The sequence below is a fragment of the Diplotaxodon limnothrissa genome, linkage group LG5 (genome assembly GCF_057381915.1).
Source record: "Diplotaxodon limnothrissa isolate DT_005_m linkage group LG5, D_limnothrissa_male_GT1.1, whole genome shotgun sequence".
NCBI classification, from domain to species: Eukaryota; Metazoa; Chordata; class Actinopteri; order Cichliformes; family Cichlidae; genus Diplotaxodon; species Diplotaxodon limnothrissa.
This window is the reverse complement of record NC_140600.1, coordinates 34,008,350-34,150,662: the sequence shown is the minus strand read 5'-3', so window position 1 is coordinate 34,150,662 and position 142,313 is coordinate 34,008,350. Positions and strand designations below refer to the sequence as shown.

Here is a 142,313-nt window from a genome sequence, read left to right as displayed (position 1 = left end):
TGGCACTCATGGGCTTAAAGTGGCTGGGAGGAAAGAAAAATGGGTGACAGTGCCAAAAAGACAAAGACATCATTCCAGCGACCCCTCCCTTCACTTGGCCCCTTCACTTGAGAATGTGGATGGCAAAGAAATTGATACGTTCTCTCCGGTCGAACATGTACCAAACCAAACCGAGAAATGTCCCGAAGAACCAGAGAAACCGACAAAAAAATCAAAGAAGATCAAGAAAACCTCATTTTGGAAAAATATAATTGGCTTTTTCACCCGGAAGGACAATGAGGATAAAGACGATGAGCAGGACAGTCCACCAGACAAGTCCAAGTCCTCTGAGACAGTAACTAACTGCTTGCCCATTACACCAGTCACTTTACCAAAGAAGTCAACAAGAAAAAAGTCCCTAAGAAGAAGATTCTCAAAAAGGCAGCCATCTCTGACAAAACCAAACAAACCTGCTGACATCACTGGAGTTGAAGGTATGTCTGTGGGAGAACTGACCTTAGTTAATAATCAAGGTTATTTTTTACATTTTTATAGTAAGCCAAATCACTGGAATACAAAAAAATACACATTTAAAAATAACCAAATCTTCATTTTGCAGCTGTTGTCAGTGTAACACCAACATACTCTTATTATGAGAAGGTGTCAGAGGAACTGGAAAAAATTGTCCATGAGGTCAAAGAAAAAGAAGAGGTTGCACCACTTTCAGATGGTAAGAAACTGTTTAGTTCTCTAAATTTAAGTCATGTACATGTCAGTCTGAAAATACTTCAGTATTGGCAACAAATTTGATGAAAGAAAAGTAAAACAACTCCTAAACCAAAATGGAAGGTTTGTGCTAAAAATGTAACTATACCATACACTTAAACCCACATTGTTACATGTAGCAGACTGTGGTGTGAACAATGTTGTGAACTGCTCAGAGCATTAATTACACTTCATCTTTCTGTTTGGTCTCAGAGGAAGTAATTAACAGGATCATTGCTCTGATGAAGGAACAGGGTGATGCCATAGATGTCAAGGTTGGTATTAACTGTCAGTCTTGGAAAATTACAAATATTGAAATACTTTATGTGAAATAGTCGGCCTGTATATAATGCCTTGAATTTAAATTGTTTTTAATTACACAGATAAAATGTGTTTTAACAGAAAACAAAAGCTAACTAATAAATCTCAAATTATTATAAAGATAACCATTACCAACTCCAGTGAAAAAGTACAAACTCCTTCACAAATTCATGTTCAAGTTCCTGTGTTTGTCTGCAATACTTAATGGGTTTTTGTGAATTTGTCATGGGCATTTACTCCTGCATGTTTTCTGTTTTTACAATAAGAATAGTAGTAAACGAGGCCTACATGAGAACAGGAAGAGGTGTAAAGTTAAATATGCAAAGTTCTACTTAGCAGCATGTCAGCGTGTTTTGAAACTACAGTTAGTTTTTTGTTTTTTCATACAACAGGTTCACACATTAAATAAGTATGGCTGCATTTGGCAATACAAACTATTTAGAAATGTGATCAGGCATAAATACTAAAGATTTCATGACGACAGCTTCATAAGTCTGAGGATTTGCTGCTTTTCTTTGTATTATTGGATCATAAATTGTTTTTGGTATATTTCAAAAACATTTGCACATGTAAATATGGCCTTTAGAGATATTATCCACATTTGAGCTATGAGCATTTTTAATTTTCTGACATTTTATAGACCAAACAATCAGTACAAAGAGAAAATAAATGGGTTGCTAATCAATAATGTAAATGATCATTAGTTGGACCCATCATGAATCAGACTAAAAGCTTTCTGTTCTCTCAGCTACAGCTAATGATTATTTAGGCTTCCTGATAAGATAGCCTTGCACTCTATTAAATTGTAATTAGCTTTTTATCCCATTTTGTATAACTGTTCAGTAGCTGTTGACTTCACGTTTATTTTAGTAAATCAAAAGCAGATTGTATTAACAGACCTCCTCTTCTCCTTATGTCTTACAGATGAAAGATAACCCCACCCTGAGCTACTTCTTTCAGCAGATGACATACTCTTCCTTCCAAAAGCTTGCTGATGCATATGTTGAGAAAGAAGGTTCATCGACCCAAAAACCTCCAACTGTCTTACCAACAGCACCTGAGCTGGTCAAACTGGCTTTCACACTCGACTTCACGGCCAGGATAGCCGGACTCTCCAAACAGAATGTAGGCCACATTACTGGTCTGGGAAACCGTTATCTACAGGACCGATTTGAATACAGACAGGTAAGGATCAGATGAAATGGAGAGGGATAAAGCAAAGAGAGTAAACATTAGAAAGAAACAGCTTTCATGTGTTGTTCTCATAATAATGAAACGATGTTATCAGTTAATTATTGATTAAAATGGGAATGCAAATGTTCCCTTGCTTCAATATTTGAATGTATATCCCTAAAAAAGATGCTAAATATAGCGTACGATATTGTTTATTTTTAAAAATGACATTGAAAAAGTTTGTTTTATTTAAACTCTTATGTTCTCTTACAGGCATGCACAGATCATCCATGGTCTGACAGTGATGACTGAGAAGCAGCCAAGCAGAAACATAGCTGCACATTAAATTTTGACAACCCCTCTTAGCACTGTAGATGTGGTTAAGGATGCATTGCACACCTGAGTTCCTTTTTACAAAGGGGCTAGCTAAGAAATGCTTTAAGCCTGCAAAGAGACACATGCTGTAATCTATGTTATGTTTTCTTAATATTGTTTTTGAGTGCGTGTTAAACTATAAATTCGCAACAGAACGACTGCTGAGAAAACTGTTTGGATGTTGTTTGAGTGCATGAGTGTTGTCTTTCACATTAAGGTTCAACTGAGATATAAGTAAACTACTAACAAACACAGCTGGTTTCACAAAACTAAAAAACTGTGACACTTTGCTAGGTTGAGTTGTGTATATGAATTTGTAAAAATGTGAAAGATCAGTGCAATTTTTTATGTATAAGCTAAACAACTTGGTGCAAGGTTCTTGAATATTTTGGTATTCTAAAATGTGACTGATGTTTGTTTTTCATGAATGCTGGCATTCATATTAAATACTAAAAAGATGTTTATATTTTTTTCCATTGAGAATTGATGTATATCTAAAGGCTGGCTTAATTTAAGATCAACTTGACAATAAAAACAGCAAAAATTAAGACTTGCATCTCCCTTAATTTGTTGGAAAAATAATTATTGTGAAGAGTATTAAAAAAAATTCATTATCCTTCCACCACCTGAGAAACAGAAAAATGAAGCTAATAGAACAAATCAAACATCAGCCTTAGGCTATTACATACCTGCTCAAACCTGTTTAGGAGAGGCTAGAGATCTCTGTTTATACCTGTTAGGAAGCAGGCTTCAAGAAATAAAGCCATCAGCTTCTGACATACATGGGCCACACCTCTTAACCTTTGAATTCAGGTGTTTTCAATCCCATTGCCACGGCTATATAAAATCAGGCTCCTAGCCATGTGGTAGACCTTTCCAAACTTCTGTGGAAATAAGAGCTCACCGAATTCCAGCATAGTACTGTAACGGGAGTTGCTCGTGTAGGTATAATGTGCAAGTGGCTCGCTACTTTTGTCCATACAATGTATGCAGCTGCAGGTTGACAAAAACTTAGAAACTCTGTTCTAACAGATGAATGCAAGCTGAAGCAATAAAAAGACCTTGGGTCAGCCACACCTTTGTGTTTTACAACTAACATATAACAACATATTTTAAAAGCTGTACAACCCTGACAATAAAACAGACTTGTTAAAACTACTGCAATTATAAATAAAGTATGTTTTCATCAGCTTTGCAATAAATAAAAAAAGCTTTACATTGACAATTCAAAGTGTATAAAGAATCTGTATACATTTGATAGACTTTAATATATTTGGAATAAGCAAATATTAAATGGAAATCAACAGTCAATATAATTATTATGAAGTACTATGACTGCCTCAGTATCCTACTAAAAATAATGAACACGTGTGATTTTGTGCTGTGCTCTACAAAAAAAACGAGAAAAAGACAAATGGAACTGCATGATGAACACAACACAGTTATGAGTGTTGTGTATGACATGAACCACTGAGATCTGATTTAGTGAAACTTGAAGCAAAGTAAGCCCACACATCAGCGTTAATTCTTTGAGTACCGTAGTTAGTCATTTCAAAGGCAGCATTAAGAGATTAAGTTGCTTACTTCGTTGACCTTAATTCGGGTATCTTATGTAAGGCAAAAGCAGTTTGTGGAAGATGGCAGGTAGTGGAAAAATCCAGGTCACAGCTGAGTGACTATTTATGCTGTCATGCAATTTAAAAAAATCAATTGCAAAAGATATATTGTGATGTGACTAATGACTCACTTCTAATTTATGCCCTTGCAGGGTTTTGGCTTGTGACAGGGAAACCACACAGGTAATCAATGACAGGTCACTAAGGTGTCCATCCATGCCAGCTGCATTACTATTCAACTTGTTGGGCAATCAAACGTCTTTACCATGAGAAATAACTATTGAGAGCACTGAACATTATGCTAGCTGTTGTTTGAAGCACATTACCAATCTACTGATTGACTTCTTCCCCCCTTCCCATTGATCCTGTTCTCATGAGTCTTGCAGTAATTTTAAAAATTAAGAATCATTGTGTCTGTATGGCTGCATTGATAATTATACAATTTATACTATCAACACTTTATTGGTATTTTTTTCCATGTTCCAAAAGACCCGTTTTACAAATTTCTATACTGTTTTTTTTTTTTCTCCTTGTGACTGAATTGTTGTTACAGGTCATTTATGTGTTTCCTAAACCTTAAACACACCAGTTTCAATCTTGTTTTTTTATTATTTTGGTCTGGTCTGGTTCATGGACTGTCCCTCACTGCTCATACCATTATGTGGTTTCAATTATCTTACCAACAATACGACAGACAGACCACACGGAAGGTCTGGTTTGCCTAATGATGACTGGTTTCCTAGTCTTGTCTATTTTTAACATGAGACAAAAGCTTTAGCGTCAAGCCCCAGACACTTAAACTGTAATATCTTTGTGAATGATTACTTTTGCCCAGTCACAATTAGGTAAGGGTTATTTAAAATAAATATCAATTAAAGGACAGTAAGAAAAGGTGATTTTGTGTAAACCTTTTACATTTTTATTGCTTTTTAAACACAGAGAAGGCAGATTAATCAAAGAGACCAAAACCCATATCTTCGTCGGACTCTTCCGATTCTTCTTTCTTCTCTTCCTTTTTCTCTTCCACTGCAAACAACAAGATGTTGTTTAATGAAAAGATAAGTACAGAGAGTAGTTACCAGCGCTGAGATCCCACACAGCTAAACTTTTACAGCGTTAGTACAAATTTATCATCCAAACTTGCAGAAGCTTTAATTTTCTTCTTTAATGACAGATATATAAATATATACGTACCAGCAGCAGGCGCAGCCCCAGCACCTCCACCAGCGGCAGCTGCAGCAGGTGCCGCCACGGCACCGCCTGCTGGTACGGAGGCTAACTTAGAGAGGCCTGTGGAAGAAAAAAGTGATACACAACTGTTAGCCAGCTCCAGTGTATATCATCTTGACCTCTGCAGTTATTTTCAAAGAAGGGCCTTTACCTGAGTTCACAACTTCATTGATGTCTTTACCATTGAGCTCACTAATGACCTGCAGAGAAGAGACAACTCAGCCACGGCACATTTTCAGAGGAAAAGGCTCAATGTTTTAGCAACAAACCTTATTTAAGCGTTCATCATCGGCCTCAATTCCCACGCTGTCCAAGATGGACTTGATGTCCTTGGCAGAAGGATTGGCGTTTCCACCGAGAACAGCCAGGAGGTAAGCGGCCACGTAACGCATTCTGTAGTGATAACGAAACAGAAGTGAAGAATCTGTGTGCCAAGTTACGAATGTAAATTGGAAAATTTCATTTTGAAAAGCATCTCAATATTCCGGTTTGTGTTACAGTTAATCTTGATGGCCTGATGATTTTTTACATTAAGTAATTAAAAGGGGGAAATCATGAGATTAGAGAACTTGAGTATAATGAGCATTGATGCTGCTAATTATATTACTAGAAGATAAACAGGTAACAATTTCAGAAAGTGTAAGTTTAGCTGTATTTCTTTTCTCTCAAAATAGGCCTGTAGTGGGTGACCACGCATGCAAACATGAATAGTCCATATATAGTTAAAGCAAGTCTTTTCTACATGTCTCAACAGAAATGTCGTTTTTTTGCTGCCCGTATGATGGCAAACGTGTATTTTGTGCAGTACTAGCTGGTTAAAAATATGATAAATCATAGTCTTGGCAATATTCCTTTGAGTGGAAGGCCAAAATACGTTAGATTAGCACCTTTCTTTTTTAAAGCAGGAAAAGGTGATTTCTAAATTGTATTTTTATCGAGTAGTCTGACACTCAGAAATACTCCAGGTTTGCCACTAGGGGGCCTGCACGCACCCTCGGTGAATTTATTTAAGGACAACGATGAGTACTTTCATAAAGCAAAAAACTGAAGTGTATAACTACTAGTAGTTCTATAAGAATATTTTGATTCTTTAGTGTTTTTAAGATTATACTTTGAGTCTTTAAATATGTTCGGAGAACCCAGGTTTAGCAGTTCAGCTGTAGTGTAGCTGATGTTTTACAAATAAAAATACTAAACATTACACACGGACAAAAATCACCATACTAAATATGCAGGTCGCTGTTCGACTTTGTATTCAGTGCCAAGAACACATGGTGTAACAGCCTCTATGCTGGTGTGAACCATGTAAGCTGGATACATCAGTTGGGACCGACAGAGGCAGCATGGCGCCCAGTGTTTGTCTGTAGCAGTCCTCCATTATTGACAGTAATTTAGGCAACAACGACACATTTGTAGCCGAATAAAATCAACCATCAAACACGGGTCACCTTAAAAAATCATAAGGAGATACAAACTAACATCTATAATGTGACGGATAGTTGGACTTACTTTTAAGTCTAAATAGACACGAAACGTCGGTCACGCTAGAAAATCCGGAAGAGGAAGAGAGGCGGTACCGGAGGTTGTATGAGATAGAGTGCGTCGATTTCATTGGTCTGCTTGATGACAGATGTATACGTCAGAATCATTGTTGGACTTGGATTGTGGGTAATGTGGTACAGAATGAAGTCGAGCGTCTCACTGACCAAATAAATCGGTAACAATTATTATAATTTCAATATTAAATACACGCTGGTCTAAACTGCAGTTTCGGATCTAAAGACCACTGTACATTTATTCTGGAAGTGCCCAACTGAGAATAATTTCTTTTTATTGTTGAAAATATTGGTGAAATTATTTTCCATTGTGCAAACAACTTAGGTGGCTTATCTCCAGGAAAACAGCACACAGAAAATCGTTTTTGTGCACTGGGTCGTTGCTATTATAACTTTACTCTTATAATTTGCCAAATTTTACACCTATAAATGTAACTTTACAAGTAAGAAACCATGTTATTATTGATTTTTGGTGAAGAAGTCGAACAATTAAGTTACATTTGTATTCGCTCCATTATAAGTTTTTATATATATATATATATATATATATATATATATATATATATATATATATATATATATATATATATATATATATATATAACATGATTTAGTGGAAAATTTTTGTAGCAGAATGACACCTTTCATAAAAATACACTAAAAACATTCTATTGTTGTTATTATTATTCACTTTCCATGTACAGATTGGATAGTAAATTAACTGGCTTGTAACAATTAAGTCATATATCTACATTTAATATTTATAAGTAAATATAAATCAATTCTAAATATATATAAATAAAAATGTAACATGATATCTAATAAAATGCATCTAAATGTTAAGGAGTAAAGGAAATTGAGAATTAAACAGGAATTGGCACTTAAAAAATTAGTCCTTTAAATCAGCTTTACAGCACTCTTCAAAGCATTTGCACTGCATGTTTCAATGTTCCAACTTTAAAATATATTAACATATTAATTAGCCTGTAACAGAAACTAACATAGTTATAGCAGTTGTCATTCATAAATCATAGCTGAAATTAATAATTTTTTTAATTACATAGTTGGTTTGGGGGAAAAACCACATGGTACAAATCATTGAAGTGCATGACAGTGAGACAGCTCATTCAATATGTTTACTTCCATCAAAAATGATCAGAAATAGTGCTCAGGTACTGGTAATATTACAAAAATTCCTTACTAAGATGCAGACAAATTCTCTAGTGATCTTTTGTGTTTTAAACATTGCAGAAAATACACACAAAAAAAGACAAAATCAAGTAATCCTTTCATTGCAGCCTATAGTTCAGCCACCTGCTCCTGTCTGTCCTGCGTGAAGAGCCAATCGAACAAAAAGACCACCAAATCTGAAACAAACTCCACAATCGCATTCACGTTTGTCAAGTACCAGATTTTATAGCCACATTCTCCAATAAAAATGACCAAAAAAGTGACCAAAAGCCCAAGGAAGATGCGGTCCATGTAATAGTTTGCTTTATCTCTGAAGGTCCACTGCTCCCACGGTTTTGCAAACTGAGCTTCACGGTATTTGCTTAAGTGTAGCAAGGCATTATGTTCGTCATCCATCTCTTCTTCTGGAGCCTCTAGATCTTGTTCTTCCCCTTGTTCCTCTCCTTCTCTATGAGTGTCAGCCATCTTATAGTTGGTTGGGCATGCAAAATTCTGTTGCTGCTTGAAAATGTTAAAAAAGCAAACGTAAGAAATGATTTTGCAAACTGATGTAGTGATAGTGTTTTGTAGAAGCCTTAAATGTTTCTCCAAATATACATATAAATAGTCTTACCTTGCGAAGATTTCAGTTTCTGTGTGATGAAGTCACGATAGACACTTCCTACTTACACCATGCTTTTACCTCTCTACTGTAGATATTGTTAGGCCAGTGCTCACAGGGCTGTGTGGTGCAAAGGCAGTAAATGCCAGGTTGGTTATGCGGCACCTGCTTCTCTAAGATGAGTGCTGGGGATTAGACCACACTCAGCAGTTTCAAATCCCTCAGCGAGGATGAAGGTTAGAGATGGTAATATATAGTACATATTGACATGTTGAGCGATAATTAAATACCTTTTTGAACCCCATTGTTTTAACACAAAGCCTGGTGTTCTGAGCATATCAAATGGAAAATCATTTAATATTCTAAAAGGATTATACCGCTTTTATGTATTAAGTACTGAGTGGATGTAGTCCTGAGGTCAAACTGATGACGATGCAGAACCGATGCGGCTTTAGCAGAAGCTTTAGCCTTGGAGTTGGAATAAATCACTTGAGCATAATGCTCTGTTGTTAATTTCTTTAAATGCGCCAGAGCCTTTTCACCATTCTGCCACAGCTTGTGAAATATGGCCTCAACTATGTGAATTCGCTGAGGAAGTCCCTGCATCCTATGATAAAGACTTATGGCTGAAAGGCTTTGATATTGGCAGAGTTTTTGTCTCATTTGGTGTAGTGCCTGAATTGATTAATTTGCATTCAAGGCAGAGCCTTTTCATCTCAGCATATATTGAACTGTTTATGTGAAACCCAGAGAACAAACTGCACTCTGTATTGATATTATGCCAGTAAATCTCTTCACTCTTCTGACTGTGTTCATGTGACTCATCAAGCATCTAGTACGTGGTTTTCCAAATTCAATCTTTGCAATGAATCTAATCTCATTTATAAGTCAGTCGACCACTTTGGCACATATTGCAATATTTCGCCCACTATGGAATGCCACTGGCTTTCACACAAACATGGATAATGTCCTTGAAATATAATAACTTTGGCGATGTCTAAGACATACCTGCAACATCTCACTGAGTAGAATGTATTTTGTTAAAATGGGAAATACATCTCTTGTTTCCACTTTGAAGCATTCTGAGCATGAAATATTGAATGCATCATTTATGATGTTTATCTACAGCACATTACAATGATTAAAAAATTCAATATGAATCAGTAAGGAAAGAACTTAATAACAAAAACAAAACAAATCAAATGCCAGACTGATGAAGATATAATTTTCTTTCAGTTTTTCTCACTGCAACCTTGGTTTATTCTAATGAAACTCACAGAAATGTAAATGGTTAAGATATGGGTGTTTCCCAAGACTCAGTGAAGTGCTGTGTTATTCCAGCTAATGGGTTTATTTTCCTTATCAGTTCCATATATCATGTAATCCCATTAGTATTGTTGATACACCATCACTGGAAACCAAGAACACAAATATCGCAGTCCTTTTTTTACACTTAAATTCACTCTCTAATTTAGGACTACTGTGCTTGTAGGGTATGCGGTCGCTTCTAAGGGTTTACATAACATGCAGCGGCGAATGATTTGGATGAGTGTGGCACGGAAATGCTTCATCTTGAATGCATAAACCAGCGGGTTAAGAGCCGAGTTTACATGGGACATGAAAATCCCTACCTTTGAGGCTATCGGATTGATACAATTTGGGCAAAATAAAGTCACGCAGTTCATGATATGTATTGGGAGCCAGCACAAAGCAAACAGAAACACCACCAAGGCCAACGATTTGGCTAGTTTCAGCTCCTTCCGGAAGTACTTGTCTCCATCACAGGTGGCCTCAGCACGGCGGTTAAGTTGCTTCCGTATGACCCTAAAGATCTCCACATACAGAGTGATCATTATCAGCAGTGGTGGTGCCACACAGACAAAGAAATTAAAGTACACCATATAGTCCATCCTTATAACAGCGGTGAACTGGCAGCATATTTCACTGGCGTTGCTGCGGTTTGCGGTATCCCGGTTATTCCAGCCAATCATCGGAACCAATCCAGTGAGGAAGGAAAGAATCCAACAGAGACAAATTGCCACGAACGCTCGCCCATTAGTCACTATGATGCTGTACCTGCGCAGTATGATGAAAAAGAAAAGACAGGTTTCCGATTCACCTAAATGCGCATATGAGTACTATAGTTATAGTGTTTCATTGGTCCAATGTCAGCCTTTGAGATTTTTCAAAGTTTTCACAACTGACACTTGACATCAGGATCCAACTGATATATAAAAATGTTGTGTGGTAGACCGCCAGCTTTCATAAAAATGCTACCTCTGTCAGTTGTTTACATAGACAGGAACATTTTAATTTGCTTAAAAGGTTTTTATTTGCATTAAACCTTGCAAAGATATATGGTGCTGTATATCAGTCATGAAGATGGAGAACCTAATTCACTCGATTGAGCACATATTAGGCTCTCTGACTCTAAAGACAATTAAAAAGAGATTAACACCATATGTTCTGCTAGTTCAAGTTCAAAAGACACATGCTATATAATGTGATATCAATTAAAATGTTTGTGAAATAAATTTATGCTTATAAGTAGGATGAATATTGTACAGAACCTAGATCAGTGGATGACTAATTTGCATGATTAATTTTGGACAGGAAAGCTGCAATGGACTGGATCAGGCAGTCTTTATCGGTCAAGGAGGATGCTGACATCAGTTTCCTATGGTGTTCTGCTATGAATATTGAGTTCTTCTTAATGTAAACAGATCATGATTTACTACATTGATACTGTAATTCTCAACTTTCACTACTTTATTCCAATTAATTTATTTTTACCTTTTCAGATAAAACAAATAACAATAAAAAAACAAACACACAAACAACTGCTTTTAAATCAGTTCCTCACCTGGTAGGAATTTTGACTCGCAGATATCTGTCGATGGCTATTGCCAGTAGGGAAAAGATGGAGCTCTGGGTGATCATCAGAATCAGGCAAGACAGGAAGAGGCATGTGTAGAACTGAGTGTAATATCCCACACTGATAACGATAGCTAGAGGGATGACCAAAAGTCCCACAGCGATGTCAGCCATGGCCAGAGACACAATGAAGCAGAAGGTTGCGTTGCGGAGAGCCCGGTTTTCATACACCACCAGCACCACCAGTACATTCCCCACCACAGAGGCCAGAGCAATAGTGGTCTCAATGGAGATGTACACCATATCCATGTGCTCGTGAGGTTGGACAGGACAGGAAGTCATTATTACACTTCACAGATCCCACTTATCTTAAAGAAATACATTTAGTTCAGACTTTCCATTTATCATTATTTATGTTCCTTACCTGACTGGAGGAATTTCCTATTTGTGCCATTTTCACAGTGAGTGGAGCTTATGTTCATGGTGGCATGGTGAAGAACTGAACCTCAGAATGTCATTCAAGCTCTGGACAGGACTGGATACCCTGCATCACCACTCTTCTACGTCCTCTACTCTCTCGCTCTCACCAACTCACTCTCTCACAAGTCATAAAATCAAGGGGAGGGACTTTGATTCCTGCAGCATCCTGCAGCAAGAGTTTCACTTGCATTAAGTGTGTATCTGTGTGACTGTGTGTGTGTGTGTGTGTGTGTGTGTGTGTTTGCGGTTTTTGAGAGGAACTGCGGTCTGTAATAACTGGCAGGAAATGCTGTCAAAAGGGCTTAATAATAGCGAGCTTTAACCTCAAGATGGCTCTGCATTAGAACTCATTTTATCTTACCTTGTATGGTGCTAATATCCTGCTTTTTCCAGTTGAGGCTCCTGTCAAAAATTAAGGGTCTTATGTCGAAACTCACCTTGAAACATTAAGGCATGCTTTCAAAATGTCTAATCTCTATTACTGCAGTGCAATTTTTATCTGAATTAGCCAGCCTTGTATTGCTCTCCTAGAGCTCGTGCAAAAAAAAACTGCCACTCAAAGTATTGGTGCAAGCGAGAGCACATCACTCCAATTTTAGCTTTCCTTCACTGGCATCCGGTTTGTTTACAAATCCATTTTAAAATCCATTTAGTTGTTTAAAGTCTCTTAACAGTTGTGCTCCATTTTATCTGTCTGAACTGCTGTACCCATATATCACTCTCACTCTGTCACTCTCTTTTTGGGTTTTTTTTTTGTTTAAAAAAAACTGTTTTACTCCCTGACCTTTGACCCAGTGAGAGATATTAACAGTTATTCTGAGATACTTTTTATGTACTATTTTATTGTTTAACTTCTACAGCTCTTTTGTTTTTCTGCATCTCTTACCCTTTCTGCTTTTTGGTCAGCCCTCTTGTTGTTTTCTAAAAGTGCTTTATAAATGAAGTGGTACAATATGGTATTATAAAATGATTTACATATATCAGCCTACAACCAAAGTTGAAGTGCTTTCTAGAATGTAATAAAAATCCTCTAAGAAAATACTACTGCAGCAATGCCTGAAATGTCTTGCCTGTAGTTCTGGCTTTTCATGTGTTGGCACACTGGCATAAAGCCTACCTGGCATGCCTTTGACCCACTTTGGATCAGGGTGTGGAGTGCTACATTACCAGCTTATTTTAGCCAGCTTAGCAAATGGCATTCATAGACTGTATAGGTGGAAATTATTGCTAGCATACAAATACATACGAATGATCTGATATCCCTGTGTTTGTATTGTTCCTACATCATCATTGGTCCAGGATCAACATTGCAACTGACCAATGGCATGGTCTGAGCATTCAGTTAGCATTAGTCACAATGTTTGCTAATGCAGAAATTATTACTAGCCAACATTAGTAACCAAAATTTGGCTAACAGGAAAACTAAGTTAATAGTATATTTATTATACTGCATAAATTAATAAAGAAAACACCTGAAATGCTTATCATTTGTTTCCAAAGAGAGATTTATATAAACAAAGACAATTTGACAGGTCAAGTTCTCTTGTATTGCTCGTTTCACTTACAGATATAATTCCAATCAGTCACTGCAAATACCTCTTAAGTTTAGAGCAGCTTAAATGTAAGAATGCACATTTATGTGGAAATAAACTAATAAACATTTGACTGTTTGAAGTTTAAAACACAAACTGTTTCCCAGGTCTTTCTTTTGAACTGCTTTTCTATAACATGAATTACCCACAGGTAGTAGAAAAAACTTCATTTACTTATAAAGCTTAATTTAATTGTCCATCCAAGGATGCAAAGACTTTGGCAGCATTACTGAGCGAGCAATCACTGAGATGGTCTTTAGTTGCTTAAGCAAGCAGATTGAATGTCTGCCCATAAGTATATTCAGTAAGATCACTTCACTTTAAAGAAAGCGATGACTCTGGATGTTGCTTTGGCCAGTTGCCTAAGATCTCAGGCCTGAGTGTATGCATTAGGACATTTGTGAGAAAACACTGAATCAGACTTACAGGCCTCTGTCACTCCATAATCAATCTATACACATTATCAGTACTGAGGAAATAACCGTGAATACAGAGTACTGTAACATAGAACCCTGTTGTTGTTTATCCATATCCTTATGACAGTTTCCTTGTTCCCTCTTTTTCTCGTGAAACAGTCCAGTAAAGTTAAAATATTCCTTAGTGGCAATGTGGTTATTAAAAGCTAATGTAACATGCCTAAGAAACATGTATTTGGTTCCATTATTTATTTATTCAAAGTCATGGTTATCTATCCCCATCAAGTTGTCACGCATTGGTTTTACAGGCTTCTTTCTTCGCCTCACACTAGAGTTGGATGTCTCGAGACCGGTCTTGTAAAGTCACGTAAAAGTGGTCTCGAGATCGGTCTCAAGGCCACTTTTATGTGGTCTTGGTCTTGTGTTGGTCTTGACGGACTTCGGTCTTGTCTTGGTCTCGCTGTCTCGGTCTTGATGTCTCAGATCGATATAGTGGTCGGGAGATTTGGAGTCAACAGTATCCATGACACACAACGTAATGTTCGATAATGTGTCATACGCAAAAGCCCCACTCAATTTCCTTTTGCTGCTCAGCTCTCACACAGTGGCTCAGCTATACTTCAATCCCTCCATATTGTGGCCAATCACATGTGAGGATATGGGATATTATCATTATGTGAAAAACAGAGAGGGTGAGAGATGCGACACTCAAGTGGAGAGTCCGTCTGTCCTCTCAGTAAGTGAGTGAGACAGTAGACAGCGGTGAGCAGGGCTGTGCGAGTGCATCGCAAAAACACATAAATATGCCTGACACCCGTAAACGAAGCAGCATCTGGCTGCAGTTTAAAGACTTTTTTGTCTCGGTCTCTGTCTTGGTCTCGTCTCGACTTTGTCTTAGTCTTGACTCGGTCTGTCTTGGTCTTGGTTTAGGCGGTCTTGAAGTGTACCTCACACCAAAAGATTGATTAGTATGTTGCCCTATTATTTATGCTGTCTCACATGAGGTACTATGAAAATAAAAAAGAGCCCCTTTAATCTGTGAATTGCACCACAGTAAGTAAGGCAGTTATTCTGTCACACACATAACAGTGCACAGCCCATATTGAACATACTACAAATTCCTCTGTAGTGGCGATACATTTATCAAACATAGTGAAGACTTGTTAAATTTCTTTACACAAAATATTTTTGTCCCAATCTGTCACAGGCTGTACAATGAAATCAGCCACCTGATTGCTCCACAACCTGCATTATGCACAAACCATCATTACCTATAAACAGAAAAAATAAATTTGATTATGGCCTTGCAGGGATCCGCTTCCACATGTGCCACAGGGATTACATGACAGTAACACTTCTATTACCGGTATCAATCAACAAAATTATTCTCAACATCCTCATCAAGCATCCCGGTGCAATGTAGAATTTATTTCACTCTGGCATAATCATTTAGCTGAGTTTTCAGGTGAAACACGCACCACTAAGTCGGATTATGCTGTAGATGGGGGGGGGATAAAAGGGAAACAAAATAAACAGGTGGAAGTAGCAAATCATTTTACTTGTATCCTTGAATCTCTCCCTTCCTAATTATGTTCTTCCATTTATTTTCTTACAACCTTTCTCCATCTCTTCACTCTGTTGTTAGAACTGCTGTCCCTCCTCCTACACTGCTCCAAAGCAAGTGCCAGCAACAGCAGCCTCTTGTGACTGCAAGCGCTCATTACCAGTTGTGGCTAATAGTACTGTTGACAGCAGGCCTGATAACTATTGTTACTAATTTGATACAGTTTGCTGCATAATTTGATACAGTTTGCTGCATCTGTTTTGTTTGTTTTTTTTGTTGTTGTTTTTAGTTTTTTTAGCTTTTTAGCGCCACTTTTTAAAAATTTTGTTTGCCCATCTTTCCCAACCACTTGTTCCACACTAAACTCTGTTCTACAGGGTGCGTGAATGCACAGGCAAGGTACGTCAACGGTCGGTTGGCTTAAAAGATTTGATTGTGCAATCCAGTGTCAGTAATGAAAATAGACAACATATGCCAGATTACCAGTCCAGCCTTTTTTGTGCTGAGTAGTGATTGGAATTCTGGCTCTTTTTAGAGAACCAGCTCTTCTGGCTTGACTCACTAAAAAGAGCCGGCTCTTTCAACTCCCAACCGGCTCTTCGGGTTGTTTTGTTGCTTTAATTAATTTATTATCAACAATAATATAAAATTATGCACAAAATAAATTACTAATGTAAAACGATATGTTTTTTATTTACATACATTTATTATATAAATAAATTTATTTATTCACTCCACATAAAATGTAAAAAAAAAAATTATAAAATACAAAAACCAACTATTTACAATTCAACTTTTAACTATTTAAATTTTCATCTTTTTCCTTTTAAACAAATTTAAAGTGAAACCACACAAAACACTGCAAACCACAACACAATGAATTTCAAATATGCAAAACAAAAAGAAGATGCCCGTTCTCTCTCATATAGGCCTGGGATGGGATGGGATTTTTTTGGGAGAGTGTTTTCCTGCTTGGAATTACATACATAGGATTCAGTGCATGAATAAACTTTCCAAATCCTTTATCATTCACAACTGAAAATAGTTGGAAATCAAGTGCGATCACTTTTGGCTGGTCCTTATCAATTGAGTTCTGTCTTGCTGGGGTCACAGACTTCTGCAAAAACTGTGTAATAGAGCTCTGGGTTGATTTAAGTGGTTGTGGTGGAATACGCTGTAGATGCAGCAGCAGCAGCATCAACAGTTGCAGTAGATACACTGGCACCTTCATTAATATCACACTCAACAGACTCTGTTTCATCTTCTCATTGCACTGATGGGTGGACAGTTTTCAGGTGCCAGTGCAGGTTATTTGTGGAGCCGGCTCTATCTGATATCCTTTTCTTGCAGACTCTACACTCTGCCTTTGTATTGTCAATAAAATTTAAATGGTTCCAGATTTTGCTTCTTTTCTTAGTGTCACCCATTTTCTTTACTATACCTTTCTAATGTGACAATGTTATCTCTTGTTGTTGCGCCTGGCTCTCTTTCTCTTAACTCCCGCTCTGTTCCTGTGCTACCCTGAGTGTAACTACCACCCCACCCCCCCTCTGCTCAGCAAACACAAGGTTCGTGTAGCAAAAAAAAAGTGAGAGGGTGAGAGAAAGAAAGAAAAACACTCCCCTCCTTCCCTCAAAGAGCCGGCCTCTAAGAGCCGTTTCGTTCGCGACCATCACAACACTAGTACAGAGATTATGCGTTTGCAACCAGTGTTGGGAAGGTTACTTTTCAAATAAAACAGGTCCGCAGCTCCGAAACATATAAAGGGACCTCTGGCTAATATGTCAGGTTCTGTGTTGGGCTTGCAGCCGAAAACTAGACAGAGAGAGGCGTTGAAAGGCTGCTCCAACGGAACTTATTGTTTCAGAGAAAAACACAAACACAATATACAGTCGAGTCTGAATAGCTTACTTACAACTGGACTACACTGCCCATGAGGCTACATTCTTTGGGGATATGCCTGTAACACTCTGCCTATTGTCTTCATATTAAATAATTTTTTGAACAATAACAATAATTAAAAAAAATATTCCTCACGTCATTATGCGGGCCGCAAGTAGAGGTGACATGGGCTGCGAGATTAAGACCCAGGCATTAGAGCCTCTTAATGCGTGTTTTGTTTGGGTTTCCACCAGCGTGGAATTACCAGAAATAGAGAGGGCATAGCCTAACATATGAAACAGGAAAAGACTGCTGTGTAATCCTTTTATTTCAGCAAAGTAACTGTATTCTGAATACCACCTTTTTAAACGGTAACTGTAACGGAATAGAGTTACTCATATTTTGTATTTTAAATACGTAGCTCCAGTACGTGTCTTCTGTTACTCCCTAACACTGTTTGCAACTCATAGTCTGTGTTCCCATTTAGCCCTTTGACAGACTGGTGACCTGCCCAGGATGTACCCTGCCTTATAGCTGGGGTAGACTTCAATCCCCCATGACCCTGAACTAGAAAAATGGCCACAAAAATGAACAGATGTTCCAAATAATTGGTCAGAGGTTAAAAGTCCTGTAGTTACCACTTATGTTACCAGTTATCACTGTGGCCACTGTTGTTTCAAAGGGAGGAACAATAATTTATTCACCTCTTAGTTTGATTGTACACCTTAGGCTCTATGTAAAGGCTGCCAAAAAAAAAAACATAAGTCCCCATAGGTCGCTTCTGTTTCTCACTCTTCAGAGCACTGTTCATCCTCTTTGTGCTCACGCAAAGATACACATCTGCACCTGAGTGAAACCTGTAAAGGGTAAATACACTGCAGAACCTGTTTATACACTCACTATTTTTTCTTTGTGGGGGGGGGGGTTGATTGGGAGACTTGAAGGAATGGTACAGACCAATGACAATAGTATTAATGGAGGATTAATCTGGTTACTGATTTCAAGAAAATTTCATTTTGCTTTCTGGATTGTTGTTCCACGCTAACACAAACTGGTAAGTTAGTTTTTATTTATGAAAGACTCCTAAATCTTTCATGCAACTATTAGCAATATCGTTTGTTTAATCCGTCTCCTAGGGTTGCCAACCGTCCCTTAAAATACGGAATCGTCCCGTATTTCGAAACAAAAGTACACGTCCCGTATTGAGCTAATAAGGGACGCACTTTGTCCCGTAATACAGTGAGAATCAAAAGTAGTCTATAACTTTTAATGGAATTAACGCTTTGTTTGAAAACATAATTCCCAGCCCCTCTCCTGCTTTGTGACCAATGAGCTGACAGCACACTTATGACAATTCGAGTATGACAATTCAGATTACCGCTCATCTCATTGGTCGAGGAAAGGTCGCTTACGGAGAAAATACCGGAAGACAACAGATGACCACAACAAGAAGCATGGCCAACAGGGAAACAAACGCCGACACGGCGGTGCAAGTCTCGGACGACAGTACACCTAAAGCTGGGCAGACACTGTGCGATTTTTTCAGTCACGTTATTCAGCTCCTGCTCAAACTGCACGATTGACTCGCAGGGGTTAGAAGTTGGTAGGTCACGATGCAGGTCTCACACTATACCGCCCGATGCTCTGATGCGACCTGAGTGCTCACACTGTGCCTCCATAACACGAAGGTTATAACAGAAAATCTGTCGCGCTCTCTCTCTCCGTCTTACACTCACACAGACACACACACCACCACCATCAACTTTGCTAAATTGCTAATGAAAAACATGATCAGGCAGCTGTGATTGAGCAGCAGTGTAAATCCAACTGTTTTCACGGTTGTTGTGGTCGTGATAATTTTGTGATGCCACATCGAAAAGGCTCGGATGAGCTTTCCAAAGTTCTACAAGTTGTGCCTCCATCGCTTGTGTCCAGATCACACGCTGCACAGCCGTGCTGCTCCGTCTTTTACACCAACGTTTACGTGTTTGCGCGCGAGCAGTGTGAGCGGCTGTGATGAGACCCTCACGAGCGATTGATGATCGGGAGCTGGTCGTGAGGTGTTAATCACTTCTCGTTACCCCACGTATACTACACGATGCACGATGAAGGCCAAAATCGGTCAAAAATCGGCTCAAAATGGGCCTAAAACCGCACAGTGTGAGCCCAGCATTAGAGCAGCAATGTTTGTTCCCCTCAGAGAAAGGGAAGAATGGGAAAAGGAAAACACCTGGCTGGAAAAAGTTAATATGGGCATGTGCAATGAATATCAGCGCTATGTGGCCAGAAGTGTGATAATATAATTTATTTTGTGTAATAAACAACTGCAAGGATAGATGATTACAACAAATAGATGACTACTACATAAAAGTAATACATAGATGAATAATGATGATGAGTTAAGATGCGTAATCATGGGAACAAGCGGGTTTACAAACAGGAGCAGCTGATTAGCATTAGAAAAGCTGAAATAATATTTCAACTGAAGCCGATTGTACTAAATGCACTAAATGTGCACTGTTACAAGAATGTTTTTCTTTCTATTGTTTTCTATTATTTTAAGTTAAGCAGGACAGAGTTCTTTTAAAGAAAGATTTACTTATATTCTCAAAAGTTAAGCATGACAGGCTTCTGTTTAAGAAAGAGACCTGTTTTACTGTGTTAATGTTGTCATTTTGAGCTAAAAATAAATGGCTAAATGATCATTTGTTTCACATGTGTTCATATCACAAAGAATACACATCTACTTAAATCAAATTCAAGTCAAAGGGTTAAAAAAATAATTTCACACACAAAAAAAGAGCTAGAAAATTCACCACACTGGGAAGGGTGAAGACAACTGGGTCGCCCGGCCCTGGCCACGAGGTGTCCCTTATTTATTTTTCAGGGAGTTGGCAACCCTACCGTCTCCTGACGTTTCGATGTGACACTACTTAACTGTTCGCAAATATTGTCGCATTTTATGTATTTATATGTAGACCAGAATGCCAATTTAAATTTTATGTATTTTGGATATTTGGAAAAAGTCTGATTTTGAAAATAAGATAGCTAATGTTATGCTAATAGCATTAGCAAGATGCTAGTTGTACTTATTTCCTACTCTGAAAAATACTAATTAATGCAGAACACAAGAGACAGCCTATGGGTCTAGAATCTGCTTTATACCCTACCTTGAATGTACAATATTGTTTTCTTGGAGCGGGCTTTGTTTTTATATTTTTAAAGTTGAGGTATAGTTTAACCCAGATCAACTGATCACTCAGGGTTGATATGCTGGTTCTTCATTGCATTACAAACAATGTTATTGACAGTCAAGCAGTATTTTAGCTTCTAAGAAAAGGCAAACTGTAATATTAAATATTAAACTTGGATCTAAATATTTTAATAAATTAAGAAGAGTAGTATTTTGAAGTGTCTGCGTGTGTTCCTATTCATTGTTGCATTGATTTTTCACACCCTCAGTCTGGCTTGTGTGCTCTGTTTCTAACTCAATTTCTAGCTGCCCCAGTTCAGGTTTTGTTTTGACCTATGCCAAAAATAAAGCTGTGGGTTTTTAGCTTAAGTTTCACTTTCACGAGTCTGCATTTGGGGCCTACTTTCCTGCTTGCTGCACACAGATCCTGACAGTTTTGTGCTCAGCCATTAAATACTTGCATTATTATTTATGTTAAATGAACAATAATGGAAATGTGTTCAGAACTGTTGTTTATTGAAACAATGTGCAAGCAGCAGCATTATAGTGCAACAGTAGAGACACACGGTATGAGTCAAAGGTAGCCTAGGTCTAGTGCTTTCCCTGGACATTTTAAATAGAAGTATAACATAATGCTTAATGCTTTAGTTTTGCAAATAGATTCAACTGGTCACTTGTCAGGAGGTGCATGATAACGTCACATAATAAAACTGAGGGTTGTTGAAGTAGCTCACTTTTTATCATTATTGGAGACTCCCTTGTGGCTGTTACTTTCAGACAAGCCCTGACGACTAGGCTTGTCTCGTCGTGCACACTTACTAGGGAGCACAAAGGCATGGTGTTGTTATAGCAACATGGCACTTGCATGTTACATAACATTTATATTGGTATTTTCATGGACAGTATGATATTGCATGACCCTAATAACTGGTGCAATGAACATGGTACATTTAGATGACTGGTACACTGGTTATGGCGGTTTAGGGTAAATTAAAGAACCCCTCCTGCACTTTACAGTGCTCTGGCTTTATGTGTTATATTATAACCACATACTTGCAGCAGAGAGAGAATCACTCACTTCCCAAAACATGTTTTTTTTGTTTTTTTTTAACTGTCACCATGCATGCTCACAGTATACATAGTTTCTTATACTGCATTTTTGTAATTTAAATAAATTGTTTTTAGTACAGATCTGTTTCACTGTTAAAAATTTGTACTGATACTTCACATTATGACATTTTTAAGCATATTGGCCAATACCAGTCAGCAACTCTCCTGTCAGCTTAGGGGAGAGTTGTTGTAAAATCACATATTTGTCTAACCTTATTTATGGTCTGTTTAAGGGTTGGTCACCTTACCCATTCAGGCTCTAGAATGATATTTTCAAAACAAGGACTCCCTAACAGAGTGACAAAATATTTATGTTGCTATATTTTGCTAAACCTGTAATTTATCTAATATAACATAAAGCTGCTTCTGTAAACTTATAATAATTATTAGCAGATGTTTTTAGTATAATGTGGCCAAGTTGTTATCAGCATATATCTCATTTCCTCTCAGCAGAAAGACTATGAGGGTTCTTTTTTTAAACTGTTTTTCTAAACCACATAATGCAACATGCCTACAGTTTGGTTTCTTTTTCTTTTTTGTTAGGCCAGAAAAATATTAAAGTGCAACCAGACATTCGTTAAAACATGCATATTGAAAACCATGCAAAACCTTAGTGTGTGGTCAAACATCAAGAAAAAAACAAGCCTCATTGAAAGTTAAGAAAAAAAACTTCCTCAAATGTTTCACCGGAAGGAGATGTGGTGATAATAGTCTTTTTGCACATAATGCAGCTGCACCATTAACCTGCACACACCAACCAGACTGGACGCACAATGAAGGAGGAAGACACTATTTATACCGTGGTGGAAGTGCTCATTGCTGTTATTTGCTGTCTGGGTAACATGCTGGTAATTTTGGCCCTTTGGATCAGTAGAAACATTCAGCAGACAACCTTCTGCCTTATTGTCTCGCTGGCTGTGGCTGATTTTCTAGTAGGTTGTGTGGCAATACCATTGGCTGTAGTGGTGGATGAACGAGTGAAGACTTCATTCAAGACCTGTCTCTTCATCAGCTGTGTGGTCATCCTGCTGACTTTTGTTTCAGTTCTGTGCCTTGCAGCTATTGCTGTAGACCGTTTCCTTCGGGTGTGTATCCCTATCAGGTAGGATGGCCTGCATAACCAGATCTTTAATTTATAAGCATTCACCATACTAATAACTTTATGAAAACTTTATGTAATTAAAAATAACTACAATTAGTTTGAAACTAATAGGAATTTTTTTTACTTATAGGTACAAAAGGACTGTAACACACAGACTCTCTTGTTGTGTGGTAGCAGCATGTTGGCTTGCTGCAATTCCTCTCAGCTTTACTCCTATGTTTGGATGGCACGAGAATGAAACTTTAAATTATACAACTTGCAAGTTTACAGATGTCATCCCAATGTCATACCTGGTTTATTTCAACTTTTTTCTCTGCACATTGACGCCTCTGTTGGTAATGACTGCTTTATACATCTATGTGTTTTGCACAATCAGAAGAAGCCTTCGAGACAAACCAGGGAGCCATGCCCGAAATTCTTACAATTACTTAAGGAAAGAGAAACAGCTGGCGGGATCTCTGTTTCTGGTACTGGCCTTGTTTGCCCTGTGCTGGCTCCCTCTCCACATAATGAACTGTATTCAGCACTTTGGAAATAGTGAGGTACCAAAACAAGCTTTTAATGTTGGGATTGTGCTCTCTCATGCTAACTCAGCTGTCAACCCAGTTGTCTATGCATTCAAAATACAAAAAATCAAAAGAGCATATCTAAAGATCTGGAAAGAGTGCATTTCATGTGGAACAGAAAAGCAGGAATCACAGATAAGCCAGACAACAGACAAGTCCAGCAGTAACAATGATAGTCTGGCCCAAAATGAATGAAGGCTGACGTCCTTGTTTGATTCTATTTTATTAGGGATCAAATTTGATTGGCTTTTGAAATGTATGTATTAAAACCAGTGAGTTGATGATTACCTTGGTGTGTGTCAGGCCTAGAACCAAATATTATATTATTTAGATACTCATATGTTTGCTAGGTATTCAGTTTTAAATTTTCATCCATCCATCTATTCTCTTATCCAATTCAGGGTCACAAGATCCCAGCTGTTATAGGGAAAGGGGTGGCAGTACCCCCTGGACAGGTTGCCAGTCTGTCACTGGGCACACTAAATATTAGTTTCTTTTAAATGTGGAAATTTAATCCATCTCAGCTTACATCCTTGGAGTCCATGTCATTTAAACTAGTAATGATGCCGCTTTAGTTCACTTCATTAAGGCCAACTAGGGGACTAAACATTTTTTTTTAATATAGCAGTTTCACTATCTAGCCAAAGCTTTAAATATTTGCTGTAGCTTACTGCTGAGTTGTTTTAGAGATAGCCCTAGTGTGTACAGATGTAAAGCACATGTTTCTGTCTATATTGTGTAAACTGGTGCAGAAAAAAAGACCAACTTCCTCTTGTTTTTAAAGTTAAGTTTTTAGATAAAGTTTCATATCACTCTTTCTCTGTTTCTGTTCAAGTTCTAGTTCGTCATATGTTGATATGAAGACTCTCCATTAATATCAACAGACAGTGTATTCTGTTCGAAAATTATATTCACTGTTCTTTGAAGTGGTAGTTAAAGTAAAATAAAATGGAATTGTGTAGGGGTAACTGATGCCTGAGTTCTGACTTTTATTAAACTAAAAAATCATTGACTTCAGAATTGAAGAATGACATTTCTTTGCCTTCAGAAACTCCTGGGTTGCGTTTGCAGTATGCAGCAGCGCTGTCCAATCAGTTTTGCAGCAATTTGCTGTGCAGAGTATAGCTTTTTTAGAGTGTGCAATTCATCATGTTATGTCTGTCAGCACTCACATCTTCAGTACCTTCAGTACCCACATCTCCAGACCTTGATAATGACACTGCTTGGCAGTAAAATATTCAATTCATTAAAATGAAATGAAAATGGAGGAACATTTATAAAATTCTTAAGCCACTGATGCGTCATTTTATATATATATATATATATATATATATATATATATATATATATATATATATATATATATATATAGATAGATATATAGATATATATATATATATATATAGTTCAACCATCAGGACTTAATAAAGAAATGATTATGCTAGGTTTAAGGAAAAAATTCAATGTACAACCTTTTAATTTTATTATAAATTTTATTATAGTAACTGATTTTGGATAATGTTTTCAGATATGTTTATTTAGAAATGTTTCCTTTAGGCGGGCATTTACATTGACATCTACATGTTTCTATAAAAAATGCAAGCCAGTAAAGACAGGGATTAAAAAAAAGAGGGGTATATACATACATAACTCAGACTACTTTCCCCTTAGCCCTCAGATGCAGACCCCGGATACTGATTTTGGATAATAAATGTAATGAAAACAACTTCAGACAATCAGTACGATTATTTTATATGTATCACTGTGTAAATTACTGTACATTAAAACTCATCAGACTCAACTGGCAGTATCAATATTCTTGGCAGTATTCTTCTCTTTGAGTCTATAGTACAGATCTATTCTATACAAACTTTCCTTATATCTTTGCAAACATATTTTAAAGAACCTGAAAAAAATTATAGCTTAGAAGGCAAACATGGGAAACAGAGCTTCGAGTTCTTCTTTTTTATGTATAGGTCTTGTATCTTTTGTTACTTTGTGGTTAGTTGCGATATTATCAAGAATTGCTTTTTCAGTTTACCCGTCTGCTAACCTAATGTTGCATAGTTCTTCCACTAAGTTGCAAAATGCAAAATTTTGTTCATGTAAAACTTTTACTGTGATCTTTCTGACAGTATTAATATCAACGTAATACAAATTCCCTAATGTGACACTGGATATTAAATACTTGTGGATTTACATATTCTGTCAAAGAAATTGTTTTACAAATCTGAAGTCATACTGGAAATTAGATGGCTAACATTTGCTCATTGAAATGCGTTCTTTAAGCTATACATTTTGTCATTGAATTATATTGCAGCTCATTTAAAATCAACTTGTCAAGTGAAAATATGCCTGTTTTTTATTCTGTAAATCTGTTATTACTATATCAGATATATACAATGCAGGTTAAAATACAATACAGGTCCCAAAGTTAAGATCATTTGTGGAGCTATAATAGTCTTTTTGCCACAAGATGGCATCAGAGTGGCTCCTTCAAGCACTTATTGTACCTCTCAAGGAAGGTAATAGGCTGTATAGTTATCACCTGAATAGGATTGAGTCCATCCCACAAACTATACAACCTACTACCTCACCTTGCTAGGCTCAACTTCAAACCCAAATGAAAAGCCTTAATAACAAGGCTTTGGTCAGTATACACCAATTAGAAAGGGTAGACAGGTTCTACTGTTCGATTACATAATTAAATGACAGTCTTTCTTTGGACTGCAGTTGTCTTTAAACAGGTGTGGGTAGATTATTTGTATTTTCATAAGTGATGCGTTCCTTTATCCAGGGAGCTTCTCGTGCACATAGGATTTGGCATCTCCGCAGATTAACCTGTTTCCTTAGGAAAGACAGTAGATTGTATAGTTATCTCAAAAGGAGGATGTAAACCCCACAACTATTCAATCTACTACCTCAACCTTAAGGACAGATAGTTTTTCACGTAGCAGTAGAAAATGTGACAGTCAAACTGTGAGACAAAGAGAAAAAACACACGTTTTTAGATGTCAGTATTCACCTCGGAAAAACAGTTGCTGAAATATTTTAGTGTCGTTTCTTCATTTTTCGACTGACTACATCGATTAAATACACTGATACCACAGAATGATGTAGTATGGTAGCAGATTTACCAAGAATTACTTTCTAGCTTCATTTCCACATTCCACTGTAACCTAAGCTCTAAAATCAAGGCCTAGTTCATTATAGAGCTGCTGTGTTTGCGTAACTGATATCCTGTATCTGACTACTGGCTCTTGACATATGAAATATATTTGACAAGTGTTAAAGACTGAAATGTGACAGACATGTTACCCTGTGTAATTAAAGTTAATAAAAAAAAAATAGCACATAAAGTAAGACAAAAGTTTATAATAATTTGTCCATAATTCAAGACAACTAGAAAAACCAAGTTCTTTATAATCATGTCTTTTTTTTATAGTTTGCTTCCCTCCATCTCTACAACCAGAAAGTAATGCATAACGAAGGAAGAAAAATGGCTGTACCTCAGCCATTTTAGGGAGCTGTTTGGCAATTCTTGAAAATATAGACCTCTCCAAACAATGTTGGGGAATGTACAAAGAGCAATGTAAATTGGTTGTTCTTGGGTGTTTTTGGTGGTGGTTGTTGTGTGTGTGTGTGGGGGGGGGGTCTTTAGTAGAGAAACGGAAGGTTTGACTTCTCAAAATTGCCCTTTTTGCTCAGTCAGCCAATTTAAAGCCACTGAGAAAGAAGTTTCTTTACTGTGCCAGCTGGAGTCTGGGGCACAAGCTGGGTGGAGCTGTCCAAGTCCAGACAGAACCATGCTTTGGTCGAAACAGCTCAGCCCAGGCAGTGTTGTGGTAGATGACCAGACCGTGCAAAGGCTGGAACATTTTGCATAAATTTGCATGTGAACGGTGGTCACTGAAAAGCTGCTTGGCTGCTCATTAACATTCTGAATTCCTCTTTGGCCCAATTAATGTCAACAGTGATTGAAATGTTTTGGCAGTCTGTGTGGCTGTGGTGACAGGGCATGCTCACTGGGGCTTGAGGGAGTGAGTGGCATTAACTGAGATGATGAATTAATCAGATGCTTAATGGTACCAGATTCTTCTAACTGGCTGGCCAATGCAGAGGGGATGGAGAGAAAGCAAGAACAAATTTGTCAAATTTGTGTTGTGACCAACTATCACTATACGATTCACTAATAATTTATAGCTAGGTTTAACATCTGTTTACAGTAATAATATAACTTGCACCATTTCTTCCATTCAGTCAGCATGATAAACTAGCACCCCACCTGCATAATGTAACATGATATGTGACCGTTTAGACTCATATGTTTCTTAGAAGAATTTCGCTTTTTACAACCGGAAGTGACACTTTAAAATAGTCTTATTCACAAGCTGCAGATCAAGGGGAAATGGCTGCTCTGTTGTTCATCCATAACTTTTATCTGATACTCAGAACAATTAGCATTCCAATCAGTATATCACTGACACAGTTATTCTCTTTTGCCTCGGGTATGTATATATGCCCAGAGAAGCTCATTTCACAGCAGCAAACTTACGACTTCTTAACGAAATCTGTGTTGTCAAATGCTCAGATAGCAAACAACTGAGTATTTAGGCAATAATAATGCATAAAAAATACCCATTTCAAACTGGCGCTGGTCCGTGATGATTTGCGGAATACAGGGCATGAGTGTCGGGGACTGATCTGGGTTCTCCTATGCTGCTCCTTCCAATGTTTTGTGCCAAGAAATGGGCATTGTCTGCCCTCCAAGCTGAATCTCAGTGAGACAAAAGTGGGTGATGTCGTGGATGCAGCATGGCAGAGCCCATAACTGAGGGGGGAGGAGAGTGTTGGCAGCCAAGCAATCAGAGAATGCCATGTCAGACAAGGGTTGTGATGCCACACAGTAAGGTATGGTGGTGTAGCCTGCTGCCAGATGCTCAGTGCATTGCCGGCTATGTGAGCTAGGTGTATACTACTAAAGAAAGGTCCATTGTTCCATAAGCATGCTTCGTCCATATGTTGAACAGGTATTTATTTTTTGTGTGAGTCCATCCTGATCCTGTTTAAACTAAAGTAAAAAGAGTGAATATACATCTTGTGGGCAGTATGTCTTTATATTAAAACATATTTCATGTCAACTGAAAATCAAATAGCTGACTTTTTTCAATTTCTTACAAGAAGTACTTGCTAAAAGGATTGAGCAATTCTTTTAGAAAGAGGATTCAGTGTTATTTACTCGCATTCTGTTAATTTTTAGTAATAGCATTTCATGGCACAGCCAAGAGGTGGAGGGTGTTAGGTTTGGTGGGGTCAGGATCCCATCTCTACATTTTGCAGATCATGTGGGTTTTTTAGGCTTCTGCTTACACTGCCTTGGGATGAGAAATTAGCATGTCCAAGTTTGAAACCATGGTTCTCAGCCAGAAAAGGGCACTATGCATGAGTGGGAATGAGTTTCTTCTCCAGGTGGAGATGTTCAAGTGTCTCTGGGTCTAATCCCACACGCTGGTGTTCATTCTTGTGGCGACAAGGTAGACCCACTGGACCACCATTAAATATCTGCTTCTGATTCGAACAGGGCTAACTCCCAACAGCATGCTAGAATACCCTTAGACTGGTTTTAGTTTTTGAATCTCTGACCCTATAACAAATTAAATGTGCCCAGATCTGAAGGACATTTGGTGTGGACTTCAGTTGGTCTATAGTTCAGAGTTGCTGTGCTGATTTGCAGTTAATGCAGTAAATTCTGTGTTTAAAATTATTTAACATACGAGCTGTTGCTGTTTGTTATCAGTGGTTACATATCGGCTTCCTCTTTAATACATTCAGCTCAATGGTATCTGAATTGCTGCAGTTTTTTCTTTTTTTTTTGTTTTCCAATGAAAGTGCAGTGTAAAGATATTTTAAGATACTACTGAAAACTTACTATAATTTTATTTTTGTAATTCTAAACACTTCCACTGAGGAAAATTGTGCATTAACCATGGACTAAACTAAAATAACATTTTACATCACTGCTAAAAGGCTAATGCTGACAACTTGCACTTTTAAAATATTTTCATCTAATGTGAAGTAAAGTGCAAGAGTGGGTTTGTTTATTTTGTGGTATTTTACTACTGCGATGAGGCTCGAAGGCTTCTGTCTGTGGTTCATATTTTGTTACAGGCTGGGAAGTTTTCCTCGGTCTATAACTGCAGGCCATGTTCCTGTCATGCTATACGTACTTCTGAGTTAAGAACAGCTTCACATATGAATCTTTATATACACATACAGTGACATTCTCATGAGACCTGGGTTAAAAAGAAATCTTAGCAAATACTCTTTAATGTCATATTTTTGTCAACATTGGCTCCTTAGTATCAGTACAGTGAGTGTTTGCAAGTGTAAATGATCACATGGCTGTGTTTTTAAAGTAGAGTTTTTACTAGCAATAGTAGGAAACTACTGTTATATGATCTGTCCTCTTTCTGACTTAATATTCAACAGATATTAACAAAATTGCTAATATAGTGGTGAACCATCTCTCATGGCTTTTGCTCGTAACTTTGTTGATTTCAAGACTGTGTAAAACGGCTGATGTCTAAAGAGTGAGACGTGGTGTTTATAGCCCAAAATTATTTTTTTCTTTAACAGGAAGAGCTGAAGTGTGTATGTGGCACGACTTGATAAAAAAGCAACACCAAAAGAGAGACTTTGATCCTGGTAACTACAAAGTAACTCCAATTACGGGGAGGAGAGAAGCACAAATAGCAGAGGATATGGCTTTCCAAACAACATGTCATCAAGCAGCAAAGCAAGTTCATTTGAGGAGAACTTGGGGGGAGGAGGGAATAAGTTCATTTTCTTTCTCGTTCTCTCTCTCTCCCTTTCTGCCCATCCTCCCTGCGTTCCTCCCACTCCTTTTTTTCTTCATTCAGCCTTTCTGTACAGTATGCAATAATAGTGTTGCACACACTCAACACAAACTTAAGAGCTGACTCGACTGTATGCAAACAAAGCAGCACATGCCAAAATGTTTACAAAGTCAATTCGCATAAGTCTAATTCATGCAAGAGTGTAATTTGTCTAAAAAATGAATTTTCCTGTAGATTTACTAACTTAAACTATTAACGCTGCTTTCAATAGCTTTTAAGATTGAAAACAAACACTAATAAACCAGAGAGGCTTGATGTGAAACATAGTGCTGTAATCCTTAATACAAGCCCCTTCATGTATTGTACAGTGCTTGCAACAGATGGATCTGGTTCATACTGGTTTTCAAACAGGCCTGTCAAACAGCAGTATTCAAGAAAACTACATTAATAATCTAGTTTCACTGTATGATTGAAACCACAGGATGCTTTTTCATTTTCGCAGTAATAGATGTTTAACAGCAGATACAGTGCAGCGGGGGGATTTTTTGATGTTGCAGAATTCGTGCATCTATGCAGCAGTCCTGCAACACAAACACCAAAGTTCTTAGAAAAAAGCACCAACTGCCTTTTTATTACAGAGAATTTCCTGTTTGAAACGTGGGGCTAATAATCACTTTTTTTTTTCCAAGGGCAAAGTTTGTTCAAACTACTGCAGTTACAATGTCTTTAGGCTACGACTTGCTGTAAAATATGCCAGAATTTTTATTTCTGCTGCAGGTTTGTGCTTTAAGAGGCAGTAATGTCAGTATTAAAATTTCTTTTTACTTGGTGGCATGTGTTTTTATCAAATAGTGCTACGTAAACAGACTTCTCACATCAGTAAGTTTATACAAAAGCTTTGCTTGCAATGCATTTAGCAGAACAAATAGTATGTGGAACAAAATCCCTTCTCAGTAGCGGTTAAGATTTAGGCTTTGTGTTCGGTGCAAGCGAATTAGACACGTGTACAGTGTGGAAGGTGACAGTAAAGGGAGTGTAAAAGTGCAGACATGAATAAAGGGAGGCTTGAATACAAAGAGGAACATCAAGGCCTAAACAGAAAGATAATCAAAAATGAGAAATACCTGAGGGTTTGTTTTTGTTTTTTTGTCAAGATCAGGATAGCGTTCACCAACAAACAATAAGGCGGTGGTGCAGACGAAAAATAAAGGCGGCTTAGAAAAGAGTCAAGAATACATTTCCACATCCCTCTCTTTTGCTTGCAAGACTAGGGAAAGGCTGAGTAGTGTACCAGCAAGCAACCCCACTCGAACAGGGGCTGGGGCTTGAGAGCAGTTTTTGGGCCATGCCCTCCTCTCTCCCTGCCCACTTTTGCCTTACTGCCAAGAGAGAGAGACAGTAGGAGAAAGGGAGCTCGGCAAACAAATCACATAGTCACTAAATTTTACTTACATGGTTCCACAATATATACAAACTTCATGTGGCTTAGAATTGAAGTTCCCCACACTAAATGGGAAAAGCCATATGAAGCAAAGATTATGTGTCATCAAATAGACATCTCACTTTACTGTAGGATTTGCAGCTGGGAGGGGATAAGAAATGCAGAGAAAAAGACAGAGATGTAAGCTTGGGCAAAGAAATCAGAAGTGAGTACTTACATGCTGTGTTGTAACAAAGCCAAAAGGTTTGACAGATTTATCTACAGTTGGGAAAGACTTCAGTATTCCTGTAGCATTTCAGAGCAAATGAGTTAAAGGCTTCTCTTGGAGCTGAGCATTAAAGGCTTTTGTCAGCAGTTGGCATCATTCCCAGGTAGTACATGCCTCCCATTTTCATCGTCGCTCAGGACGTCTTTAGTTGTTCTGCACCTGCCTGTGTCTTTAGTCAGATTTTGAGCAAAGCAGCAAAGGCAGAGTTCGCCTTTCAGACTTTGGTGTAGTTTTGTTGTAGCTGAGAGTGGAAGGCCCTGTTTACTGTCAACATAGCGAAATAAATGAGTGGCCTCGGGTGTTTACCACAATACAACCTGAAGTAACAAACTGTGTCATCGAGCTATGAAGCAAAAACAAAGGCAACAGTGCAGCCAATCTGTGAAAATAAACAGATTCAAAATAATGTTGCACACGGAGCTTCACCGAGAAATGAAAATCACTTTGATAATCCCATATTCCAGTCTTGAATAGAGCGTACAGGTTTAATGTTCGAGGGTGTCCCTGCCAAGAATGCCACAGACAATGCATCTTTCCTCAGGCAACATCCAAGACAGCTTCCTGAGTGACGTCACTGAGTCTTCATTTTTCTTTTATTCATTTCTTACACATACTTTGAAGCCTTTCTCTTCCAATGCAGTCTTCGATCCAGAACATTTCTGTTGATAATCTTGAAGACTATATACATTGTCAAAGAAAGAAAGCGTGGCTCTTTGCTTTTTTTATATCTCGACAGGCTGAGGAAGACGTAGGAGCTGCAAACTCCTTGCACAGATCTTACTCTGTGTCTTTCCCGTTCTGCTCACGAGCTTGTAAAAGTTTCAGCTGCAAAGATTTGGGCCAGCCTCCGCTGGCACCATTTCAAAAGAGCACTGCCTGTTTCAGAAGAACAGCGAGGACAAATCTGTGAGGAGAGCGCTGTCTTTTTGCACTCTCTCCCACCACCCACACTCTCTTGGGGGCTCAGGGCAGTGACCGCTCTCAGGACTTTTACTCTGCTCTCAGGGTAATGTCAGCTCATGCCAGCTCAATCCTTAAGGCAGCAGTACATCTGTTAGAGATCCACGGTGGTTTGAATCGCTCAAGCAAGCCTGGTCTCTATCACAGACACCCAGAGAATAGGAAATGCAAGCTACAGCACTCTTTCCTGGATACTTTGTCCTACTTTTCAGATGTGTGTCAAGCTCTCACGAGGCTCAGCACTCCTTGTGTTACAGTTCGCACAAGATCCTGGCTGCTCTGCCTTTTTCTTTTTTTCTTTTCTGCTCCAAGTGGCCCCGGGATTCTCGTCTGACCCTCCACGTTGCTGCCTTCTTAAGAATTTATAGCACTCCAACTGTGCTTTTTATGCAACTTTTACACAGATTGGCATTAAAGAATAATGAACTCAGTGACAGGAAGTGCAAAAAAAATTAGGTTTATGTTTTTACTGATGCAGTAATTTAGCCTGAGTAGTGATTTTCTTATAGTCTAAGAGTAAGCTCTGGGTCTCAAGGGGTTTTAGTTGTTATTCTAATACTTTTTTGAGTAGTGGGCAGTACTGTGCTATAAAATCTAAATAAAGAATAAACTGTTTTTTTGCTTTTTGACCACACCTCGAGTTTGTGTCAAATTTCTAGATTCTGAATTCTTCCCTGCTATATTGCAACATTGTATTACTTTTGCTATCTATACTCAAGAAACACTATGACCCTTCACGCAGCTATTTACAAGTATCACATATGAGAAGCACACTCACCTATGCATATATGTGTATCTTTGTGTTTATTGTATATTTTTACAGGTTTAGTTGGTGCCAATGTGTAAGGACTCTCTTCACTGGGACTCTACCCTTGTTTACATTTGTCATCACCTAGTCACCTACAATCTAAGTCAACCTTTAACCTTTTTCAAGAGTGTTATGGCTAGGTAGTTTCAGTTAATACACTCAATGCTATACAGCCTTTAGTTGACCTGCTATTATCCAGCTTGGAGGATTTTATAAACAAGAATGAGCTACTAGCGAGGCTTCTGAGAGAGCCAGTGTTTCTAATTTGTTCCTTCATTGATTTGGCAATTTTTTATGTTTGTGCCTTAGCAAACTTTGGTTTTCAGCATGTTTTTTAATCTTCCCATCAATTTAATCCTTGGAAAAGCTCAATTATGAAAATAGAAAGATATTTTATTGTTTCACCCTTTACTAAAATCAATATATCAGTGGCATAAATGAAGAGGTTTGTTCATTTAGGTGTGTCTGTTTGTCCATGTTGGACTCAAGTGGCCTGTATTATAGCTGAACACAGTATGGTATCCATGGATTTGTACCCAGCCATCTCTACACTCACTACAAATCCTAAAAGAGGTTTGGGATTGTTTAGCTTTTTCTCTTGCATTAGCAATATGTCAAGATTTCCACTAACAACTCTGTTTACAGGGTTTTTTCCTGGCATCAAATGGGCCTTCAGTGGGGTGATCATGGTGTACAGCTAAAACAATGAGTCTGTCTCATTATTTGTCCGGAATCCATGCATTTTAAAAAATTATTTCTGAACATTATAAATAAAAATCTAAACAGAAAAGCAACATTTTAAAATGATTTAACTTTTCAGCCTCAGTTCTTAAAATTAGTGCTTAGATGGGGTACTATTGTAACAGTCAATGTCAGCAAGTATACATTCACTGAAGCAGTTTAAATGTTTCGTTGAGATTTTCCTTGACTTTTAGGTGACGAAATGATGAGGACTTTCCCACACGCGAGGAGTAGAAGAAGAACTAAGCAAGAAGAGCTCGGTAAATCAGAATATAAATATGATACCATAAAGACCTTAAAATGAATGCAGTTATTGTGTTATGTCTGTACGTGAATTGTGCTTGTATGCTTGAGAGGTTTGATCTTTGTACAATCCAAGCTGCTATTTTTGTTCCTGAATAACATATTTCCATTTATAATGAATGGAAAAGACCTCCTGCCATTGTCTTCTTTGCTATCCTTCCACCTTCCTCAGACAGTCTTCCCTTTGAGGATATACTCATGTAAACCAGATTTCCCCGTTTCGTCTTCATTGTTTGTGCTTCCTGCAATATGGGCCTTCTCTGAGTTGATTCACTCGGTTTTAGAGTGCCACCGGGTTCACGTCCTTACCAGCATGCTGTTTCAGCACTAAACCCATGGGTGAACTAAAATACCATGATCATGCCCCCTCCTCAGGTCCAAGGTCAAGCTATATGTATTTCAACATATATCTTCTTTGCTTAGTGTTTGCACAACTGCTTTGAATGGCCTCCATTTCACCATAACAAAGATTAATGTGTTTTCATTTCATTCAGGCTTGTTGTTACAGTTGTTGGCATAGTAAGAGCTGCTTTTACAGCCGCTCTGGTGTAGTCTGTGACACTGCTTCTCATTGCTTTGACGATGTTTACTATCTTCCTCGTGGTGATAAAAATAAAAATAAAATGGGCTGGAGACACACTGTATGGTGAGAGACACACTGTATGGTGAGAAACACGCCGTGGTTTCTGTCTCTTTAAGATCGTGATGGCTTCTCTGCTGCTCCCTTAAGGTCACTCGCCCTCCTTAGGCCGCCTGCCAGCTGCCATGTTACTGTCAAGCATTTGCAGAAATGCCAGCAAGGCCATTAGTCCAGAGCGTTTTCAGCAGTCAGCAGTCTGGACAGTGTGAGCTGCACAGTGATGCAGAAAAACAAAGAGTCTGGCCCATATAAAACTACAAAACACAGTGCTTTCCCGTCTTTGTTTCCTATTACTTGTTATTGTTCACTTCTGCTTTGATTTATTTCCTCCCATTCCCTCTGTGAGCACTCAGGCTACAGCCGCATGGGACACGATGATGAAGAAAACCTCCTTTTTAACTGTGAATGTGACAGCTTGTGATTCAAGCCGTCATTTTTAAAATATGTCGAGATGAATCAAATTACAGTTTCTCCATGTTCCCTCTGGTGTCTCCCAGCTGCTTCATGCATTGTTTTCTGTCTCTTGGGGTACAGCAGCATCTGGTGGTCAGCTGAGGAAATGACACTTTGTTTTTGATAGTGACACTAATTTTTAATCTCTATTTTTAAATGAAAGCAGGAAGGAAATCGCAGGGCTTGTGGTTATAACCAGATCTCTAGATTCAGTAGTCTTTTTGTAATGCAGTGTGACTGTGCGGCTACACCTACCTGAATTAAGACTGCACATTTTTGTTTGTTCTGAATCTCTTTAAATTTCCATCTTCCATGTTTCTCCACAGAGTTGATGCTAAAAATCAAAACAAAATGTGCACAGATGGTGAATAGCTGATTATAGTAATCCCAGTTGAACAGTCATGGCATCATGTTTGTCTGCAAGTTCATGGGGGGACCTGTTGCTTGATGAAAATCCTCTTACAACTTGTATCACATGACTACTTTGTGGGCTTCACTGTTTATATGGAGGCTTGTGAGTAGATGAGACACCCTTGCCTAAGAACCACACACCTACTAAAGAATTGTATGTCTATAAATGAGTACATTTTGGTTGTAATACATATAAATATGTACAAGTAGGTTTAAAATCACACGATTTTTGCTGGATGTCTTACAATTCATGCCACAAACACATCATGAAAGAGGCCTGGACGAATGGCAAGTACAGTATGTAAACATTCCATGCAGCACTTTAGAGCTTTTGATAGTCCTTACCATGCAAGCATTTTTCATCTTTTTTTTCCTTTTCTCCTCATGCCATCAGGTTTATGGATGAAGAATGGTTATTACTGCGCTACCACACTCAGTTTCCAATGATACAGGCCAAGTAGCGCTAAACCAATAAGAAGGGAAAGCTTTATGTGCTGCTATCGGGTGGACCTACTTAGGCCCAGTGACCTGTTAATCTAATATATCCACCATTGCATTTGCAGGCTATAGCAAGAGTAAGAGTTTGACTGCTTTATAAATTGTTTCTTTACTACTTTATTAATTGTTTTTGTAAAACTGTCATGGACTGAATGATTCTTCTTAATGCTTCTCAAGCTTCTTCCTTGAAATGAAACAAAATGTCTTTGGGTCTTGGACTTTTGGATTTTTATTGGGATTAACAATTAACTCATCAAAAAAATAAATAAATAAAAACATCACTAATTGTCAGCTTTGTTGACATTTCACATATTTAGAAGTAATTGGTTCCGAAATCCAAATCAGAGAAACTTTATTAATCCCAGAGGGTAATTGAGTTGTCATAGCAGCAAATATACAACAAACAGTAGAAACCGAGTTATGACAGATAAATATTAAGATAGATAGATAAATATAGAGATATAGGCATAAATATGAATATACATATAAATATAAAATGTAGTGGTGTACAAAAGTGACAGAGTGCATTGATGTGTGATTAATTGTGTTCCACATGTGTGGATCTGACCCAAGTGGATGAATTAAAGAGTCTGATAGCAACGGGAAGGAACGACCTACTGTAATGTTCCCTCAGATAGCGAGATTGAAGAAGCCTGTTGCTGAAACTGCTCTTCAGATTGTCCAGTGTGTTATGGAGGGGGTGGGATTCATTGTCCGTGATTGCCAACAGTCTTGCCAGCATACTGTCACTAATCATCTCCTCCAGGGTGACGAGCTTTATGCCAACAACAGACTCGGCCTTCCTGATGCGTTTGTTTAGTCTGTTTGCTTTGATGCCTGCACCCCAGCACGCCACAGCAAAGAAGGTGGTGCTCGCAACAACAGACTGATAAAACATATAGAGCAGCCACTGGCATGAAAACCTTGAAAAGAACATTTTCATGTAGTTTTCTGAATGGTTGAAACGCGTGACAAACAACTCTTCTCCCTCCTCCCGAGCCTTTCTTGGTTTCTCCCGTTGACGTGTTCCTGCAGAGCAGATGGCTTTACACATAAATCCTATTAACAACTTTCTGCTGATGGAGATGCAGTGAGCACAGGGTTTTCTCTCTCTGTCATCATCTCCCCTGAGAGGTCTGCTTTTTTATTTTCTAAGCCATAAAAAGAAGCGGTGGGAGAGCTGAATTTGGAGGCCACGTCATGTCTGCAGAGAAGGTAAAAGGTTGAACTTAGGTTTTTGTAGATTTTCTTTAAAAAAATATTTTAAATAAGATTACTTTTCTCTGGACTTTAAGCTTCTCAGGGATGAAATGTGCCAATATTTGGGAAGTGGACCACACAAGTTACTTTTATAAGAGTAACTTAACACTTCACATGACGTTATTTATCGATATACTGCAAAGTTTAAAGTTGTACAGGTGAATTTCTCATATTTCTGTTTGTTGTGGAGAGGACACATATTCGGAAGCATGCTTCAGGGATTGAAATCAGTCAGTAATCCAGACGTTCAAGCAAACTGGAATGCTGCTATGGTGGATGTCTGAACCAAATGCAACTGCAAAAGCATTGTCTTAATTCTTACTTTACTTTTATTTCTATATTCATTTATTTATGTATTGTCCTGGATTTTTTGGCAAATCTTGCACCATCAGTAAAATTTGTTAATTTGACTCAGTAACATTATATTTGAGAACAATACAGTTGCATATTGTGTAGTTGTACAACTGACCAAAATTAACTACACTTGTGACTGTTGTTGGTGAAGTCTAAACTTACAAAATGAGCATCAATAATCATAAGTGCTATACCAATAGACATATATAATAAACAAATGTGGTAATGTGGCTAAAGTGTCCAGTGACATTTGATAACTTTAATGCAACAATTCATCACAATACAGCAAATGTCAAATCTGCTGCCATAACGCTGAGATGCGGATTTCCTGTGGACGCAAATAGGCCTGCATTTAATAGGATTACTTTTCCCGTCTCCGGTAGTAGCGATCACACTGACCTCGTTGTCTGTGACTTTAGATGGTGACATATTGTTCCTGTCACTTAGCACAAAAGTTTAGTCCTGAGACTCAAAATATGTATGAGATGTTTGGTAAAATAAAACACTTTTAATTTAATATCACTGATGTAGGCTGTGTGTATTTTACTGAAAAAATATCAAAGCTAATCTCATTGCTTAGATGATTTTTTTTTTTTTTTAATAAATAGATATTTCAGAAATGACTATTTATGGCATTGGACATATCTTCAGTTGAATGGGATTCATTTTTTCAAAATGTTAATACTATGTATAAAGAAACAGGCAGTAGATTTATTCAACTTAAGATAATCCATAGGTGGTATCGAACACCGCAACAATTGTATAAATGGAACCTGGCCTCTACGGACGAATGTTGGAGATGTGATGGTCAAAATGCTTCGATTTTACATATCTTATGGAGCTGTTCGGCACTTCGGGATTGGTGGGGAAATATAATGGAGGTCATTTTCAGTGTTTTAAAAAGGAGATTTGGTATCTCACCAAAACTGTCCATACTTGGTATAACCACAGATTTTTCTGATGGAGATTTTTCCAGTTATACAAAAAGATGGATTCTTTTGGCTCTTACTACGGCCAAACAGGTCCTGCTAAGACATTGGCGGAAAAAGAACCCCCCTCCATATGAAGAGTGGCTAAAGACAATGGCTAAGTTGGCGTCTTACGAAAAAGTGACTTATGGTTTATTAGACAAATTGCATCAATATGATTGTATTTGGTCCCCCTTTACAAGCTGGCTTTCTGTAACTTGAAGAACAGAGGAGTAATGACAGAGTGGTGGTGTGGGGATTGGTGTGCGAAGAAAGAATAGGATAACTTCCCTTTGTTTTGTTTTTTGTTTTGTTTTGTTTTTTGTTGTTTTGTTTTGTTTGTTTGCTTTTTAAACTATTTATTTATGTAGTTTATGTAGAGCCCCCTTGGCTTAAACTTGTATACACTTTAGGAAGAGGTTTGTGTTATAGATGATAAAGAAGGAAAAGCCAAAGAAGAAGAGTTATAAATAACTGCATTTAAGATGCACAAAACAAATGTACTTTATATTTCAGAATCAGAATTGAGTATAAAATACTTTCTCGTAATTTACGATCCCATTTTAGCTCTCACGTTTTCATCAGGGAATCGCAGCAGGCATGACTTCATCACAAAGCAGTGCAGTGGGTGTTTTCTCCAGGGCTTGAAGGCCTTGGCAGGTTTCATAAAACTGTTGCAAAACCTGTTTCTCCTTTTCTTGTGTTTCTTATGAAACGGTCTCATCAAGAATAGAAACAGATTGTTCAGTTCTAGACGAGACAGCCTTACATGCATCACATCATTATTACCTCATGCCCTGTTTCTCCATTAACTTCCTTTAAACAGTCTTTATGCTGATTTACAAATCAAAAGCTAAACTTATCAGGCAGATTTGACAGGAGCTACCAGTGCAAAATAAACAACTTTCATTTCATTTGAATCATTTAGAATAGAAAAAATAATGATACCACTTCTGTTCATCTTTTTATTGTCTTTCTTCCCACTGCTTTCCTCACATCTGAATTTGTGATGGTGAGTTGGTACTTATAACAGTCTTGCTAGTTTGACTAAATCTTTCACTGCATTTTATGTCTTACCATTTTAATTTAGCTCAGTTGTAGTAAGGGCTCTATGAGTATTACCAATAATCTTTTTTGTGTGCTTAAAGCAAATCTATAGAAACCAAAAAAGAAGAAAGAAGAGGCCAATGGTACAACAGAAGCCAAGCTGAATGGAATTGAGACCAAGCCCAAAAAAGATAAGACAAAGAAGCATGAAGATGTAGCCAAAGAGGACAGTTCTGCCATTCAGAGTGAGGAGATAAAAACAACTTTTACTCTCTCATTTTTCTCTTTACATCTCCATTGTAGTCTAACGAAAGCAGTTACATATCTTTTTCCTTATCAACATTATAGATGGGAAGAAAGTGAAGAAAAAGAAGCTAGAAAAAGACAAAGAGGAACCAGAAAAGGAAAGACAGACTAAAAAGAAAGCAAAAAGTGCTCCAAAAAAGAAAAAAGGTAAGTCAGCAATGACTGTAATATTGAGTTTTCACTGGGATGTGTTAAAGCTGGGGTGTGTTTCCTATACAATGACACTTTAAGTAACTCCCACAAAAATACGCCATGAGTGCACTGATTTCCATTACTATAGATTCAGACTCAGATGATGACGATGAAGAGGACGGTGAAGATACTCCGAAAAAGAAAACTAAGAAAAAAACAACCAAGGATAGTTCTCCACCTGCAAGTTCCACCCGAGAGAAGAAAACTAAAACTAAAGGTATGACGATGAGGAGAAGAAAGCTGTTGTCTAAAGGGCGTTAATGGTGTGCTCTAAACAGAAGTTATATGACCAGATTGTAATTAAGAGGATTAGATGATGTTATTGTGTAATGGCGTGTGAGCCATTTAGTGGAAACACTTCCTTACTTGGCTGTGTTGTCACATAATAATGAAGTAAGTGGTTTTCCTCTAAGTAATTAACTGTGGAAAATGTAATTAATTATTGCAGCATGATGTTACACACCAGCATGTTTTTGAAGTAAGTGAATAAAACATTCTGAATAAATAAACAGAATAATTAATCGGAAAACTGAATCAGTGAAATAATCCAAACAGAACTGAATTTTTGATGTGAAGCCATGTTTTCTAAGAGATATTTTCTTTATTCCATCCCATCCTCACTTTCAGGTGTTGCTAGAATGTGGATATTTTTAGTCCTGCTAACAGCATGGCTTTAGCAGTGTGAGTCATTCAGTAGGTCTGTCCACAACTTTTATCCAGATTGAACAAACTACTTAATCTACTGTGGATTCCCAGATAATGTGTCCAAGTGAACCTTAAGTTTGACATTCTTGTGGTTTTATGTTGTGGCATCACCATATAAAATTGCACTTGTTGCAATAGTATTGAGTGCTTGAACAGAAGGCAGCTTGACATCTTTTCAGTTCATTGCGATGTTTTAGCTCTTCAAGACGCTTCAGTTCTCAAAAAACTCCCAGGTATTTAACCCCCAGTGATGGCCTCTTGGAGGTGATCCTAATGGTGACTGACCCACTGTTAATCATGTGAGTCATCATGATGTGAGCCAAGATGTGAAAAAAGGCGTGGGTCATTGCCATCATCGGGGTCAAGGTGTGAAACCTTGCACCACATTGTCTCACCCCATCATCATGAGAGCTTTTGTGGTTTCTTGAGGCAAGGTGTAAGTGGGGCTTGAAACATCTGGGAAGGGATCACAAGATTACGTTGGAGCTGATAGTTGGTGTTGTATGGTAGAATGTGAGGTTTTTGTTCTTGTAGGCTTCCTCAGTTATTTTAGAACTGACACTGCAGGCTGACACTGTGAACATGTTAAGGTGTAAACATGAATACTTTACTCAGGGCGCTTATAACCTTCTCCCACCAGTCTTTGCTTCTGTTCCCTTCATTTATTTGCTCAGTGAATCTGAGCATAAGATATTTGGAAATGATGTTGCTATAATTATTCCCAAAGCGCTCTAACTCACCTGTTTGTCAAGAATTTTGCAGTGAGCTGGTTTTAGCAGGACTCATTCTTTGATTGCAGAAATGAACTATTGGCTCAAATCTCTGCATGAGATACAGTATTTATAATAGAAGATTGGCCACACAATTACTTATGTGATCAATCTCAAAATGCTCTCCAAAGCATTTTGTCACCTTTCACCTACCTCATTTAGTTTTTTCTGCTTGCAGCTTTAATAGTTTTGTTCTGGTTGTCCTGTTGTCAGCTTTCCTTGACAGCTCTAAAACTCACTGTGCACTCTTGCTCAGTCACAAACAACAGGAACAGTGAAAATAGTGGAGATTTAAAAAGAAAAAAAAAACAGCCAGATATTATCCTCAAGATACAGTAGACCGTTAAAAGAGAGTAAATATTAGGTAACTGTAAACTTAACTCTTAAGTGAATGCTAATGTTACTCTGTAATTTACTTGGCAGGGAGTTAGAAAGGTTTTTACCAGTGTAGCAGTGCATACCACGGATGTTTAACTATGTTTTTTTAATCCCCAAAGTTCAACACTGCCAAAAACATTCAGGGAGGACTAACAACTTTTAGCAGTCTAAACGGGAGTAAGTCTAAACGGGAGGGCATGTTGGGACAAATTCGTCATTGTGGAAAACGTTTTAAGAGGAAGCACTGAGAGTGTTACAAGTGTAATCGAGGTTCTGAGAATTTGCTCCACAGATTTGAGCAAGGAATTTGTTCAGATCCTTCACTTCACTTTGATGTCCTCCCAGTTATACACTCCTTGTTTTAGCAGCTTGAATCCTAAAAAGGTAAACAAACTGAGGGCTAAAATATGTCGTCTGCGTCCCAGTTTGCTTCATCAGCTTTTCCTTAACTCTGAAAATTAATAAAAGGTACTACTATAATGGAAACTTAACATCTAAATTCGGGTGGATCCAAGCTGAGCCCTAGTCACTCTCACATTCGCATGCTGTCCGAATCTGGGTCAAGATGGCATGCTCCAAGTTAGTTCTGTTGCTACACATCTGTTTCACACATAAATCTTTGTTGACTTAACTGATAACAGTTTGCATTTTTTGGAACTCACACCATAGTGTTCACTAAGATTACTCTCTATACTCTACAAGTGAATTTACATTTTGTTACATTTCTCAGTGTGTGCTTCCAATTCTTCAGGCTATCACATTTAAGAATAGACAACATTTCTATTAAACTATATACTTTTTTTCCTTAGATGACAAAGATTCTGATGGAAAAGAAAAAAAATCCAAGTCAAAGGAAAAAGACAAGAAGAAGGAACCAGCTTCAATGTTCCAGATAAATGAAGACAAAAACTCAAAAAGCAAAAAGAAAGGTGATTGCATTTTTTAAACTGACGAACTGTAAAATTCTGTCTTTGTTTACTTTACCAAATGCTTTGCCGCATAGCATCCATCTTGATGCTTGATGTTAAAATGACAAAAATTGAGACACTTTACACTTGTTTACTGAACAGCGGCCAAATCGGAAAGTGATGACAGTGAAGAAGAAACAAAGTCAACCAGATCAAAGAAAAAATCCAACTCCGGCTCTGCATCGATGTTTCAAACATCAGCAGATAAGGACAAAGACAAGAAGACAAAGAAAAAAGGCAAGTTTATTACTAAAGCTTTCCTCTGTTGTATTCACAGACAAGCGTATAACATCTCTGTTGTTTTTTTCAGCAAAGGCAGACGAAAGCAATGATTCTGAATCAGAAAAAGAAGAAAAAACAAAGAAGAAGAAGGGCAAAGGGAAGAAGAAAAAAGTATCTGACTTCAAACAAATCAACCACAACATTTTAGTCACTTAATGTCATATTACACTTTAACTTTCACTCAGAGTGGACCATGTTTTAAAATGTTCTTATCTATTCTTCTTTATCAGGAGCGCTCTCCCTCACCTGAAATTGAATTTGACAACTTGGAGAAGTTTGTAATGGAGCCAGCTCCGCAGGGTGTGACTGTGAAATGCAGAGTGACTCGGGATCAGAGAGGGATGGATAAGAGCCTCTACCCTTTGTATTACCTTCATCTAGACAATGAAAAAAAGGTCAGTATCATGTTTTAAAAAGTTGCAAAATGCAGACCAAAATTGTAAACACAGTACAACAGCACGTTCAGTAGTTCTCCTTTCATTTATTAATTTTAATTACTGTTATCATGGACAGTTGTCATTTGTCGGTGTCTTGTCCCGTCCCCCCCCCCCCCCCCTTTTTTTTTCTTTCTTTCTTTGTAGACGTTTCTACTGGCTGGACGGAAGAGAAAGAAAAGTACAACTTCAAATTACCTCATCTCCATCGATGCCACAGATTTATCAAGAGGAGGCGAGAATTTTGTGGGAAAGCTGAGGTAAAAGGATTTTTGTTTAAATTGCAAAGCAGGTAAACAAACTGTCACGTATAAAGTATTAATTAGGTGCATTTTAACTGAATGTGTTTTATACATTGCCCAGGTCAAATTTAATGGGGACTAAGTTCACTGTGTTTGACAACGCTGTGAATCCTGAAAAAGCTCTTCCAGACATGTCTAATGCTCGGCAAGAGTTAGCAGGCATCATCTATGTAAGTCATTTTACTGCAGAACGTTTAACTACAGTACATTGTATGAATAATAAGAACTGTATTTGATTTTGTTTTGGTTATTTCTGACAACAGGAAACCAATGTCTTGGGAATGAAAGGACCCAGAAGGATGACTGTCATCATTCCAGGAATGAGCAAAGACAACGAGCGAGTACCCCTCCGACCAAGAAATGTAAATTCATTGTAAATGCAATCATATAAAACACCAGTTCAATGAGGGCAAAAGATAAAGGCCTATATGAAAATTCAATATGAATTGACTAGTCATAGTTTTTGTTTTGTTTTTGAAATGAAAAGTAAATTCACTCCTTGCTTAAATCTGATATTATAGTCACACAATCTTAAGTCACACAATCCTGGAGAGTAAGTGGAGGCCTGAGGAATGGAAAAGTGTACTGGTACTGATTTTTAAGAGTTATGGTGATGTGCAAAGCTGCAGTATGTACAGAAGGAATAAAGCTGATTAACCATACCACGAGGATATGGGAAAGAGTTGTTCAAGCTAGATTAAGTAGGGAGTTGATAATAACTGAGCAGCAAATATGGTTTTATATTATGAAAGAGCACAACAGATGCAATATTTGCTTTGAGAGTGTTGATCGTGAAGTGAAGTCCAGGAGTTTTACTGTGTTTTTGTTGATCTAGATATGATAAGTTGCCAAGAGAATAGTGGTGCAACGGATCACGGTTGATCCGTAATCCGAACCGATCGCACTCCACGGTTCGGGACGCACGTGATCCGAAGATTCAAAAAAGAAGGAAAAAAGTATGTGTATGGTGCGCGTAGTCAGTCTGTCAAGTGATAGTTATGGCCAGCGCTGGTGGTCCAAGTGGAGGAGTAGAGGAGTTTGCTGCATTTAAGCAGCCATTTGCTCCCCAATCCGACCGGGCTAAAGCTATTACAAAAGCTACTGGGGTGTTTAGCTGCAGACGGGAGGTCGTATTCCCTTGTGCAAAACAAGGGGTTTAAACTATGATGAACGTGCTTGAGCCACGCTATGATATCTCGTTGCGTGTCCACTTCAGTGACAAGATTGTACCAAGGCATGTATGAGCAGGAAAAGTTTAAAGTTATGGCTGAACTGTCCAAGGCATCTTCTGTTGCCCAACTACAAATGGGTGGACCTCCAGGTCAACGGAAAGCCCTGTACTGCCCTATACTGCACCTTAATTTGTTTTTATATAATTTCGTGGAATGAGTCTTGAGCTGAATGTTTTTAATAGGCAAACAATTTTGTCTTTTTTTCTTTTTTTGCTGATCCAAAAATTGATCCGATCTGTGACTTAAAACCGTGATCCGAGCCGAACCGTGAGATTTTGGATCCATTGCACCACTACAAGAGAAGAACTGTGACATTGCATGAGGAAGGCAGAAGTGGTAGAGAATTATGTGAGGGTAGTGCAGATGGATTCAAGGTGTCTGTGGACTATGATATTTACAGAGGCCATTGTGATTTGTAGTGAGGGAGCAGATAGAAGAGAGTTTGGAGAGGTGGAGGTGTGCTGCGGAGAGAAGAGGAATGAGACAGAGAGAGCTTACTACGTGTTCTAACTCTGCACTCTTGTGCAGTCAAGCGTAACACCCAACAACTAAGATTAGTTTTGTTTCTAAAGAATGCAGATAAATAACTGTAATTTGTCATCTTAATCATTAGAATAATAATGTGCTTTACTATTTTTCTGCTTTCAAGCAAAAACAATAAATTTGAATATTCACAAATGACTTGTTAAGCCTTGTCTATAGCATTAAGAGCAACACAAGGCCAGTGGGAATGAACTATTTGATGTTGACGTTTACCACTTATGTTTTGTTAATTCTTTGCAGGAATGCGATGGCTTGCTGATAAGATTCCAAAACAGAAGGATGGAAAATCTGATCGAGCTTCACAACAAGACGCCTGTGTGGAACGAAGAGACGGCATCTCATGTGCTAAACTTCAATGGCAGGGTCACCCAAGCCTCCATCAAGAACTTCCAGATCGTCCACAACAAAGATCGTGAGTGGCTTTTGCTTGTCCACAACTACTATATGTTAAATAGTTGGGCAAAGAAATGAAAAGCAGTTTACTGGCAATGCATAAAACAACAGAAAGATCTACACAACCTAAATGAGTATCTAGGTATTACTGCTGACAATGTCCATCTCCCAATAACCACAGTATATCCTGCAACCAGCAGAATAATGTGCCATGCCACAAAATTCAAATCATCTGAGAAATTATCCCCTGAAGAATACAGTGAGTTCAGTGTACTGAAATTGCCTGCACAGTCCCCAGATCTCAATCCACCAGAGCACCTTCGGGATGTGGTGGAACATGAGATTTGCATCATGGATGTGCAGCCGGCTGCATTATGTTATGTCAATATGAAATAAAATCTCTCAAATAAAATCGTAGTTAACCTAACCCCATGCATGTGTTTGGACTGTGGGAAGGTGCTGGAGGAACTGGATTGAACCCATGCACGCACGGCGAGAACATGTTAAGGTGTGCACTGGGGGCAATATTGTTAACCACTGCATTGCTGTGCTGCCCCACAAGGAATTAGGCAGTTTTTAAGCCAACAGCAGGCCTAACCTGGTACTAGCAAACTGTACCTAATAAAGTGGCCAGTTAAATTATGTCTCATAAGACAGACATTGGTCAGTGATTATTTTATTTCTGCCTGTACAACCCTTAGATACAATTTTAAAAAATGATTTCTTCTGAAATTTAGAACTGCAGTTTTTCATATTTGAAATTTCTTATTTATGCCAAATGTTTTGTTTGTTTGTTTGTTTGTTTGTTTGTTTGTTTGTTTGTTTGTTTGTTTGTTTGTTTTAAAATCCCAAGTCAATTATGAAGTTTATATGCTGAACTTGCTTCACAGTCTTTAGACTGACCAAGCAGTTTATGCAGAATAAACGAATATGGGGATTCAGCTTGAATATTTTATTACTTCTAAGTATGTACATTGCCATGATCCATCTTATTAACTCCCTGCCTGCCTACTTACGTACCTACCTACCGAAACACTACCTATTTATTTATTAAGATAATTGCTCCATTAATGAATTCTTTTTCTTTTTCCAGTGGACTACATTGTGATGCAATTTGGACGAATAGCTGATGACATTTTCACACTGGATTACAACTACCCGCTGTGCGCTGTGCAGGCCTTTGCCATCGCACTTTCCAGCTTTGATGGCAAAATCGCTTGTGAATAACACACAAGTCTTCAGTTGTGGACTCACACTTAAACCAGCATGCAACAAACCCACATTCACATCAGATCAACCCAGCGTCTTTGGACTCGCCTACACTTCCTGTGATAGGTGTCGATAACAGCAATGGTTCCTCAAATGTGACAATACCTGCTGTTGTGCTGCTGTTATCCGTGTGAGTGCCCCCAGGTGTAAGACACAAAATTGTTGTCATGTTATCGTCTGATCTTGCATGACATGGTGCAGAAGAATCCTCTGTTTTTGATTCTCAGTATTTCACTGCAATCATCTGAACTTCTGGGAACTACAGAAAGACACACCATTGGGAGTCCAGTGACTGGAGAGTTATGTTTCAGGGAGATAATTGTACACCTCATTTATGAAGGTGTTTGAAGACTACTAACATCATTAAAGGATGTTAAACCGTGAATTACGGTAATTTTTTTGCTTTGTTGTGCTTTGAAGTATTGTGTTGCTGTATAGCGCCAATTTTTTGTGTCAAATGTGACCGCAGAAACACCAAATTACAATAAAAATGTTTCTCTTTAGGGCAAAATGAAAATTATACTTTGTGACAGTAATCATCTGCACAAAAGACACACTTTTATTTTAAGTTTATTCAATTTTATTTAGTGACTGTGAAACCATTTTGTGTATCTGTATACATTAATATACACATAGGTGTGAAAATCTTTTTTCTAGGCATGTACGTTACGTTTCTCCAAATATATATGTTTCTAGATAACTGGCTCTAATGTGAACTCCTGTAGGTTTTTGTATGTTGTCTTTTTTAATTTCTTTATATTCATAAACATTGCCTTCGCTGCAGGCTTATGGGAATAATTCAAATGAATTAAATTTCCTTGTTAACTAAATCGCTTTGAAGTCAGCTTGTATAAATGTATGTTTTTGTCATGTTTTTGTTGTTGTCATTTTTTATCTTTTCTTGTCGCCCTGATTCACAGTAATATAGTAAATTTAGAGTGCTACTGACTGTTTGCAGATGGTCAGTACCACTCAGTACCACCACAGAATTACAAGACTTGCAGGTTACCCCAATCCTTCTTCCAACCCTACAAATGGTGTTTTAATGGGTGTTTTTAAAATAAAAAAAATCTGTTAGAACAGATATTTATAAAATATGTTTTATAGTTCTATCTTCTCATGCGAGAGAGCGCTTGGCAGATAAGATAAGATAAGATAAGATAAGATAAGATAGAACTTTATTAATCCCTCGGGTGGGTTCCTCTGGGAAATTCGACTTCCAAAAAAAGCACAGCAACGACCGAAGTTACAGTTACAGAACTGTTATATATATATATATATATATATATATATACACACACACACACACACACACACACACACACACACACACACACACACACACACACACACACACACACACACATATATAAATACAGAGACAAATATAAATAAAATATACAAAGGGGATAAATAGAATAAATAGGAATAAAAAATAAAAATACAAGTGAATTGCACATTTCAAGTATTGAGTCTATTGCACTGTTGACTATTTACAAAAAGTATTGCACAAGGTATTGTACAGTGAGGTGCAGAGGCACTACAGCTTAGTTGTTCCCCCCTCCTTTGTCCTCCTGTTTCCCCTCCCTCTCCCCTCCAGAGAGGAGTTAAACAGTCTGATGGCGTGTGGGACAAAGGAGTTTTTAAGTCTGTTAGTTCTTGTCTTGGGGAGAAGCAACCTGTCACTGAACAGACTCTTCTGATTGTTTATGGCCGTGTGCAGAGGATGCCCAGCATTGTCCATAATGTCCATCAGTTTCTTTAATGTCCTTTTCTCTGCCACTGTCACCAGAGTGTCCAGCTTCATGCCGACCACAGAGCTAGCCCTCCTGATCAGTTTCTCCAGCCTGGATGAGTCCCTCTTTGCTGTGCTGCTCCCCCAGCACACCACAGCATAGAAAAGTACTCCAGCAACCACTGACTGGTAAAACATCCTCAGGAGCTTCCTGCAGATGTTAAAAGATCTCAGCCTCCTGAGGAAGTACAGTCGGCTTTGGGCTTTTTTATACAGGTGCTCTGTGTTGCATGACCAGTCCAGTTTATTGTCCACCCACAGCCCGAGGTACTTGTACTTGTTGACCACCTCCACCCCCTCTATCTGAACTGGCAGTGGACCTTCTCTGGACCTCCCGAAGTCCACAACCAGTTCCTTAGATATTTAGTCACATTCCAGTTTCCAGTTTTACAAACACCCACGATTTTCTTCAGTTGCCTGTATGTTGAGAGGAGCTTCACTCAGCATGGAAAAACCTGTTTGAACCGAGGGCCTCCAGAGTAAGTGAGAGGTGTGTATTCTGCCTGAACCTGCTCAGGCAGTTGTCCAGACTCGCAAATTAAATGAAGCCTAAAACTAGCAGCTCCTCTGGAGAGATGCTGTAAGGTGAGTTCTTCCTACCCCATTGTTTTTTTCTGTAATGTGAGCAATAGTTAAACAACTGCCAACATTATTGTAGTCATGCTGATACATTTGTACTCTTAGACACAATGTGTGAAAATGACTGTACACTACTGTCTTATATGTGTGTGGTGTATAAACGTTCATAATCTAAAAATGTTGCAACCATGTTATTGACCAACAGAAGGAGCTGTTGCTGGATGGAAAGGTGTGAGTGTAAGCTTATAAGATTTACAGTGATACACACATGGTTACTAGTTAAACCCTCTTTCCAGTAAATAAGCGATAATATGAGGGAGAGCAATATTCATAGTTTCTATGGGAATTTAGTGTAATATGAGCATTTACAGCGTATATTTGTATAATTGCATGACAAATGTATTATTATTTGTATAGATAGACTAAAATGTGAAAGTAAAACTACAACAAAGACTGTTACAGATTACACTCACTAATTGGCTATATACTTGAGGTAATTATACAATAAATGCCAAGAAAATACTATATAATATAATATTAATATAATATAAAATATTCCATTACTAGTAAAGGTCCAGCTTTCATTTTTGTGTCTCTCTGTCAATAACATTTAAGCAGTAGTAATGCTCCTTCTGATTCTCATTCTCATTTATGGGAGCTTTAAATTACTCTCTGTGAGTTATGCAGGTTTGGCTGCATTAATGTTAACATCTGTTAGGGGAAATTAAAGTAACAAAATTCTAGGGGGGAAAAGAAAACTGTTTTCCTCACATGAAAGTTGTCTAAGAGAAGGATTTGCATTTAAACTGTTGAGAATAATCAAAACCTTAGACTGGATGACATATTCTAAATAATATTAGACAATATTTTAGTACTTTTTTTAATATAGTAGGTTTTTTTTTTTGCATATACTAAAATCTAAGAAAATTATAAGAAGAAAGAGGAAGATGTCAAATGGTTGAATGACAATAAAGCTGAGTCTGTTATCTATTTCTAACTAAAGCTTTTCATAATACATCATTTGTATATTTGTAGTATTTCTCCATTATTAAGTACCAAACATCAAGCTGAGGTTTCTGTTCTTTAGATTTGAAGAAAATTAAATATCAACATAACCAGACGCACAGAGTAAACCATTGAATGTGTGCTGTTTGTTCTGTGTGACATTGAGATGGCATCATTTTTCTATTGAGTGTGTAGGGGACCTTAACATTTTCTTTTTCTCTGTCTTACTGTAAAATTAAGACTAAAATTAAGTTCCGAGGCAACATGAAGGTGACTCCATCATTTAGTAGTGAACATATTCGCCTTACATGCAAAAGATTCCTGCTTTTAGAATGAGAGAAGACATAAACCCAGCCTTAGGGGGTCACGAGCCCAGGTAATCATTTATGTGCCAGAAGGGGCATCCAATGTGAAATCTGTGCCAAATCAGATATGCATATCCATCGCTTGTGGTCGCCTCTTGGGGATGAGCCAGCAGGTGAAAATACCTCCAACATATAAATCCAATTTATTCAGTAGTGATTAGTAGTGATGTAATTTGTTGTGATCTTCTCTGTTCTGTTTATATTTATATACTATACCATATTATCTCATCTTTTTATCACTAATATTTTGGATAGGATAATATTGCCACATGTAACTAACTGCACAATTTTCCATTTTAAACCCTATATATTATTATTTAGAAAATTTTAAAAATTGCATTAAGGTTTTGAAACATTAAATATTCCATGTTTCTTTAAAGTTATCTACAGTAATAAAACATAATAATAATAATGTTTTAGAAAGATTCATTTAAAGACTGTTCCAGTGTTTTTATATAAAGCCACGGAGTCTTTTATGTAAATGCCCTTTATATATTTCCTACCTTTGACATATTTCTGCGAGTGTATGTACTGCCAGACTGGTTTTTCGGACAAGAGTTTCCAATCAGCGTTCAGGGATTTTGTGGGCGGGGCCTGCGGTGAAGTCACTACCCCCCCCCCCCCCCTCCAAAACCTTGTTGATTGACGCGCACCAATGGCTCCTCCTTGAAAGTCTTTTTTTCCCTCCCCCTTCGTTTTCCAGTGTAGTGCGTTGATTTCATACCAAAGTCATACTTAACATTCCACTTATACTGTCAAACCTCTGAGAAATATTAAGGAAAACAACAGCGCGCCAAAATATAACAAAGTTACTGAATTGATCAGTTTCCCCCACTGAGGAGAATAAGCTGACTGCAAGAATAAAAAGGTAAGTCTTCCACAAATGTTCCCTCTTTCTGTCCACAGCCTTTTTTCTGGGGAGTTTTTTCATGCCGCTTGTCTCGGTGAAGTTTTCAGATCATTGTCATTTTTTACATTTTTCCGCGGAGCTCCCTGCGTTGGGAGGGAAGAAAACATTTGCAGTTTGATACTCTATTGTGTTTGACTTTCCCAGTGTGCATGGATATCTTTGACAGCCTATGTGCAATCATATTTCCACCGGTAGCCCGCTCATTGGCACATACTTTTACCTAAAAGAAAAAAAAAGAAAAGAAAAAGGTTTTCTCGTTTGACAGAAGGAAATGGGAAAAACATGTTTGTTTTCTGTCCCGGACAGTTCATACCTGGATCCAACTCTTCCAGCCTTGCTCCTCAAGAAGAATCCAACAGTTTTACAGACAAGCACGGAGAGAGACGATTTGGACGAAAACGTTTTAGAGGAATACACAACATCAGCGTGATTTGGACCTCTGCATCACTAAGGTAAGACAGCTTCTTGATTAGGAAGCGAGGTTAAATAAATTCTGGAGGTCTTGTTGATGCTTCCTACATGGAATTACAAATACAGAGTAGTTTTCTTGATAACGCCTAAACAAACCAAGATTATCTCATATAAAAGTGTGTGTGTGTCAGCTCAGCTACGTCTGCTTTCGCTTTAGCTCTTGCCGGGCAGACTGTGAACAACATTGCAGTATGTTAATACATTTTTAAGACTAAATTTAAATCAAGCATTTTTTTTCATCAAAACACTCACAAATTAATATGAATGATTTTTAAATGGTTTGCAATGAATCAAAGTTTTAGATTAGAAAACCAAAGCTTTTTTTTTCACTCACATCTGGAATTACACCTTAAATCTAAATTTATTTATGTACATGCATATTGAGGTGTACAAGACTATGCAGTGTAAACCACAGAATAAAAGTTGTTATAGAAAGTAACTATCTGTCTAATTATGTAGTTCTTTGTTCTTGACTTTTTCAAACGTGGCATGTGATGATACACTGCAAAGTCCTTCTAAGTACATAATTCATAGGTGAAGATTTGAGATGCATGGATACGTAGCGAGCTAATTGTATAATTATATGAGTGCCACCTCAGGCTACACCTGCTATACAACTGTGTGTGGTTAGTAGAGACCTAGGCGAAAATAATATGTGTCCGTTTTGACAGAGCCAAACGTTGGCACCTCCTTTATCCTAAGTTTGCGCGGTCATATGAACTGCACAGTTAAATCACTGACAGTCAACACGTTTGACTCAACGGCAGAATGCGGTCTGTCAGGTTGGTCGCTGTTAGCAGAATAACCTGTTAACGTCTGTTACTGTTTCCTCTCCAACATTTCCTAAAATTCAAGGCAGAAGGAAAGCCTTTCTCTTTTTTTTTTCTTTCACATCATTGTCTTTCATAAACACAGTTGTAAATTAAAGTATGACATTGATTTGGTGTAGCCCTTTAAGCCCGCTCTAAAGCCTTTTAAAGCAGAAGGATAATCGGCTATCAAATAGGGTGTCTCTTTTCTTGCTGTCACGTTAGGTCATGGTTGAGAAGCCAGATCTCCAGTTTGGGGCCTGCTTAAGACCTACATGTGGAAATGTTCTGAAATGAAACACCAACATGAACAACCAAACAATGTGCCCTTGGTAAATGAGACACGCCAAGATGCCTAATAATAGATTTTGATGCTGATGGGTAAATCTGGAGAGGATTAAGCATTCTGCTGTTCCGTCAGATTCTCTTTCATTGTTTTCATGCAGCCTGAATACATCAGGCCTCCCACTGTACAATGTGGTCTTTTTTTTTCCTTGAACATACTTTATATTTCTTAGCAATTGCGGATTCAGCATTTACACTTTGTACTTGTGTAGGAGTTAAATTAAGGGAAAGTTTTATAGCTTTACCATGTCACGGAGGTCAATTAGATTACTTGTGGTAGTATCCCCTAAAAGTGGCTGTTTTCTCTCCTTTTTTCATCCCCAGCTGTGTTCCTTCGGGCTGTTTATTAGAGGGAAGAGTTAATGAGCATGTGTTCTCTTCATTAGGGTAACAAATCAATCCCCTTATGTTTTTGATTTTTCTTTTTAAATATGCTTAATCAGAAACTGTAGCTACTATAGGTATTTCAAATTATTTGTGGTGTAGGGCTAATTCCAGTGGTGAAGTGCATCCTGTGTTTGCGCTGCAGAGAGTTTACTTTGGATGCAGGTCTGTTGACCGTTTGTCAGTAGCAGCTTCACCCGTTTGTGTCAAACCCACAGAAGACCAGCTAATGAGCTTTTGCCCATTTGTGCAGACATTGGTCGCTTTTTAGCACCAGTTTCAGAAGTTCTCGTCCAAATGGTGGACACTTTTGCCTCTGTCAACCCAGACCTGAACAAATACCACTTATGTCTGTGCGGTGAGGACGCAAAGAGAAAAGCCTGCAGCTCTCAGCAGAAAGGCATTAATGATGATCTGGATTACAATATGCAGTTTGACACTGTCAGCTAGTAACGGCTGGACTGAGCTACTTGTTGGAGTCATAGAGCCAAAAAAGAAAGTGTCAAAATAGAATTCACTTTGAAAGTCCTCAGTAATGCAATTTATCAACATTTTATTCACATTAATTCACTGCACATGTTTACATATCCTCCAAACCATGAGGTTTGAACAGATAAGCTTTCTGGCCTCCTCTTCAGACCACTGAGGGGAGGAGCTGGGGAGTGGCTGAGAACAGAATACTCTTTGTGTCAGATGTCCCCAAGTTGCTAAAGGTTTTAGTTGTTCTTCCTCTGGCAACCAAGAGTTAGCAATGTTCCACATTTCTTTACTCGAAAGAAGAAGTACTCAGAAAGAAATGTTATTTGTGACAATGTCTGTCTCCTCTCCAGCCTCCATTATAAATAACAGGAGGCTTACTCCTGCACTGCTTCATAAAGTGTGTGTGTGTGTGTGTGTGTGTGTGTGTGTGTGTGTGTGTGTGTGTGTGTGTGTGTGTGTGTGTGTGTGTGTGTGTGTGTGTGTGTGTGTGTGTGTGTGTGTGTGTGTGTGTGTGGCCTGTGTCGCACTGGAGCTCCAGTGACCCAAGGGCACTCATGTGAAACTCCTTTAATCCCTCTGCTCAGTGTTTTGGGTTGGGGGATGATCTCCCTCTGCAGCACAGTTCATTTTTGTTGCTCCTAATATAAAACATCACAGGTGTAGTCGTTTTTAGGCTGATTAAACTTTTGTCTTCAACAGAAGAACAAGTTTAACCTTTGGGTGTGCTTTTTATGTAAGATTGGAGTTTTTTTTTCCCTTGTGATACAGCTCGTATACAGCTCTGATCACAGCCGTGGCTGCTTTTAAATGCCTTGTGCCACGATTTATACGGTTGCATGAATTATTGGCTGGTGCATTCTGCTGCAAAGTTATGCATGTCTTAAAGGTTTCACAGATTATGGCTTTAAACCGCTCCTCTCACCACAAAATGACCAATTCAGGCTAGAATGGCTTCTCTGCTACGTTCCCCAGAAAATTTCCGATTAAAATGCTGATTCAGGCTGTAAAGAAGAAAAAAAAAAAAGCTCTCTGGCTTTCTGGCCCTGCTTTGTGTCAGTCTTTCCCTTTTCAGCTGGATTAGGCTTAAATCTCTGAACGTGTCACAGTTCAAGGTAGACCAAATAGCCAGCAGCATCCAGTGTTAAAATAGAACAACAAATGAATGAATCGGGCCTTATGTTCATGCTGTGCCTTGACGTGTGATACTCATTTATCCGCCTTAGACTCTGTGACTCATAGGAAACCAGCCACCTCTTTTTGCCTCCATGCAGCATGTTAGTCGGTTTCCATGCTATGTGAAATGATTAAAAGAAAGCAATAAATAATAGTCATTTCTCTTCATTTTCATGGTGTAAATAATCGAGGAATGTGTGCCAGACACTTCCAGCTCAGATCGCTTTCTTTTCTGCGTGCAAGACGTTATTCTGAGCCTTATTTTTTTCCTCGGGCAGGCAGCTGGTATCAAACTGCAAATGTCTGACTTGACAGAGTGTGCATGTGGTACGTGTGTGTTCATGTGTTTGTCTTAGCTTTTCCCTCTGCCTTTCTTTCTGTCTCTTGCCGTGTGAGCTGTTGGCCGTCCAGCCCTCCTCTCACTCTCAGCTCTGATTGTTTCCTGAGTGCCTTGCCAGATAGGAAGTAGGAGGAAGTTATTGGAGGAGCTGGAGAGAATTTATTAGGGCCAAACACAGACACAGAAGGGAGAGGGGAAGGTGGTGACTGATTTTTTTTTTTTTTTTTCATTTTTTTTTGGAAGATGGGCTCGTGCTTTCATGAGTCTTAAAAAGGCAGTGGTGCCTTCAGCAAACGCAGAGAGCACACAGCTTGACACTTGTGCCAGCTCATCACCTTAGATTTATCTCCTAAATGAAGGCGCTGCAGTTAAACATGTGCATATGTGTGTTCTGTGTAAGGAGGAATAAGGCCATGTTTCTAGCTCTTGTCAGAGAGCAGCTTTCCTGGCCCGGAACCTAAAATGTTTTCTTTATCTGTAATCTGACCTTAGAGAGCAGCTGCTCCTTCTGCCGCCAAGACCTGTTGTTTCCCCTGTTAAATGTGTGTGTGTGTTTGTCAGACTGTTGGTGTGTGTGGTGGGGGTCTCACTTTGAACGAGAGCACTGACCCTACAGCTGTGAGCACCCTTCAACCTTAACAAGATGTGTGCTTCTCTAATGTGGAGGAGTTTGGGTCTGTGATTTGTAACTGTGTATACACGAGACTTTAAGTTCAGTGGAGGTGTGTTTTACTCCCAGCTAAGCGGGGGGGCTTATGTCTGCCAGTAGGGGCCTGTTCTTTGCCAACAAGTGTCCCAACTCTTACAACAACTAAACAAAGACTTCATTTATAACGACAGGAACAAATCTTGTAGTGTACAGATGGAAGAATATACAATCCGACTGTGAGCAATGACAGAGAGACATACAAACACAACAGGCTTGATGGATCAACAGTGGAAGAGACAGATTTGAAGGAAATCTGTTAACAATCTGCTTTGGGACATGAGTCAGTAGAACTGAGTCATGGGGTGTACAGAGATGTGAACAGATGAAGGAAGCTGATCCTTTCATGGTGCTTTGTTTGGGCTTTATCCGAAAAAATAAATAAATAATACAAACGATATGCACTACCCCAAGTGGCCAAATGAATCAGATGTACTGACATTACAGCCGAAATAGCGTTTTGCATCCTGGTATTCAGCTAGTGAGGTTTATAAATAACTTCATTCTATAAAAAATTATGGCTGACACACTGAAACAAAATCCTAAAGCAAATGCGCGTGTTGCATTACATACACCTTCATTTTGATAGGGCATGTAGAATTTTTTGTTTAAAAAATAAAAGGAAAACATCTGTAAAGATATATTGCAAATATATCTAATGGCTGTGTCAGATATCTTGTTTATAACCTTGGCTCCAATGTGTCTTCTACTGTTTCAGTCCTGTGGACCAGGTTCAACTTTTTAATAGTTGCTGTTAAAGGCTTAAATATCACAATGGCAAAAAAAAAAAGGATGATTTCTGTACCAACGTATTAGAGATCACAGAATTCATGTTATATTTACTTCAGGTGTTTTTAAAATTTTAAATGAGTTACATTTACAAGATTGTGTTTTCTACCTTAAATTCAGAGTAGGAGTAACCAGAGTAGTTGATGGTTTTATTATTAAAGCTTCTAGTGTATTACTATGATCCATCCTGTCTGGTCTTTACTGCTTAAAAAAAAAGCAGTAAAGAAATTAAGAATTTATTTTTATAACATTTTTTTTTTCAATTTTCAACAGAAAATGTACTTGCTGCATTGACTTCATTCTCCATCTAAGCCTTGTTACTGGCGTTTTACACAGCCAGAAACTGCAAGAAAAATAAATGTATTAATTAAAAGTGATGAATTTGTCAACAGTTCTCATGACAATTTTTTTTTTCACGGAGTGTGCAAATAACTCATAAACAGAGAAGTTCAGTGGAACCAAAACGGATTCAAATGGAGTCAAACATTATGCTCGTCACATCGACAGCAGAAAGTTGAGGGAAAATTTCTTCCTGCTCTGCTAAACCATGACATGCTCCCTCGGATTTAACAAGTACTGTCATTGTGAAATGGGCACTTGTAATTGGTCGGGAGGGCATTTAGTTTCATTTTTATTGAAATAATTATTTTGAAAATAGAAAATAAAACCTAGTAAAATACTTATCATGGGCTGTCAGGATGGGTCCATTGTTGAAGTCGGTGGGCCCAGGACTCTTAGGCTGACCCACAATGCTGTAGACTGTTTAGAAAAGATGCGTATAGCCCTCTGTCACATCCCTAACTTTAGCAGAAAACAAAGAAGAAGAAAAAAGATTTGGCTCCTGTACTGCTGTGAAGAAGGGTTGGCTAGTCAGACCAAAATATTTTTTTGTATATGGCTATAAACAAGTAATTTCCATGACTGAATGTTAGCATAGGGGTCTATGGAGTCTGATGATCTTTAGGAGCCAGCCTCAAGTGGCCGTTAGAAGAACTGAAGCTGTTGGCTTCATTTTTTTTAAGTTGTGGTTTTGTTTTTTGGGAGGCCTTTCTGTGACACGTGTAACCTGGGCGTTGAAATAATAGTTTCCCTTATTGCTATACAGCAGAAGCTTAAAGCTTAACTTTGCACTTGTAAGCTATTGGACACATACTGTGCCCTTCTGGTACTTACACTGCTGTCCTAGCTCAGTGGGCTCACATGGCTCTCACGGTGGGATGTTTAGTCTCTGCTAAAATGTATTACTATGATCCATCCTGTCTGGTCTTAAACGTCTTCGAGGTTCGACAGATGTTCTTTTCCCACCGCTGGACTCGAGAGGAGATGTTGCCGTCAGGCCATAAAAATCAGACATGACAGAGAAAGTTTGACTCAAGGTCTTGCCTCACTGTAGTCTTGGAATTCCGCTGCGTAAGTAGAAACCCATCTGGTTGGTCCATTTGAGAGACCCAAGATGATATCATGTTCAGTGGAAGATAAATTTGAGGAATAACAGACAACAAATAAAAATGTGTCAGCTCTGCCTTTTCTGTTTGACTAAATGTTATCCTACCAACTGCTGAATGCCAAGACACCTATTTCGTTTTTACTGAAAGAAACAGAATCTGTTTTCCGGCCTGTAGGTGTTTGTAAGTGATTTCCTCCATTCTGTGTGACTTATGGATTCCCTTTCCTGATTAAGGCTATGTTGACAACTTTCCTCAAGCAAGCCAGCTGAGAGTGACTCAGTAGAATTTCTGGAATTCATTGGTACATTTTACCACACATAGCCCTCTCTCAGAAGAAGCAGTGCCAACAAACTCCGGTCAGTTCGTAGATGGAGCCGGAGCAGAGATAAGCCGATTGCTGAAAACAGAATGTAATGTGATCGCTGGGTACAGGACTGGGAAAATGGGTAGAGGGATTCTGGTGCATGAATGGTGCTGTTTCAGTGACTGTGCGAGCCACATAGCTTTGCAGTGTTATTTACATTCCTGCTGCACATTGGAATTCTGTAGCATGTTGGTCTCAGAGTCCCATGGCCTGACTCCCAGACAGAGGGAGGGGAGGTGTGTCCCTGATTTTTATGTAAAATGTGAGAGCAGTGTGTCATCCAACCAGGGCACATTTTAAAAAAAAGTGTTTCCATCTGGCAAAAGATCTAAAAGTCTTACACACAGTTTTGTACATGGGAGCTGCTGGTTATTATCAGTATCAGTTCCATAACAGTTTCTCAATTGTGCTATAAAATGTCAGCAAATTAAATGAGCCAAAGTGTGTCACAATTGTCTAAGCTGAATGGAAAAGAAACAGAAATCACCCTTATAAGATTTATATTTCATACTATGGTTTACTCATGAAAGTGACCACTGTCTCATTTTTGTCTCACACAATACAATTGATTCATTCTTAAGTAAAATGTTAATTAGGCCATGATATTAAAATGGCAAGCTTGCCACCCAAATAGCTCTGACCTATTATCGATGTAGGACCTTTTGATGATAGTCCTGCAGTTACTGGTACTAGGACAGAAGTAGGTGATCCTTTAGGACATGTGGGGTGCAAGTGGTACCTCCATGGATCGGGCTTGTGTAACATGCAGATGCTTACTGGATTGGGATCTGGGAATTTAGAGGCCTGGTAAAAGGCATGAGCACTTTATTGCTTTCCTTGAGCTGCTCCTGCCACACTGCAAGGTGCGTTCTCCTGCTAGAGGAGGCTGCTGTTGTTGGGAGTGCCATTTCAGTTAAGGCTGTGTTTGGTATGCAAAACCAGAATGATGTCATTCACTTTAATTTGTATTTAATTTCAAGCCCAAAACATTAAGGATATTCCTTTTTAAATCTCATGTAACAGGAAAAAGAACTGTAAATTATTCGAGTAGAGAATGAGGAACTGAGGATTTTCTATCACCTTTGCTTCACAAGTACTTATTGCTCATCGAACATGCTCATTCAGTTAATGCCACTCAACATCAGTCAACTGATTTATTTTTTCTATCAACACTGAGGACTGTTTGTATTTTAATCATTGCAAGTTGTTACTATGCTGTGGAGTTTCTCACCCAAACTGGCTCGAAGGGACATTACAGTGCATTGGTGAGAGATCTTCTAATTGAATCAGTATGTTAATTACAACTGCTTTACTGGTATTTTGGGAGTAAATCATGTTGGACAACTAAATCCCAAACCTCCTCATGCTGACTCATTTAATTGGAGCTCTCTACAAGTATGAAACTAGCTGTTGCGTTTGAGTCCATAAGACTGTCTGTCCAACATTTATCATGATGTCGGGGCCATTGTCCTGACTTAAATCCCGTGACTCCACTCGGAGATGTATTGAAAAATTGCTCCACTGACAATGCCCTCCCTCTAGTCTGAGCTCTGAGCGTCACAAAGTGGGAGCGTGTTCACTGCTGATGTTGCATTCCAGCTGGAACAATCCCACTGTTTTCCAGACTCCAAAGTGGACGCCTAAATTGGACCCCCCTTCCCCCCTCCAAAGTCCCCCCCTAGTCCCCCCCCACCCCCCATACACACCCCTTTTCCCCCTCTGCTCTAAACCTACCATCCAAACCACCCACCCACCACCCACTCCTCCCATACATGCATCCCCTGGTCTCCTGTCCTTATTTGGGTAAAGACGTTCTGAGTGCTCGTTGGAGGGGAGGGAGGGGAGGGTGCTGGGTTGACACAAGGGAGGCAGGAGGAGAAACAGTGAGCACTCGCAGCCCTTTCTTAATAAGGACATGTCTGGAATTCAGGCCCCTCTCTTAGTGAAGAGCCTCTCTTTTGCAGCACCTCACTTGAACACGCTCTTGTGAGCACTTGGAGCTCCATTGAGGTCGTCGGATCTGATGTTACATTGAGCGCTGTTTGCGGCTCTTCACTGCTCACAGTGCAGAGGAGGTTCGCAGTGTTTTCTCTGCTATAATTGGAGATAAACAACAGCAGCCACCTCTCCCTCCACGCCTCCCTAACTGTGCCATCAGCCTATGATTACGGTCTCGGCTTTACTGAGCCCGTTACCCCGCAGCACCTGCGCACACATTAATGACATACTTTGAAAGACATCTTCACACCAAGCTATATGACCACCATATGCTATACTTGAGATTGAGATAGACGTGTATTGAAGATTGCATTATTGTTTGTAGAAGTGTACCTTTTGTGCTGGTTTAGTTTTTAATTTGTTCCAATGCGGACAGCGTGACAACAAAGTAAAAATCGCACTGGCGAAACTCTTGTGGTTGTTTCAGTCTGCTTACACATTTTATGGTTTTAGCTTCTAAAATGTAAAGATGTGATGCTAGAATATGCCATGTATTATAGTAGATTGATTATTTTAGGGTTTTGAGATGTTGGTGAAATAAAACATTGCACTTGAAATCATCATATTTTGCTGTTGGAAACCATAACGAGCATTTCCCAATGTCTTAATTTATCTACCCACATGACATTGTAGGCCCAAACTTTTTTTATTGTTGGTTTGTTTTCCACTTCTTGTTTTGTTTCTTTAGCAGTGCAAAATGTAAGAAATCATCACTTTTTAGAAGTTAAAACCAGATTTTTTTCTTTTCTACATAAGTAATTAAATGGCAATTCATAGTTTATGAAATGGTTTTACACAAGTCAGTGCAGGGCTTTCTAATTGTTTACTTGCACACATTTTTGATTCTTATTTATCAGTAAAGTATCACAATTTTGCCCCCCCCCCCCCCACAAATTGGCTGGATAGATTATAATTAAACTAACCCCAACTCTAGCAGTCACTGGGAGCAGTCCAGCCCAGTGATTCGTGAGGACTGAGATCATTTGAGCTGTTGATGAGTGCTCAGTTTCAGTGTTGAGTTTTAACACCGTGACCCTGTCTCAAAGGGTCCACCGTAACCAGGACCCTCTCAGCTAAAATTAGCAGCTTGACTTGTGGATATTTCTCAAACTCTCGCTTTGGTTCAGTGTCAAAATTAATGTTGCATGTTGCTTGTGGTAGAATTTCACTGCAGGAACAGTATTGCCATACTCTATTCACCTTTGATCTTTTGTAATTCCTTTTAAATGATGATGGGAAGGGAATGAAAGCATCACTAATCCTTCGCCTCTGCTTTTCACCATCAGGCATTTTGTTATAGCTACAGTAATTGTAAAGTGTGTGTGTGTTGTTCTACGTACTGATGAAAAGCATGGAAAAAGAAAGCCTAGGAGAGATTCCTGTGCTCATGAATGATGAATTTCATACATTATAGTGTATGTATAGTATTTTTTTTTTTTTACATTTATATTTAAGTTTCTTCTTGTTAAAAGGGAGTTTATTCTCTCTTGTCTCATCAAGTTCCTCGTAGTGTGTTGTACCGTTGTTTCCATTTGTGAAGTTGTAGTTTCTTTACCTTGCAATATAGAGAGGATGTTATAAATGTCTTGGCTGTAAAACTGCCATTACAAACAGGGGTTTTATTCACTATTGTTACTCATTTATATTTTCACCTGAGAATAGAAATGTTATGGGTTGATTTTTATGCTATTATGATATCCTGCATTTCTAAACCTCGTAAAATAATGGTCAGTAATGAAAAAAAGAATTGGCTGGGGTCTGTATTTATCCATTATACTTTATTTTTGTCAGTATCTGCAGAAATGCTGAAGCAGAAACATAAGCATCCTGGGAGGATAATGGTTACCTCATAGACTTCCATTTTAGAAACAATACAATGCTGAAAAGGCAGCTTGAAAAATACTTAAGAGCCATGCCTGCAGTCAGCCATAAGCCAACCACACTGGAACACAGTTCCCAGACCACAAGAATTCTTTGAGGCCAGCGCTGATTAGTGAGGTCTTTAAACTTCGTTTTATGGAATATCTTGAATTCATTTGACCATTTCAGAGACATAAAATCAAGGAAATTATCATAATGATTACGGGTTGCATTGTTTATTCTTGCAAATTTAATGACTGCAATAAAAAAAAAAACGTCAAAGAAGGTAGTGGCTGTATAGATGAACAACATTCCTTTTTCAAGGAGATCTTCTTTGCTCAAGTCAAATGTTTCCAGTTGTGAGGATTTCAAAGAAAAAAGACAAATTTGAGATTTGAGTCAAATTTGAGTTGTCTTAGATTTAACTGAATTGATTGAGTTTTACTAGATATCTCCTCAAGGTTATCTGGTGTCTGTTCATAGAAGGCATCAAGTCAAAATTTATTTTTTTTGAAGCTCAGCAGTGTTGCTTCATAAACTCTAAGAACAATGTAAGACAGTTGTTCACTCCTGACTCATTTGCCTGCTGCTTAGCACATATCACAGCGAGTCCATCAAATTCATGACCTCCGCACAAAAATAAGACAATTTTATGTTGGACATTTTATGTGTGTTGCCAGATAATGCCACATGTCCTGTACCTTTGCTTAATTTGGACATTTAAGTGTAAAGCTGGGACCAGCATGGATGCCATTGTGTAAACAATGGCTTTGATCTAGTAGAAGATCAAACTTCTACTATGGCAACATCTGTAAATTCTACTAGGTGAGGTTTTACTGGAGAAAAAATATATAATAGTAATAATAATTATAATAGTAATAGGAACTGAAGTGAAACATTGTGCTTCACTGATTTGTTTTATATTCTTTTTTGGCAACAAATAAGGGTTAAATTATGGATTTGGCAAAACAGACAATACTTTTTCAATGAGCGTTTCCAAATAACGCTGGACTAACGATAAACTGTTTCTACATTTCCTCAGACCCTTTAACTTGCTGTTTGGGTGAAAAACACTGTTTGTTGGGTTGTGATCTGGTGATGATCATAAAAATTGCGATCAGTATGGGACTTGTAAAAATGTTTATGCAACTGTATTCAACAGATCACCTACAGATCCTTTGATACCGGGGCTCAGGGTTGGGCCCAGGTGGAGCCGCCACAATTGCGTCCAACGAGTGGAGTGCCAACGGTAGCCCAGAAGATGGGCTGGACGGGGACAATGAAGACAAGACCATGGACGGGGATGCCGAGGGTGTGTGGTCCCCAGACATTGAGCAGAGCTTCCAGGAGGCCCTCGCCATCTACCCTCCCTGTGGAAGGAGGAAAATCATCTTGTCAGATGAGGGAAAGATGTATGGTGAGTTCACTGGATAACTGCCAGAGTAACAAAAGAACAACAATTACATGGAAATCCACTCCATAATGAATGCACGAAAATGAGAAAAACATTCATTCCACAGAGACTTGTGGCTAAAAGAAAACAAACACTGGTAATACTTTCCTGAAAAGAAATGAGAAAAATACTTTTCTTCTTTTTGCGCTCAAAACTTTGCTACAGAATGTTTTCTTTCCACTCAGAGCTCTCTTTAACAAGTCTGTACCTGTTGTGCTGTGACCCAGGGGCAGGTTCTTCCAGTCATACCAGCACTCTCAGAGCTGGTTATTGCTGTCCTGAGAGCAAATCGGCTGCTCTCCCATTGATTTACACCTGTCTTTTTCTTCAGAGTGTTTTTATTGCTTTGGTTTTTTTTTTTCCCCTCCTACTATTTCACAACCTGTCCTTCTCGACATTATGTTGTTAGACACACAACCTCTTTGTCTTCTTTTTATCTCTGAACAACATCTTATATACTTTTTTTTTTTCTTAAACACACTGGTATCACTGGGAGAATTTTGCCTTTAGGTAACCGGTTAAAGCTGGTTTTCAGGAGAACTGTTGCGTTTGATGCAGGATGGCTCAGTTAAATTAGCAATAATTAGCCCAGCATGAATCGAGACTCAGAACAAAAACATCACATTGGCCTGCTGTTCTGCCGAAGAGTTTAAACATCCATATGGTTTCGGAATAGTTGCGCTGTTTCCTGCAGCGTGTCCATTAAATTGCAGGTGTTGAGCCCCTAATGTCCTGAAACGCTCCAGATGGATATGTTGGCAAGGCCTTCCGTAGACTCACTCGCATGCAGGTGTGGGAAATTTAACACACTTGTCTTTGATTATTTTGATCGTACTCTCCCATTCCTAATGTCGAGACTGTTTTCTTAATGAGATTTTATTATTTTATCTTGGAAATGTAGCTGAAGAGCCATAAATGTTGAATGCGAGAAATCAAGCTGGTTTTTTTACGTTTGTACTTGCTGTGCCCTCTTTTTGATTTTGCTAAGTTGCAGTGATATTTTTTTCAGCATTGTAACTCAGCCCCCTTGTGCTTAGTAAGAATTTCCTGCCCTTTAATTAATGTCCATCAAGGCTCTAAAAGTTTAAACTTATTGTAGCTTCAGTGCAACCATAAAAACCATCAATCATGGCCATCAAAATGTCAGAGGGACTGTGTATCTTAGAAGCATCGGTGTTTGTTTCTTGTGTGGCTTTTATTTGCTTGACGTCAGATGGGATTCTTTTGGCATGATTCAACCAAGATGGAATCTTATCCTCATTTGTTCAGCAGATTCGGATATTCAAGGGCAGGCACATACCTGAGATTACTCAGCCACTGCTGCAGCTTCTGTTGTTACTCTCAACCTGCCTTAAGGAACAAAGTAGTCATGAAATGCGTGGTGGATTAAACGATTACTCAAAACTTATTAAAATTTTTGTTTGCGTAGATGAATTTCTAATAATTAGTTTATCAAATATTTCTGACATACTGCTTTTCTTTTGGATAATTTTAAATTGAATATTTTATGGTTTTGCTGATACGCTAAATACGGTTACAGATTAATCCGCCCGAAAAAAGGAACATTTTAGCATGGATTTAACAAATAAATGACATATACATATAGTGTAAATAATGTAGTTCAGTTTGCTCTCACTATGTGATGGCACAAATTATCCCAAAGATCTAAATTTTTATGTAGGTGTCTAGCGCACAGGATACACCTATGCTGATACACTTATGACAGGTTAGTACTGGTTGACAACAAGATTGGTTGGGTTTTATCCAATGCGATTTAATTTTATATGCGATTTATATTTTTAATTTTTATATGAAATCAAATAACATCTATCAACTTTTTATTCTGGCAGATTTGAATATCATGCATAAACATATACATATGATATAATGGGAAAAATATTGTGACATATTTCTACTAGGTGCCAGAGCTAGTTTAGAACATGCTTTGACTTTTGCACACACATAAACTTTTGAAGCATTTTCAAATTTACCCAAGTAAATTTTTATTCCACTTTAGCTGTGCAGTGCTGTGTCTTCCCTTCCATACATTTGTCATGAGAACACCAACAAAGAAGCAGGCTTTGCACAAACCCGCCCCTTCAGCAACAAACTGTCAAGACCCCTTTTAGAAGCCCTTTTTTTTCTAGAGCATTAAACACCCTCTCCTTTTACAATAAGTCATCTGAGGCTCTGCTGGGAGAGCCAAGGAATGCCCCCAGAAGAAGCCTTCTCACAAGGTGATTACCTCAGACATCTAAAAGCTGCCCTGACGTGAGGTTAGGGGAATGTTAACGATTGCACTGTATGTAAGACTGTCTACCTAGCAGTCTCAGACTCCAATGGCCTCCAAAAGCAGGCAAGTCATCCCTCCCATTGGGAATTCCATTTTTTCTTCCAGGATTTTTATTTGCTGGGAAACCTTTGCAACTTTCCATTCGCAAGAAAAGACTACTTTATACTCATGTGTTCACTGCTCCACAAGCCTGTCTAGACTTCCCAGTGCCATTTCCAGTCACTTACATAGCTCAGGGGTGACAGAAAGTTCAAATAAGCCCAACAATAAGTTTTATTAAATCATGTGCTAACAATCAGATTCATAATGTTAAAAAGTAAATCTCTCTCTCTCTCTCTCTCTCTCTCTCTCTCTCTCTCTCTCTCTCTCTCTCTCTCTATATATATATATATATATATATATATATATATATATATATATATATATATATATTTTAGGGGTGCAACGATACTCATATCGATATTGAACCGTTTGATACAGTGCTTTCAGTTCGGTAGGCTTATATATCGAACAATACAAAATTTTAAATTTATTTTATCAACTTTTCTTCTGACAACGCTGTCTGTGTTGAGAGCTCAGTGGATCTGCGTTCGACTACTCCGCCTAGGCTGCACTGTCGAGTGCAGATCCACTGAGCGCAGCTCAAGCTAGCAAGACAGAAACTTGGCAAATTGAACCTCCCCCACCCTCATTCAGATCTGGCCTTTGGAACTATTTTGGTCTTCATGTGAAGTATGACCCTGAAGGTAAGCGAGTCATGGACAAAAGTAAAACAGTATGTCGGATGTGTCACGCAATGCTCAATTACATGGGTGTAGGGTTGCCAACCGTCCCTTAAAATACGGAATCGTCCCGTATTTCGAAGCAAAAGTACACGTCCCGTATTGAGCTAATAAGGGACGCACTTTGTCCCGTAATACAGTGAGAATCAAAAGTAGTCTATAAATGTTTATGGAATTAACACTTTGTTTGAAAACATAATTCCCAGCCCCTCTCCTGCTTTGTGACCAATGAGCTGACAGCACACTTATGACAATTCGAGTATGACAATTCAGATTACCGCTCATCTCATTGGTCGAGGAAAGGTCGCTTGCGGAGAAAATACCGGAAGACAACAGATGACCACAACAAGAAGCATGGCCAACAGGGGAACAAACGCCGACTCTGCGGTGCAAGTCTCGGATGACAGTACACCTAAAGCTGGGCAGACACTGTGCGATTTTTTCAGTCACGTTATTCAGCTCCTGCTCAAACTGCACGATTGACTCGCAGGGGTTAGAAGTTCGTATGTCACGATGTACTCTCACACTATACCGCCCGATGCTCTGATGCGACCTGAGTGCTCACACTGTGCCTCCATAACATGAAGGTTATAACAGAAAATCTGTCGCTCGCTCTCTCTGTCTTTCACTCACACAGACACACCACCACCATCAACTTTGCTAAATTGCTAATGAAAAACATTGATCAGGCAGCTGTGATTGAGCAGCAGTGTAAATCCAACTATTTTCACGGTTGTTGTGGTCGTGATAATTTTGTGATGCCACATCGAAAAGGCTCGGATGAGCTTTCCAAAGTTCTACAAGTTGTGCCTCCATCGCTTGTGTCCAGATCACATGCTGCACAGCCGTGCTGCAATGTCTTTTTCACCAACGTTTACGTTTGCGCGTGAGCAGTGTGAGCGCCTGTGGTGACACCCTCACGAGCGATTGATGATCGGGAGCTGGTCGTGAGGTGTTAATCACTTCTCGTTACCCCACGTATACTACACGACGCACGATGAAGGCCAAAATCGGTCCGATCACTCAAAAATCGGCTCAAAATGGGCCAAAAATCGCACAGTGTGAGCCCAGCACTAGAGCAGCAATGTTTGTTCCCCTCAGAGAAAGGGAAGAATGGGAAAAGGAAAACACCTGGCTGGAAAAAGTTAATATGGGCATGTGCAATGAATATCAGCGCTATGTGGCCAGAAGTGTGATAATATAATTTATTTTGTGTAATAAACAACTGCAAGGATAGATGATTACAACAAATTGATGACTAATACATAAAAGTAATACATAGATGAATAATGATGATGAGTTATGATGCGTAATCATGGGAACAAGCGGGTTTACAAACAGGAGCAGCTGATTAGCATTAGAAAAGCTGAAATAATACCTCAACTGAAGCCAATTGTACTAAATGCACTAAATGTGCACTGTTACAAGAATATTTTTCTTTCTATTGTTTTCTATTATTTTAAGTTAAGCAGGACAGAGTTCTTTTAAAGAAAGATTTACTTATATTCTCAAAAGTTAAGCATGACAGGCTTCTGTTTAAGAAAGAGACCTGTTTTACTGTGTTAATGTTGTCATTTTGAGCTAAAAATAAATGGCTAAATGATCATTTGTTTTCCCATGTGTTCATATCACAAAGAATAGAATATGCATCTACTTAAATCAACTTCAAGTCAAATGGTTAAAAAAATAATTTCACACACAAAAAAAGAGCTAGAAAATTCACCACACTGGGAAGGGTGAAGACAACTGGGTCGCCCGGCCCTGGCCACGAGGTGTCCCTTATTTATTTTTCAGGGAGTTGGCAACCCTACATGGGTGGGAACTACTGCGTTAGCCCAGTTTGCTGCACAGGGCGATCCGCGGTAACTCGTTAACGGAGATTTTCCGTGTTGTTGCGTTAACGTCATTTCAGATTAACGCTGACAGCACTAGTGGGAACACAATGAATATGACTGCACATTTACGCCGACATCATCCTAGTGCAAAGACAAGTAGAAGCCAACAAAAACAACAAGCACCCATGCTACAAACTTTACCTGAGCCATTTAGACAGCCGTTAGCACAGGATTCTCCTTATGGGGACCTGATATTTTAATATGCTGCTGAGAATATAGCCCAGAAGAAGCGCATAGTATAGCTTTTATTTTGGAAAGAGCCATTTCTCTGTAATAAACTTTCTTTTCCAAAGATGAGTGATTCCTCGATCAGATAGATTTTTTTATTTTTATTTTGTTGTTTCAGCAACATTAAATTTAAAAACTACTTTTGAGTTAAAATATATATTTATAATTTTAATAAATGACAAATTAAAAAAGCATGAACATTCTTTTGTATCGAAAAAATATCGAACCTTGACATCAAAGTATCTAACCGAACCGTGAATTTTGTGTATTGTTGCACCCCTAATATATTCATTCTGTCACAGCTCCGGAATTGTCAACCGACATGAGTCCAGTTCAAAATAGCCTCTTCTTACTATATTGTATTGTATTGTTGTTAAGTTGGTTTTGATCTTACGTAGTGCAACAGAAGTGATTGTAGCAGTTTTGTAAGAGGTAAAAAGAAATTAATTAATGCTAATAACAGAATGTATAGGGGCATTTTTAGAAGAAGGTGTGGCACACACAATTTGCCCCTTGCACAACCATGAAATTAAAAGCTTTAAATTAAAAGAGTAAATGGTAAATGGTTCTGATTAAAATTTAAGGTTTTCTGTGTAAACTGGTGTTTTAGCAGCTGTAGGGCGCCGTAAAAGTCATTCTCCAAGTACAGTGTCCAAGAGAGAAAAAAATATTGCTCAAAGACGACACATTGCCACTAAAGTTTTATTACCCTAAGTTGCTATTATTTAATTAATTGGCTTGATTCTGCTTGCATTCAATGCAGGAAGTAAAATGCAATACACTACAATTGAAAAATTGAACACCAATGAGGTTGGTTATGTTTTAGACTCAGAGGTCACTGTCTCAAAGTCAAGTAGCTAATTCATGCCCCTATAAAAGCAAACTTTAATGGTTTTATGACCCCCATACTTGACTTTTATTTTTTATGCTCCAACTTTTTAAATATACTTAATGTCTTTAACAAGTTTTAGAGCTGCTTGTTTGTGGATTTTTTTTAAAAACTTGGGGATAGGACCAAGCAACCTGTTTACAAAATTCAATGCAAGCTATAATGCATATAATGCTACAATGCAAGCTTATAAGGTTATATTAATAACCTTATAACAGACAGGTGAGGGGAGTCAGTCATCTCATCTTATTCGTAAGTAAATATTTACCAAAATGTCAAACCTTTTGGTTGCTTTTTCAGATCATTTGTTCAGATTAAAGGAACTCATTTGTTACAGGTAAAGATTATCGTATGCATCTTTTCAGATTAATGAAAAATAAAACATTTAAACAAGAGTCAGGCACTTTATTCTTGGTAAAATGAAATGGTTGGCTCATGGCACACAGTAAATTTAGAGGAAGTGTCGTTAGAAGATGGAAAAAATGTTGCCCGTCTTGTTTGGCCTTGGGGCTGTGCTGACATGTTGTTCACCTACGTTTTCTGGCCTCAACAGGTGTGTCAAACCCAAAGCACACACCTTTTTCTCTTTTAGACCTGCAGCTGTCACTACTAAAGAGCACTCTGGGTAATAAAAGTAGAGAAAGATTTGAGTGCTAAACAAGGGTTTATGTCTGTTCCTACCTTCGTGGACTGATGTTGAATTGCCAGCAGGTTCGGTGCATGTGCACAACTTTGACAAAACACAGCATGTATGTGGACATATTTAAGAAAAAGAAAAGGGGGTGGGCAGCTTTGGTTTGTAATGATGACTGAGCAGCCATGTAGCTTCTCTGTCAGTTACTCACTGAGATGTAAGGAATGTTTTCAGTCATGGCTGAGCAGTATGTTAGCAATTTTGGATTACCTCAGTGTTATGACAAGGGAGGAGAGAAGATAATAAGGGCGTATAAAAGGTTCTGGGTGGTGGGGGTTATGGTGAGTGAAGAGAGAGTACCTTTTTGATCACTATCTTGGTGTGTAAGTGGAAAATTCCAGCAGTAATGTAGTATAAGAAAAAGATAGGCGTGTCTTGTCAATGAAGAGGTTAAGAATGGCAGCCTGCAGCGATCTGAGGGGGTGTTGAGCAATCAACAAAAAAGTCATAAGCAGTTCAAAAGGCGGAAAGAGAGATGGAAAGACCAAATGTAGAGAAAATAGAGGACAATGAGACTTTGCATACCACTGTACAAGTGTGTCTGTGTTTTTGTAAGCACCTGTCATGATCCCCTGCAGTCCGTGCTACTCCCGCTCTGATCCCCCTGACCGTGTCAAATCTGAGCAGATGTTGCTACTGCGGGTGCGGATTGAAGACGCAGTGATTCTCTGTTGCTTTTTTTTTTTTTTTTTTTTAATGTCTTACAGTTTTAAGGAAGTAGTATCCTTAAAAAGTATCAACTAATCTAACCGGTCTTTCTGGGTATTCTTTCTAAAGAAGAACTTGCTGAAGTATTAATTAGCACAAAACAGCTACTGGCATACACTGTTGCTACTGCTTTGATGTTTTTAAGAAATTAATGAATGAATTATTTTGTTAATTTATTTTCGGAGTATATTACACCTACTGCCTCCATATATTTTTATAGTCAGGAACCTTTTTATTCCTGCTTAAAATAAGGGTGCAGGATCACCTTTGCTTAAAATCACTATCCACAATTTGAATTCCAATTTTTCTTACCTGTGTCTAGATGTAATCTAGTTACAACTGGGCTATAATGTTGGCTTGTGCAGTTCGTACCCATTTAAGGAGATTGGCAATATACAATTAAAATAAAAAAACTAACAAACAAAAAAGAAAAAAAAACCAAGTCACTTCCTTATGAGCTGTAGGTAACATCTTTAAAGGATGTCATGCTTTTCATTTCAGATGGTTGACATAATTCCTGGTACTACATTTAGTTGTTCAGGCCTTCCCCTGCAAGCTTTACCAGTATGATTCAGCTGCTGTGCATCTGAAAAAAAGAAAAGGAAAAACTCTTTACAAAATAAGTTACACCTCCAAGGTCCACAAAATGAAGACTTGGTTCTCAGCACCTCAACTAAAGAACTTCACTGTCCAACAGGTGAAAGGTTATCATTTACCACACAATTCAGAGCCTTTACTTTGCTCATCACTGTGGGAAGTTTCAAAAATCTTAACATCTTGACATCACCATAACAGAAAGTTGAGTTTTATTCAACCTCTTTGTAGTCCGGAAAGTGTGCGAGTTACACCTCATCCACATCTTTCAAGTTCTTATCTTTCTTGGTCAAGCCTGTAGCACCAAGTTAATTTCAGTACACAGTAATGTACAGTGAGATATCGGTTATATTCATATCAGAACTGTGGGGTTGTTGTTGCTGCATTGCTTTTTCGCCAGCTGAAGCGATTGAGAGTGACAGTTGGGTGGGGGTTGATGTCATTGTTCTTTCTTTGCCACACTCTGTTGGGATGGTCGGCAGCAGGTGCGGCTGTCTGCTGACTGCGGGGTCACAGGGTGCTGTTGTTTTGGGAAATGGGCTACTTTACTGCCAGGTGGCAGTTGCTGGCAGAGACAGTTATGGCTTTGTGTTTCCTGCAAGAGTTACTGCCCTTCTCAGCTGCCCTTTTGCCCCTTACCCCATCCTGATGGCCTTCACTCCAGCTCTAACCCCTGCTTCTCCCAGGGCTGGGAGTGCATATGAACATATGTGTGTTCACCCGAGTTCTGGCTGTGTTCACGGGCCCAGGCCAATCAGACTGGCTAGCACAGATGTGACAGGCTTAGAGGAATGCTAGGAATGCGGAGGCGCTGAAGCGGGTGTGTCCATCCTTGGCCCGGGGCAGAAGGGGAGGGACTACCTCAGTATCGGCAGACAGTTCAGCTCTGCTCTGCTGGCCGACTGCCGGACTGAGTGGTTGGCTTGTACGGTGAGTACTGCAAGCCTACTGGAGATGGCCTGCAGTACTTTTATGGTAATTGCACTAACCATGGCCTTCTGGAGGCCAAGTGCTAAAGTGAAAAAAACAGGACTTGTTTCTGCTGCCATTATGTGTCTGGAAAGCTGTTGAACATCTAGACACATAGTCTTTTGTGTGTTCATGAAGGCGCATCTTGACCAATTTTGTTGGTGTAAATTTATGTCAGCAAGTTTAGCAGAGTTAAGGCCATTATTCATAATAATACGGCAGTTCAGCCTCTCCCTCTGGCCCGATTTTCAGCCACAGAAACCTAATAAGCGTGACTTGGCAGAGAAGATAACTGAAAGCACTGATGGACTGATTTTCCACTGAGACAACATAATAACACTTTTTGCACTTCTCATACTCCAGAGATGATTTTTGCATGACCACAGCTGCAGTTTGTTGAAAAGGTATGGCTTGATGAATCACATGCGCTGCACTGTAGATATAGAGGACAGTGAAAGCCCGAAATAGAATCCTGTTCTCTGCACAACCTGTTTGTGCAGAATGTCGAGTGTAGATGTTATGGCATGGGGGAAAAAAAAATGCGGTTCTGTTTTTAAGTACTCTTTGTAATTAGGCTTCAGGGCCATGTGAGCTGAATTTAAGGAGGTGTGAAACAATCTAGTGAAAACCCAGGGATAAAACAAATAAATGTACTCTTTGCTAATTTGCTTAAAAAAAATCTCCCTATAGGAAACAGAGGTGTTTCTGTGGCTCCTGACAAGTGTTCTGAGCTTTGAGAAATGCCACACTACTTTTCTTTTGACATGAGATCAAGACTTGAGAAGAGTGCCACCTTCTGTCCAGTTTGTGATATTGCAAGTAATCTCCAAATGTTGAATGATATTTTTTTTTTCAATCTGTCTGCCAGTTTGCGTGTCATTGTATTAAAAGTGACTCTGGAGACACCTGCTGTTTGTCTGTCTGTGCTTAGTGTAATCCAATTACCATCCTGTAAGATAAGCCCCCACTTTTTTTGTCTCTCTTTTACAGGTCGCAATGAATTAATAGCGAGGTACATCAAGCTGAGAACAGGCAAAACCCGGACAAGAAAACAGGTAATCAAGTTTTTTACGACTTTAATGTTTGGGTCCAGCTGCTGACTGGGTGACGTAGAAAAAAATCCATCATCAAAACAGCTTTGTCTGGTGGCTTCCTTAAAAAAAGTGGATTATGAGTACTTCAGAGGACAAGTCTGGTTTTAAAATTTACTGTATTATTATTATTATTATTAACAATTGATTTGATTTTGGACAAAAATAGTATAGACCACAAATTATCAAACTGAAACATTAAACAAATACATTTTGTCTTTATAAATAAACCTTTAACTTTTCATTTTTTATTAATTAGTTCATTCAATTAACTGTCTAGACTTTAATATGAAAAAATAACGGCTTTGTCCTTTAAATCCACTTTCTTATTTTATGTGTAGATTTCTTAGTGTGTGTGTGTGTGTGTGTGTGTGTGTGTGTGTGTGTGTGTGTGTGTGTGTGTGTGTGTGTGTGTGTGTGGATCAGCACTTGTATAGATGTATGGCCTGTGTGCATGGATCTGCATGCATGTTATTTTTATGCTCAAATGATGTTTCACACCCCTTTAGGTGTCTAGTCACATACAGGTGTTAGCACGGAAGAAAGTTCGTGAATACCAGGCGGGTATAAAGGTAGGTGCTGCCAGCCTGCCTCCCGGCAACACTGACTGGGCGTCTCTTTCCTCTTTGGTTACGGCTTCTCTCTTTCTTCTCTTCTCTCTCTGTCTCCTTTCTTCTTTCCTCCTCTTGGCTATTTTTCTGTGCAGGTTTCTAGCCACTTGCAGGTTCTCGCCCGGAGAAAATCTCGCGAGATCCAGTCAAAGCTAAAGGTATGCGCTTCACTGCGGCCTGTGGGGCTGGTAAATGCTTGGCTTGGCACTAACCTGCTAATTTGTGAATATATTTATCAGTCCTTGCTTTAAGATGAGGTTTATTCTGGCTGCATAAGTAGATGCAAGCTTGCCATGCGCATTATTGTTTAACAGTTAAGCTTTAGAAATCATCATAATATTGCATCTGTGCCATGCATACAATGCACCGACAGAGAGAGTTTTTACTACGATTTTGAGCTGTAGGAATGCATTCAATCTCATCCTCTGAATTATTCTATCTCATCCTCTAGCCTCTACTTGAAATGAATGCTGCACAAGCTGATGAAATTTGAATGAAAGATCATTTAGCTGCATGTTGCTCCCGCTATGTATCTTTCCTTTGTGCCAGTCATGCTGCTGCATCACACTGTACTCTTCTGAGACCTTTTCTTTCCCTAAAACTGTCTCTGAGATCCTGAGCTCCTAGAGTGTGCTTCTTTGTAATGCCTTTTGTAAAAGTCAACATAGAAAAATAATCCTCCATTGTAATCTTGTGCCTCCTTTTGACTTTTCTCAAACTTCGTAAATCCTCTTTCAACTCTTTATGCTTTTTGTTGTTTTTTGCATTTTCACATATGAGTAAAAAACTATATCCAGACACTACTTAATACTAAAGATACTGTGATCTTTTGAATCCTAACCTAAGCCAAAACTTGAATTAACACAGACTAATCTGGGGGGAAATGGCATTCATAGCAGGGATTTTTTTTTGTTTAAAAAACATAATAAAAAACTGTGTAGTCTCATTTTGTCAGTGGTGACATCCTATATTCAGTGCAGTGCACCCAACGGTGGCTAGTATTCTAAATTAAAAAGAAGTAGATGCATCAAGCATCACCTTTCATAAGTTTTGACTTTATTTCTGAGCTGTCTACAAACTCCTAGGTCATGTTGAATACAAAGACCCCATTTAAAATGAGATGTGTTTTTCTGATTACATAGACTTTTCATGGTGAAATCTTCACCCTGTTCCTCCCTTGTTTGTCTACAAATTCTCCACTAACTGTACAGGTATCACAGAGGTCACTTCATTAGTCCTTCTAATTATCTCACATGAATATTTTAATGAAAAAATAATACACTTTTAAAATTACTGTCTTGTTTGGACAAGACATAAAGGATCAAGGAGCCCACTTTCTGTTTGAAAACGTTAACATGGAATAATTTATTAGAATTTATAAGAATAAAGATTATTTTCTTCTGTTTTGACACGAAAGCATTAGATACCCTCTTTCCTTCTGTGTCCATGTAAGAAAGAAAATCATAATCGATTTAATACACTTTACACCAAGCCCATTAAACATTTACTTATCTTGTAAATCAACTACTGATTATATATTTAGTTCAGTTGTTTAGATTTATAATGCATCATGAGTGCATTTTTGATCGGTGCAAGGATTGATGAGGTCATTTTTACTTTTTGCCTTGGTTTTGAAACGTTAACACCCAGAGGTCGAGGGCAGCCATGGCGGACTCTGAGTTTATCCAACTCAAAGTTCTAGAAACAAAAAAAGAAAAAAAAGGTTTTCCGAGCCACTCTTTAAGTGAAGTGTACATCTGAAGTGTAACAGTTGCAAATGTCTACCCGCTGTACATCTCATATATTGCACAGCGATAAGTATTAAGTAACAAGTTATAAGGATTTAACTTCCTTGAGATTTTATATCTGCTGAGTTATCGAAATAAAAAAAATAATCCTATGTTTTGAATTGCACTCAGATTTTTATATCCTCTTTAAAAAATCAAATTCATTCTTTCCTCAATGAAATAATGAATTGGCTTTGTGATTCCTCACATATTTACAACAACTTGAAATTGTTAGTTATTCATTATTTTCACAATACAAACAAAATCAAATATGGGCCTGGATTTGAACGCTCAGATTTATACGTATGCCCACCAAAAAAAAAGATTAACCTCAATATAGCTTTGAGAATTGAACAGTACTAATGGTTTCTCTCTTTTTTGATTCAGGCGATGAATTTGGTAAGTGAATTTGACTTGTGCAATATGCTTCCCTCCTCCCCTGCAGCAACACTGCACTGTCCCTTTGCTATGGCCCTCTGCTGGCATGGCGCCCCAACCCATTGCAATCCCGCAATGAAGCAATGCTTCGAAAACAGCCATGCTTTGAGCACAGTATTGCTCCACATCCTGCTACAATAGTTTAATATCCTCCAACCTCCGCCAAAAGTCAGAGTTCTGCTTGCTTGGCATAAGGTGTCGTTCTTTGATTCGGGTTCTCGCTTCTGAGGCGTATTTCTTTAACTTGCAAAGTCACATTTTGGTGGCTAAATTGCTTTTTGCCATTAGAAAACGAGGAAAATAGTACATTTCAAAAATCTGAATTGACATGTTTGTAATTGAGAAACAATGTGTACTTTCAAAATAATGATAATTTACAAAAAAAATACTCCAGGTAATTTAGACACCAATTGACTGCATTTGGATCATTTTTATGCTACGTTTCAAGTTTCTCATAGTAAATTTTAATCTAAATTGTCCATGTGTACTCTTGCAACTTGAATCTCTTCATTCTGTTTTCCTGTGGTGAGCCTTATAACACACTGACCTTGATTTTTTTTCTGTACTTCTCTTTGCTTCCTTCTGACAGCTGCTCTTTCAAACAAACATCTTCAAAACAATGTTGTATTGATACTTTACAATAGATTGAATGTTGAGCTAAGCTAATGTTAACTTTATTTAGAATAGACTAATTAATCATTTATGAAACATACACAAACAGTGTCATTGTTTTGTATTATCATTAGGATAGCATACTGCATTGGATTATGCCGAGGTTAGGCTGCCACCTTGTGGCTGACTCCTCTTGTTTCTCTCTGTCAACCTGCAGGATCAAGCATCTAAGGACAAAGCCCTGCAGAACATGGCAGCGCTGTCATCTGCACAGATCGTCTCTCCGAGTATAATAAATAAACATCTTCCACCACTGCCTCCGGCCCCGTATCCACCAGCCAGAGTGAGACTCAATTTTTGGCAATTAAAAGGCATTAATGTTTTTCATTGCAGTTTGAAGTGATTCAAATGGGCACTGACTTTTATTTTCTTCTTTACTCTGTAGTTCTGGCCTGCTCAAATCCCAGGACAGCCTGGACCTTCTCAGGAGTAAGTAAACCCCTGCACTGAACGCACAGGAACTTTGTGGTATCATGGTATTCTTTCTGAAGTAAGACATTGGTGATAGAGATAAGTAAAAGCATGAATAAGTAAATGAATCACTGATGAGGTTAGGTTTAATATCAGGTGGGTATTGCAGGGAATGTTTAATGAATAACGTTTTTGTACACCAGGCTGCTTCTAGATTTCAACCCGGGAAGGACTCCTGGGCTTGGCCGCACCAGCCATGCGTAAGTTCCCCCTAGCCAAGGTTCAACATTGAGCACAAAGCAGTACTAACTCTTCTACACTGCATTGTATGTTTTCTGCACTGATGTAAACCACCATCACCACCACCAGGCAATAGACTGCTTCAGATTTTATTAAGAAAAGAGGAATGTGGTAGATGAATCCTTGTAGTGTTTGATGATTTGTGTTCACACAAAAAAATTGTATGCATTTTTATGAATTTGTCAGCAAAAGCACAATTAAATGATGCTGTTTTGCATCACTATTAAGCAATGAAGCAGGTGGACTTACGCCTAGCTGGTGCAGCAACACATGCTTACACTGATACACTAACAATTCTGCATAACTGAGGTACCCATGTGTCACAAAAATCTGGTATTGGAGTCTTTTTCTCACTTTCATTCATTACTTTTCAGTATCAAACCATTTGCACAGCCCCCATACTCAAGCCTACCAGGTTCTGTAAACCAACCCATACCAAGTAAGTTTGAACAAAATAAATCAATAAATGGAAACCAGAAAAGGAAAATGGGTGTGATATATTAATGCTTATGCATATGTGTTTGCATACATGAAGATTATGAGCCCTTGGCGCCACCTCCTGCACCAGCCGCTACTGCAGTGCCAGTCTGGCAGGATCGGACCATTGCCTCCTCTAAGCTGAGGCTGCTGGAGTACTCAGCCTTCATGGAGGTCCAGAGGGACCCAGACAATGTGAGTTAAATATGGTCTGCACCATATCCCAACCAAACAGCTTGTGAGTAATAAGAACTTGTTTAAAAGTGTAGTGGCATTAATACATTTAAGCCCATCTACATTGTCCTGATAGTTCACTCTCTCTCTAATGCTGATGTTTGAGGGCTGTGTTTTAGTTGTTTTTTTTGTTCGTGCTCCCTGTACTAAATCAAGTCCTATAGCCAACGTTTATCATCTGCTCTGTCTCTGTCCAATATAGTACAGCAAACACTTGTTTGTCCACATCGGACAAACCAATCCCTCCTACAGCGATCCGCTCCTTGAGGCTGTGGACATTCGGCAGATCTACGACAAGTTCCCTGAGAAGAAGGGTGGGCTCAAAGAGCTTTATGAGAAAGGGCCCCAAAATGCTTTCTTCCTTGTAAAGTTCTGGGTATGTTGTTATTATAATCTGACACTTAATATTATCATGCCTCTGTTTTCTACAATTGGAAATTATGCAAACTGCTTTTTTTTCTTACAATACCATGCTACATGTGGTGATAAATTACATGATTTCAAGATAAGAGGCAATGCATTTCATAGAATGTTGCTTCATTTATACTGCGTTTGTCTTTGGTTAATAAATGTTCTTTTGAATAACTTACATCCACATCTTTATTTATTTATTTATTTATGCAATTTAAAGTTGATGTCATGTGAGGGCCTTTTGTCATGATGACATGTGTGCACTCTGCAGGCTGATCTGAACAGCAGTGGTATGCCAGACGGTCCAGGTTCATTCTATGGTGTCAGCAGTCAATACAGTAGCATTGAGAACATGACGATCACCGTTTCAACCAAAGTCTGCTCATTTGGCAAGCAAGTTGTCGAAAAAGTAGAGGTACGCCGGTGCTTTAACTGAGTCTTTTCTGAGAAGTATGTTTAATATTATATGCACATTGTTGTCTGTTCTTGACTCGCCTGTGTGTGTGTTGCAGACAGAGTATGCCCGCCTAGAGGGAGGAAAGTGTGTTTACAGGATCCACCGCTCTCCTATGTGCGAGTACATGATCAACTTTATCCACAAACTGAAACACTTACCTGAAAAATACATGATGAACAGTGTTCTTGAAAACTTCACTATCCTACAGGTAAAATACAGTGAATTATGGCTGCTTAGTTCAACATTTAACCTTACATTTACGCATAATGTCCCCATTAAGACCAGTTTATCAGTTGATATTTGCTATTTTCTAATTATTCACAAATCAGCTGATCATTATGGGCTTATTTCTAAATGGACTGTTCTTCTCCTCAGGTGGTGACGAATCGCGACACACAGGAAACCTTGCTCTGTATAGCATTTGTTTTTGAGGTTTCCACGAGTGAACACGGGGCTCAGTATCACGTCTACAGACTTGTTAAAGACTAACAGCTCTTCAGGGAGGTTTTGGAAAAGCCACACAATAAAGTGTGGCACAGTCTCTCTTTAACCAGCTCAACGATCCAGGAGAAATTATGAAAACATTCAAAGCAATGCTAGACCGAACTAACATGGACACATTACATGCTTTAAAAAAGTATCCAAGGAAAAAAAAAAAGAGAGAGCGAATCTCAACATGCCAGCACGCAAAGAAATTTTGAAGAATTGCAGACAAGTTATTTTCCATGTGTTTAAACATGATTTAGATGAAGTGGGTCACTTTTGCAAAAATCGACGGAGCCTGAAATGTTTTATCGAGGGGATGAGAACGTGTTTAGGGTTGAAAAGACTCTTAAAGTATCCAAGGGAACACACTCTGAGCAACAAGAGAAGTGTAAATAGCATTGAAAAACTAGAGAGAAAATTACCATGGAAGTGGGGTCAAGTTGTGTTTAGGTGTTTAGGAAACAAAGTGCCTTTTTCTCCAAAGATTATGATTGCCTGCCACTTCGGATTGCCTTATTTTTACTACCTCTTGTTTTTAAATGAAAAGAAAATATTCATACAGGTATTTTGAAAAAAAATGTGGAAAGAAACCTCAGATCAACATCTTTTGGGGCAGTTCTTGTATTCAGGCACGCAGAGGAGTGGGATAACTAATTCTGATGAGGTCTATTTTACAAAAAAACAAAAACAACATCCCAGGTTTTACAGTCCAAGTGTACAGGGAGAAGGTTAATTGTGTCGCCATGTTATTAAGGTTCTTTTTTTTAATACATATATTATTACACAATTTTTAAAAAAAAAAAATCAGGTCTTACAAGCATCTATCTATAACTGATTTTGACACTAGGGATGTCTTGAACCTTTGCTTTCCTGACATAAACCCAGGGCTTTGCCTTACTTATGAGATGCCCTGTTATTTCTCTCTGTTTGAAGACGTGTGCTCAGTTGCACTTAAAAGATTAAGAAGTGCAGCAACACAGTGCTTATTTTCTGCCTTGAGGTATGTAGCGTTACTGAATAAAATGAATTGTTTCTGTACTGTGAGTAAGTGGATACTAAAGGAATATGTGTTACATAGGAGTATTTGGGGGTGGGGGGGTCTTCATATTTGTGATCAGCTAAACTCAGCACAGAGACCATGGTTAAAGCAGAGAGAAGTTAACCACTGTTTCTTTTGTTTAAAAAAGAGACTGTATGCTGTGAAGTTGGTACATTGGCTTCACTCCTCTCTGTAATGTGTGGAGAAGCTGCATTCATTAATTAAAATACTTTTTGATATTTAAGACATTTTTTACTGACATTACATATGAAATAATTGTTACATCAATCTGAATAACTGTCTTGAAAGAGAGCTATTGTCTCTGTGCTGTGGAGTATGACCATTGATTGTTATTTATAGGGCTGAACAAGAAATAGCAGGAGGGAAGGGTGGGGTATTGGTGATGATTTTCCACCATGATGGAGATGTTAAAAGTATTGTAGGACTTATATTAGAGATAGAATTTACTGCCAACTCATGGGTCCTGCTAGATGAGTGTCTACTCTGTGAGGTTCACTGGACAAGTTCAAATTTAAAATATTGTATGGTGGCATACTTGCACCTGGCTTTGAATGTCATATTTCACAAGCTAGATACAATAACACTCCTCCTCTAGTAGGTATCTCAGTCTATCTTTTATACAGACATTTTTGCCATTATAAAGATTAATATTTTGTTTTGATTCAGTTGTCTTGACTTTCAGTGTTTGCCATATGCTTCACTGAAAAAAAAATGTGTGATTGTGCTGATATTGATAATTAATAATGAGATATCTAATGTATCATATTCTGAATGGTGTGGGCAGTTTTCTTCTTTGTTTTTTGGTTTAAGATGGTTTACTATTGTCTTTGTTACCAATGTGCATTGCAATTTTATACTTTGAGTAGAAGTTGGACTATGTAATCAACAAATGTATCTAACAATACATGACGCATGGTGCCTTTGGGGCCATCCCCCTCCCCCCCAGAAAAGTCATTAAACCTGTTTGTAAATTTGTTTTGTCTATAGTGATTCATTTTACAGTGGGTGCAGTGGTTAGCACTGTCGCCTTCCAATAAGGTTATGTGTGTTATAATTTGTTGCTTTTTGCAGTCTTTTAACCTTCCATAGACTATTCAATGTTTCACTTATTCCACATTTTATCATGTTAGATTTTTATTACAAAATTGATTATATTCATTATTTACTTTTACACACAATACCCTTAACAAAAGTTAGCTTGAAATTCTTGCAAATGTATTAAAAATAAAATACAAAAATGTAACATCTACATAGGTATTCACAACCTTTGCTCAAAACTTTGTTGAAGTAACAATTGCAGCCTTCAGTCTTTTTGAGTTACACCTATTTTGGGGCAGTTTCTCCCTTTTAATTTTCAGAACTTCTCAAGCTCCATCAGGTTGTATGGGGACGTACAGCTACTAACAGATCTTTCCAGAGATGCTCAATCGAGTTCAAGTCTGGGCTCTGGCCAGGCCACTTAAGGACATTCACAGAATAGTACTGAAGCCACTCCTTTGTTATCTTGGCTGTGTGCTTGGGGTCATTGTCCTGTTGGAAGATGAACCTTCACCCCAGTCCAAGGTCCAGAGCACTCTGGAGTAGGTTATCATTAAAGATGTTTCTGAACATTGCTGCATTAGTCTTTTCCTCAAGCCTGACAAAACTCCCAGTTCTTCCCACCCAAAACATCACCACAGCATGATACTGCTACCACCATGCTTCACTGTAGTGGTTAGTGATGGGTAGATGATACCTCATGGGGTGTGTTGCATATTGCCCTTATTGTGTCTACACGTGTGACACTGTTGGTGTCTCGCTCAATAGCAACATCTGCAGGATTTAAATAGTCATTGCAGACCACCTGGACAAAGAAAGACTGAACTACGTTAATTGGTTCTGACATCTAGACATCACATGAATGATGAAGGGTCCTGTTTAACCAGTTCATGATAAAATGCTGTGCAAAAAGTGTGATAAAAGTATTTATATTTCAATTATTATTGATTGATTTATTATAGCAAACAAATGATTGATTGACTAATACACTATATCAAATGCTGTTGTTGGGGGTTTTTTGCAAGGAATTATAAGTGAGAAAGAGAAGTTTAGAAAATCTAAGTGCTTGTGATAGTGGGAGTGCTTGTATACTTGTATACTTGTATGTGAAGGCAGGGTTTACATATGTCTATTAAGCATGAGAAAGTTAAATTGGTCAAAATAATTAATAACAAATTTAAATGAGTCCTTCGGGGAAAAAAAACTGGAACACAAATAACTGATGACAATTGAGCAAAAGTAGAAAAAGGAAAGGGAAAAACATTTACCTTATTTGGTGCTAGGAGATCAAAATGATCTCAGTCTGGAGAAAATGTTCCTTTTCTCACTGGATAATAAATGTGGCAAAAAGAAACACACAAACTGCACTAAAGACAATCTTCTCTCTTCTCAATGTGAATGCAGATGAGTCATAATTTTCACTTTCCAATAAACATAATTTGGTGCCTCATCGCTGTACGACACAGCAGCTGTATTGGTGATTTTTCGTGATACGTGATACACGCACCGATACCAATACAGGGCTTCAGGTCTTTGTTCTGGATACACAAAACAGCGCTTCGGTATTGTTTGATCCATAACTAGTAGGGATGATATTGGCTAGGTGACGAGTAGTGTCTGGTTTCCTCCAGGCATGACGCTTGTTATTCAGAGTTCAATTTTTGTCTCATTTGTTTCCCATGGTCTGAGAGTCCTTCGGGTAGGTACCTTTTGGCAAAGACTAGCTGTTATGTGCCTTTTATTGAGGTTTGGCTTTTGTCTGGCCACTCTACCATGCAGGTCTGATTGGCAGAGTGCTGTAGAAATGGTTGTCTATCTGGAAGGTTCTCCTCTCTCCATATAGTCAGACATGAAGACAGTAGGAGTACTGAAGGCTAGCTGGAGAACAAAAGAAAAGGCTTACAGTGTGTTGTATGTGAGACTGGATACTAAGGAAGGAGAAAAGGACTAATGACAGGTTAAACAGAGAGATCTAGCTGAAAATGATGTGCAGCAGGTCAAGGTGATTGAAGATAGACATGGAAATGTGCTAATGAGTGAAAAGGGTTTGCTGCAAAGATGGAAGGAGTACTTTAAGGAACTGATAAATGAAGAAAATGAGAGATGATGGTAGATGGTGGACAGTTACGAAATCAGGGATTGCTAAGGGTAAGTAAGGAGGAAGTGAAGGCTGCTATGAAGAGAATTGAAGCCAAAGAGATGGTTAGTCCAGATGACCTATGTGGGGGAGGAGATGTCTACGAGAGAGAGCAGTGGACTTATTAACCAGATTGTTTAACACACGCACTGGAACGGTTCGCAGCCAAGTGTGAAGTAGCGGGACTGAGGATCAGCACCTCGAAATCTGAGGCCATGGTTCTCAGCCGGAAAAGGGTGGAGTGCCCACTCCAGGTCGGGGAAGAGTTCCTGCCCCAAGTGGAAGAGTTTAAGTATCTCGGGGTCCTGTTCGCGAGTGATGGGAGAAGGGAGCCGGAGATCAACAGATGGATTGGTGCTGCGGCTGCAGTGATGCGGACGCTGCACCGGTCCGTCGTGGTGAAGAGGGAGCTGAGTGTAAAAACGAAGCTCTCAATTTACCGGTCGATCTACGTCCCTACCCTCACCTATGGCCACGAGCTGTGTGACCGAAAGAACGAGATCGCAGATACAAGCGGCGGAAATGAGCTTCCTCCGAAGGGTGGCTGGCCTCTCCCTTAGAGATAGGGTGAGAAGTCCAGCCATCTGGGAGGGGCTCAGAGTAGAGCCGCTGCTCCTCCACATCGAAAGGAGCCAGCTGAAGTGGTTCGGGCATCTGACAAGGATGCCTCCTGGGTGAGGTGTTCCGGGCATGTCCCACCAAGAGGAGGCCCCGGGGAAGACCCAGGACACGTTGGAGAGATTATATCTCTTGGCTGGCCTGGGAACGCCTTGGTGTTCCCCCGGATAAGCTGGAGGAGGTGGCTGGGGAAAAAGAGGTCTGGGCTTCTCTGCTTCGGCTGCTGCCCCCGCGACCTGGCCCCGGATAAAGCGGATGAAGATGGATGGATGGATCTTTCTTCATACTGAGAAAGTATGAAGCCATTGTATGACACTGCGATCTTTAGTGCGAGTGGGAGCAGGTGGAATAGAGCCTGAAGAAATGCAGGCATGCTTTGGAGAGAAGAGGAATGAAAGGTAGCTCATATTTCCATTGGAAGTGACCACAATGGACAGGATTAAAAATTACATCAGAGGGACAGTTCAGGTTAAACAATTTGGAGAGGAAGTTAAAGAAGAAGGGCTGAGATGGACTGGACATGTACAGAGTAGCGATAGTGAATATAATAGACAAAGAATATTGAATATAGAATAGAATAGAATTCAACTTTATTTTCATTGCACATGCACAGGTACAGGGCAACGAAATGCAGTATGGAATATGGAGCTGCCTATGACAGTTAACAGATTTAACTACAATGGTCAGCTTTTAACCATGTGTTTTGCCCTATAATATAAATTTGTCTTTTGCCTACAGATGGATGATAATGCAGAAAAAAAAAGAACGTGTATCTACAACATAGAAAAAAAATAATACACAGCTCCAATAAAAGATTTGCAAATTTTATCATTCTCTCGGCTCTTGAAGGAGGCGGTCGCACTTTCCCCCTCTCCCTTATCTTTCCTGCTTCTCATGTCTTGTATAGTCTCGCTTATTCTCTAATCCTAAGAGAGTCTCCCAGACTTGTTCTCTAAAAACCTAAAGAAGAATTATGGATTTGATCAACTGGTCCCTTAACGGAATTGACATCCTCCTGGGCTTGGGAGAGCCCAATTGTCCTGCGGAGACGTTTGCTGCCAGATACTCGATGGTCGGTTGCGTCGTGTGTCTGGCAACACTCTCGATGGAGGACATTGAACGACATCTACCAGTTCGGAACTATGATAACAGAGTTCTGGCTGAATGGAGCTGGCTCGGACCTGGCTTATTGAAGAACAAGGAGCAGCTACAGCTGTTCAAAATCCCACAAAGCTGGCTGACATGATAGACGATGGGCAGTGCTGTGAGCACTCACACTGTGTTTTTTATTACGCAATATGGATGCGATCTTGAAGAAGCTCATGGCTCTGTTATATGGATAAGATCTTGAAGAAGAACAACGGGAATTGAGAGACCTGGTGACCAGTGACGGACATTAGACCTACTGTAAAACTGGAAGCAGTTTGTTCGGACTAACCAAAACAACTACCATCTTCATCTCATGCGGCCCCCCTGGCACCAGCTGGATGCTCAAGGCAAAAGCTGACGGGAATCACAAATTCTCCTTAGATAATAAGACTGTTTGTTGTGACTCTCTCCCCCCTCATTCATGGCCACCCGCGTCGACCGAAGATTGTTTACTTTTGTCTAACTGGGTGAAGGGACACCTTCTCTCGGCTGAACACGGAACACACACACATACGCATGTCCCCCCATGGGGATAGACAAAGTCTTTTTGACTTGACTTGATATCTAATATTAATCAGGCAATTAAGCATTTCACATGAACTGTTCACATTGTTGTGAGTAACAATTTTGCTGCACCTATCAGCTGCCAGTCAGGCTGCAGAGTGCTGCCTGCTGTGGCTTTCACATTTTGTGTTACCATGCAGTTTTTATTTATTTAAATTTTTGTCATTTTAACCTTTATTTCTGTGATATTCGGATATGTGTATTTCCCTTACTTTCTCCATATTTTGTCCTTATTGCCCGAGTATTTATAGAGCATTAGCGCACCCATTTTTCCAGATTCTGTTTCACTTGACTTATTTACCACCTGACTTATTGCTGTGCCTAGGGCTGTTCAATATAACGATATATATCGGATGACAATATAAAAACATCTATCGTTTCATTTTACGCTATCGTTTGTTTCGTGGTGTCGCAAAATAAACTCTTTACGGCAATATTTTTTCATCGTTTTGATGGTCACTCTAGTGGCTATATTAATTTCTTAAAGTTCTCTTATTCTTTTATATTTTATATAACCACACTATGGACGGACAAGCGCGTTTTTTATGCGTTGTGGTTAGCAACAACGACGGTAACAGCATCGCGTGTCCACTTGTTTATGTTCCACATAAACCTTTCACAATAAAGCTCAAGATCCTGTTGAGACTTTTCAAAAATAAACTGAATCACGTGAAAGAGCAGATTATTTACGGATGAGAAGTAAAAAAGAGCCGCCGGGTGCTAAAAAATAAACCTTAGACTCAAACGTCAGAACAGGCTTTTCCCCGCAGCACGCCGTGTAATAAATACTCATTACTCACAAAGAAAACGGCAGCCGTTACAACTTATGTCTAAAAATGTATAGTTTCATGCATCGGTTAAAACACTAGACTCCAGGTACACGACGCCCAGCTGGAAACACTTCACGCAAGTCAAGCTGCCCGAGATTCACAGAATTTAGAGAAAATGCTACATTTTTGTGATATATATCGTTATCGGGACGATAGAATTCTTATATCGGGATATGAGATTTTGGTCATATTGCACAAGCACACCCCTAGCTGTGCCATTGCATTTACTCCTTAGATTTTTTGTTTGTGTCATAATACTTACACATTTTTGCTGTAGCAGTTTTTAAATGGTTGAAATATATTCATTTTACTGGTTTAATTTAGTCTGAGCGCCTTTTCAACTGATTCCATGGTTTTTGTCTTAAAGAACTTCACGTCCCACAATTGAGCGCGGCCAAGGAAGCCTAAGTCCGGAAACAAGGTTTTCAAAATAAAGGTACTTTTACAAAATGTAATTTTTGGGATATTTAAAATGAAATCCGTGTAACAAAGCATTTATACCAGCAATTATTTTATTTTAAATACACATGAGATATTTCCTCTCGCTAAAAATAGTAATACTGATGTTCTGGTTTTATTTTGTGGTAAAAAATAAAACCGGAGGTCATAACCATTATTTATTTCCTTCTGACTTTACATAGACAGGAAACCCACGCAGCAATGTAAAACGTTGAATGCCATTAAAGTCTGTTCACTTCGTGAGATGCCGACCGACAGACAATGTGCTGTCTTCATTATTATTACTTAGGGTAACAGTGATAGTGAGCTAGTACGGCAGCAGGAAGTGTTTTGTATAAATTTACGACGCATCTCTGCATGAACGGCCCAGTTAACTTCAGCTAACGTCAACAGACTCGAGGTGAGTTAAACCAATTAATAAATCATAATATAAAAACCGGCAACAGGCTAACGGAAACTAGACCCAGCTTCACTTCTACAGACTAGCTAAACGGATATCTGGAACTTACTAGCAGTTATTTACACTCACTAGTTAACTACGCTTACCTACCAGCGATTAACACTTTGACTTTTATACTACATAGTATCAAATTTCCACTAATGAAGCATTCCTAGTGTAGCAGTGGAAGTACCGAGGTATCTAAAATGTTATCTTCTTGAGTGTTCCGGGAATATTATCTGCTTTTCCTGCCATAACACTGAGAACAACCTGCATTTCTTCACTGATTCTGCATTAAACAGACTTTGAATGATTTGGGCACATTTGAGTTTTAATAGAAACACTTAAGCTGTTGTGGTTGGTGTAGAACCCCCTGCCCTCTTCCTTGTTCAACCTTTTTTCTAATGCTAGTCTTTAAATATCAAGGACATTGTATATTTTATTTATGCTACACTGCTTGGCCACCAAAAAAAAAGGTCACAGTCTAATATTTCGTTGGACCGCCTTTAGCTTTGATTAGGCACCCTGTGGCATTGTTTTGATAAGCTTCTGCAATGTCAAAATATTTATTTCCATCCAGTGTTGCATTTTTTTTTTTTCATTAATTCTCAGTGGGGTTAAGGTCAGGATTCTGTGGTGGCGAATCCTTTTGTCAAAATGATGTCTCATGCTCCCAGAACCATTTTTTCACAATTTGAGCCTGATGAATCCTGGAATATGCCCGCTTCATCAGGGAAGAAAAAAACCCATTGATGGAATAACCTGGTTATTCAGTATAGCAAGGTACTCAGCTGGCCTCATTCGTGGAGCATATACTTTCGCTGAACCTAGACCTGACCAACTGCAGCAACCCCAGATCATAGCACTGCCCCCATACGCTTGTACAGTAGGCACTAGGCATGATAAGTGCATCACTTCATCTACCTCTCTTCTTACCCTGATACGCCCCTCGCTCCGGAACAGGGTAAATCTGGACTCATCAGACCACATGACCTTCTTCCATTGCTCCAGAGTCAGAATCTTTATGTTTCCTAGAAAATTGAAGTGCGTGTGAAAATGATCTTGCTTTCACTATTAAACCTAGCCCTGAGTTCTACTATAGTTTTTCTTCCATTTGAATTCACCAGATATTTAAGTGATCACCAATTACGATCATTCAGGATTTTTTTCCGACCACATTTCTTCCTCGAAGATGATAGGTTCCCACTATCCTTCCACTTTTTAATAATGCATTGGACAGTTCTTAACCCAATTTTAGTAGTTTCTGCGATCTTCTTAGACGTTTACTCTGCTTGATGCATGCAAATGATTTGACCCTTCTCAAACACACTAACGTCTTTTCCACGACCACGAGATGTCTTTCGACATGGTTGTTTATGAAATAAGAAGCAACTCCTTGCACCAGTTGGGGTTAAATAACTTGTTGCCAGCTGAAAGTTAATCGCCCATGCTGTAATTGTCCAATTGGAGGCTCTTACCTATTTGCTTAGTTAAATCCAGGTGGCGACTTTTTTTTGGCCAGGCAGTTTATAAGCTTCTACTATCATGTTTTGTGTGGGCTAAAGCAATGATGCTTCTGACCCTTTGATTCTTTCACTGCGTTGCTGCTTTCCCCTTTTCTCTCTAGCTATGTCAGCAATCGGCAGGCAAGTTGTACTCCAACTTTGTCTCCTTTAAAAAGAAAAAGGAAAATAAACTGCAAAATTTGCCTAACATGTGACATAGTAAGTTCTGCCTAGGTCAGCTTTTAATCATGTGTTTTGCCCTATATTATAAATTTGTCTTTAGCCTACAGATGGATGATAGTGCAGGAAGAAAGAATATGTATCTACAATATAAAAAAATAAATAATACACAGCTGCAAAAACACATCTGCACATTTTATCAATATGTAATATTACACAGCCAGTTGAGCATTTCACATGAACTGTTCAAACTGTTTACACTGTTGTCAGTAACAATTTTGCTGAACGTGTCAGCTGCCAGTCAGGCTGCAGTGTGCTGCGTTTTCACATTTTGTGCTTACCAAGCAGTTTTTTTTATTAATTTTAATTTTTGTCACTTCAACCTTTATTTCTGTGTTATTTGGATATGTGCATATCCCCTTCTTATCCAGATTTTTTTCCTTATTGCCTGTGTATTTATAGGGTGTATTAGCACACCCAGATGTTCAGCTAACTACATTGGCAGTGAAGCTCAGGCAGTATCTAACAACTGTTCTTATGTGACACTTTAGGATCCATCCTAGTCACCTCACGTGAGCCGACATTCCTGATTTGAAGCTTCACTGATACGCCAACATGTCTAACATGGACTCTGTCAGAGTGCGGGTCTTCTCTCTGAACTGCTGGTCAGTGGCTGTGGTTTGTGGAGATTCTTAATGCATTGCTGTGATACACCCATTAAAAAATAAGTCATGCTCCATGCGCTTTATTTTTGCAGGGGGATCCGATATCTAAGCAAATACTGTCCACAGCGCTATGCCATGATTGGTGAAATGTTGTATAAGGAACAGCATGATATTGTGTTACTGCAAGAGGTAGGTGGAAGCCAGCTTACAAAACGGTTGATTGCAGACTCACTGTTCTGATAAAAACAGAGACTCTGCAGGCCATACATGTGTTGGGAAACTACATGTTTTTTTTTAAAAATTTCTCATCTGTACACCGCCACAGTGGATTTTAAATAAAATATTCAATATGTGATTGATGTACAGGAATTACACCTATTTTTATACATAGTGATAGAGTTGTATTGTTGATTGTCATTTATGCTTAGAAATATTTACTTATATATGCTTAGAGTTTTGTAATTAGTTGTAGATTGGTAGAGGTTTTGATCCTTGATAGTCTGCAAACTTTGTGTGTATTAGACAGCACTTTGGGAGCATGAGAGGTCATACCGTGTCTTATTGTTTTATGGTAGGATTAACGTAGTTGCGTCTGTTCTAGTCTAAGTGCTCTTTGTTTAGATGAACTGCAGGACTTCCTCACCGTGTTATCTAGGATGAACCATCTAGGGTGAGGGGGAGGCTACCCTCTTCCTGACCAAGGATGTTTGACCCTTTGATCAGCAGTCCACACACACACACACACACACACACACACACACAGGCAAGGTACTCTTTGTGTATGTAGACGTCATATGTTAATGAACTTATGCATATTCATGTAACCTCAATAAAAGGACAGTGATACGGGAGAACGGACGAGAGCTACTGGGGTCAAGCGAAGGAACGGCGTTTGTCTGGTTCTCTCCCGTGCACGAGTACCATGAAGAAGTTTGCCTACTTGCGTCTTGCTTGCAGTGTAATTATATTGTCTTAACGTTCCAGCGAATAGGTTTATGCTACAAACCTATCACATAGTCTCCCATTTTCAGAGGCACCGCCTCGGACTGACTGGGCTGTTGAAGAATATCTCATTTCTTTGCCTCAGAAACTCTTGTTTGCTTTTGCAGCATCATTTGTGATCAGTTTAACAGCTTTTGTCTGAATCTGAGCAGAATACAACCCTATAAACCTTAGAATTCAGAGTGCTAATTCTTTTAGCAGTCACGTTATCAAACACTGGCAGCCATAAATGCCACAGCATTGCCTCCACCTTGTTTGACAGAAGATATTCTATGTTTTGGATCATGAGCTGTTCCTTTCCTTCTCCATACTTTTGACTTCCAGTCATCATGGCACAAGTTACTCTTGGGTTCATCTGTCCAAAGAATCTTTTCCAGAATTATGCCGGCTCCTGTAGACATTTTCTGACAAAGTCTAATCTGGTCTTTCTCTAATCTTGTGTAATCAACAATAGCTCGTTGTACAGCTAGTTTCTATTCATGACCTTGATAATGATACCTCTGCCTCCTCAAGACTTGTTTTGGTACTGCTGAGCTGGCCAGTGTATTCTTTCTTTTTAAAATGATATCATATTGTTGATTTTGCTACACCTGTATGTTTTGCTGTCCCACCCATTGGTTTGTTTTGGTTTCACCCTCCTTCACTTGCATTAACAACATACAAGAGGCCAATGAAAACATACAAGATTTAAATTTCAATGCTTGGACTCAATTCCTGCTTCATTTGTTGTGAATCAAAAAGGGAACATGCCTCAACTTGCCATGGTTAAAGTCTACACTTCAGTCTCATCTGGACTGATTTAAAATTACAAACAGTCCCTAACAAATTGTAGGCTGCAGTGCAATGAAAGTAATTTGACCATAAGTTATAAATTAAAATTAGACATGGGTAAATAATCGTAATAATGTGTGGTATTCAACTTTCTGAGTGACATGCAAATGTTTTTACAGGTGTGGAGTGAGAAAGACTATCTCTTCTTGAAAAAGAAACTTGCTTCTTGTCACCCTCACTCTCATTACTTCAGAAGGTAATGTTTCTGCCGTCTCACACAAAAGCTCACTGTGAAATAGTTTCCCTAATTTTTAACCTTGAACATCTCAGTCTGAGACTAAAGGTCGTGATTGGTCATATCTTCAAAAGGCCATAATGTCTTTATCTCTGTAAAGTAAGTGTGTGTGTGTGTGTGTGTGTGTGTGGGGGGGGGTGGGTGGGTGGGTGGGTGTGTGGTTCACTGAAACTATCGAGGGTTAACTTTTTCTCCTTAATTCTTCCTTGACCTCCATACCAAAGAACAAGACCGTGATTAAGCTAAGGTTCTACCTTTCTAATCCCCTCTGTAGCTCACAAAAATGTCAACTCTAATAGATAAGTTCTCACATCTGTTGCAGATACTACCGATTTGTACTTAGACTAAGCTACTGTCGAACTACATGGAAACCAAGTATATGAGTCATTATTTATAACTTTTTGTCACATGTTTCTTTTGCAGTGGCGTCATAGGCAGTGGACTGGCCATTTTCTCCAAACACAGAATCCGCGACACATTTCTTTATCGCTACTCACTGAATGGTTATCCTTACATGGTAAGTCTGGAGAGCTGGAGATGGAGAAAACAGTATCTTGTACTCGTGTTTATCAACAAATAAAAAATCTTCTGTAAGAGTTGCACCTTTAAAATTCACCAAAGTAAAACACAATAGTAAAATTACTTGTTTATGCTAAAAGGCTTTAACTGTATTAAATATATTGTGAAATTGTCATTGATGTATAAATTTGTGAACAGACTTTTTGAGTAGACATTAGGGGAGTAGCTCATTTTAATTACTGTATTCACATACTTCGAAAATAGTTTTTTTTAGCAGTAATTTTAGTTGTTTTTCTTTTGCTATTACTCTATGTGAGAATGCACAACTTTAATAAATAAATAAAACATGCGGCAGAACCAGGAGCAACAAATTTTAGGTAAATACCAAACTAAAAATAGCTGGTTTTTTTTTTAGGATTGTAGTTAAGTATATGTAACAAAGAATTCAATTTTTTGGCAAAACCCTAATAGCACGACAGTATTAGTGTCAACTTTTTTTCCCCTGCATTGGCTTCATGCAAAATTATCTGTACTCCTCATATCACCCTTCGTTTTCACTGTTTATTCGCAGTTGTAATTTTCCTTGTTAATTAGGCTCACCATGGAGACTGGTTTGGTGGTAAAGCTGTTGGCATGGCTATCCTAAACCTCGGCAGCCTGACTGCAAATGTCTATGTCACTCATGTAAGGTTTCATAACAGCAGTTTTCAGCCCTAACTGTACATGATTTTCTATTATTGATCAATGTGCTGTTGTCCTTGTGTACTGATTTTAGCTGCATGCAGAGTACTCCCGAGAGAAGGACTCTTATCTACCTCACAGAGTGGTTCAGGCCTGGGAGCTGCAGCAGTTCATTCGGTAGTGTGCCTTTGCTTGTTTCTTTATATTTGTTTACATATTTACTAAAATGTTTGAAGTAATATTACAAGTAACATGTATCTAGTTTGTAGAATACAATGACTAACATGTTTGTTTGTTTGTTTGTTTGTTTGTTTTTTTTCCTGTGCTTCTTAGCCACACCTCTGCTGGTGCAGATGTGGTCATTGTTGGTGGTGACCTCAACATGCACCCTCAGGACCTTGGGAACAGACTACTGAGGGCTTACACTGGACTGCAAGACTCTTATTTAGAAACAGCTAAATTTGATGTATGTAGAAGTATTAATCTGTATTCAAACAGTGAGTGCAGTAATGAAATCAAGTACCTGTTTTTATTTATGTAGATCCTTGCAGATTTTAGTGCATTTAAATTTACATCACTTCAAGTTGAAATACGAGGCACAGTGGCAGTCATAGAGTTGCCATGCATGCAGTTATGCAGGCTCTAACACATTTATTTTGATGCAATAGGAAGTTGGACCATAAAGTCTTGGCTATTCATTGTGGTTCTTAGAGCTGCACACAACAGATTGGCTCAAAAGTAGCTTTGCTACTGTGTCATTGTGGTCTCATATCTTAAGGTCTGAGCTGCAAAGTAAAATGGTATTATTCAAGAAATGCCAGGGTTGTAAAAGTAGAAGCAGCTTTCTGTTACACTTTGGTTTTATGTAAATTGAATTTAAGCAAGTTTTTTTTTTCTTGCAGGGATGTGAGAATGGTATGACTCTTATAGCAGACAACCCTTTTATTAGTAAAAAGGAGCTTGTACCTTTTGAGAAGGGGATTCGAATCGACTACATACTATTTAAGGTGAGTGAAAGCAGCATGTCATCTGATGATTTTTATAAAGCCATGTAACTGCTAAAGCATGATTGCCCTCTTGTTATTCCCAGGGTTCTTCAAAAGCCGACGTCCATTGTGATTCCATGTCCACTACCAAAGGCTCCGTTCCCAACCATCCTTTCCCATACTCCGACCATGAAGCTCTCACTGCTGAACTGAGGCTGGAGCCGCACACTCCGGCTGAAACAGGAAGTGACAGAAAATTGAAGAATAAGGACTCTACTACAGGTATCTGCACACTCCATGCCAGCAGGTTGTTTCGTGTAAAGGTGATTGATTGTCCAATTACTTTGGTATAAATTATTCAATGGAAAATCCATTTTGATTCCTCCACTTTTACCTATCAGAGCAATTTTAATCTGTCAGACAAGAAAGAAAAAGAAATAACAGCCCTAGTGAAGCTCTGTAGCCAGGCTGTATTGCCAGCTTTAAGTATATGCTGGTGTTTTGTTTTGTTTTCTGGCTGCTCTTCCAAAAGGACTATTCCAGGCCACATGTTGTAATTTCATCCCTGGTTAAATTGTGCCAGGAACAGTGGGTTAAATAACATGGAGCACAGTGAATATTTAATGTTCTGTTGTAACAATAATCCTGTCCAGTATAGAGCTTGACTCTTCAACACTTTCTGCAGTGCTTTGCTCTCCAGCTTTGTACTGGTATAAAGGCTCCACTCTTTCTCTTGTCTCTCTTTCATGGACTTAGGGAAACTGGCTGAACTGGTTGACATTGTGACTGAGGCCCGCACTGAAGTCAAAGTGGGCTTGCACTGTGCTGAGAGGATGCGCTACACAGCAGCACGCACTGGAGTGATGGGGCTGGCTCTGCTGTTCCTGGAGCTGGTCATCGCCGCGGTGCCCTACTTAGCTCTGGGAGCAGAACAGCCTTTCCCTCGTACCTCCTTCTACCTGCTGGCTGTGCTGTGCTTTGCCATTCTGCTGACCACCTCCATGTTGTACATCTTTTACACAATGGAGCTGAAATCACTTCAGGGGGCTGAAGACCAGATGAGGCTGGGTATAGGTAGTCTGCAAGAGAAGCTTAAGGGCTTTTGTCTAGCTCAACTTCATAATCCCTCAGGAAGGCCCCCAGAGGTTCAGGAGCCCGGTGCCTTTGAGCCAGAGGAGTAATGCAGAGGCCAAGAATGTCAAAGTGGTAAAGGCGACTTTGAAGTCACTTTTATAGTGAACATGTGAGGAGCTTTGCTCCCCTGAATATTTTAGTTTTGGAGATTTATATTCATATTGCAGAATCAATCATAATTGAAATGCTTCTCTGAAAGTAGTGCAGGGCACATGCATTGACATTATATACTTTTATATAGAGATCTGTAGGCTTTTATTACACCTAGATTTCACTTGATGTACCTAGAATATACAAATGTACTGTAATGCTTCTGTGCTGTTATGCTGAAGGTCATTAAGTCTGACCATTTGTGTTTTTTAGCCTCAGGTCCGATTTGCATTCCACCCACCAGTAGATTCACCGGGACCATTTTTTTCTGTTTTTAATTTAATGCTTCCCTTTTTTGAGTTTAATAATCAACTGCACAGAGATTATGGTTCCAGGTTGAGTTTGACCGGGTCTTTAATGTGTTAAATACATGAAGAAAGTAGCTCTGTGGTTTCCATTGCAATAGAAGACACAGACACTCCACATGTAGGAGGTTTACGTTTCAGTCAGTAATATTTTTCCTCTACAACAGCACTCGTCAGGATCCTTTGTACTGTAGATAAAGGAACCAAGTCTGTATGCATGTATCATTTGTCATGCTCTCTGTTTATAGTGTCTTAATCTTAAAGACAATCTACACTCCTCTCATATGTTCAAGTATAGATTGAAAATACTGAAAATGTTCTGCTCTTGACCTTGACCTCTTTTGGTCACATTTTTACAAAGCACAATATACCGTAGAAAATAAAAACAGAATACATCAGTTAGTGTGCAGTGCACTTTGTTGATTAACCTGGTGAACCACTTCCCTATAGTTTTGCTAGGAGATTGCTTAATATGTTACATTGCTAAAATACCATGTTGTAACTCAAGAGTTTGAACGTTTACTTTCACCTCAGTGAAGAAGAAGCACTTCGCAGTTCTTAAGTTCATTATGATTTATAGAATTTCAGATACTTGATGTTCATTCCAACTGGAAACTGTGATGGGCATGATCATGAAAGCAATAATAAAGACTTTATGCACATGCTTATGAACTGCTGTGGCTCTATGTAGACCTGTCAAGTCGTCAGGAGATGGCGTCTGACATTTCAAACTGTAGTTTGTATTCCCTGAGATTCACATATTCACCACTAGAGAGCAGTCAAAGTACAGTACAGTATCAGAACAGGTCTTTCTCTAAGTATGTCATTGATTTAAAAAAAAAAAACAGCCTTCACAATAATAAATATATCAGACAACGGCTGTGAAAACAACAAAGCCAGTGAGAACATAAGAAGCCGACAACCTAACATGATAGATTAGATGCCAGCTCACACCTTTAGCATGCACAGAAGACAAGCTCAGACATGGGTGTGGTGCATTCAAATGCTCTCCCCCCCCCCCCCCCTGCAAATATGAATAATACATTAACTGCACACAAGGTAGAAGTTTCAAACTCGAAACACAAATATGGCAAATGTTTAAGACGCGCTGACATGTAAGGTGTTGTACACCTGTGCAACTTTGATTAAAACTGTATGTTTGGAAGTTATTCTGTTGCACTTTCCAAAATCTAATTAATAACCTTCCATAAATGATATAGGTATACAACTCATCAGAACTGGTTTGAAATTTTCGCTCCAACAAAGTGATAGCCTGGCGTTTGTAAAATGGAAAAAGGATACTGGTAATGTAAATGATAGTCTCAAAAGGCTATTTACAGACTTTTGTTGTGCAAAAGGAACTTGTATTGTAAATTTTAGCAAACAAGTAAGTAGCACCTTACCAGTTGTGCTTTTTTCTTGTGAGTTATTATTAGTCAAGTTATATTATCCTGTTATGGGACATATTGCACACAATATAAGTCAACAAAGTCAACTGTTTTGTTTAATACTTTTATTTCTTTTGCAGCATGCTGTAGAAATTGCAGCCTTTTCCGGCTTTCTCTGTGCTCAAGGAGGAGGAAAAAGAGCGTGTGAACAGGTCTAAACATGGGTTAACCTCACTCAACACTTTCTTTTTCCTTCTCCTTATTTGCTTGACTTTAGTTGGCAACAAAAGTCTTGTTTCCATGACACAAACAACACAACATTTAATCACTCAGTTTTTACTCCTGTGATTGTTTTTAAGCAGATATCTTTTGAGTGAGTGTCTATTGACCTTTTCAGTTCAAACAGTGTGTGTGTGTGTGTGTATACAAGTTCACTTTGCTGAAATGTGTGCTTTAAATCTAGTATTTTCTCTCGTTGTCATAGGCTTTGGTTAAACAAAAACTAAACCTGGCATTCATTTCTAGGTGAATAATTACTTGCAGCATAACTGCAACTACAACGAAGTTACATAAAGTAGAAATATTCGATGACAAATAGACTGCTTCACTGTTATTATTTTCCAGTACTTTAAACGCGCCTATGTTATGTTCTTTGCCAGACTGTTTCTTATACGCATATGTTAAAACAACAGAAAAAAGTAAAAGTGTCACGCTACGGCGGTCCTGTTGTCCTATTGTGTCCGTATGGGCGCGGTTTATTGCGCAGGGCAGGGCAAGGTGCGCTTTCTTCAGACTGCACGTTCGGCGGCTGTCGAATTTCACTTATCTCCCGCGGAGCCGTCGGGACATTTAGAAAAATGTCGAAAGGAAACCCGTTAAAATCTGTCATTTCCATCGGGAATGTGGACGACACGTCACTTGCGATGCCGTCGGTTAACCAGAACCGAAGCGCACAGCAACGTGTCCTGGAGCAAGTTCAAAGTATGAAGCGGACAAAGTCGAAGTCCAGCACCAGGAGTGGATCTACTTCTTTGTCTCCAACAAGTAAGATCAGCCACGACACCCAGAGCACAGATACAGCTTTGGACGCTTAGGAGTATCAAGGAGGAGATCTTGGAGATTGTGAGCCTGAAAGTGAAAGAAAGCAGTTAAAAACGTTGACCCTGTCGTCTTCTTCAGGACTCAAAGGCTAGCGTATAGAAAGCCATTCAAGAAACGTGTTTCCCTCGTTTGGGTTTCGCCGTTTAAGGTCTATACAGAACACAAAACCATCTCTCCTTAGTCCCTCAAGACGAAATTCATAACTTTTTATGTTCGAATATGAAGCCAACATAAACCAAAACTTCATATTAATATGATAATCATTTGTAGATGTTTTTGTTGATAATATTCTGTTTTTAATTACAGAGAACCTGTAGCTCAAGCTGAATAATACAATGCATCAAAGCAAAATGAAAAAAAGGACTTTTTGTTATGGTTATAACAAGAGAATCAGTCTTAGAATGCCTTGCTATTGGTTCTCCAAGTCTCTGGATTCTAATATTTTTCTGAAAGATTACCTGATGCATAGTGTTTGATTGTGCTGGAGAGTACTCGACATCAGCTCAACGTCAGCTTTGAATTAAGATAGCATTTGATTTGTTGCATATTCATGCTTATTCATCTGATCATTGAGCCCTTGTGTTCCATGGGTGCATCGTCAGGTCAGGAGAGGAGACCCCTTGCATCAGGATATAATTTTTTTTTTAATAACTGATAAATTGCTTAAAGGCTTCAGTATTCTTGTTTTCATCCTGTTTTCCCCCCAGTAGTACTGAGAAGGCATTTAAACATAATTTAGGCTTTTTTGTTAACAAAATGTACTGGTTGTGCAACTGAATGTACAGCATAAACTGCAAAGAAATATTAATGTCACCTCTGATCTGTGTACTTTTAAATCATATCTACTGCTACTACAAAAAAGAAACAACACAAGCAAATCACATACCTGTGTTTGAAATATAAGAAATATTTTGAAATAAGAAAGATAGGTGCAAATTATTTAAGTTATTATAGATGTTGTTTTTGACATAGCTCAGCTTTACTATACCACAGGAAGTATGACAAATGTTCATTTACTATAAAAAGTGTGGGGAGGAAATAATATTTATTCACAATATAACATTTAACAAAGATTGGATTTTTATAAGAGACGCTACATAACCTAAATACAATTCACAAACTGGGGATTCAGAGTATCGGTGCAATAGAAATGACAATAGAAGCCTGTATAGCTTTAAAGACAAACGTAAGATTGTTATGAACCGCAAATACTGCAAAACTGACCTTACAGAGCTACAATAGGATGCACTTCAGAAATAATTTGAGTAATGTCAGCAAGCAAGTCCAGCACAACACAGTCTGCAGAGTGTGCACATAAAGGTCAGTAAACAAATGGACACTTGTTCAGCAGCCTAACTAACTAACAGAGTGCAATCAGTTATGTGGGTGTTATGAGGAAAGGCGTAATAGAGTTAAAAGAGAGCGCGCGGTGAAGCTTTCTTTCAGGAAGAAACCAAAAGTTAGTGGATGTCACATGTGTAGTGTTACTTTCTCACAGAATTTAATGGATTCATAAAATGAGAGTTCCAGTGTGTCCGTTACATGTTTAAAGACAAGAACCCTTATAGACGCTGATATATTTATGCTCCCACTTAAGGCCACTGCTTTCTACTAGGCTGAAGTGTTGTCTAACTTTTATTTCATTTCCTTCTTTTTTCTATCAGCACGGTAAATTTATGCATAAACACTACATCAGATATGCTGACAGGAAACAAGAAGTTTAACTTTTTTTGCTAAAGACAAATCAGGTGATTATTGTACTGTTTTACAGCTTAAGAATGTCTACATTTCTCCTCAGGCCCTTCGTATGACTCTGTGTTTGAAGAAATTCCGAAATCACCGCAGAGCACAAATGGAATTATGCTTCTCAAGAATGGCTACTCTAGAAGTGTAAGATTATGAATATCTTTTTTTTTCACTATTTGTAAACACAAATATTTTGTGACATTTAGGAATGCTTCCTGACATTTTCGGAATTGTGGCAAAAAACTACCAAAAGACATTATTTATATTAGAGCCTTATTTTAGACTGTATTAAATAAAAAAAAAATACCACATACATTATATCATCTTCTTTTATTAGTATTATTATTATTGTTTTCGTTGTTTAATTAGTGGCACTATTATCAAAAATTTATTTATATTTTAAAAAAATAAAGGAATTCTTAAATCAACCATCAGATAGTGGGTGAATGAAATATTCCACTGAGACACATTGTGGGACTTGTTGAGAACGAAATTGTGTAACAATGGTCAATCATTAACCCTTTGAGGGTTGGATTCAAAATCGCACATCAAGTTTAATCTTGTTTCCTTATTTTTGTTTACGTGTATTTTTGGAATCATTCCAGAGTCAGAATATTTTTAGAGACAAGTCTTGTGGGGTAATTTTTGCTCAACACCCAAACCTTCTAAAATCTTACCTGCATTGCTATCTTTGGGAAGTACTGATTTATCATTATTTTATTATTTTATTTCTTTTATGTATATGTATAGATGTAGCTATCTATCTTTGTAAATATAAGGTTTGAATAGAAAATGTGAAGACACAAAAATTGTTTTCAGATCCTTCCAGAGGCTCTTCCCACAAAAATCTATTTAACAGCTTGCCAGGCATTACACCACAGGGTTGCAAACCAAAATGTTCTTTCACAGTTTGATTTGCTCCATGCGAGTCTCAGTGCTGGTAAAATAAGTCTTCGTGACACAGTGATATATTTGATTGCAAACACATGTATCTTTTTTGTGGCTCTGCAGCTCAGCTATGAGAAAAACAGTACCCAGCAAAAAGCCAACATCTCCCAGGGATCCAGTGCGAACAGATACACAGTATCTTCTGCCTATCAATATAAGCGTCACTATGCCCCTGTTGGGCCTATGGGAGCCGGTCAGAGCAACAGCAGCCGCAGCGAGCCCAATCTGGTATTACATCAGCGCACTGTACCATCGCGTTCGGGCCCATCAAAGAGAATCCAAACCATGAAGACTGGTGCCAGCAGGTCACAAAGAGCCACCAGCCAGTTTATAACGAGGACCACGGTACCCCCACCACAGTATGCTGCAAATGGTCAGACTAAAGCAAACAATCAGTTCATATACAGCCGAATAGACACAGTTAAAGCCCCAAAGCTGATCGTTACCGAGCCTTCATTCAAAAGCAAAATGGATTCTGGGTGAGTCGGAAAATACAGTTTATCATTTCCTGAATTTCACATTTAAATTTTATGTTATGATTAAACAAAATTGCTAATAAAAAAACAAATATCTAAATATTTTTTTCACAGCTCCGATGGAAATGCCAAAATTGATAAAGTTGATATTACTATGAAGGAGGCTGTGGACTATCTAGCCAGTGATGAGGAGATGTATCAGCACTGTGGAGCTTCCTACATCCAGCACAACACTTTCATTGACGACAAAGCTAAAGAGGAGGTAGCTTACCTCATTCTTAATATGTTCTTAATATGTTCATATGTTTTTATCTTATCTTGCTGTGGTGTTGGAATGCTTATCATTTCCTCCTAAGTGTAACCTGGATCAGTATTGCTTTTATGAGACATGGCAAATGACAAAGGTGAAGGAAATACATGGAATATGAATCACTTGTGTTACAGTAAAAAGCACCTTCAGCTGACTTTTGTGATGTGGTGCTATATAAATAATCTTTTATTTGATACTCTAAAAAATTGCAACTGGCATATTACCGAAACCAGTTAAACTTAAAATCCTTCAGATTTCAGTCATAATTTATTCAGTGACGCTTTATTGGATTTGTAGTAGCAGTGAATGCAATTTCCAATTACAGCAAATGCTGAGTAGCCGTTAAATTATACCATTGTTAAAATGTACTTTATGGTCTTTAATAATGCAATCATTTTATATTAAGCTTCACATGGATTCAATACTAAATGATCACCAAGGCACAATGTACATTTCAATTCCTTTAATTTTAAATATGTTTATATTGTCTATCCTGTAAAATAGTCAGATGTCTATTCATATTAATGTACAGAATTCACCTGCTTGCTGCTACTACTGCACATTCACCCAGTGTATATACTGTATGTATGTATATATATATATAATGTTCTCCCCCCCCCCCCCCCCCCCATTTTTGCACATGTCGAGGAGCGTGTCAGGCTACATTTCACTGTGTGTTATACTTGTATAACTATGCATGTGACAAATAAAGAACCTTGAACCTTGAACCTTGAACAAAAATCATTTTCTTTCTAACAAAAAAATGATTCCAAGCTGCACTTAACCTGAAGTCATGTGTTCCCACAGGTCTTAAAGCTTAATGGCATTCCTCCGTTGGTGAATCTGCTGCACAGTCCCAGTTTGCAAGTCACCTCTACAGTCTCAGCTGCTCTTCGTAACTTGTCCTTCAAAAACGAGAAAAACAAAGAGGAGATACAGCGCTGCGGTGGCATCACGCAGGCTGCTGCTCTGCTCAAAGATGCAAACTCTTTAGAGCTACAGAAACAACTGACAGGTAAATATTATCACACTGAAATATGCACCTCTATACAAACGGACACACACCTAACCAAACAAGTCTGACAGGGAGCCACTGGTGTGTAGTATTACATAACAGTGTTTACATACTCATCAAGTTCTGGCACATTATATATGTTTACTGTTTTTCAGAGGAAACTACCCAAACGGCTTTCATTTAGGTGCAGTTAAACAAGGATTCTGTAAATGTGTTGAAGAAGGAACAGTTAACTCTATGATTGCATCTGAATAACACGTAAAATAGTAAAACAGTTGAGAAAACAGCCAAATACATATATAAACCTAAACCTATAAAATCAGCATGAATTCTTTTATATTTTTGCGACAGGCAGTGATTGACTATTTCACTCAAAAAAATAACTCTTTGAATGAACATAAAAAAATCATGGAAAGAATTTCCACGTATTTAAATTGCTTTATTTTAGCATTATGCAATTCTGTTATTGCAACTTGATGTACTTGAGTTGGACTAACTTGATTAATTAATGATGATTCAACTGTTTTACTACAGTTGAGTCCAACTTAATTTAATTGAGTTGATCCAACCCATGCAAATTACGTTAGTGCAACAAAAATGCTTAATCGTGATAGAAAGCCATTTATTAATGTGGAAATCATTTTACGTTCATTTAAAGAGTTGTTTTTTTGGAGTGTTCAACAAAGTGTAACAAAGTCTAGAGTCTGGTTAACATAAAATGTTAATGGATTTATAATAACTTGCACTCCTCTTATCTTTACCAGGGTTACAGTGATGCTGGGGCCTATCCCAGATGTGATAGGGTGGCAGTCAGAGTACTGGACAGGTCGCCAGTCTATCACAGAGATACAGACAGCCATTTGCACTCATGTTCACAGATATTTTAGAAACTTCAATTAACCTAACTTATGCATGACTTTAACTGTGGCAGGAAACCAGAGTACCCAGAGAGAACCCACTGCAAGACCTTCTTGCTGCGAGGCAACAGTGCTAACCACTGTGCCACCGAGCTGTCAATCTAGACTTAAAAAAATAGGGAAACTATGATTACGAGGCTTTATATAGAATTTTCTTTACGTTTTTGTCCTTGTCCAGGTTAAACCGCAATAAATAGCTAAGGCATATACGTAGTGTGTGTATTGTTGTCTGTCTCTTCTAACCCTAGTGATTTTCCTGTGGTTTGAACTCTTGTGTGAGCTTGTGAATTTTGTGAATACAGGCAACTAACCACTCTTACTAGATTGTATCATGTCATCTCAACAAGAATAAATTAAGTTGCTGGATTTCATGCAGATCCTACATGATTTAATTACATTCACCACAGAAACACGAAATTATTTTGTTCACATTACAAGTTTGAATTTTGTAAATGTAACAACCACCCAATTTCATTTTTTTTGAGTGTTGATTGACATTTTGATCTAAACGGTCATGTTTCCTTATCTTTCCAGGTCTTCTGTGGAATCTGTCTTCTGTAGACCATCTGAAGCCAGAGCTGTTGAAGAGTGCACTGCCCGTTTTAATGGAGCGTGTAATTCTTCCTTACACAACAGGTCCCAACCAGCTCAATGGGAACAGTAAAGATGCTGACATCTTTTTTCACACCACAGGATGTCTTAGGTAAGAAGAAGCGTGTTCTAGCGGAGCATCACCAATGAATTCATTGCTTTTCCTTTACTGTTTGGTGTTTCTGAGCAGTGAATACATATCAAACAACCAGTAAAGTTTGCATTATGTAACAATCTTTTATAATTGTTTTCCTTAATTACTGATTTATTTTACTGGGTTATAATGATATGAGATAGAGAAGGTTGGTGATAAACCAAAGGCAGCATAAAACTGTGTAAGAGTTGGCTTCCTTCACATGTGAGAGGTCTTAAATAATCATTATGGAGGTGAGATTTACAGATTATACACTGACCAGGCACCTTTTTAAGTACACCTATTCCACTACTTAACATAAATATCCTATCAGCCAGTTACATGCAGCGACTAAGTGCATTCAGGTTTGTAGACACAATTAACAGGATCTGCTGAAGCTCAAACTGAGCATCAGAATGGAGAGGAAAAATGACTTCAAGTGTGGCATGGTTGTGGGCAGATGGGCCGGTCTGAGTATTTCATAAACTGTTGATCTACTGGAATTTTCTCACACAACCATCTCTAGGATTTACAGAGAATGGTCCAAGAAAGGGTAAATATCCAGTGAGCCTTCTTGATGGCTCAGAACAGAGTTGAATGCCCTGGCTTCTTTCAGCTAATGAAGCAACAGAAACTCAAATAACCACTTGATACAACCATGGCCTGAAGAACATCACCTCTGAAACCGTAGTACATCGAATGTTAAAGCACATGGGCTATAACAGCAGAAGTCCACACCAGGTTCCACTCCTGTTGGATAAGAAACTGAGGCTACTGTGTAGACAAACTCACTGAAATTGGATAAAGAACATTGGAAAAAATGTTTTCTGGTCTGTCTTGATCCCTACTGCAACACTTAAATGGTAGTGTCAGAATTTGCTGTAAACAGCATAAAAACGTAGATCCAGCCTGCCTTGCATGAACAGTTCTGGCTGCTGAGGGTTTCTGGGATATCATCTTTGCACGCCTTTGGCCCCTTAGTAACAACTGAACATTATTTAAACACTACAGCCTTCTTGAGTATTGTTGTTCCATTGTTATAATGGATGCACACAAGGTAGTTTATTAACTCAAAAATCTGTTTGAGTCAATTTGAACATGTGTTTAAAAAATATGTATGAGGTTTTTTTAAGGTAAGCTAGCTTCTTTATCAGGGTTGCTCAATGACTCATTGGGGTTGCTGCTTTTGAAGGATTGTCTTCAGAGGTCTGTTGTAATTGTTGGTAATACATTGTAATCTAATAACGTAGAGTATGATAGGGTATCAGCTAAAAACATGACTCCAATCTAAAGCACCTGCCTGACTTCCTGTATTATTCTACATTGCAGCTGTTTATTTTCTGTTTTAATAATGACTGTACAGGATTAACATTGTTTACTTTTAAGGTAAGGTTCGATTGTTCTTAGATGTGATTTCTTTCAAGGGAATTCTTGATACCTTTTCTGAGGCCTTGTGTAACTGCTTTAGTCTGACAGATAAACACAGTGGAGTACATACAATGACTGAGTAAAGTATTTATATACTTTGCTTGTACTTTCACATTTTTACCAATATTAAAAAGTAGATGGGTTTGCCAACAGTATTTCTTACTCTGGGGTGTCTAATTAGCATGTATCTTGTGTTTTAATTTCAACAGAAACCTCAGCAGTTCTAAGCAAAGCTACAGACAGACAATGAGAAAATGTCGGAGTCTGATCGACTGTTTGGTCGCTTATATCAAAGAGTGTGTGCAAACAGGAAAAGAAGATGATGAGGTAAACTGTGTGAAAAGCATTGTATATGTAAGTTTTGCATAACATACTATAGAGAAAGCAGGGTAACTGCTGTGTTCAGCTTGTACATATGTTTTTAGAACCTAGAAAGTTCTCAAAAAGTGCTATTTTTTGTTTTGTTATGTAATCAAATGATCTTAAAGAACCATCTGTCATTTTACAGTAATTTTCCATAATAACTCATGATGTAATTATTATAATTATTGAAAATCTGTCTCCATTATTCTATGTTTATTATTGTAGGGTTACAGTATAAAGCGCCTTGACGCAAATGTTTTGATTAGGTGCTATGTCAATAAAAATTCATTTGAATTCATCTTTTTTATTAGTTTACATTGCACATGTGTATGACTGTTATCGTCTCTATTTTTTCCCCTGTTGAAATCAGTCAGCCGAAAACTGTGTGTGCATCCTGCACAATCTGACATTCCAGCTGGAGGCCGAGGCTCCTGAGCTGTTCATCAGGATCAATGCTTTGGGTAAAAACATATACAGGAGCAACAGCCAGGACAATATCAGTCCCATCGGTTGTTTCAGCACTCGGAACAAATCACTAGAACGTGAGGTGAGAAAGACATATTAGAATGAATAAAGTCCTAAGTAGTACTTTTGAACTATCAGAAGTAGTTTAAAAAGTGCCTACAAGTACCTGTCAGTCTAGACAGAACCTGTTGTTCCTACCTTTCCCCTCTGCTGGAAGGGTGACAAATGATTTATCACTTGCGCCAACATTATAGAAGTCATTAATAATTCCAGTGTTTGAAATTGACAGTGACAGTGGGAAACTTTCCGATCTGGCTCCTTTTAGGAGTTATTAAAAAAATGTTTACTCAAAAAGCAAAAAACCACAGTTCTTAGACATGCACGGAAATGACTAATCCAATAGTCACAACAGAGACTGAGAAATCTTTTAATAGTCTTCAAATCTCGTAAAGGCGTGTCCCCTTGGTACATCTCTAACTTTCTCTTTCACGGTTGGCTTATAACCCAAACAGACCTCTAAAGTAAATCTTTTACCAATAAACAAAATTGTATTAAACGTTTTGTAGAGTTGCTACATGATTTTTGGGGGTGGAGGGATGAATTGTTGTGTGGTGTACTTGACCCTGTGATGAAATGGCTTTTTTTCTGCATTTTTACTCATGATTTTTCCTTTAACTTAAAGTACATTGACATCATCTGTGATAAAATGTGCTGTATAAAAAAAAATCCAAATAGGCACATTAATAAGGAGAGCACGCAGGATGGGTTTCAACGTGTAGTACCGTATTGCAGCGGTCTCCAACCTTTTTTGCGCCACGGACCGGTTTATGCCCGTCAATATTTTCACGGACCGGCCTTTAAGGTGTCGCAGATAAATACAACAAAATAAAACTAGTACCGGTACCGAAAAAAAGACGATTTATTCATAACACACTTGAAAAGACCCAGGAAAACCGAGTTAACGATAAAAACGATAACAAAATAATGCTGAAAACCGATAAAAACCCTGAAAACCATACATTTCACACCTGAGCCTCAACTCTTGCAGCCCGGTACCAAACGACTCACGGACCGGTACCGGTCCGAGGCCCGGGGGTTGGGGACCGCTGCCGTATTGCATTCAATACCATCACTTTTTTCTGAATTGCCCAGATTTACTTCATGTTCCTGCAAAAATTGTTATGCACACTGTGAGTCTCCACTACTTAAAAAGAATCACCTGCATTTAGAGATTAAAAAATGCTTTTTCAACTCATTTATGGAGGACAATTTAGTAGGCCAGAGATAGATAAAGATCTTGCTCTCTTTCTTGTCCAGTATCATTTTGACTTCCCAGTTATTGAAGAGTCACAACCTGCTGGGGCAAGCTGGCTGTTTCATTCCAAAACCCTGGAGAGTTACCTGTTTTTGCTTGGCTCTAGCCAGCGAGAAGAAACACGGGAAGCCTGTTGTGGAATATTGCAGAGTCTCACTGCACAGGAAGGCCTCGTAAGGAGAAATATGTTACAAATAGCTGTCTAACACTGATAAAATTTTCACTTGTCTTTTAAACTTAATTTTGGTTGCATCTACAACTGTCATGTCATTTGCTGAGTTCAGAGGCTGATATGGGCTCTTGTATTCACAGGTTTCCAGGGCAATTGGTCAAACCATTGTACAGAAACTGAATGGGCTTCAGGTTATCAGTCCCCTCTTGAATTCAAAAAAAGTCAACCTGCAGAGGAGCACAGTGGATTTAATAGCCAACTTGACAAAGAACCCTGTCCTGCACAGTGCCATCAGTAAGAATTGGTTTTAATTCAAAATCTTTGTATTTGCCTTTATTGTGTACTTTATTTTAAATCTAAACAAAAGGCATTTTACTCTTAATTTTATCATCCTAAAACAATAGAATAGTCTTTACTGTGAAATTTATCATCCTGAAAAATTCTTTGCAGCTTTACAAAAGTTAGTTTGTGTTAAACAGTGAGGGGATTTTGTTTATCTTATCATTAAAGGTCGTAAAGGGCTTCCAGAGCTGCTGGTGATCCTCAGCAATGGCACCACGGGAGGGAATGAATCTGATGATACTCTTGCCATGGCCTGCCAGGCTGCCAGCTGCCTGTTTATGAGGAATCCCGAGATGAACAAGAACTTATTAAACAACAAGCTGATAAGCTCCCTGAACGATCTCAGCAAAAACATGTAAGATTCTTTGTTTAACTGCAGAGAAGTTGGTGGTTTGTATATGACTTAAATAAATAAACAAACAGGTTTATTTAAGCTGTGAGGAATATCTATGATTTGTTTGGAATTTGTTTTTGTAAAATGTACATGCTTTCAATCCAGTTTAAACACTTCCTTCCCCTCTCTCATAGATACTTCCCTAAATCCAGCAAAGCGTCAGCCCTGTTTCTCTGCAAACTTTGGTCAGACAAAGATTTACAAAGCTTCCTGAAACGGGTGAGTGCTAAGATCTGTCATGTTTGGGTGTGTCCTCCGATTATCTTACCTTAGACTCCACACCTCCCTCAGGTACTTGTGAGAATCACATGTAGAAAGATTGAAGGATTAAAATGTCAGCTTAAAAACGACTGAGACATGAGTGATGTAGCTGAGGAATCCCACAGCTCAGGTTTTATAAATCACTTGGGGGACTTTGTTTGCACATGTTTGTTGTCAAGATAAATCATTTTTTACCTTTGCCATTAAAGCAAATGAGGTAAATGTTTGAGTTGAATGCACCACTTACTGTTAGACGAGTGTATTGACCGATGCAGAACACTCATTTATATTTAACTATTTATCCTGCAGCAAGGGATGAGCAAGTCCTTATTTGTGAATGACATCACCATGGCGGTACAGCGGTCACTTCAGGTTGTTGATTAACAGCTTATCAGACCTCTGAAAGTTGTTCAGTGAAGTAACTCACCTGCAATGTGTCTACACACCCACAGGACATAAAACAAATCACTACATGATCTTTTATATGATGTAAATTTCTGTTTCCTTGTTGGAATATGGGTGAAAGTCTAGTACAATAAGAGCGAAAATGCAGAAAGTGCACACTTTTATTTGCTTTTCTCATTTTTAATGCTGTCATGTCATGTTTTTATATACAGTTTGTGTCCAAGCCTTCACTTTGGAACCGTGAGCTTGCATAAATATATAGTGACACAATGCCTCGGCTTTCATCTTGCACTAAAATGTGTGTCATAGCATGTAATGCACATGTAAAAAATTTTGACAATGCATAACATAACCAAATAAAAATAAATGATATTCTGTTAGCATTGCTGCTGTAGGACATTTGGTGTGTATCTCTATTTGTAAATACAACTTTTGCTGTTGGGATGTCCATCTATTTCATATGTATGATTGCCATTTTGAAATTAGCTAGCTGTATTGAACACAGTACTGGTAATAAAGCTGAAATAAATATATTCTTTTGGCTGCAAAGGTAATCCAAGAATTTTGAGTAATTCTGAGTCCTTTTTCACGGTCACTGGTTCAGCATGAAGAAGTTTCCAATCTCATTCATGTCTTGTCACACCCCTTGACTGCAGTTTGAAATGCTTCAGGACAGATTAGCAACTCATCTCTCGCATTCTGTTTACTCCACCCCTATGATTTATTTTATTAATCCAGGCACTGCAGCTGTTGTTGCGCTCACTCTATTATATAACTGTTGACCAGATTTGAACTTTGGTCGTCCACATTTCAAACCACATAATCCACTGAACAGCCATGAGGGGATTTTGGGTCCGTGGGTGTTATTTAGATTTAGACTTCTGGCACAGCTGACCTTTTTTTAAATAATCACTTCATTGTACACTGGAGATTTGTGTCTGAATGTGTTCATTAATAAAAAGCTTGTATTACTGTGAGAATGCATCAACCTTATGTGGATGTCATATGTCAAAAGCCACAAATAAAACAGGATGGCAAAGTAAAAGTAAACTAACTGGAATCTGTCACATAAAACTATTAAGTCCAGTTTGGCAAAAACGACAATCTGGCTTCATTAAAGCAGGTGTGGCTTTTATAACTATCATAGAGTTGGTATTCATCTGTAAGTTCCCACGAGTGCTGGAGCCACAGATACAAATGCTACATCCATTTTGTTAGATACAAGTTTATTTAAATTTCTTGCAATCACAAAATCCTACACACCAGAATAGGTTCAGTTGCTCTTATTTCTTTCAGTCAGTTTTCTAAACTTTTGGATTCAGTTTAAAAAAAAAATCTTTATGTGTTACACATGGTCAGATGAACACAAGTTAAACCACATCATCTGATCTGTCTGCTATCAGTAACTTAACATGCACTTTATTCCACTAACAACATCTAAAAGAGCGTACTTTTTTTATTGTTCTTGCATTTTCAAGTATTAAGAAAATATTATTATTCAGCTTCTTATTCTCAGTCGTTTACGGATGGCTGATGTTGCTGGTTTTTCTCCAGCTGATGTCAGACGTTACTTCCTCAGGCCACGCTTACTCCTGCCACCCTTTGAACTGAGAATAAATAAAAGTCAGCAGAGAATCATCACATCAGCGAGCACACAGGCTAGCTTTTTGGTGGTCATCTGTAGTGCTTGTTGAACCTTGTATTCACTCCCACTGGTCGTATATCTGTTTGTGAAAACCTGAATGCAAGGCTGAGTGGCTGCATTCCTTGTGAGCTGACCCTTGAATTGATCTTTAGAAATGTATTTCATTCTACTGATGCAAATAAGTCACTGCGGCTGCATTTGAAATTTAAATTATTTTAGGTAAATTTTCTGTCTTAGGGCTTACCTGTGTCTTTTCTAACATTTGAACTTCATGTCACTGACTTTTTACATCACATTTCTTTGTCTTGCTAAAATCTTGGGTTGCTTTTTCTGAAGTAACTCGAGTCAATATCCATTTGCACTGTTAAGCAGTAATTGCATTAAGATCAGTTTTGCAGCATTTCACTGAATCTGAATAGAGAGTGTAGCCCTGTGCACTTCAGGATTCATTCTTCTACCTTTATCAGCAGTTAAAACATCAATTGCAGCTAGTGACCTAGTTCCAGTAACAGGCATACACACTTGTGCCATAACTTTGCCTCCTCCGTGTTTAATAGACGATGCGATATACTTCAGAACAGAGCTTCTACTTACTTTTCCTCTCCATCATACTGGTAGAAGTTACTCCTGGTTTTATCTGTCTAAAGATTTTTTCCAGAACTGTTCAGACTCTTTTAGATGTTTTCTGGCCAAGCTAGGAACTCATACCTATTGTGTGGCTGCTGTTCCTGCTCTTGATTGTAATCAGTGGTTTGCACCTTAAATCCTTTTTATGGCCATTTATGACTGTCTCTTGAAAGTATATCTTGACAATTATACTACAACCTCTTAGAGAGTTTTCTTGACTGGGTCTGATGTTGAAAAATATTTTTTCTCTTAACCATGGAAATAATTCTGTCATCATGCTCTTTAGTTGTCTTGTGTGGTCATTGAGACTTTTTAGTGTTGGTGAGCTGGCCAGTGCATTCCTTCTTTTTAAGAACCAGATTGTTAATGAGGCCATTCCAAAGGGTTTTGATGCTGTCTCTCAGATTAATAATGGCCTCGCTCACTTGCATGAACATGTCTTTGGAACTAATTTTAAATAAAAAGTGAATAGATACTAAATGCAAATTTTACATTAGGAATAAACTCTTTTATATGTTTAAGATGTCAAGAAAAACAAGGGAAGAGGCCTTATCTAGCCATGAAACCATTTATCAGAAAATTACTTTTGAGCCTTTAGAAATGGGTGACTGTAGAAAAAGTCATTTTTGCAATGCAGTGCAATATTTTGTTAAATCTCAATGTACATAGATAAAATTGCAAAATTACTAAAAAAAAAAAAAGGTCAAAATACTTACAGACCCATGTCAAATGTTTGTGCCTGTGGCTTCCACAAACTTGATGCCACACTGGGTGCATTTCAGTAGCTTACAAGGGTTATGTTTTCATTATCATTTGAATTATTTTCAGAATATGGTGAGTTAAAATACTTTAGTGAAAGGTTTTTAGTGATTAAAATTTTTGAATAAAAAATAAACAGTGTGCGTATTTTTGTGCATATGATCTGAATATAGAATTACCATGACTCTACTCATTTGTGTTGGAGAACACACTACAAAAGCAGCCCTCAGATACTGGAGTGACTCAAAGCTTTTTAATAGCTGTATAATGGGATGTGCTAACCAATAACTGCCTACTATGTTTATCTGTTGTTGCTACACAAGTCCGTGTCCCCTGTACCTTTATAACCTATGGAGGTTTTTATAAATTCAGATTTATTTCAGTCTGATAAAGTTTTTCTCTTATTGACTCAGGTGTGTTCCTGCTTTGCATATTCTGAATGAAAACCAGTATTAGAACTTTTTAGTTTTTATTCAGCCCTTCACTATATTTATTGTAAAGCCTACATGGCGTCAGCTGGAAAAATATGCATGGTCTTAATTTGGGTGTGTATGTGTCCTTCAGACATGCCAGCATACACTTTTCCCAGTCCTGTTTGACTGGATATATTCAGGGGTTGCCAAGACAAACAGTTACTTCTTCTACTGTTTCAAAAGAATGGAGACCATTGTTGTTAGAAAGCAGGGGGGGGGGAAGGTGAAATGAGAGGAGGTGGAAACCTTTTATTGATAAGTTTCATTACTACTTTCTCCTCTTACTTTGCTGTAGTTCTACATTTCTACCCAGCTTTGCAGTCTTTAGTCCATGCTATATGTTAGAAAGCAAATAAAATCCTAATTTTTGTACATTACCTTTGCTACTCAATGTCAACAGAAACCACAGCAGAATAGACTTACATTTTCTGATGATCACTGACACGATTTCTCAGCACCGTGACCTGAGAAAACAGTAGTTTAACAGTTCATTGATATCTATACTGTGAAAAACCAACATGTTGACTTCTTAGCATTTGCTTTACTATATAAAAATCATCACATCTTCATAAAAACCGTGCAACTAGGAAAACATGAAAGAAAATCAAACTACAATTTTTTTTCAAGAGTAACTGTGGAGGTTAAATTTAAACCAGTCAGACATAACATTATGACCACCTAGCTGATGTTTTGCGGATCCCCCTTTTGCTGGCAAAACAGCCCTGAACCATGGAGGCATGGTATCTACTAGACCCTTGAAGGTGTGCTATGGTATCTGACACCAAGATGTTAAAAACAGATCCTTTAAGCCCTGTAAGCGGCAAGGCAGGGCCTCCATGGATTGTACTTGTTTATCCAGCAGGACCCAAGGATTCCAAGCAGGTATCACTGGTGTCTTGCTGCCAGTTGTAAAAGGAAACATGATCCATCCGACCAGGCCACATTCTTCCATTGCTCCGTGGTCCAGTTCTGATCCTCATGTGCCCATTTTTAGCACTTTCTGTCATGGTCCTGGGTCATGTGACCCAGTATTCTGAGGTTCTTGATGTTTTTGTTGTTATTTTCATTTATCTAGTTACATTCTGTCATGCCTAGTTTACAGTTTTAGTTCATGATTTATCAAGCTCCCCATTTGTCTCATCCCTGTGTGAAGTTTTCTGTGTCAGATTGTCAGGTTAAGTCTTCGTGTGTTTATCTGTCATGTTTCATGTCCAAGTTTTCTTTGTTTGTCAAATTCGAGTCATGTCTGGGTCTTGTTATGTTTCCCGTTTTATTTTGAAAGAGCCTTGTGTTTTTTGTTCATTGTATTTAGTTTCACGCCCCCTGTCCTGTCATTGTGTTAATTGTTGTCAGTTGTTTTCCCCATGTGATTCCTCTTCCCTTGATCATTCCTTATGTGTACTTAGTCTGTGTGTTTCCGCTCAGTCAGTGTCAGATCATCTGTTATCCTCATCTCATATTTTTGTAGTTTCCCTTATTGTGACACTGTGTTTCATACAGTGTTGCCAACTCCTCAGTAAGGAAAATCGCTATTGGCTGTCCTAAAAGTCGCTAGAAGTTGCTAAATGACGTCATCGCCTAATTTGCATATATGGTCATGCTAATCTAATTGTAACCTATGTTGTTGGAGAGAGAAATAACATCGTGGAAGAGACATAAAGTGAGTAAAAAACGTCCTAAATGCATTTAGAGTTTATTTAGAACTACAAATTAAATTTCTTTTAGCAATTATTGTTTTTTCTTAATGTCACAATTCCAACCCTGCTCCTTTACCCGGGCTTGGACCGGCAAGTGACCCGAAATAGGCACTCTGGTGGAGTTACTTTGTGTGTGTGTGTTTATAAGTAGTTTTAAACCTTGTGATCCACAAAACAGCATAAGAGTAAAAGAGTAAAAGAAGAACTGACTGCATTACAGCACCCGCTGCTTGTTCAGAGTAAAAGAGATACGCGCTTTCACGTCTTTTTTAAAAAAAAAGTCGCTAAGGGGTCTGAAAACTCGCTAAATATAGCGACAAAGTCGCTAAGTTGGCAACACTGGTTTCATAGCCCGCTTAGTTACTCTGTGTTTATAGTTTTTGTCATGCCATCAGCCGCAATAAAGGTTCGCTTTATTTTTGGAAACCTAGTTCTGTCTCCACCGTGTCTGCTCTTGGGTCTACCTCTTCTGCGCATCCCGCCGTTACACTTTCAGTGGTGCAAAGGCACCAGTAGGGGCAATAAGAATTACCATTAGCTTTGTTGGCAATTTGAGTTACAGTAAATCAAATCAAATCACTTTTATTGTCACATCACATGTGCAGGTACATTGGTACAGCACATGTGAGTGAAATTCTTGTGTGCGAGCTTCACAAGCAACAGAGTTGTGCAAAATACAATAATGTAAACAGTAGCACATCTGTTGGACCTCAACACAAGGGTCAGCCTTCTTTCCCTATGTGCATCAATGAGCCTTGGCCATCCATGCTACTGGTTCACCACTGTTCCTTGTTTGGACCACTTGCTCTGACCCAGTCATCTCCATCCATCTATTCACTAACGCTTATCAGCATCATGGGGCGAGGGCTAAAGCCTGTCTCAGCTACTAGAGGGCAGATATACCCCGGGAATCTCTTGCAGGGCTAACACAGAAAGACAGACAAGCATTAAAACATCTGGACTTCTTTAAGTTTATTGAAGACGTTTCACCTCTCATCTGAGAAGCTTCTTCAGTTCTAAGAGCAATTGGTGGAGAATCTCAAATTTTTAAGTCTTATTGGGAGTGTCCCAAAGAGGGTCGTGGACCCTCCTATTGTTCCTCTGCCTAATCCACGAGCCAAGCTGTGAAAACAGGTGTGGGTCACAATCACCAAAACCTTGGTTAGTTGAGTACTATATCCCTTCTATTTTGGATCTTTGGCTGAGTTCCACTCATTATATATAAGAAAACAGTTGTGACTCATTGCAATGGGTGTTCCCAGGCACCACACTTTCATGTTTTGTTTTCACCTTGGCCTGAATCTGTCCACTCAGAGGAAATCTTTGGCTGCAACAGCAAGAATCTGTTGACATTTTACCTCGTACTTCTGCTTTGTGCATTTTTGCTGAAGTTCAAATTTCTCGGCCTCTAGTTGGCGCAACCAGTCCCAAAGATCCTTAGCCTTTTCTCTGTAGAGAAAATGTTATGACAGTTTACTGTATAATGATCAGATGATGAATAAAGATAATTTTTATGTACATGACAGATATTTTGAATAAATCAAGAGAAAGTAAAGTGTTTTAGTAACAGTGTCCTTTTACCTGAGTTTGTCCTCTTTCAAATGATCAATATTTAATTCTTTGCGTCGATCATTCAGGATCTTTCTCTTCTTTTCTCTTTCTGTTGGTTTTTTTGTCCCACTCTGTGTTTGCTGGAAAGGAAACAAGCACAAGCGGAAATGCACTTTTACATGTACTTTATAGTAAGATGCTTTAATGGTAAACTAGATTGTTACCCTGTATCCAGTGAAAGTCAGGTTGGACAGAATCATCTTCTTCCTTGCATCGTCATCTGCTCTCTTCTTGGCTTCTTCTTCTTCTTTTCTGGCTTTCTCTTCCTGTTGAAATGATGTAGAGTACCTTTGATTTTTCACACTATTTTGACTGCTGGCAGTGTCTGAATTTGCACAAATTGAATACAATTCCTAGGTACAACTGTGGATTCTTAGACAACTTAAACATGTAGGAAATATCTGTTATGTTCTGAAAATGTTACTCTGTAGTAACTACACTTACTGCTAGTTTGTTCTGCCGTTCTCTTTCTCTCTCTGCTCTGATCTTCATCTCCTCTGCTCTCTCAGACCTGCGTTTCTCCTGATATTGAAAAGGAAGGACATTTTTAGTTGAAACGTAACACAATCAAATGGTTGTTGAAACTATCAAAAGAAAAAAATAACATACAATACGCTGCGTGAGGCCAATAAGCTCTTCTTCCTCCTTCTTACGCTTCTCAAAGTGAGCTTCAATCAAAGTCTGGAGCTCAGTCAGGTCTTTTTCCATTCGTTTCCTTTGAATGTCCTGAAAACATCAAGCTCATATTTTATTTAAACAACAAAGGACTATAGTTTACGAGTGTTTGGATTATTTGTTCATTTTAGTTGGCCCTAAAATTAACTTACGTCAAAGTCCACTTTTTCTCCATCTGGGATCTTGGGAGCTGCCAAGCCAGGCACAAAATTTGGCCTAAGGAAAACAAGAATAAAAAATGTACCTAAGTATGTATTTTATTGGAAATTGTATTGTGTTTGACTTATAAAAATATTTTAAAACTTTTCTTACCTTTGCTTGGGCTTTGCATCATCTGTGTATCCACAATAAAAAAAATCAAAGCATTTAGTAAATTAAATTAAAGCACTGAGAAATATTAGAACACTTATCCTTTGACACACAGTAGTTCCTGTGTTTTGTAAATAACCCTTCCGTACCTCCTTCATTTTCCTCTGTGGCATCTTCTGAAAGATGATATGCAATGTCAATACTGATTAAAGAAACAAAAAGCTCACAGCTTAAAGCATAAAGCTATGAAAGTTGAAATCCTAATAATGAGACGCAACCTACACAAAATCTTCATGCAACAAAAACATTAGTCACTGTCACTTTAGTCACTAAGTGGCTGTCAGTGATGATGGCGTTGGAATGACCCTAAGGCTCGTAAAGCACTTAGTATATGAGTCCGTTAAGAGGAACGTCTCCCAAAGAGATGATAGATATAAAGGGCCATGCAGTCATACGAGCGTTTCTTGTCCAGTTTAGAACATGCTACTTTAGATTATCTTGAAAGACAACTTCATGTCTCTACTAGTCTCTGTCCATACAAAGAATGTTTATCTATCGATGCAACATTTTGAGTTAACACTTAAAATGTATAACTTTACTTACAAACTACTTGCGCTTATAAAATATACACCTAAAGAAAAGAAACATATTTTCTGTGGTTCAGGTGCATTCTCAACTATAAAACTTTAGTTTAGTGAAAATTGTAAAAAATAATAACATTTAATGTTTTTACACATTATTTTCCTTTTACCTGACTTTTGGAATTCCTTCTTTTCCATCATAGATGAAAAGTTTGTTATTTAGAGCCCATCTGGATAAGCCCTTCAAACTACATAACAGAAATGCTATAAGATAGTTTTCAGACTTTTTTCCTTAGATGGAGCCCTTCTGTCAAGTCTAGGCTTGACACGACTTTGCAATAATGGTCCCATGGCTTTGTAATACCTTACCTGAAAATGTAAGAAGAAAATCTGATTATTTTAAATCACTTCATTTTTTAATAGAGTTAAAGTTCTTTTTATGATGCTGTCTTTTGTCTTATAGTTGTGTTATATTTTTATTTTTGCTTGACTTTATTATGTTAATATTAAAATTAAAATACTAGCTTTTTTGGATAGTGTTCCAGACAATACAAGTGGCTTTAGTCATAACACTCCTGTATTTAAAAATTCCTTTTAAACCAAAGACAAAAAGTATCAATAAAGTAGGGAAATCACTTTTTGGCTTTTTCGACCAGCTTCCCTGTTTTCAGAGTACTTTAAATTCTGCTTTTTTGTTTTGTTTTTGGGGATTTTTTTCCCCCTATCCTCACCGCACGTCTGTAGGGAGAACCATTCCATCAAACATTTGTGGGCACAAATGGAAACTCAGCCTCCTGAAAAGAAGGTAAGTCAAACCAGCATTCGGGAGGTCCTCTAACAGGAATAAAACCGAACGTGTGTATTGTGCTCCTGCTGCTACCTTCCCCAAGGGCTTCTACTGAGAACATAGCCTGACCTACATTACTCACTAACAGCTACTGTTATCTCCATAGAGGGAGACAGGTGCTGCTTGGTTTCAGCCAATCTTCACATGGGCTTGGTTGGACAGCCCCACAAAGGAGACAGAAATAGAGGTATGATCCTTTGTCTCTGCAATGGTGACCCACTGCACCATTTGACTGGAAAGGACAGATCCACTGGGATGTTTATAAAAGGTGAACTATCTCACATCTCAGACCGAGAGGACTGACTCAGAGGACAAAGGTCAATCTGGCATAAAAGCTACAGAATAGCAGCCATCTCTACAGTGGCAACTTGTTTTGCACATATTCAACTCTGTATATTTTATATATTTTATTATTATTATTATTATTATTATTTTTTTACTATTTAATTTGTAAAAATGTGTATACACACACACACACACACACACACACACACACACACACACACACACACACACACGTAGGAAAATATTTAGTATACACATCCAGAAATGCATACACTATTATATATTGTACATATATTTATTAGTTTCAGGTTGGCCATTCTTGTATTTTGCTCGTTTGTGTTGTTGTGTTTGCACATCTCTGTTGCTTGTGGGGCTCGCACACAAGAATTTCACTCGCATGTGCTGTGCCAGTGTGCCTGCACATGTGATGTGACAATAAAAAGTGATTTGATTTGATTTGATTTGAAGATGCCAAAAATACAGTGGGCTGTGCAGTGAAGCCAGCAGCTTAGCAGATGCACTGTGTTAAGTAATGATGAATGTTTAAATGGAAGAGTGGAAAGCAACAAAGTGGCAGACAAAAGAAAAAAAGCAAAATTTTGCATTGTTGTCATAGATATTGTTTGTATAAACAAACAATAATATATTCATCTCTTTCACAATGTAAAGAGCAAAGGTCAGCGAAAAGCAATGAACTTTGGCAAATTAAATATGGGTGAGGCATTTCTACTGTAGCTGGATTTATGTAATGCATGCAGACATGCAGCTGCATGAATCTGCAGCTTGTAAACTAGAGTGCAAACAGAAACAGTCAAAAACTTATCTAGCCCATGCATGGGTTAGGAGAACTGACAAAATGACTCACGTTGTCCTCTGAAAAAATAAAAAAACAGACCAAAATTTTATTTTGTTTCACTTTTTAATTCCATTTGCGCTGGCATAACTTTGCGAACGTCAATCTTGTTTCTACAGAAAATAATTCAGTACTTACTCGTATTCGGCATCCTCTGTGTCTGACATGTTTAGGATGCAGTTCCTGTAAATGCGAATATACATAGAAGCCAAGTTATTAACTTGGCTTCTACAGACTGAGAGAAACCCAAAATCTAACAAAAAAGTATAAAATAGTTACAGATTTTGTTAGATTGTTTAAAAAGACAGAACAGAAGCATGCAGACTTACCCAGCTCGTGCAATGTGGCTCAATGGGGAATTGTATACTGTGTCCTTCACTGTGGGCTATAAGCTTTTAAACCCAGTAGTGGATCACATGGCGGCAAGCTGCCCATGTCTACAATGGGTGGGCACATACCTGCAAACAGATGGCAGATAACATCTACTAGAATGGGAAAACATGTATTCTCTATGGACTTGCCTTGACTATTTTTACTCTGTAAAACCTCCGCCAAACAGCACAGGATTATTGCTCTCTGAAGGTTTCAGTTTCTCATGAGTTAGGTTACCTATAATACTTATAAAAATATTTCTGTCTGCACACAAATACATTCTTGCATGGCTCAAGCTCTCCTGATATTTGCTTTCACTTCCTATTAGGATTCTGAAGATGGGTATGACATTTCTACAAGGTTTGCCTGCAGTTTTGTTATACAGTGAAGTAACTGCATTTTTCCCACAGCAGAATACCAAAAACAATACTCACATAAAATTCACACCCTTTTTCAGACTCCAGCCTGTGTTTATTGTCTTTGATCATAAACTCTGCCCTCAGTCCTTACATGCAAAAACATGCTACCAACAACATCATTTATGACCGTGCCAAGTCTTTTGATACTCCCGGTGTTTTTGGTAATGTATTTGACCCCACAATCAGGAGATTAGTCTTGACAGCTGAAGCCAAAACTTTCTTTGCAAAGGTTATTCAATGGGAGTTCCTCCTCCACCGTAACTCTTTTCAGGTTGGCTGTGTTTTCTCACATGTCAGTCACGTCTTGTCAAAAGTACAGTCAGTTAAATTTTTTGCAAATATTCTATTCATCTATATGTATCATTATTTATTAATAATTTCACATAGTTTACTTGTCAAAAAAAAGTACTATGAGCTTATATAGGACCACTGAAAAAGAACATTGCTCTTTACAGGAAATTGTAAAAACTATTCCTTTACAGCACCGAGTGAACCTCTTGACATGTTTCTAATATGAAACTGATGCCCGATGAATTATGGCATTTTATCATAATTTTCTTTTTCTTTCTTTATTGCTTTTTTATGTGAACTATTTACACAGAGTGACATCATAGATCAGATAATTTTATATTTATGTTTTACTTTTTTTGTATTTTTGTGTGCATGCACATTATTGTGTTTGTGTTACTCATTCACAGAGTCAGAATCAGTTTAGTCGAGGAATTTACTGTCAATGTGATTTCCTAACAGGCTCAATGATGCAACCCACTGTGTGGACCAGGGTAAATAACATGCTGTCTTGTTTCAGTCTCATTTGAGATGAACGTTTGTTAAGGATTTGTCCACTAAAAAAATAAGCATACAAAAAAAAGCTGGTCACATTTTCACATTTTGTACGTGTCATATCATTATTTTGATTTTCTTTGATTCAAAAACTATTTTGCCATACGCATAAAGAACGAGGCTAAAGCTCACAAATATAAAGGTGGATGTTGACCTTTTTTTTTTATCATTCATTTTTCTTTTTTGAAAGTTTTCTTTTTACAAAGTAAAGGCATCTATTCCTCTGCTTTCCATGTAATACAACCGTGATGCAAACCACAGGTTACAACACTATCATGTTAATAAAGATATGTTCTGTGGAGAGATCTCTAACATTGTTATAGTACATAGGTTCTCAACCACCCCCAAATTTCATCAGAGCACCCCTAAAAATAGCTATATTAATAGCACTAATAATAGCATATTTTAGAATTATTTTCTGGAATTATCTTCAGTGTTATATTTTCCAAACGTGTATGTTTACATCAGGTTGAAAACAAGTTTTATGTCCAGTGTTGTTGATGTCATGATGTTATAGTGCACTCACACAGAGACGTTGTTGCTTTGTCATTAATAGACTAAGTAAGACGTTTGTTCCTGTGGCAGAAAGAAGATGTTCAAACTGTAAAGTTCAAACTGTTCTGATAATGCAGGGACAACGCTGTGACTTGTGAAGTGTCTGTGTAACCGGTGTGTTCCTGCGTTATGTCTGACAATGAAAGGTAAAAGAAACAAAGACCTCCAAGTCATTAACTTGCCCACCCCAGCCCCTGCAACCAAATGGAAACAGTAGGGAAGAGGGTTATTCAAGTCACCACAACTTCCAAGCTAGCAAGAATTATCTGTTCATGCTATTAACTGTGTCTATAACACATATGTGGCACACACGTACCACACATTTACAGTATCTACCAAAGAGAGGCACAATGATGGCAATATCTGAACTAAAAACACAATCAGAAACATCAGGGTGGCTAAATATACAGTATATGTGTGTTGTACAATATTGGGAAAGAAATGACACCAATTTCTCCCACAGGGGAATTGTAGAAAAGGGGAAAGGCCAAAGGGGTACCGCGTATTTATAGGGTTGCACCAAAGAAGAAGAAGAAGGATGAGAAATGAGAGAAAACTGGAAGATTAGATTGTAATCTGTGATTATTCACTCTGAATCCTTCCTAGACACTACAATCTCTCATCCAGCATTGTAATGTGTATCCAACTGAACTGAGGTTTGGGAATGTGAAAAGGGTTACAGTTTTTTTTAATTGGTTTGGTACTATTTTCACAACTAAAGTGTGCATTTTCAAATCTCTCAGTACAAAACTCACATTTGATCACATTTGTAACACCACTAGTCATTCTTTCAAATCTGATGTCATGAGTTCATTGTATTTGCACAAATTTTCATTCCACTTAATCATTGTTGCAGAACATATGATCATTGTGATATATTCTGAGAACATTTGCTTTACTCACCCAAACAAAACAGTAAGATCTTTTTTCAACGTAGTACTTTTACCAATCATTTCATTCAGGAGCAAATAATACAAGGTAAGCGTTTCAAATTGTCCTTGGTGATGAATGAGTGTAACTGAACTGTAAAACTTTACACAGCAAATATTACACTTATGTTCAGGCATAACCAAAAAAAAAACAAACAACACATACATATATATATAATATATACATATATATATATATAATATATACATATATACACACACATATACACATATACACACACGAAAAAGGGAGAAAAAACAACAAGTCATTTACATAAGCACAATATATATATATATATTTTTTTATCACTTTTACACAATTAATCAAGCCGGTTATTAACATTGGGCCATCATCAACATCACAATACATGTCTTCGTTGTTCAGGCACCGTGGGAAAAATCTCCTGGCATGACGAATCCAGGCTTGACATTGCTCAGCAGTTATATCACCACAAGCTTCACACATGGCTTGAAGAAGGGAGACATGCTCATGGGGATGGCGATCATACACCTTCCACCTCCATGTAGAGAAGAATTCCTCAGTTGGGTTGAGGAAAGGGGAATATGGTGGAAGATAGAGTGTCATGAAGCGAGGATGTGTTTGAAACCATTCCTGAACCAGCTGTGCATGGTGGAAGCTGACATTGTCCCACACAACAACATAGACAATGTCTTCTCCCTGACAGGCCTGCTCCAGTTCATTTAAAAAAAAAACTATCAGGTGTTCAGTGTTGTATGACCCTAGAACTGGTCTACAGCCTACCACACCATCTTCAGATATAGCTGCACCCATTGAGATGTTTCCTCCACGTTGTCCAGGGACTTGGATGGTAGCCCTTTGTCCAATAAGGTTACGTCCTCTGCGTCTAGTTTTTGCCAGATTGAAACCGGCCTCATCAACAAAAATATACTTGTGATGATTCACAGCAGTGTCCAGCTCCATCACCCTCTAAAATGATAATTTAGTTAGTTTTTTTTACAAATAATAGTTGTCAGTACTGTTACAGTAATTGCATGCCAGTTTAGTGTTGTACCTGAATATATTCTGAACACAGTTGTTTCACCCAGACATTGTTCCTCTCAAAAGGAACCAAGTAAATTTGTTTCATGGAAACCTGGTGCTTCTTCAAAAGCCGGGTAATCGTTGGAAGGCTAATTGATGGCACATTGGCAAAGGTGTCATTGTTGTTCTCAATAGCCTGTTTGATTTCAGACAGCCGTATGTCATTCCTTGCCCTGACCATTTCCACCACAGCCAACTCCTGCTGGTCAGTCAAAACACATGGGCGACCACCACCAGGTTGTCTCCTGTTAATTCTGAGGACAATCATATACTGTCAATATTGAAGTATTACAAATTACATTACTGTAAACTGACAATTACATGTTGTTCATCTATACAATAGAGTACTATATTTTAGAAGTGAAGTTGCTATAGCAGACATACCAGTTTTCTTGGCGAAACGTTCTGATGATAGAGCTGAAAGTTGACCTTTGTAAATTAGGCTGTACCAACCTGGCAGCCTCAGCCATGGTAAAGCCTCTGTTAACCACATGGTCAACAATGATGGCCCGGACTTCATTAGAGATGATGGTGCGTTGTCTTCTGCCTACATTTCTCTGAAGACCACCTCTCTGTCGAGGAGCACCACCACCTCTTGCTCTTGCAGCAATGTGTAACTTACAAATGACCAGACAACAATCAGTCAAGTTGAAAATCCATGGACATAATGAAGGATTCATTGATTAAACATTAAGATCAGTTGAATTAAATGATAGACAAATGTATTAAACTGAATAATAAGAGGTGCAAATCAAAAATTTGATAGTGATAACATTATGAAAGGCAGTAACTGTGAACAAAACATTTATTTAGATGAAACACTTATTTTGTGTAGTGAAAAGGATATTTTGTCATTATGTGTATTATACTGACACAATTGGAAATATGCTGAAATGTTTGAAAAACGTGCACTTTTGATGATCTGTTGTGACATAAGTACTAAGAGTTTTGAAAATGTACCAATTGCTTGTGAAAACTGCGCCAAACCAATAAAAAAAACTGTAATTGCATATGCAAACAGCATATGCCATTAATATTAATTGCAAGGCACTGCTGTCATTCTGATCGAGAGCTGAGCCCCTCTACGTTTGAACCTAGAATCGCCTCTGTATAGTATGTAAAACAGATGTTCGTAAGCCATGTTAGGCTTTATTCGTTTTTGAAATCAAACTTGTTTTTCCTCCTTTTAGACGTCATATTACTTTCTAAATATTTGTTTAGCGGAATGGATCAAAAGCCGTCAAGTCACACCTTCTCTTCTTGACTTTATTGCTGAAAAACCCCGCCTTTCTGGCACCTGAGTCGACGATTAAAACAACACAGATAAGCCTTTAGGTTTATTCCTCGTAATTCCACTTATAAAATTCCCTTTAATTCCACGACACACAGACTCTTAACTCCAGCACGTTTTGTTTTTCTTACTGTACCACCGGCTATCACTGCAACTTTCACTTAATTGATAGCTTTTTCATCTGAACGTTTACTCGATGCATTCATTACCGAACCCACAATTATTCTCGTTGTTTGAAGTGAAGTCATAAGCAAATACTGCCACCGTGTGGTAAAACCAACATTTGCTGATATGGACCAGAGCACCAGTTTGCAATCTTTAGGAATTATTTTGAGCATCCTTGGTCATCAGTAACTAATGGGGGGCAATTTAGCAAAATACCAAACTTCCCCCCTTATTAGATCCAATCCAACAGCAGAAACTACCGTTTATTATGTTTCTTTATATGTCGGAAATATAAAGAAAGAAAAGTGACTGTCACACACTGGTCACCACTCAGTGCACCAGCTCACATGAAAATGATGGTTAAGAGGTTACAGGTGAAAGGTTCCGTGCACAGGTTGGGTCAACAACAACTTCAGCTGTTTTAAGTAGGCCTATTACCTGAGGGTTACAACCCACACGAACCCCCCTTTTCTTTTCCTGATGCATGCAGGGGAAAACAATTTTCTCTGCTTTTCATTTTGGAAACATATTCCTTCTTTCTGAGAGAAGTGAGACTGAAAGGAGACTATATTCTTCTGACTTGTGAAAACTTGCTTGGTGGGCATTTTAGTTAGAAGTTGTCCAAGACTAAACGGAAATTTGCAATACCGTGAAAAAGGTATTTCGTCTGTGAAGGTTCTCAGTCATCCACGTCGTCATATATTTCACATCGAGTCGATAAACATATTTTCAGAGATGGGTGTGGTCCCAGAACTTACAAGCACACTTGGCTAGTGTCGGCAAATGACAACGTGGTGTCTAGTCTATTGACCTATGCAGGGACATGTGCAAAATTCACTGCTCAATAAACGGCGGTGGTTTTCTTTTTTCTTCTTTTTTTTTTGGCTACACGGAGCATGCGCAGACTGCAATGACGCGGTCTATTTAAACTACTGGTCCCCAGCCCAGTGTTTAGCTCCAGTACCAGGTTCGTGTGGCGTTTTCATCGTCCACAAAAAGTCCAGTCATGTTGGACAGATGCGTTTTTAAGACAGTGGTGTTTTTCCATTGCTTCTGTGATTCTTCTCTGTTTCTCATCCTCGAGTGAGCTAAAACTGGAGTTTCCTGTCCTGGAGTCTTCATGGCAGACTGATTCTTCCCGCAGGGTTTTAGTCTTTGCTGGTTCACTTACCAAACTTACAGTAAGTATGTGCACTTTGTATGCTTCCTTAGCCTGCAAATTTCCAGTTGCTGTACTGTTGAGCACGTTTATCTCTTGGCAGGTAATTTTGTTTCGCGTGTGCAGCTGTACAGAACTGAATCTGTGTGCTTTTGAAGTAAAGTTTCATTTAAGCTATTTTATTACAAAGGATATGCTTCTGTGTCTTACACAAATAAACAAGAAACAGAGAAATCACTGAACACTTCTTCGAAACAAGATGACTCAGGGACGATGAGAATAGAGATGCTGTTTATTTCAGTGTTGAGGAAAGATACTGAGTATTTAAACGACTTGAATATGTGAAGTCACCAAGCATCCCTTATGCTTTGTGCTCAGAAATCTTTGGTATGCAAGTGATGGTGATTAGATGAAAGCCAACTGTTTGTTAGCCAACTGTTTGTTAGCCAACTGTTTGTTAGCCAGCTGTTTGTTAGCCAGCTGTTTGTTCGCCAGCTGTTTTACTGGTTTTGGCCTTTTGCAGCATCAAACATTTTCTTGCGGCCCTCCATGCCTGACATGGCCTCCACATTCTTCCTCCAGTCACTCACCTCCACTGTCTTCTCCTGCAGCACACACAGAATACATATGAGAGATATGATTTTTCACAGTTTGCCACTCATACTTGGCGAGAACATCAGCAGAAGACCTGATGTGCACATCTTGTGCACAAGGGGAGTAAATGATTATCTGTATTAATTTCTTTTTTTTGCCCAAAGCATCTCCTGTCAGTAGCTGTGTCTGTATATTTTACTTTTCTTTCTCATGACTTCACCTTTTCTGTGTCCTCCTTTTTGACGGATTTTAGGTTAGCTCGCAGATCCAAAGAGACCTTGTGTTTAGAGCCCAGTAGGGAGCGCAGGATGGCATCAGCAGAGACCCTCACCCTTCTCAGGTTAGGTCTCTTGAACTTCCCTCGCAAGTCCAATACCTTGATGTTCAGGTCTTTGATCTAGAGGTGATAATTTGACATAAACCCCTTACCTTTTATCTGAAGCCAAAATAAGATATTATAAAGTGACATACAGATATATATGTATCTATTTGATGTTGATATATACATTTATTTTAGTTTTTTTTTTTTTTTTTTTTTTTTAGTTTTGCTACAGTTGTGTTTTTTACCTCTCTGGTGTTATGCAAGACCTTGGCTTCAATATCATAGCGCTCCTCGTCCACCACATCTATTCTGGTATGCAGCTCCTCACATAATATCTGCAAAGTTAGATCATTTCCCCGTAATGTCCTGAGATGAATAGCTGAGTTCTTGACAGTGTAATTTCTGTAACCACACGTAACTTTAGTCTGTGGGTGGCAACAAAATGATGATGAATGTTAAATGGTACCCGTAGCTCTGCTAAGGAGAGGCCACCGGTCCGTATTGGAGGAGCTTTTTCCTCCAGAAACTTTGCCTTTTGCTCGTCTTTTTCTACAATCTCCTGCTCCAGTTCCTCCTTGGCCTTGGCTACCATCAAGCTCTGAAACACGATACACCAAGTAAATGTAATTATTTGATCGATCCTTCTGAGTGAGATATTATTGTGTGCCAAATGCTGCAGATTACTCACCTTCAGCATGAGCTTGCGAGAGGCTGAGATTTTAGATTTCCTCTGCAAAAAGCACAGTTTCTTTAATCATATTGTGGCATTTTATTAGTCTACAGTAATGCTGATTGAAGTGGCTGTTTTTGAAGCATTAGTAAGTGTAAATATATTTAGTTCAGTCTTACCTCTGGTCTGTTGGTTGAAACAGAAGGCCAACATTAGTGCTTTATTATTGATGACAGGAAATTCAATTCATTGTAATTCTTGACTGCTCCTGCCATGTTTAAATTATATTTCTACGGAAATTCTATTTACTGTTTGTAAATGATCCTCTCAATCGGCAATTAAAATAATAATAGAAACTCAATATACTTACGCTTTCTCAGGCATCTTGACTATTCAATTCCCCCTGGAAGACAAAAATAAAACCTTTTGTTTTTGAAGTGCTTGACAGTGGGAACCACTGAAAGACACAATGGGTGAGTCAATGGTATAGTGTTAAAAGACTTACCGGTAAAGTATACATTAGAGATATCCCAAGGCCTGTTATACCAGATTCTTTACGACAAGTGAGGTCGGTTATTCATGAAATTGATAACGGATGACAAAACTTTACTTTATCTAGCAATGTTTTTTTTTTTTTTTATTAAATTTATCAGACATTGTTACTTTGTGCTCATTGAGCCTCCTGGATAAAATCATCTAGTTGCCTCTCAGTGCTGATAACAATGAAAGGGAAGTGATGGCAGACATGGAAAAGCATGCCAGGCCCTCGACATGGCAGCCACTCCTGATAGCATTTATTTCCCACTTTCCCCCTCACTGCTTTGTAGCATCAAGACACAAATATAGACTGGCTCTATAAATCTTAGAACATCCCAGACTTAAACTGCATGACTGATGTTCACCAAGTTATATGACACATATATTCTTTTTTCTCCATCGATGGTGTAACATATTGTGTTACAGTACTTTGTTGTTTTAATTTATAGCCATGCAGATATTTAGCTTATAGCCACATTAGACAAAACAAGCAGACACCCTTCATAATTTATTGTCTTGAAGTAAGCAGTTTGGCCTTTTCTTGCTTAAGGGAGTGAACTGAATCTAGTTGCGGATTACAGGTTTCTATTGAGCTACTGAACAGTGTTAGCAGATCAACAACTGGGAGTGCTTTGTTGTAATGCTTTAAAAAGAGCAATACATTTCCTGCTATTCAGGTTATTTACTGTTTGACATATTTGTTATTTTTATGGTTTATGAAAAACAATTTTAAATTCTTGCACAAGAAAAGAACTATCATGATTTGCTTTTCTTCCTGTAGGTAATTGAACTTTAAATCTTTGAATGTCAGACTACTGATCAAACTCAACCAAAAAAAGGAGTTGTCACCTTCGGTTCAGGTAACCTGTAATACATGTCGTTTTGTTTTTTTTGTTTTTTTGTTTTTTTAAATTATTATTACTTTTTGCTATTTGCTGAAATAGACCAAAGTATTATCTGGAAAAAAAATATTATTTGATCTTTTCTTAAATACCAGCAGTTTATATATTGGTAATAAAATTATATATTGAAAATTAATATATTACAAAGTGAAAAAGAACAGGGAAAACTACACTGGCTAGTATTCTGTGTAGCAGGAAGACTATGCCATTACCTTTCTTTGCTGATGTTGTGGATGCAGACAAAGACGAAGTGATGGAGAGAAGAACAGTGAAACATTTATCTCCAGCTCCCTTTTGGCCCTCCTCTCTATCACAATAAGACTTAAATAGAAAAACACACACACACCATAAGAGGGGGTGGTCTCAAGATAATCGTGCCTGTGCTGCTTGTGTTGTGTTGACAGATCACCGCTTTTCTGTTCTTCATAATAATATGTGTGAACTTTAATGTGTGGCAAAGTGGCATAAACAACATCATTCTGAATAAATTTTTCATCTTTAGTCTGTTTTTACAAAAGTAAAGTATTTAAAATTCTAGGCGGGATCAGTTATTGTTTTCTTCTGACATTTGGTCAGAGTTTTGTGTATACCTCCTCATCACCTCAGTTAAATCAACTATAAAGCAGCCTACAGTCTGTCTTGTTAGTACAGATGATTTTCTGAGGTTTTCTGTGGCTGTTGAAAGAGATACTGGAGACTTGCCATGTCCCCTTTGAGACTGAAGGGCCCCATTGGTCTGATTAGGATAATGGCTGCAGACAACATTAAGCCCTTGGTTTTAAGACAGGAATGCAGTTTCCAGTGTTCATTTGGCCACGGCCTCACAACTAAACATAGACAAATTGCAACACCGTGTGATGCTGCCACTCTTTGATACTGGGTCTCGGTCTGCAATTGTGTGCATGCTTTGCATTTGGGGGTTTGTGTGCTCCAAGCAAAATAAAAACACAGATGAATATGGCTGTCTTTGTGAACACACATTTGTGTGCTCAGTTCACACTCACAAGGACAGTAAGTCCTTAAAGTAATCCATGAAATTATTTGTGTCTGGGCGATGTTTGTGTTACCGACATACTCTCCACTTAGTACAACAAACATGAAAGTCCAGTTTGAAAGTCAGTCATGTACATAATAGCCTAACAAAGTCCTAATTTGATACAGCAGCTTTGATCTAGAGTTCACACAGAGAGCCGGATATAACCATCCACAGAGCCTAAAACATGTGGCTGTAAATTTGCTAAAGCCTAGATCTGCTGGATAACGGGCACCACCTGTTGGTCGCATGTGACCAGAAGTGGGGCACTATATTGTTTCCATATATGCTGTCAATATCAGAAACTGCAGCAGCCAGAAAGGATAGAGGGTGGTTGCCATGAGTTTGCAGTATAGTCAGTCAAATGGCTACGTGCCTGTCCAGTGGACATCCTGACTGCTGGAACACAAACAGTTATTTGACAAAGTAACTATGTTGAAGCTCTGTCAAGTATGGGACACAAACAGTCATCTTTAATCAGAAGACTCTTAAATTGATGGTTGTATTTGTTTGATGTGTTGCTTTTATAAAGGGGCAGATCAAAAGGCAAGACTGGGACTTGGGACAGCCCAGGCCTGTCACCCAGTGATGACTGAAAGCTGGGAAAACATTTAGTTTTTCAAAACTATAGCAAGAGTACAATGTGTTTGTACTCTTTCAGTTATAATTCAAGCTGTGTCTTATTATTATTTATTTATTATTTTTGAAGCAAGGATGTGAAATGGACTATGCAGGAAATAATCTTTTGCTCTCACTAAGTCAGGACTCAATCCCTGCATCTGATTTGAGTTGCCCTCCTAGCTCATGGCAGCTGATTCTGATTCCACAGCATATATGGCAGAATCGGCAGTCCTGTGAGTGTTTGTAGCACTGTTTCCAGGAAGCAGGAAGGATAAATACAGATGAAAAGGGATTATGTGGTGTACATTGCACTAGTCTCTGGGTGTTTTCTGGGTTTTGTTTTTTTTTTTTTGTTTGGTTTTTTTTTTTCTAAGACAAAAAACTTTAAAATGTCAACCGAATGATTCAGGTTTTATTACTGTGTATGTGGATAAACTGCCAGTACTTGTTCTGTAAAGTCTGATATGACATAGAACTGAGTGCCCTGTCACTGAGTGGTCACATGATGGCATATTCCCTTCTTTGCTCTTGGATTTTTAATGTGATATGGTAGTGTATAACAAGTACACCAACATTACGTCAATATATGGAGAAATTTAAAGACGGACCTATTGATAATTGAAAAATGCATCTTATTGTGATGGAGTGCTACTCTGTTGCTTTCTACAGAAACTGGCTTAAGGGGATCTGTGGGGTTTTCCTATTTAACACAAACTGCTGCACCATTAAAATCACAGACGAGGGATGTGTGATTGATAATGCTGTCGATTCAAAAAGCTTGAGTACTGACTCTTATCTGTATGTTACCACCCACATAAACATTGTTCCAAAATGGCACAAATCCCTACGGCAATGGCACTCCCAAACAACACATAACAAAACACTGGTTTTAAGAAACAGGACTGCAACTGCCACCAGACTGCCAAGAAAGAATGAAGGAGAGAATAAGTTCAGTCCATAGCAGACACCACAGGAAACCCTCAGCTGCAACTGGATCGCCTACACAATATTAGCCATAACATTCTGGTGACTAGTGCATATTTATGTAAGCATATCAACAAAATGAAAGAGTTGCGCTTTTCCCTGTAACACTTGATGTTTGCGTGACTTTCTGCTGTAGTTTTGTTGCCGATGTGACTCACACATCTGTGGTGGTGGTACAAATACCACCACCACAGCTGCATAGCGCTTTGGCCAGTGTGCCAACTCCTCGGTGCAGCCAGAGATGGGGCTGAATACTATGGCTCTGTTGTTCACCACAACAACTGGCATGTTGTTAAGTTAGATAATCATTTAGAAAGATTGTCAAGCACACTTGAGATCACATAAACATGCATGCTGATTTAATCAGATCTGAGTAGCAGATAAAAAAACAACAATGAAAAACTTTGCACTACGACAAGTAAGGAAAACTTTCAAACTTACTGTTTGCTTTTGCCATTAAATTTATTTTGTGTTAGAGCAAGAAATGCATTTCTTAAGATATTAATTATAACATTCGGCAGTAAGAAAAGCTTCAGCACCAATGTAACTGAGGCATGATTTAAGACTGTTTTCTCACAGTTGTCAGTGTATAATTTCTTCTTTTGTTCTTGTCTATTATTTTTAGATGTTATTTAAATTTAGCACTCGATAAGCCAAGTTGCTTTTGTGTACATGTTCTAGTGCTGTTTAAGCCAAATTGTTAACTACTCAGTGAGTGCACACGAATTAGATGTCAGTGTAACATTTGTAGATGTGTTTGCTACACTTATGTCAATGTAGCAAATGTAATCAGGTAAATAGAATGCAATGATTTGCAAATCTCAAACTCACATTTTATTCACAACAGAAAATAAAAAAACATAGCAAATGTGTAAACTGAGAAAATGTACAAATTTAAAATAAAATGTGGTCATTTTGAATCTGACAGCAAAAACATGTCACAGCCTTGTCCCAAGCAAGTTGTGACAGGGCCGTGTTTACCACGGTGTACCAACTCGTCTTCCTTTAACGGTCCATACAAGTCTGGAACTTGTTTCTGTAACCTCTGTATTTGCACTTCTTTGGATAATAGAGGTTTAACCTGCATTTGTGGATGACACAGTGAACTGTGTTGAGAGACGATGGTTTCTAGAGGTGTTCCTGAGTACATGCAGGCAATATCTATGACCGTTATGTTTTTAATGTCGTCCCGATGAGTTTACTGATGATCACATGATTCCAGTACTGATTTTCATTTTTGTCCCTTGGACACAGATTTCTTCAGATTCTCTCAATCTTTTGATGATGGTATATTACTTTCTGGTAAAATTTCAGAATGCTGATCATCAATTTGTGGATGCAGTGTTTTCCAGATTGTTGAATTTCTGTTCCTACTGCTTTGTGTTTTTTAGTCTTACGTTTGCACTTCCTTTGCTGTCGTGATCCCAAATTATTTGAACGATGCTGCTGCCAGCAAATTCAAAATGAAAAAGTAAAATACCTCATTTTAAGCATGTAATGCCTTTTCTGTGTTCCATTGTGAATAAAATATAGATTTATGAGATTTGCAAATCACTTCTGTCCATCTTTATTTATAACACGTACACATCCCAACTTTTTTTGGACTTGGGGTTGTATACACTGGAGTCTAATGCAACATCAAGTAAGGAGCAGACTTTGCTTGGTGAATATTTTCAAAGAGCTGCTGATGTGTGCTTCTTTCATTTTTCATTGCCTGTAGCTAAAGTGAAAGGGCAAAGTGAAATAAGCTTCATGTTGACTGAGAGATCCCAGAAGCTGTGATATCGGAGCCCACCAGATGTCAGTCCCAGGTGAGCTAAGGCTTCAGGCTTTACTGGGAATGAGCAAGAGCGCCTGCACCCTGACCAAAGCCAAAACCCTTTGGACCAAAGTTCTTTGCATAGCAACCTGTAAAGGAAATTAAAATGAATGAGAAATCCTGTGCATAATTTGTATATAGAATATAGAACTAATGCTGGAATTATGAGCTTGATAAGGATATCAACATTTAAGCATATAAAATATTAACTATATACTGGGAAATTATAATTTTATTGCTGTTTGTCAAGGGTTTACTACGAATGCACTTAGAAGTTTTTTTTAGAACTGAGAAAGGCCTATAGTGGACCATTTTGCAATGCATAAACGTGTTAGTGCTTTCTGATGGAAGACGGAAGGAATGTGTGGGAAAACATTCTTAATTGTCTACTGAAATGTTCCTGTTATTAATGAATATCGCACAAAGTGTTGGATTGGCCTCATTGATCATTGAATATTGGATTGGCCTTACAGTCGTAAAATCAATTAGGCCTGTCATTAGAATTGGTGTTAATTTAAAAAAAAAAAATAAAAAAAAATGAATGCATAAATTTAATGAAATCTTGGTCAATGTGTCAGAGCTGCTGCCATTTGAGCATCTGTCTCAAGTAATTTGGCAGTGGACATGCAGTTCAACTCAAACATACCAGAGATATCATAGTGATTTTCAATGTTATTTTGTCTTTTTACTCAGTTGAGTGACTTTGAACAGACAGATGGGAAGTGTTTAATATGCTTTATTATTTTGTCAGTTATAAACTGACATGTCAGTTTATGTCTTTATTTGGTAATTAAAATATGGTAATATAATATAAATGTACTATACACTTATTACACAAGAAAAAATGGCATTTTCTATATTTAATCAGTTTGAACCCGGGGATATTTTTGTCTTTTAGATAATACTTTTATACACAAACCTTTACAGTAGATCTCCCCATCTCTATCAGCAAGGGTTGTGGACTCCAGTCCTTTTCCACATTTGGCACAGCGAAAACAGCTCTTATGCCATGACTGAAGAGACATGGAAGAAATGTTTTAAATCGTCATCTACTTTTATTTTGAAACAAGACTGCACATTGAGACTGCAGCTTTTCCCTTTCTTACATTGCCTCCCCCAATAACCTTCTCTGCTGCATACACTGTTTTCCCACAGCGTGGACACACATCTGAGCCTCCTGCTTTCTGGGCAAACTTGGAGGAGTTGGGGTTATTTGTGGGGCGATGAGGAGCTTGCCTGCCATTAGAAGAGGGGGGGGGGGAAAGCTTTTCATATGGAATTAAGAAAAAAAAATCAATGTATTTCTTTCCTCGTACTCATCTGTCATTTAAGCTTTAAATACAGAACCTGAAGAGGTTTGGTGTGTTTTATTATATCATGTGGTAAATCAAACATACATAAAATATTAGTCTTTGTTTTGATTATAGAGTTCTTTGTTATATATCTGAATGTTTCAGCAGTTAAAGAAAGGAGGAAGTTGTTTTTCTCACACTTCAGGCTTGATTCCAAGACCCTCTCCCGTATCCATACTCAGCGTGCCAGCTCCACCTCCGTAGCCATAGCCTTTTGGCCCATATTTCTTGCCATAGCAGGATTTGCAGTAGATCTCATCCACATGAACAGCCACAGTTGTGCTGTCCAAGTTTTTCTTACACACCACTTAAAACAGAGATAAAGGGAGAAAAACAAATATACACATAGTTTTCTTTCGTTAGTTCTCAAGCATCTACAGCACGAGCTTATCTTTCAAAAGCAGTCACCCACCACAAGCCGCCATTTTTTTAAAAAACAGATGTTTAGCTGTGGCATACCCACAAAGTCTGTGTGACAGAAGGGAATGGTGTACACCACAGTGGCAGTCTCAGATAAATACTGCTCAGTGTTTGAGACTGAGTGTGTGTACCTTCCTTCGCCATAAAAGGAAGCCCAAGTATTTGTCACATGTTTGCAGTGGATCCAAATAAGGACTGAGATCTCTTAGTGAAAAGCTGTGGATGCTCACTTTACTCCTGTGATGCCAAATACTCTGCATTCCCGCCGGGCACTTCTTATGATTTAAAGAAGTTGTTGATCAAATGATTCGGATTACCTTAAGTTCTCAATACTTACTGCACAGAAAACAGGATTTATGCCAGCTCTTTCCCTCACACTGCACTTCCTCAGCAAAGTAGACAGGTTTCTGGCAGCAGCCACACTTATTTCCTCCCCCTAAAGGCATTCTGCAAACACACAGGAGAGCTGCTTATGTATATTTCTCATCCATTGTATATATAATGTTCAGATCATTCTTGGTCAGTAGACAGAGGCCTTCTGCAGCACTTGAGGCTAGATACAACAATTCCTATAAAAGGAGAAGCACCAGTTTTCTCTGATATATTGCTCTTTCTTCTGTTTTCCAGTTTAAGCCTGCTGGGTTGAGTGGATAACAGAAGGGCTGTTCAGACCTTATTGTAAAATGCAAAGTATCTTGCATTTTTTAGATAGCACTAAACCAGCTTACTCAGATAAAATGACGTGAGGCTCTGTATAAACACCACATCAATATCGCTCTGGGTTTCAAAAATTCAAAGCATTTTAATGGCAAACACACTATGTGACATTTCAGATATGCCTGGCTCGTGCTATCATACACAGAGAAATCAAATAATCTACCTTTAATTTGTTTTGTAGTCACAACAGCATTGTTAACAACTTTTGATGATCCAACATTGTTTTGTTTTTTTATGTATAGTTAATTATTTCTAATCACACATAAAATTGTCTCAAAAAATGAAAGTTTGTTTGAAGGTATTTTTAGATATTAAACAGCAGTTATTTCTTATTGGATGCCAGTGCTACTGATGCTCAGGAAAAGCCTCTTGACTATTTCTAAATTGTATGTCTACAGTGCTTCTTTTACGTTATTATATTTACTCCCAATTTAAAAAAACAAAAACAAAAAAACCCCAAACATTTCAATTTCAAGTAAAACTTCCATCGTGCATTTATTGCTTGCACAAAGTAAAGACAAATTTGTGCTGCAGCGTGAAATTGTATGATTAAGTGCTGAGATATAAAAAATTATTCAGATTTATCTTACCCGTAACAAGTCAAAGCGACGCTCCTCTCAGTGGGTGTTTGATGAAACAGTGAGACAGCTGAGCTGAGAAGAGACACTTGTTAGCAGAGAAACAGAGGGAGGCCCATGTTGAAGTGAGGGAGGAGCTGTGACAAAAAGACACGGAGGGAGAGAGATGCAGGGAGGAAGAGGAGGAGGAAGATAATGAGTAGTTATCGAGAGATGGGAGAGAGAAGGAATGAAGATTCACTGTCGTGGCATGTGTTTTATATTGTGTTCTTGAATCAAATTGCTAAATGTCTGCAACTTGTAAGTTTGCACACTCGTTGTCCCAAGTGGTAAGAAGAGGTAAAAGGTTGAATTTTGAGAGCTTTGAGAATTGAAAACTGATGTAAATATTAGATAAACATCATTTAATGACTTATTTTTAAACACACACACACATGGTCAAAGCAACAGAGAGACAGGGCTTATATTGTTTGCACATGTGCAGAGGAGGAATAGTAGGTATTATGGGTAAAGGATGTTGAATATGGAGCTGCCAGGCAAGAGAGAATGATTAAGACCTCATAGAAGGATGAATGTGGTGATGGAGGAAATGCAGAGGGGTGGTGTGACAGAAGATGGTCCTGAGGATAGAGTGAGATGGAAGCAGATGAGCTGTTGTTGACCCCTAAAGGGAGCACCTGAAAGAAGAACAAGAGGAAGAAAGGCAGGGCAATGGAAATGCTTTTATTTTTCAAACAATGTATTTCGAAGTACGTTACATAAGCAAAGAAAATAATTAGAATATAAAAAGACTGAATAAAATTCTGAGAAAACTAAGCAAGATATAAAGTACATCCTCCACAAGTCCCAGTGACAAAAAATATATGTTTTAGGTTTACCTTCTTTGTAACCATAGAAGTAAGATTGCACTAGAGAAACCAACAATTAAATGGCACAAAAGAGCAGCAGAACTTTTCATTTAGCTGTGTGATTTGGCAGGAATAAAGAAACCCATTAGAAATATTTATGAACCTTTTTTTTTTTTTTAAAAATAAAAAAAATGAAATCCATTTGTCTGCCATGTTGTAGCTGAGAGCAGCTTTAATTGTTTTGGTTCTGACTTTAGATGAGAGCATTACTATTATTCTTCAGGGAGAAAGTCATTTGTGTTTGTTTAAATGGGAAATGTGCACATCCCAGTTTTTGTAGTGCTTGCACACATTCCTTCTTTCAGATAAGCATGAATAAAGGATAAGGTTTGTACTGTTTCCTTACAAGGTGTTTTACTAAAGAGATGCAACGTTCGTTTTCCTTCAGTAATTTCTTCAAAGACATCATTGAGTTTAAGTGATTGATGCAACTTTGTGGGCAGTAGTTTAGATATTTCTCTCGAGTTGCATTTAGTTCACATGTACACTATATGGACAAAAGTACTGGGCCACTGACACATTACACCTACAGGAGCTCCTTGGCCATGAAGCTACTGGTGCACAGTTTTTGTGCTGATGTTAATGCCAGAGGAGGTTTAGAATTCTGCTGTTGAGTCAGCAGAGCGTTGGAGACTTTTATGCACTATGCGTCTCAGAACTTGGAATCCCCACTTTGCTGTGGTTCCTAAATGCTCCCACAATAATAACGCTTACAGTTTGTTGTTTGTTGAAATATAAAATTTCATAAAAGCAACAGACATTATGTGAAAAAGAACTGAAGCTAAACATGTCTGTACGTCTATTAAGGCAGAGAAGCAGCTTTGCTTATTGTGGCATGTGCATTTACCTGCTTCTGCTTTAAGAACAATTGCCGACATTTTGCTGCTGATCTTGTGCACTATAACATTCAACAATTGTAGAAGGCATTCCCCTTCTTGGTGGAAAAAAAAAAAAAAATGCACGCATGACCTTTCAGACGGAAGAGATTGATGCATGGTATGATATAAATCATCCCACTGTTCAGTAAATCATAACACAGAGTCACAGTTTCTTGTATTTTGGATTATTTTTCATTCATTCGTTCATTCGTAAACATGATTGATGCTAGGTTCAGATATCTCCCTATGAAAGAGACAGATAAGGAGAAGTGAAACCGATATGGAGATTACAGCCGATGCAAGGAGAGAAGTAAAAGCCAGCAGATAGTGATGCTGTGCCTTTCTCCCTCCCTCTAAGCCCTCCAGGCTCTTCACCATCATACGAAGAGACAATGATGAACTCAAGAAGCCTATTTATAGCCTGCCATTGGCTAACACTAGCCCTCTGTTTCTGCTCTGTGGACATCCGCCTTGGCTAGTTGTAGAGTATGTGT

The 142,313-nt window shown here is 38.4% G+C and overlaps 11 protein-coding genes across 20 annotated transcripts in view; 6 read left to right on the top strand and 5 right to left on the bottom strand.

Moving 5' to 3' along the window:
• The window catches only part of LOC146632705 (uncharacterized), a 3,519-nt gene extending 734 nt beyond the window's left edge, over positions 1-2,785 (top strand). For both annotated transcript variants that reach the window (XM_085354612.1, XM_085354610.1), the window contains 5 exons: positions 1-473; positions 599-709; positions 958-1,019; positions 1,990-2,250; positions 2,512-2,785. The exon at positions 1-473 is cut by the window's left edge. In XM_085354612.1, coding sequence (XP_085210738.1) covers positions 1-473; positions 599-709; positions 958-1,019; positions 1,990-2,250; positions 2,512-2,550 — 946 coding nt within the window. In that variant the 3' untranslated portion in view covers positions 2,551-2,785. The remainder of the gene's footprint in view (positions 474-598; positions 710-957; positions 1,020-1,989; positions 2,251-2,511) is intronic.
• A 2,320-nt stretch (positions 2,786-5,105) lies between these two features.
• rplp2a (ribosomal protein, large P2a) lies at positions 5,106-7,042 on the bottom strand. Its single transcript, XM_085354609.1, has 5 exons — positions 6,969-7,042; positions 5,729-5,852; positions 5,611-5,659; positions 5,424-5,519; positions 5,106-5,255 (listed from the first exon to the last, which is right to left on the bottom strand). The coding sequence occupies exons 2-5, from the start codon at positions 5,849-5,851 to the stop codon at positions 5,179-5,181; spliced, it is 345 nt and encodes a 114-aa protein (XP_085210735.1). The 5' UTR covers position 5,852; positions 6,969-7,042; the 3' UTR covers positions 5,106-5,178.
• A 3,231-nt stretch (positions 7,043-10,273) lies between these two features.
• LOC146632703 (adenosine receptor A1-like) lies at positions 10,274-12,135 on the bottom strand. Its single transcript, XM_085354608.1, has 3 exons — positions 12,106-12,135; positions 11,671-11,993; positions 10,274-10,883 (listed from the first exon to the last, which is right to left on the bottom strand). Exons 1-3 carry the CDS (start codon positions 12,133-12,135, stop codon positions 10,274-10,276), a joined length of 963 nt encoding a protein of 320 aa, XP_085210734.1.
• Positions 12,136-22,690: 10,555 nt separating this feature from the next.
• LOC146632702 (adenosine receptor A1-like) lies at positions 22,691-23,780 on the top strand. Its single transcript, XM_085354607.1, has 2 exons — positions 22,691-23,019; positions 23,150-23,780. The coding sequence occupies exons 1-2, from the start codon at positions 22,691-22,693 to the stop codon at positions 23,778-23,780; spliced, it is 960 nt and encodes a 319-aa protein (XP_085210733.1).
• Positions 23,781-38,165: 14,385 nt separating this feature from the next.
• Positions 38,166-48,326, top strand: LOC146632701 (tubby-related protein 3-like). The gene is made up of 13 exons (XM_085354606.1): positions 38,166-38,180; positions 40,707-40,839; positions 40,943-41,047; positions 41,181-41,309; positions 43,755-43,874; positions 44,016-44,150; positions 44,224-44,306; positions 44,426-44,590; positions 44,777-44,889; positions 44,993-45,101; positions 45,195-45,293; positions 46,947-47,118; positions 48,193-48,326. Exons 1-13 carry the CDS (start codon positions 38,166-38,168, stop codon positions 48,324-48,326), a joined length of 1,512 nt encoding a protein of 503 aa, XP_085210732.1.
• A 4,491-nt stretch (positions 48,327-52,817) lies between these two features.
• On the top strand, positions 52,818-84,084 carry tead3b (TEA domain family member 3 b). 9 transcript variants are annotated; one of them, XM_085353449.1, is made up of 16 exons: positions 52,818-52,980; positions 53,329-53,474; positions 65,352-65,606; positions 75,685-75,749; positions 76,295-76,357; positions 76,492-76,554; positions 78,571-78,582; positions 79,451-79,576; positions 79,679-79,722; positions 79,908-79,964; positions 80,379-80,443; positions 80,540-80,676; positions 80,918-81,091; positions 81,398-81,541; positions 81,639-81,791; positions 81,959-84,084. In XM_085353449.1, exons 3-16 carry the CDS (start codon positions 65,483-65,485, stop codon positions 82,070-82,072), a joined length of 1,341 nt encoding a protein of 446 aa, XP_085209575.1. In that variant the 5' UTR covers positions 52,818-52,980; positions 53,329-53,474; positions 65,352-65,482; the 3' UTR covers positions 82,073-84,084. The 9 variants fall into 9 exon arrangements, with proteins under 9 accessions (XP_085209575.1, XP_085209578.1, XP_085209576.1 ...); XM_085353452.1 differs by lacking the exon at positions 76,295-76,357; XM_085353450.1 differs by lacking the exon at positions 78,571-78,582.
• Positions 84,085-90,113: 6,029 nt separating this feature from the next.
• smpd2b (sphingomyelin phosphodiesterase 2b) lies at positions 90,114-98,233 on the top strand. Its single transcript, XM_085354605.1, has 11 exons — positions 90,114-90,324; positions 92,600-92,713; positions 92,806-92,902; positions 94,666-94,742; positions 95,205-95,298; positions 95,895-95,984; positions 96,076-96,158; positions 96,315-96,447; positions 96,884-96,988; positions 97,072-97,249; positions 97,724-98,233. The coding sequence occupies exons 2-11, from the start codon at positions 92,664-92,666 to the stop codon at positions 98,146-98,148; spliced, it is 1,332 nt and encodes a 443-aa protein (XP_085210731.1). The 5' UTR covers positions 90,114-90,324; positions 92,600-92,663; the 3' UTR covers positions 98,149-98,233.
• Positions 98,234-100,722: 2,489 nt separating this feature from the next.
• LOC146632698 (plakophilin-1-like) lies at positions 100,723-112,717 on the top strand. The gene is made up of 13 exons (XM_085353447.1): positions 100,723-100,988; positions 102,844-102,935; positions 103,803-104,218; positions 104,330-104,477; positions 105,333-105,540; positions 106,992-107,160; positions 108,819-108,936; positions 109,343-109,519; positions 110,755-110,925; positions 111,065-111,218; positions 111,435-111,621; positions 111,795-111,879; positions 112,231-112,717. The coding sequence occupies exons 1-13, from the start codon at positions 100,802-100,804 to the stop codon at positions 112,303-112,305; spliced, it is 2,187 nt and encodes a 728-aa protein (XP_085209573.1). The 5' UTR covers positions 100,723-100,801; the 3' UTR covers positions 112,306-112,717.
• A 1,176-nt stretch (positions 112,718-113,893) lies between these two features.
• Positions 113,894-120,904, bottom strand: LOC146632697 (troponin T, cardiac muscle isoforms-like). The gene is made up of 11 exons (XM_085354604.1): positions 120,874-120,904; positions 120,272-120,298; positions 120,126-120,147; positions 119,966-120,029; positions 119,748-119,864; positions 119,583-119,660; positions 119,303-119,404; positions 119,109-119,218; positions 118,886-118,976; positions 116,254-116,294; positions 113,894-113,933 (listed from the first exon to the last, which is right to left on the bottom strand). Exons 1-11 carry the CDS (start codon positions 120,902-120,904, stop codon positions 113,894-113,896), a joined length of 723 nt encoding a protein of 240 aa, XP_085210730.1.
• A 9,080-nt stretch (positions 120,905-129,984) lies between these two features.
• Positions 129,985-131,139, bottom strand: tnni1b (troponin I type 1b (skeletal, slow)). Its single transcript, XM_085354603.1, has 5 exons — positions 131,089-131,139; positions 130,867-130,998; positions 130,646-130,735; positions 130,299-130,475; positions 129,985-130,089 (listed from the first exon to the last, which is right to left on the bottom strand). The coding sequence occupies exons 1-5, from the start codon at positions 131,095-131,097 to the stop codon at positions 129,985-129,987; spliced, it is 513 nt and encodes a 170-aa protein (XP_085210729.1). The 5' UTR covers positions 131,098-131,139.
• Positions 131,140-136,978: 5,839 nt separating this feature from the next.
• Positions 136,979-139,184, bottom strand: csrp1b (cysteine and glycine-rich protein 1b). Its single transcript, XM_085354602.1, has 5 exons — positions 139,076-139,184; positions 138,457-138,625; positions 138,073-138,202; positions 137,886-137,979; positions 136,979-137,055 (listed from the first exon to the last, which is right to left on the bottom strand). The coding sequence occupies exons 1-5, from the start codon at positions 139,182-139,184 to the stop codon at positions 136,979-136,981; spliced, it is 579 nt and encodes a 192-aa protein (XP_085210728.1).
• Between the last annotated feature and the right edge of the window lie 3,129 nt (positions 139,185-142,313).

What these genes read in the sequence shown, in the direction of transcription:
- tnni1b (XM_085354603.1), bottom strand. An exon ending in TCTTGCATAACACCAGAGAG is followed by an intron (nt 130,476 to 130,645) that starts GTAAAAAACACA and finishes TATCACCTCTAG; the next exon opens with ATCAAAGACCTGAACATCAA. An exon ending in AAAAGGAGGACACAGAAAAG is followed by an intron (nt 130,090 to 130,298) that starts GTGAAGTCATGA and finishes TGTGTGCTGCAG; the next exon opens with GAGAAGACAGTGGAGGTGAG.
- LOC146632701 (XM_085354606.1), top strand. An exon ending in TGCTCCAAAAAAGAAAAAAG is followed by an intron (nt 41,048 to 41,180) that starts GTAAGTCAGCAA and finishes CCATTACTATAG; the next exon opens with ATTCAGACTCAGATGATGAC. An exon ending in TACCCCTCCGACCAAGAAAT is followed by an intron (nt 45,294 to 46,946) that starts GTAAATTCATTG and finishes AATTCTTTGCAG; the next exon opens with GAATGCGATGGCTTGCTGAT.
- tead3b (XM_085353449.1), top strand. Translation starts at nt 65,483, where the DNA reads ATGGACGGGGATGCCGAGGGTGTGTGGTCCCCAGACATTGAGCAGAGC. An exon ending in TGTAAACCAACCCATACCAA is followed by an intron (nt 80,444 to 80,539) that starts GTAAGTTTGAAC and finishes GCATACATGAAG; the next exon opens with ATTATGAGCCCTTGGCGCCA. An exon ending in TCCAGAGGGACCCAGACAAT is followed by an intron (nt 80,677 to 80,917) that starts GTGAGTTAAATA and finishes TGTCCAATATAG; the next exon opens with TACAGCAAACACTTGTTTGT.
- smpd2b (XM_085354605.1), top strand. Translation starts at nt 92,664, where the DNA reads ATGTCTAACATGGACTCTGTCAGAGTGCGGGTCTTCTCTCTGAACTGC. An exon ending in GTCTTCTCTCTGAACTGCTG is followed by an intron (nt 92,714 to 92,805) that starts GTCAGTGGCTGT and finishes TTATTTTTGCAG; the next exon opens with GGGGATCCGATATCTAAGCA. An exon ending in CACTCTCATTACTTCAGAAG is followed by an intron (nt 94,743 to 95,204) that starts GTAATGTTTCTG and finishes TTTCTTTTGCAG; the next exon opens with TGGCGTCATAGGCAGTGGAC.
- LOC146632703 (XM_085354608.1), bottom strand. Translation starts at nt 12,135, where the DNA reads ATGGCACAAATAGGAAATTCCTCCAGTCAG. An exon ending in TAGGAAATTCCTCCAGTCAG is followed by an intron (nt 11,994 to 12,105) that starts GTAAGGAACATA and finishes CAACCTCACGAG; the next exon opens with CACATGGATATGGTGTACAT. An exon ending in CGAGTCAAAATTCCTACCAG is followed by an intron (nt 10,884 to 11,670) that starts GTGAGGAACTGA and finishes CATACTGCGCAG; the next exon opens with GTACAGCATCATAGTGACTA.
- LOC146632697 (XM_085354604.1), bottom strand. Translation starts at nt 120,904, where the DNA reads ATGATGGAAAAGAAGGAATTCCAAAAGTCAG. An exon ending in TTGAAAGAGGACAAACTCAG is followed by an intron (nt 118,977 to 119,108) that starts GTAAAAGGACAC and finishes TTTTCTCTACAG; the next exon opens with AGAAAAGGCTAAGGATCTTT. An exon ending in GTCAGTGATCATCAGAAAAT is followed by an intron (nt 113,934 to 116,253) that starts GTAAGTCTATTC and finishes ATTTATTCTCAG; the next exon opens with TTCAAAGGGTGGCAGGAGTA.
- LOC146632702 (XM_085354607.1), top strand. Translation starts at nt 22,691, where the DNA reads ATGAAGGAGGAAGACACTATTTATACCGTGGTGGAAGTGCTCATTGCT. An exon ending in CGGGTGTGTATCCCTATCAG is followed by an intron (nt 23,020 to 23,149) that starts GTAGGATGGCCT and finishes TTTTACTTATAG; the next exon opens with GTACAAAAGGACTGTAACAC.
- csrp1b (XM_085354602.1), bottom strand. Translation starts at nt 139,184, where the DNA reads ATGCCTTTAGGGGGAGGAAATAAGTGTGGCTGCTGCCAGAAACCTGTC. An exon ending in AGGTTATTGGGGGAGGCAAT is followed by an intron (nt 137,980 to 138,072) that starts GTAAGAAAGGGA and finishes ATGTCTCTTCAG; the next exon opens with TCATGGCATAAGAGCTGTTT. An exon ending in TGGGGAGATCTACTGTAAAG is followed by an intron (nt 137,056 to 137,885) that starts GTTTGTGTATAA and finishes TTTCCTTTACAG; the next exon opens with GTTGCTATGCAAAGAACTTT.
- rplp2a (XM_085354609.1), bottom strand. Translation starts at nt 5,851, where the DNA reads ATGCGTTACGTGGCCGCTTACCTCCTGGCTGTTCTCGGTGGAAACGCC. An exon ending in CAATGAAGTTGTGAACTCAG is followed by an intron (nt 5,520 to 5,610) that starts GTAAAGGCCCTT and finishes TTTCTTCCACAG; the next exon opens with GCCTCTCTAAGTTAGCCTCC. An exon ending in TGGGGCTGCGCCTGCTGCTG is followed by an intron (nt 5,256 to 5,423) that starts GTACGTATATAT and finishes TGTTGTTTGCAG; the next exon opens with TGGAAGAGAAAAAGGAAGAG.
- LOC146632698 (XM_085353447.1), top strand. Translation starts at nt 100,802, where the DNA reads ATGTCGAAAGGAAACCCGTTAAAATCTGTCATTTCCATCGGGAATGTG. An exon ending in CAGGAAAAGAAGATGATGAG is followed by an intron (nt 108,937 to 109,342) that starts GTAAACTGTGTG and finishes TGTTGAAATCAG; the next exon opens with TCAGCCGAAAACTGTGTGTG. An exon ending in TGTCCTGCACAGTGCCATCA is followed by an intron (nt 111,219 to 111,434) that starts GTAAGAATTGGT and finishes TTATCATTAAAG; the next exon opens with GTCGTAAAGGGCTTCCAGAG.